The sequence below is a fragment of the Xenopus laevis genome, chromosome 9_10S (assembly GCF_017654675.1).
Source record: "Xenopus laevis strain J_2021 chromosome 9_10S, Xenopus_laevis_v10.1, whole genome shotgun sequence".
Taxonomy (NCBI): Eukaryota; Metazoa; Chordata; class Amphibia; order Anura; family Pipidae; genus Xenopus; species Xenopus laevis.
Window position 1 is genome coordinate 3,761,434 of NC_054388.1, and position 144,179 is coordinate 3,905,612.

At 40.3% G+C, this 144,179-nt stretch overlaps 3 protein-coding genes and 1 non-coding gene across 6 annotated transcripts; all 4 read left to right on the forward strand.

Annotated features, from left to right (window-relative positions):
• Nucleotides 1-25,649: 25,649 nt before the first annotated feature.
• uqcc1.S (ubiquinol-cytochrome c reductase complex assembly factor 1 S homeolog) lies at nucleotides 25,650-78,210 on the forward strand. Of its 2 annotated transcripts, none has more exon segments than NM_001088411.1 (10): nucleotides 25,650-25,729; nucleotides 31,322-31,417; nucleotides 36,126-36,233; nucleotides 37,228-37,335; nucleotides 40,306-40,378; nucleotides 41,688-41,745; nucleotides 49,193-49,301; nucleotides 65,588-65,665; nucleotides 66,369-66,482; nucleotides 76,529-77,377. In NM_001088411.1, coding segments are annotated over 10 exon segments (903 nt in total). In that variant the 5' UTR covers nucleotides 25,650-25,705; the 3' UTR covers nucleotides 76,664-77,377.
• Nucleotides 78,211-90,565: 12,355 nt separating this feature from the next.
• Nucleotides 90,566-101,916, forward strand: fam83c.S (family with sequence similarity 83 member C S homeolog). Its single transcript, XM_018238042.2, has 4 exons — nucleotides 90,566-91,284; nucleotides 95,767-95,934; nucleotides 99,479-99,603; nucleotides 100,558-101,916. Exons 1-4 carry the CDS (start codon nucleotides 90,775-90,777, stop codon nucleotides 101,339-101,341), a joined length of 1,587 nt encoding a protein of 528 aa, XP_018093531.1. The 5' UTR covers nucleotides 90,566-90,774; the 3' UTR covers nucleotides 101,342-101,916.
• Nucleotides 101,917-103,540: 1,624 nt separating this feature from the next.
• trnaq-cug lies at nucleotides 103,541-103,612 on the forward strand. Its single transcript has one exon. It is a non-coding gene; the product is annotated as a tRNA-Gln (tRNA).
• A 3,335-nt stretch (nucleotides 103,613-106,947) lies between these two features.
• Nucleotides 106,948-118,462, forward strand: eif6.S (eukaryotic translation initiation factor 6 S homeolog). 2 transcript variants are annotated; one of them, XM_041577711.1, is made up of 7 exons: nucleotides 106,948-107,104; nucleotides 109,153-109,283; nucleotides 109,369-109,454; nucleotides 111,895-112,070; nucleotides 113,575-113,751; nucleotides 115,356-115,537; nucleotides 118,186-118,462. In XM_041577711.1, exons 2-7 carry the CDS (start codon nucleotides 109,177-109,179, stop codon nucleotides 118,193-118,195), a joined length of 738 nt encoding a protein of 245 aa, XP_041433645.1. In that variant the 5' UTR covers nucleotides 106,948-107,104; nucleotides 109,153-109,176; the 3' UTR covers nucleotides 118,196-118,462.
• The last annotated feature ends 25,717 nt before the right edge of the window (nucleotides 118,463-144,179 follow it).

Here is a 144,179-nt window from a genome sequence, read left to right on the forward strand (position 1 = left end):
AAGTCTTTCTGCCTTTTCCTTCCAAGTGGCATTTGAAAAAAAAAAACGTTCAGTGATGGGTCCAACTCGGCTAATGCATCTGCTGTTTGCTTTGAGCAAAATTTATAGCTGCTGGGCTGTCATCATAAAGCTCAGTGCACTTAGTTAAATATTCAGTGGCGTTTCTGAAAGTGTTTAAAAAAAAAGAGACATTTCAATTTATTTGGGAGTCCATTTTATGGAGAAACACAGTAGCTGATGAGTTAATTTGCCCCATGTTTTGACATGTGCTGCCCACCTGAGAATAACTAAATATCTGCTATGCAGGGCAAGAAGTGATCATGATATCATTTAAATTATAAGGTGTAGCGAAAATAAAGAACTTTCTCAAAATGCGAGATTTATCCTACATTTGTCTTAAGGTGCCCATACATGGAGAGATCCGCTCGTTTGGCGATGTCGCCAAACGAGCGGGTCTCCCTCCGATATGCCCACCTTGAGGTGGGCAATATCGGGCTGATCCGATCGTGGGCCCTAGGGCCCAACGATCGGATCCTATCGAACAGAAATGGGCGGTCGGATCGCAGGACCACATCAACTAACAGATGCGGCCGCGATCCGACGGGATTTTTAATCCCATCCGATCGAGATCTGGCCGACTTTCGGACAGATCTCGATCGGGGAAGCCCGTCGGGGGCCCCCATACACGGGCCAATAAGCTGCCGACTCGGTCTGTCGGCAGCTTTTATCGGCCCGTGTATGGCCACCTTTACACCAAATTTACCCCTTCCCTTGGCTTGGGGGTCCTTGACTGAACTCCGATTAGGGTGATATTTGCGGAGAATACTTATTTGCCCTCATAGATAGTCCTGGAAACACTATTGATGAGATTTGGAGACTACATTTACTTGCTGACTCATATTCTTGGAACTATTGCTGAATGGCCATAGTTTCTATATATCTGTAATCTTGGTATGACCAAAGGTAGCGGCTTGGACCATTAAAAGCAAATGAACTATACAAGGACAACAACGACTACCCAAGACTGTTTGCATTTTATTTCTATAAAAAAACAGCAGTTTGGCTTTGCATAAAACATAGGGGCAAAATCACTAAAGGACGAAGTGGTTAACGCTAGGGACAATTGCCAGTGTTACCATCCGCAGGGACATCGCCTATTCAGCCGTCAATTCACTAGCGAAAGAGACTGCCGCTAGCGTTCGTTCGCACGAAACTCCGCATATTAGTGTAATTGGCGTAGTCGTAGCACATTTGCGCCTGGAGAACTGGTGCGAGCTGTGCGAAGCTGACACTGGCGAAAATTCGCCCGTTAGTGAATCTACAACATAGAGTCTAGCTATACATTGTAGAACATAGCACTTGTCTTGAAAGTCATAAAACTGTTAAACCAAAGGGCTTCAGTATAGTTACAAAAATCAACCGATCAATTGTTTGCTTTGAACAAATATAGTCACAAATAAGTAGATAAAATAAAAATGCCAACTGAGAAGGCACTTTATGGCCAAATGTATGTGGCCTCCTGCCTATCCAACATCTCACTCAACATCAAGTAGGTTCATATGAAGCTTCTCCTTACTTTGCTGCTATAACTGCCTCTGATTTTATTGGATGGTTTCAACTAGACACTAGAATATTGTTCGTGGGATTTGCATCCATTCATGTGTATGAGGTTGGGCACTGATTTCAGTGATCAGTCCTGACTCAAATTAAGCCCACAGAGGTTCACTTGGGTTGAGGTCAGGGCTTTGTGCAGTGAAGTTCTTCAATTCCCATCTCCGCAAACCCATTCTGTACTGAGCTTACTCTGCGTATGGTGTCACTTATTACCCTGCTGAAACCTCAAACTGTGGCCACAAAGTAAGAAGCATTGATCATTTGAGACAAAATTCAATCTGTACCGCGACTGTGAGCTTTTCCGTGGCGCTACTTTACATTACTGCGTTGAAACGTTAAAAAATTCTACTAGAGCAGCAATTCCATACTGTTGATCAATAAGGAAAGTCCAAAGTGCTCAAAATCTACTGAATGGATCTGCAAAGTAAATGTCTTATAACAAATCAACAATAATAAACTGCTAGCCTTTAGGACTAGAACAAGAAATTGGCCAGTCTACGTGAAATTCAAATAAAGATTTTGTATGCGTTTCCTTCACTAGAAGATGTTTGAGAAACTGTCAGATATGTAAAAAGAAATTAAAAAATTAGACATGATTACTTATCTTCCCATATCTGTTGTCAAATCCACATACTGGATTTCTTCGGGAATTGCGCATTTTCTCCATTGATCAAACCCAAAAAAAAAAAGTTTTTTTTTTCCAAACAAGAAACCATGTTTGTTATGACAGCTTGCCCTGTTCTGCTACAGGGGCTAAACCCACTGCTGGATACACAGGTAAAATAAATAGATTAACTGAGCACAAGAGGAAAGCACTGTCATTTAAGTTATATAAATAAATTCGGAGAGCTGAGCGGGTTGTTTAAAGGGAAATTCACTATGAGCTTAAAAAAACCAACTTCAAAAAATGCTTCCATTTGCGCCGTGGTGTTTCTCAAATCACCACATTAGGGGTTCACAATGTGACCCCTGCGGCTGTGCTTCCTCTCTATCCTGAAAGCACAATGCCAGACTGAGGCTTGGAACATGGGGACGTCGTTAGTAGGAACCGCTGGAGAACTTTCCAAGGGTCACAGCATTTGAAGAAAAGTAGGACTTTACCCTCACTCACTTTTAGCTTTATTATCAGTTCTATTTTAAGGTGGTGGCCTCCCAGTGTTCTACCTGAACTCCACAGGAGGCTTTAATGGATGCTTGTTAATGGATGCACTTAAAAATGAGTAATATTTCAGGTCGAAAAAAACCTTTTATCAGCTTGCGAAAAGATTTTAAGCTGAAATGTTGCTTGTTTTGGGCATTTAGGGTCTCTAGCACATTATATGAAGTCCCACTTAGATCCACCAGAGCATTCTGCTTCACTCTTGTCATTTTTGACTTGAATAATGAGCCCCATTGTCAATTACCATGTCAGTTCCAAGTGAAAAAGATGGGCGGTTTCACATTACGACCTGAGACCTTTTGTACACATTACACTTGGTATGATTTTTGTCTTTGGAATTAGTATATCAAGGAAAACATAAGCTTATTATCTATGTTTAGCCCTCCAACATATAAGGCCCCAATTGGCTGGTGAAGAAACAAACTACTTGATTGCACCACTCAAAGTGTGTGATGGAAGATAAAGAAGCATACGATGGCAAACCCAGAAGGAGAAGGGATTAAACTGAATGCATGAAGAGATTTGTGAAGGACAATAAAGAAGAGAAGATACATTCATTTTCGATGGACCAGACTAGCATAAGTAAACAAAACGGTCATTACATTGGAATATGAGGAAGAGAACCTATCTGTAAATGGAATAATAATGAGCAAAGAACAATGAGAAGATTGAACAGGTTGGGAAAGGAGGACCAAGTACAAGAGAAATAAGCTGCTCAATAAAGGTGGTCATAGACAGGGAGATCTGCTCATTTGGTGATGTCGCCAAATGAGCGGATCACTCCCCGATATGCCCACATTGAGGTGGGCGACAGGGCCGGAACTAGGGGTAGGCAGAAGAGGCACCTGCCTAGGGCGCAACGAAAGGGGGGCGCTGGGCAGGTACCTGACTTTTGCCTACCCCTAGTCCATGTTCGCTGCTCCTCCCACTCCTCCCCACCTCCCTCCCCTCAAGCGCTTTACCCCATCTCCCCAGTCAATTTCCCCGCCTCCCTCCCCTCCCCTCAGTCACTTTCCCCGCCTCTCACCACGCTTTGCTCTGCCTCCCTGCCTCCAGCGCTGTGACACTCTCCCCTCCAGCATTGTGCGCATGTGTGCGCACAATGGTTTCAGGAGCGCGCACGTCCGCACGAGCGATCGCCGAGGGGAGCACGAAGGAGATTGTGGAGGGGAGCATGTTGGGGAGCGCGGTGGCCACCCGGGTCGCCTAGGGCGCCCGGTTGGCTTGGCCCGCCACTGGTGGGTGATATTGTGCTGATCCGATCGTTGGGCCCTAAGGCCCAACGATCGGATCAGAATGGAAGCAATATGGGTGATCGGATCTCGGGACCGCAATGACGAACAGATGCAACGGGATTATTAACCCTGCCCAATCGACATCTGGCCGACTCTCGGCCAGATGTCGATCGGGGAAGCCAGTCAGGGCCCCACAAACTCGGTCTGTTGGCAGCTTTTATTGGCCTGTGTATAGGGGCCTTAAGAAAAGGAGAAAGTGAAGGGATGAGATACACAAAGAATACATTAAATATAAACCACTTGAAGAGATATTCTATAATAGCAAACACATTGTAGAATATGAAGGATATGTCAGTATGGGATGCCTTATCCAGAAAGTTCCAAATTACCAGAAGGTCATCTCCCATAGAGTCTATTTTAAGCAAAATAAATACAAAAAAAGTACCTTTATACTTAACAAAGTCACAGGAGTCCATATTGGTGGCAAAACTATCCATTTGGGTTTATTTAATGTTTTAATGATTTTTATTGTGAAAACCTTAGGTCCCAAGCATTCCAGATAACAGATCCTACCCCAAAGTCAAAGAAATCTGCGCAGCATAACTACGTATTACAATGTGATTCTTTACATTGTTACTCTGCTTACATTAAGGTATTGGTTTCAAAGCCCCGAATAAGCTGGGAACATAAAACTGATCATGTGTTGCATATGTAACTGCAATTAGTCTAGTGAATGCCAGGAAACATATGATTCTGGTCTACCCCTGCATTACCATATGTTAAAGAATACATTCCAAACGAGAGGTAAAAGAGCGAAATCTCAGTCAGCACAGGAATCCCTTAGAGATTCTACTATAAGGCCTTTATTGATGCTTAAAAGAAGTGTTTCTAAAGTCCAGCCTTGGTTAAAAAACATAGAACGCAGCCACCAAGAATACCAGGTGGAATTTGACCTGGTATCCTTCAGTCTCAAGGTAGTCTGCATGAGGTTAGAAGCAGGAGTCTTTGCCAAATAAAGCAAATGATGAATTGGAAAAAGCAAAGTGCAACAAAGAACAGGCTGGTAGGGTGATACATGGCCAAATATGACAATGCTTAAATCACACGTCACTCCAAATATAGACCCAAAGGAACATTTGTTTGGGTTCAATGTGCTGTGAACATATTCTAAATGGTAGCAAGCCAGTCATTTTGAAAGTGATATAATCAAAGGACAACAGAATTTAAATAATTTCAATACACTGAGAAAAATATTTGATAAAATGTTAAGAGATGTCGTGGATGGTCCAGTTAGTAATTCTTCCCAATTCCTACATAGTACAATACTCACTATTATGAACCCAAGAGGCCACTGGAAGTAAAACTGAGGTTTTGGGGGTGAAATGGGTGGTATATGACATTACAATACCTAAGATTTCCCTGCTATGAAGGTCAATATGGTATGGTCTATGGGACTTCCAACTAATCAGGCCATACATTTTTTACTTTACTTCTTCTGCTTCTATGAAATTGCTGGTGCATCAAGCAGAACATATGGGTTCATGGGACTATGTAACCCTAAGATTTTTTAGCAATAACTTGACTCTTTAAATATGTGAAGGCAACATGTTGAGTGCTTTGCAGTTACATGGGAAGCTGGCCGTTTAAGTAACTAAAAGGGGAGCAAACCAATTCTGGTTAAGTGAATGGAATCTATGTTCTAGTTCAGAAGATAAACTGCCACTGCCAATTGTGCGTGACATTCAGATGTATGTGCAATCAATTATCGTCAAGGAGAAGATGAGCGTGTGTAGGACTAGAAAATGTTCTTGGATGGTTCTAAGAATCAATCTAATTGTCTCAAATTTTGTAATACTTGATCATGATATTTTTTTATACTAATACCAGGAAACGTGTTTCTAAACTCTTCCAACTCTTCCAGCGCTATTGCCTTATGCTCTCAGGGGAAGCTGCTTTCATGATTACCCTATATTTATATAGCAACAACATATTCTACAAATCATTGAAGAGAATCTTTAATCATGTACATCCTTTTCACTCAAAGCAGAGCTGATAGACCAATGTTACAACTTCAAATACACAAATACACATTTTGGTCAGTTTAATCAGGAGCCTGTTGAACTACCGACGTATTTTTATGCTGCGGAAGGAAACCAGAACAAACACAAACCTAGGCAAACACAAGAGGAACATACAGACTTTAGGAAGACAGAATTGAGCCTGAGCCCGCAGAACTGTGAGACATCAGCTGTGGTTCCACTTGGCCATCTATAAGTCCCAAATAAATGTCTCAAACCAAAACATAACACTTTTTAAAGTTACTCAGCCAACAAACATGAATTTGCAGCAGGGATGCAACAAATGCAGGATTTGTTTTGAATAAAATATAAAATGGATTTTGTGTGTTTCAAGTTGTGTGGCTTGGATGGGCCATTCATCCAATAAACAGTTCCACATTAACCAGGTCACACAGTCTTGTAGAATTAAGGCACTCCTTGGAACCCAACCTGGCAAGCTACAGCTAATCTAACCATGGGGAATGCCAGAAAAGCAGAAAGCTGTGCTAACCGCTTCATGAATTCGTCATGTTGGCTGAATAATACATTTATTGGATCTCCAATTGTCTAAAGGCATCATTTGTAATTTTTAGAGGAATAGAGTTTAATTTCATATATAAATCTAGAGCAACTGGACTTGTTGATTAATTATCGAAGACCTTTCACTAAAAATTTGAGCAGCTTCTTCAGTTCAACTGACTGGTATGGGAAATTCTTGGCATATAAACTCCAATCCAATCACAATGGAGCAGTGTAACTATTCAAAGAGGTGACAAGTGAAGTGGTTCCCGTATCAAGAAGCTGCTTGGATGAGTAGTGAAATGTCTTCGATAATTCATCAACAAGTCCATTTGCTCTAGATTTACTTCTACTAGATATTCTATGACCTGGATGAATGAAAACCTTCATACGAGTTTAATCCGAGTTTCAAAAACCTTTAAAACCACTAAAAGTCGACCTTTAATAAATAGACCTCTAATTTACCCTGGAATTTATTGTTCTCACCCTAAAATTATAAAAATTTATTGTAAAAACAAAAATCCTTTATTTATAAGGAAGAAAGGCACAATGTGTGGAGATACCATCATCAGAGACCTTATTTGAGCATCAGTATTTATGGCCACAATGGTCAGGGGAATGATCATTGGTTGATAACCTTGATATTGACTTTTAATATGATGTAGAGAGTGATCATTTGAGACAATTTGCATTGGGTTTCCATTATTTATTTGTTTTTAGCATTTGTTATTAGATGAGATCAGTAACCCCCATTTGAAAGCTGGAAAGATTCAGAAGACAATAAAAAAAATGAAGGCTAATTGAGAAGTTGCTTAGAACTGGCTATTCTATAACATGCTAAAAGTTAACTTACGTGTGAACTACCCCTTTAAAATGTAATGTTCTATACACAGAGAGGATCGTAACACACATACATATATGAAAGTTTCCAGAACGTAACAAAACAATGGTATGGGTTTTCAGCTGGAGGAAATATCTTTTCTAACTTATGCTTGACTGCCCGGGATACAAACATCATAATTGTTCCAGCATGTTCTTAGAAATAAGTGTGAGTTGTGTCTTTCAACACGGAACCAACACATTTGTTTAAAAACTGAACAACCTACTTGTATTCCATGTAACAGGAAGCAACATTTGTAGCATTCCTTAAACATTACGGAAATATTGAGCTTGGTGCTAGAAAATCATGTTTTGTCTAGGTTGTTACAACATGTGCACCTGGTTCAAGTGCTATGCGGTCCCATCAGTTTCCAATACACATAAGGGCTTGTGTACCAACATACGTTGGAAGTGTTAAATTACAATCCCAGATTTTCCAGATAAGGAATCTTTCCATAATTTTGGAATCATTATGACTAAAGTCTGCTCAAAGTCATTTAAATATTAAATAAACCCAACAGGATTGTCTTGAAACCAATATGGAGTCGTACAGCTTAGTTGGGATAAAGTAATCAATTTAAAAGTTCAATTTGCATAAAATGGACTCTACAGGAGATGGCCCATTGTTCTGACCTTTCTGGATAAGGGATGAGATAGAGCTTGCTTTTTTTACCACCATACTTGAAACTAAAACATTTAAAATTATATTAATTGGAAATGGAAGTAGAATATCACATTTTGTACACCACCCAGTGGCAGAAAAAAAGCTTGCTGTTTACATAAAGTTTGTCAAGTACACGTCTTGTCTTCACAAAACATATCTGTTCAAGTTTTACAAGTTTAGGTAACATAACTGCCATAATAGCAACATAGCTGAAGGGTGCTGAATGTAAAGACTAAGAGGAATCGTCGAATACAAAAGTATGGCAAGTAAAGGCTGTTGAGGTCACGTAGAAGTTAATGGAAGGATCAGCCTTTCATTTGTGGTTTAAGAAGTTTTCGACCATCAAAATATTCATTGTCGTACAAATTTTTCATCTGTTCATGAAAATTTGTGAATTTTGAATTTTTCCGGCAGCTATTTTCATTCATACTTTTTGTATTCAGATATTTTAATTACTTTCAAGGCGTTCGTGATTTTAGAGGAATAGAGTTTAATTAGATTAGGTTCCTAGAGCAGAATCATAATCATAAACCTAATCTAAAATTCGACCTCCAATAAACAGGCCTCCAGATACTAGTATATTTCATAGATTCACTTAGCTCTACCACTAATGTTGTTATGTATGATGAATATTTGTTGCAGTTAAAAACATTACAAAAGGATATTATTCTTCACATAACTCGGGCAAGGTGTCCAAATGTCAGAGGAATTTTGGTGAGTCAGAAGGACCTGCCCATGTATGGTCACCTTAAGACAAACCGGCCAGGATGGGTCTCTGATTCTTTGGTGTGGATATCTAATCTAAGTTCTAAATGTCTGGGAGAGTCAAATAAGAGTCCAACTCTTGAAAGATGGCTAATTCTCTTCAAGAAGTTGTTTAACTCTCCAAAGTTATTCCATCTTTAGATCTCTTCTAAGATTAAAAGGAATATCAACATCTTCTATTCTGCAGCAGTTTTCAGGCCTTATATTTAAGACCCACCTTTGACATCTCAGATTTGGCTGGACCCTCATAATAATAAGGTCTGATAAAATAACAATATCACATCAGCTATATATATATATATCTACAATAGCAAAATGTTTAACCCAGTTCTGATCCTACTTGCTTAAAGTATTATCTGAAAGATCATATATAAACATTTACCATCAATACCACCCTTATTTGTCTTTAAGTTGTGTTCTCCCATCTACATCTTTGGTGACCTCCAAGAGGGTCAGCGGTAGAGTCGGGAAATCTCTTCTCTGTAAAATATTCACATTTATACATCATATTTTAGAAAACATTCTCTGCTGATATTTAAGCTAGCAGCATTCAATATTTATTTCTATCCTAACACATTTCAGTGCCCCAAAAGTACTAAGAGTGAAGTTGGCATGCAATATGCACGTTCCATGCCAAAACCCTTGAGCAGAACACAAATACCCTTTATTTGCACATTAGAATACTTGTGAGATGAATTGGCACACAAATTTACAATGGCTAAAAGTCATTGGGAGAACATATGTTTAAAATATGGGCTGGGAGGACATGGGTCGCTTTTTCTGTGTAGATGCCAGCTGTAACAATACTGGAAAATTAATTTTAAAATTCAAATAACATTTGAGAACATAGACTCATTTATGTACTTTTAAACCAATCAGCGATCAGTTTACCACCTTTGTATTAGCAGCCAAAAAGAGTTCAACAGGGCAGAAAATGTAAAAAAAACAAAATCAGGACACAGTTTCATTCCCGTCGATAGGCTGTATATATGGTGGGGGTTATAGCACTTTCACTATTCAACAGGAGGCTCAGACGGGACCTTATTTATATCGCTTATTGGGTTCAGATTCCAGGATCATTCCTAATTGTCATGTATCAACTCATTTGTGCCACAACCGTTCATGTTGCATCCTTACAGCACAAGCTAAGCATTAAATGAGTCAGGACACCCTCTGGTTTATTTTTAACCCAATCTCAATGCCCTTAATTAGGTGGGTTTGAGCTGACAATTTACCTTAGTGACATTTGTGCCTCCTCCTCAGTCTCCTCCGGTGCATCTCTAGCTTGACCTTCCATTGATGGGCAGAGATGGGCAGGTGAGGGTGCATGAGAGATGGAAGATGGCAAGGCCGGTCCAGGTTTAGAGACTTCCCAGATTTTAGGGCCAGAAGCGGAAAGGGAATTCTGTTGGGTGTTCTATGTTGATGTGCTCCCTTCTTCCATATTATGTCAGGTGAAAATCTACTGTAATTGGTTTGTTTAAGACAAATGAAGAGGTATCCATGGTCACTGGGTGAATGTTCCTTCTTCCTACATTAAATAAGAACATGATATGAACTGCTAATTGGGCATTTTATCATTTGAAGTAGACAAAGAAAACTGCAGGGCAGAATCTCTAGTGCTTATAATAATATTTCATATACTCTTCTTGCACCATGTCTGACAAGCCTTTAACATGATCATAAACATTTACTCAATATTGTAAAGGAATCCGAACAAATGTTGTTCTTCTTGGGCCATCAGAGAACTTGCTCAGCGTGCACCTGCCATTGATGCAGCAACCAAGCAGGGTTATCCCACCCTGTATGTCTATGTTTATACTGGTTTCATTACATCTGCTTCTCACGAGCCTGATGAAAAATGTGTTTGCAATTAACAACCCAGACGGGTATAAAAAAAAAACAAAATTGAAGGCAACGAATGACAAACGCTTAATGTGTTTATAGCCTAGCCTAAAAATGACATATCTTTCAAAAATGTAGCACCGATTAACCCCTGAAACCATCTATAATAAGCCCACCTCTGACCCACTTATAGAATTATTTTTCTGGTGTTTACATGACACAAGACATCGTTTGTATATTTTGGGAGGAAAGACAAGGAGGATAAAAGGAAAGGTCTGTGAATGTTGAGCAGAAATGGCAGCTAAAGGCTTAGTTGTGATGGTGCTACGGCAAAACAGACTTATGTGTTATTTGTACAAAGTACTGTACAAGGCTATGGCCAGCCCTTGGACAGCCCTCAGCTGTTGGGATATATGGGTAATTCAGGCACTGATATAAAGTTTTACCATAAACACATTGTCCACCCTATCTTTGGTATCTTGTCCTACTGTCGCCATCTTGCTCTACCTACTACCATAGCAAAGTGATGACTATATCGAGTTATAGTCTGGTGCAATAAGTCAAAGAACGATTAAAGAACAAGGGTGCATCAGTAGTGATCCTCACCCAAATATTTAGGGTCAGGGATGCCAGTCATGATGGGAGAATATATTTACATAGGAAGGGGCAGTAGTGCCCCGTTTTAACATAAAAATGGCTGTTGGCGATCTTTCTAGAGGTAAGCAATTTGGTCATTACCTATGTTCATATATTTAGCTTTTTTTATACATTTGTGTGCAGAAAAATGAATGGAGACAACACCAAGCTCATATACAAGCCTACTCCGAGAGTTCCAAGAGTTGCATCTACTTCTGCTCCCCAACTGTGTGTGTTAATGACTTGCAAGTCAGGGGCAGGCAGGGTGGAAGGGCAGTAGTGGATTATACAGTATGTAAATATTGATATGAAGACATATATACAGGAAACCATGAGATGAGTATATACAGGTTACTTTACTTAGCTTTTGTTCTATCAAGGTATACAACCTTTACGTATTCATCAGAGGATGCCATAGCATTGTATTGTGCTTTACCTTCAAGCATTGCATTCAAGAAAGGTCATATTTGCATGAAGCAAGCACACATTTAAGCACTTAGCTAAATATCGAAATTACACGAACTTCTCTGTGTCCAAGGAGCTAAAATTTGCAAGCTGAAATGAAAAGCATTCCTATGCTATAGCCAGTTATCTGTCACCACTGAAGAGTGCTTTTTTTCCATAAATAACTCAAAGGGGTACTATGGCCAGATTAGCATGTCTAATGGAATTGGGCTCAATGTATGAAGACCAATGTCAAGTTGCTGTTTTCTTTAAAGGGATCCTGTCATCAGAAAACATGTTTTTTTCATAACACATCAGTTAATAGTGCTACTCCAGCAGAATTCTGCACTGAAATCCATTTCTCAAAAGAACAAACAGATTTTTCTATATTCAATTTTGAAATCTGGCATGGGGCTAGACATATTGTCAATTTCCCAGCTGCCCCAAGTCATGTGACTTGTGCCTGCACTTTAGGAGTGAAATGCTTTCTGGCAGGCTGCTGTTTTTCCTTGTCAATGTAACTGAATGTGTCTCAGTGTGACATGGGTTTTTACTATTGAGTGATGTTCTTAGATCTACCAGGCAGCTGTTATCTTGTGTTAGGGAGCTGTTATCTGGTTACCTTCCCATTGTTCTTTTGTTTGGCTGCTGGGAGGAAAAAGGGAGGGGGTGATATCACTCCAACTTGCAGTACAGCAGTAAAGAGTGACTGAAGCACAAGTCACATGACCAGGGGCAGCTGGGAAATTGACAATATGTCTAGCCCCATGTCAGATTTCAAAATTGAATGCAAAACAATCTGTTTGCTCTTTTGAGAAATGTATTTCAGTGCAGAATTCTGCTGGAGCAGCACTATTAACAGAATTTGGGTATTTTTGTATATGTGTGTGTGTGCAGCAGTTACCATACCTGCCAACATTCTCTTTTTTAGAGGGACATATATAATTGGATTGAGAAGGCCTAGGCTACGTATATTTGCTAAGATAGGGGGTAAATTGCATGAACGGAACAACCAGACGTTTGCTTTCATTTTCTAACTACTGTAGTAGGCCAATCAAAAAATAATTAAGCATTGGTTGCAACAGTTGCATCAGGTGCAGCTCCCCGCATTGAGTACAATGACAGTGGAATTCTGGGGGGGGGAAACACTGCATTAAGAAAAGAAAATGGGCAATTGCACAAGAAACAGCACTTGACTAATGCACTTATTACAACGTCTATATTGTTGATCAAGTGCAGCAGAGATATTTCAGGACCTGTTTGTAGGGGCTTTGCTCTTCAGTGGTAGCTTTCTTGCCTGGTGATGATATGCATTTGCACAATCACTAACTTCACCTCTTAGTCCTTTCATAATTTTCTTTTACTATGTTGGTATCCTGTTACCGGAGAAGGCTTAGGACATCACATCATATGGGTAAGTAGCTCGTACTCTAGGTCATGACTACACCATCGGAGAACCAAGTAACCATCTTTATGACTCTGTCACACTATAGTTCCTCGAGGTCAAAACACCCCAATGAACCATCTCCACCTTTTTTTTTCCAAATTCGTTAGTTATGTTTTAACTGAAAATATTACAAATCAGCAAAAGCATTTCTTCTGGCTTGTCACAGCTTGAGCAGTCATGACCAGAGGAAGACCTAGAGAAGGAATGGCAGCGGCGTGAAAAGGGAAGCAATTGAGAGAGCGAAAGGGACTTCATACAGACACGAGTGCAATAATGCCTCGATTTTGTTTACATAATCCTCTAATTTTAATCTTCTGCCAAGATTTATGCCTCCTAAATGAGTTCGATATTTTTCTAACATCGCAAATGAGTGACTGACGTATAAACTTTTCACTTAACAAACGCCAGCAATAAAGAGCTGCCATTATTCCTTTGTGAATTGAAGTGTTGCCGTTTGCAGTTACTGAAACAGAATTCCTTTTATAGTACTTCAGTGGACCATAAATGACTACATCAGTTGAACTCAACTATTTCCTGCCTTCGGGGGGGAAAATAATTGCATGTGAAAAGATAATTATACCATTTAGGCATACTAAGTAACTGGAGAGCGAGGGCATGCATGGGGGGCCCGCAGGGTAAATTGATGCCAAGAGCCCAATTTCTCCCCGCAGCGTTTTTTCTTTCTTTCTTTACTCGGTGCAGTTTCAGTTGATAATCATCGTTTTATCTCTTTCTTTTGGTCAGTCAGACCTAACTACATATGTTCAATGTCGGCAACAACGGCTGGATGGCAGATTTTTGGCCACGGGCGGGAATTCATTTTATTGGCCAAATTTATCAGCACATTAGGAACTGTAATAAGTGCACTCATTATCACGAATACGTTTAGTGGTTCCAAGCTGGCGCGTAACGAATTATTGGGGGGATCCAAGCCCTTATGATAACTAGCGGTAGGAGACATGGCGAGATCTCTTTACAGATTCTGCATTACTAACACGGCTTGATGTGAGGCATAAAGTTCAATTCTCATTTACGACTTTTACCAAACGATTTTATAATTAAATAATACATTTTGGAGGTTATTTATTAAAGTTCGAATGCCAAAAACTCAACAATTTTTAGTTTTTTTTACTATAAAATACGGAAAAAAATAATTTTTCTAAATTTCTTTTCCTGTTTTAAAATACACCAAAAAAAAACACAACTTAAAGGGATACTGTCATCGGAAAACATGTTTTTTTTAAAACGCATCAGTTAATAGTGCTGCTCCAGCAGAATTCTGCACTGAAATCCATTTCTCAAAAGAGCAAACAGATTTTTTTATATTCAATTTTGAAATCTGACATGGGGCTAGACATTTTGTCAATTTCCCAGCTGCCCCATGTCATGTGAATTGTGCCTGCACTTTAGGAGAGAAATGCTTTCTGGCAGGCTGCTGTTTTTCCTTCTCAATGTAACTGAATGTGTCTCAGTGGGACATGGGTTTTTAATATTGGGTGTTGTTCTTAGATCTACCAGGCAGCTGTTATCTTGTGTTAGGGAGCTGTTATCTGGTTACCTTCCCATTGTTCATTTGTTTGGCTGCTGGGGGAAAAGGGAGGGGGTGATATCACTCCAACTTGCAGTACAGCAGTGATTGAAGTTTATCAGAGCACAAATTACATGACTGGGGGCAGTTGGGAAATTGACAATATGTCTAGCCCCATGTCAGATTTCAAAATTGAATATAAAAAAATCTGTTTGCTCTTTTGAGAAATGGATTTCAGTGCAGAATTCTGCTGGAGCAGCACTGATTCATTCATTCAATCAACTGATTCATTTTGAAAAAAAACAATTTTTTCCCATGACAGTATCCCTTTAAACTCTCCTTCAGCACAGCACACGCAAGAATATATATTTTAATCCTTAAAACATTTACATAAATATACTCTTTTATCTGGTCTCAGTTTGCATTTTACCACTTTTGCTCTTTTAAATGTCTTTCACGGTAGTCCACTCTGGTAAACAAGGAGCATAGGGGTTATCTGAATTATTTATAAAAACAAACCAGTGGCATGTGAAGCAATGTAAACTGATATAAAAAATCTAATGCAGAGTAGATATTCTTCCTAACAACTGCATTGATCAGAAATATATCTAACCCAGCTATCTAGGAGAAATAAGTCGATGTGAAGAGGTTTGAGGTACAGAAAGTTATAGACACAACGTCACGCCCCGAAACGTTGCATCGGCAAATAAACGAGCAAGGTCTAATCCTGCTAGAAGTATCCATGCTGTGCTGGTGTGTCTTGTGTCTATGCTGCTTTCGAGGTTGTCCAATTCCTCTACACATCTAGCACCTGGAACTCGTGTGATTTCGGACGGCCAGGGTGTGCGAGTGTAAGTTTTTCTTTTTGTCACAGAAAGTTATAGTCATACCAAAAAGCAAAATTTTTGACCGAATCCAAAAAACCTGAAAAATTCCAGTAAAATCAGAAAATTTTTCGAGATCTATTATACCCCCAGGATGGAAAAAGTTTGAATCTGAAAATACTCCACCGCAGACCTGCCGAGATTGTATATAAGTCAATGGGAGAGATCCCTATCCTATTTGGAAGTGTGGTCTGCACTGGAATTAGCCTGAAAATCCGACAATTTCAGGCAAAAATTCATAAGATTCATATTTTCGCTAGATTTTAACGAGTTTTTACCCAATCTGATTAAATCGTGCTTTTTTATAATAAATAAGGTCAAATCATGGATTCTAGTTGGCTCAAACTTTTTTTTAATAAAATAATCTGAAAATTTCGGATTTTGATATTGAAATTATATTGAAAAAAATAACCTTGAAATTATACTATGTTAGTAAATATGAACTATGTATCAGCTTTGTATACGGTGTAGGAATGATTTCTACCCCATTCTTTCAGGAAGATTTCATACAGAATGTTGGATGACACTTGTACAACTGAATTTTCAAATACTGCATTGATTGGCAGGACTTTTTTGTTCTTGAGCCACTACTGCTTTACTTTGGCCTGGTGTTTGGGATCACTTGAGTCTTCCTGCAAGACTTTTGTAGAAGGCTAAAACTGTTTTGATTTAGTTTTTTCCGAATAGTCTACTTCAACCTTCAACTACGACTCAAACTAAAAATCGTTCGACTATTCGATAGTCGAAGTACTGTCTCTTTAAAAAAAACTTTGACTACCTACTTCGCCAGTTTAAACCTACCGAGCATCAATGATAGTCTTCCCCATAAGCTTTCTAATCTTTTTTTGATCTAAGGAAAATCCTTCAAACGATGGATTAAAATTCTTCGAAACGTCATGGAATATTACCTATTTAGTTATAGGTGTAATATATCAAAATCTCCTTTTGGTTATTAACAGAAACAGTTGAAGCGCATTACACAAAACTGAACACTCTAAGCAATGTGATGAAATCTCCCTTTTCAAAATCAAAAAATCTTAAGTACCATAAATAGAAAACATTTTATGATTTTTTTTTATTTTAATAGGGGAGTACTCTCTTTCCAAAGGAGCTCAGGTCGCACTAGTCTGAAATTGCTTTCATAGCAAAATCTTCATCCAAACTGAACTAATATTTTCTGAACAAGTAATTACTACTAACCTGAGCTCCAAGGGGAAACCGGAAGACCACACCACATGTTTAATGGTGAAAGAGGATGAACTGGGATATTTTTACTGGGGTGGGCGTAGGGTTACACTTTATAAAATGGATTTTTTTTTTAAACTACACGCACGGGGGGCTTGTGAATTAAATTGGTGAATTTCCATAGGTAAATTTCCAATGAATAACTCGTCTGATCAGCCGCCACTGTTTTTTTTTTCTCTTTGACGTGAGAAATTTGGCTCAATTCATGAAACCTTACAGCCACATTACTAGTTGAACTTCTTGCAAGTGACTTTGAATTAATAGAATTTCATTTTTATTATATACACATATATATATAACATTATAATATTTTCGGAAATTATGTGCCATCTTTAGCAATTTATATAGATACATATTTATTTATTAAAAATGTAAGGAACGCCACTTGTATTAAAGATGAAATTCATATTTTGGTCTAAAGCATTATTACCATAAAGATCTTTTCATCTGTCCACTATAAAGTGGAAGGCTCTCCATATTTTGGATTTTAATCCACAAATTGCTTAATTTTTTACTAAGTCTACTCAAATGAAGAAAGGTTGAAATAAACAATCTATAGTAGAAAATGGCCCTCCGTTTATCCATATTTTTAGTGGTGATCTTGTTCCCTGGATGTCCAGCTAAGCATTACCATGTAACATTTTCTCAAATGTCTCACACGCATCACTTTTGTCAATACTCAAGAAAGGTTGACATAAAATAACATGTATTTGCCTGTACCTCTGCCATAATAAATGGTCTAAATCACCCCCTTTACTTCCGGAGCTTTCTTTCTATTGCTTGCTATGTCTGTACATGTCCCACGGAACACTGAATCCAACACTTGAGATGACCAATTCTATATAACCAAAATTGAATTTACAGAAACAGGATCACATACTTGGAAACTGAAGGCTTACTTGTTGCCAAACCCCATAACCAGAGAAGAAGACAAGAGTGTAATTTAAAATAATCTTAAATGTCTGTCAATAACCAGAAAATTACATTTGCGGGATAATATAACAACTGATAGCCAACTTTCTTTCAGCACTAACTGCTGCCAAAAAAGGATACGGTAATTTTAAATAGACCTAACAACGTTAGAAACATTGGGAACATTAATAGTATCGCACCTTCACAGCTGCTTAGCAGAATTCTGATCTATGAAAACCTCAAACAGCAAAACTGCACAATAATTGCATTATTGGTTAGATATACTATGCGCTAAAGACAAAGAAAAATGCTGGTGAATTGTATTAAAGCAATATATATACTGCATTCCTTAATATCCTAGGGAATATGCATTTATTGGGCTCATAGAAATATTCCCAGCAGAGTTTAATGGTGGATCCCTCCCTTTTAAAAATGGCTTTCATGAGATTCATAAAAATTCACATTTTACAATTTTCGAAATTCCAAAAACTGAACTCAAATGCTCTAAAAAGGAAAAAGTTTACCGCGGTAAATTATACCGGAATTGCTAATTTTTCAAAAACCCAATTTTTTTTATTTTCATTTTTAAATATATCTCCCATTGAATTCTAAAGGTATTTTTTTTTTATTTATTTTATAACTCTCAAAAATTTGAGTTTGTAAAACTTAGAAAATAATTGCGGTCGCAGAGAGTTTAAAGAATCAAAATTGGTGGCAGTTTGGGAAATGGCTTTTTTAAGAGGAATCTAAACGCAGTTTCTGTAAACGTATTCATTGTGAGCCTCTGATCACTTTTGCTATTTACATTCATTTTCCATTTTAAAGGGATGCTGTCATGTCATTTTACATGGTAGAGTGAATCATTTGCAGTGTAAACAGCGTAATTTAGAAATAAAAACTACACCATAAAAATCATGACGGAATTTCTTTAAGTAATTTCTGAGATCGTTTTCGACAGTGTTATGCAGATAGATAGGCTTGGTTCAGCAACTCTTTTTGAAGGCCCAGAGGGTCAGTGACCCTAACTGCCCTATGTACTGTTTAAGCACTTCCCCTCAGGTTGCTGACTCCCAGTTAAGCCAAAAACCTGGTATTAGCAATCAAAATATCCCAGAAACCGCTAAAAACAGAAAATTCATGTAAAGTTATCAGAGAAGCACTATGGGAAAGTTTACACCAATTAATTTTTTGGGTTTAGATCCCCTACAGAAGAAGTAGGAGTTTTGATTTAGATTTCCTTTAAAGAGGGCATTGTTAAATACTGAGAGTGGTTCATTGCAAAAAAAAAAAAGTGTTAGAATTCCAAATAGGCAAATTTTTACTAAATGCAAGTATGGTACTTACATTTCTGTGAAGTGGTAAATATTTATTGAATGGCATGTTACCGCACAGCGATACAAATTTCATCACAGAATTTCATAAAATTGAGACTTTATGAACTTCTTTAATTTCAGGAAACATGAATGATGCCTTCCAAGGAACTTATATTTTAGGCAGTGCGGTTTTCATGAATGGTTGTGTTATTCAAAGTGGTGGCATTTTAGAATTCCTTGTGAAATTTTAGAATACTGTAACATTCCTTAAACGTATTAAAGTTTAAAAATGATAGACTTAACTGTCACTATACACTTACTTGCTTACATTGAAGGCAATAAGGGCACCTTCATTTAATATACAGTATGAGTGGGTCTAAGAAGAATACTTTTTGGTGACACTGTTGCTAACATTGCCACCTTGGCTTGGGTGCTGGTGTCCCAGGTCCTAGAGCAATTTAGATTATAAGCTCTATTGGGTCAGGGTTGCTGTGAACAACTTTGTTAAAGTGTATAAAAATAACGTATTGTAATAAATTCACTGGTAGCTGTTCGAAGAGGAAACGAGGAACCTGTTGACTTTAGAAAGCAGCTTATCATGACACTCAGAAAGCTCTTTAACATTTAGAACTGAGAAGTTGAGCAGTTGATTCCCTTACAGAGCCATTTAGGGGTTATCAGGGCAAAGAAGGGTTTCACTTTTCCAAATCATGTTTTCAGTGGACCTGAATTATCTGAAGATCTTCACAAACACATGAAGGAACACGTTTCTTTCCAGCACATTTTGGTTTTAGGGGGTGCACTCTTTTCACTTGGTGAAAAGCTTTTTATTCCTTGTTCCTCTGAGAATAGAGCACACTTTTATCTCGCTTCAAACACCATCTTTACTTGCCGTTACCTAAGAAGAAGAAAAAAAACAAAAAATTTCATTGACAGATTTAAATCAAAAGTCCAAGAAGCAGGCAAGAAATCCAATGAAAATATTTAAAAAATACATTTTGTTGGAAGCCTTAAATGTTTGATTTTCTAAATCTATTCGTTAGTCCACCATAAAAGTCTGTAAAACTAATACAAGCCAAAAATGTAAATGCTACATCATTTGCATCATCTACATTTTTTTTTTTTGGACTGTAATTTTTATTAGTTTTTCAAAACAAGCATATTTTATGACCAAAAGTTAATTGACACAATAACTATGACATTGAGTTATTACATAACATAAAAAATATAACAACTTTCTAAGACACCATCTACATTCAATGGAAAACAGGCAACACCAGGAGCACAAGTAAACTGAGAAATGTTAGGTAGGTTTTGTTATCTAGGAACCTGTTATCTAGGAAGCTCGAATTACGGGAAGCTTACATTTTTAATTTTAGATAAGATACAATTAATCCTTATCAGAGGCAAAACAATTCTGTTCGGCTTAAAGGAGAACTAAGAACTAAGATCCCAGGCATCATCTTTTGCCCTTTCGTATTCTTTTATGTCTCTTCGCCGACATGAAGCCTGCAGGAGCATGCACAGTTGGGCCTGGTCAGGAATTGTCTTAAACTGTGCCAGGGAAATTTGCTGCACGGTTCTACATTTTAGGTTCAGGTTTTTTTTCAGGGGCTTCTTTTTGACTAATGCACAGGGAAAGGGAAAGTGGCAATGGCAGGCAGTTAAGGGGGGCTTTTGTTACTGGAGGTTATTTCTCCTTTAATTAATGTTTACATTAGCAGACTTAAGCTACGGAGATCCAAATTATGGAAAACTCCAAGTCCTGAGCATTCTGGTCCTACCGGAAATATCAGGATTTGACATTTTGATCCATTCAGTAAACATAATCTAACCAGTTTGCTTTATCTGTGGTCTTTAAGACAGTTATGGTCAATAAATCTAAGAATATCTCTCCTGTTGCATTGTAAGGCACCTTTATGTAACAATTATTTAATAGTAAATTACTCAAGGAATAGGAAAAAAAAAAAGAGAATGAAATCAACATAAAATGAATTGCAATTCTCTCTTATGCTTCCATCGCCATACTCCAACATTAGAAGACAGATGTAATCAAATTTGAGATCTCGTGATGTTGAAGGTTTCTGAAGCCGAGTTTTCTGAAGGCGAATTTCTAAAATTAATAAATTACAAAAATCTCAACATTCTGAATGTAAAGAAATTCAGCAACTAAAACCAGACGATCTTCTACAGAAGTTCATAAAGATGTAATCTAAGGGGTTTGATTCAAAATGATTCTGGGTTAAAGTCACCTGCCCCATTGCAGGTAACAAAGAAGAGAACATTCAGTGAGTCTTGTTAGTTGTCAACATCACTTGCTGTGTATAAGATACTTACAAAACAAAGAAAAGTTCATACCATTGGAAATCAATACATTTACCTTTACAGACCAACCTTTAGCAGGAACTGTGAGTTTGGCCTGGGACATTGCCAGTCTACGCATGTAGAATGGAAAAACCCACCGATTTTCACCCATTACCAAAGCTTCAAAAACATTTTTCTATTTAGAAATTCTCAATATCTGCTCCCGCAGCAAAAAAAGATAATTTGCAGCAATGTCAATAATATTCTGAAAGAAGGAATAATGGTTTCTTCTTCACCAGAAACATTATTTCACTAGGTTTGACCTCATCACTCATTTGCTCTGCTTTTACTCTTAAGTTTCATTGACCACATTATAAAGTTCTTTATCTTCTGGCAGACATTTCGGCAGCACATTTTAAATTTTGCTGTCTAGGAAGAAGAAAGTTAACAATGTACCTTTTTACAAAGTTCACATGTTTGAATGAGGCAGTTTGCCAATTTGTACACACGGTAGAACCACAGGCTGGAAAATGTTACATTCTGAATCAATTTTGTTTCTAAGTATATTTCATTTTCCCAACTTATTTCAACATTCTTGTTTATGTTAAATCTGCGCTTGTACGGTGGTGTTGTCAGTGATGACCTTTCGTTATTGTGTCTTAAATCTACATGACGGTTTCATTTCTTTTTAATGAATTTGTGCTTTTGGATACAGCAGATTTTAAACTGAATGATGTTCACTGAGGAATGAATAGGCTTTGTGCTGTTAGTCCTCCTAAGGTTTAAATTTTATGAACTTCTGGTGTTGCCCAAAATGTAAACATATATGTTAAACATATACATATATGGGTCTGCTTCTAGTCACTGTTGTCTGTGATGACACAGTCATTCATTTAAAACATATGTAACAGGTGAAAAATGTTCTTCGTGAGCAGTAGCCCATAGCAACCTATCAACAGTTACCATTAATTGGTGTTCTGTAGTTAGAACAACAAAAGCAAACATCTGATTTGTTGCTAGAGGTAACTAGGCTGTTACAACATTAGCGTGCATGTTTCAGTGGTTGGAAGTTTTTCAGCCCCCTTAGCATCAACCTTTATATAACGAACACGAGCACCTTTTTACTTTTAAAACTGCATAAAAAAGTTCTCACAGGGGCTTCTAAATGTAGAGGTATTAGACACAGCACCTAGGACCCAGTTAAAACATTTAAAAAATATAAAAAGCTGGTTTATTTTAACTTCAGTCCCACTCAGTAGGACCCCAAGCCAAAATGACTCCATCACCATCAAAAGTAGATTGGAAATATCTAAGAAAAAGGTGAATGCATGAGATATGGAGTTTTTAAAGCTCTTTTCTGCATTAGGGAGAGTAGCAGTGATAGAGCAGTGTGGCAATGATGTTCCTACAAGTCTTCTAACAGTATGTTTCCTCACAATGTAGAATATTTTGGCAAGCCCCAAATCATATTCCGACAGAGATGCAACCATGATTGGGTTTTCTTTGGGAAGATTTGTGACAGGTGATTCTTGTTGTGCTAGTATTAGTTCATTATTGTTGGATCTTGGATGAAATGGAATGCCCTGAAGTACACAAGAATGGCAAGGCTGCAACAATTTCTAATATTATGGGTAGGTTTGTGTATGGAGCATAAAGCAGAAAAGTTTGTAGATATAACCTGCAGGTCAACTACTACATGTATCACATGTTCAGAAGTTCTTTGGATTTACCACACTTTTAGGGGAACATACTGTAGAAGATGTAGATATTTTAACCATCACACCTAGGCAAAGAACAACCATTGACTAGAACAACCCTTGTCCTTAAAGGCTGTGCTAAGAGTAATGAATTGTGATTGCATTTAATTCTTGCTGTGTGAGGAGGTATCTGTCTTGCTCTTGGGAGTTTTGCTCTCATGTGTTTTACCCCCATCAATTCACACCAATACCAGAGTAAAAGGTATTTTCAAGAGATCCGTAGAGCAGATTTCCCTCAGGCGACAAATCTCCACTTGTGCCATTACCCTTACAAAGCTTTGTAAAGAAATGTGTTGAATGAGACATTTCATGGGAAGTGGTCTGTTTAAGAATATATGTATAGACACTAGAGGGCCATAAACTATATTTTAACCTTCAAACACTTTGGAACTGAAATAGCTATTGGAACATTATACTTCTGTTAGAAAGGGTATAGGGCATTCCACAGAGAAACACTATCCTAAATACTTCTAGTGGGGTCACTTGAGGGAGACACTTTCCAAGATGGTGACCCCCTGTGAAAAGTTTGAAGTCTTGGATCACTGCTGCTATTGAGAAGCTAAAACTTTAGGCTGGTGGAATAAGTTGAATAATTCGTACTTTGGTGTGGATCCAGGTCACTCAGAGCATTTTGTGTTTTCCTCGTTAACAGTTCTGATGAACTATGGCAGTGTTAGGGGTGGATTAAATACTGCATGGGCCCTGGACTGTGCCCCTCCACATCCCTGTCACACCCAACTCTAAAGTGTTGGGTCTGGGCAACCAACTAATGGTAAACCACCACTGGCAGTCTTGGCTGCTCCTGTCTTCTGTTTTGCTATTCATGGGCTTGTTCCATGCAAGGGTCTCTAATATGCATTACAAGCATAAAATACACCAGCCATCAGATACTGTTGTGTATCAGACACTAAGTAGATTTGTCATCTTTTTGAGAATAAAATTACTAGTCTCCCTACCTAAACTTTATTTCCTATTATTAATATTTGGATTTATTATTTGTGCTGGTTGGGCAAGGAAAATACTAACCAGGACTATGGCCACTGCAGTTCTGAATTCCAGTAATTTATAGAAACCAGTCACTATGTGGACTGACCCGAAACACACAGACGGGTTGAACTTTGGGCAAACACTGCAGGTTCGTGCTGGTGGTAGGAACAAAAGGGTGGGCTGTGACATAAAAGGGGCAAGCTGTGATGTAAATTTGGGTGGATCCACATCACACGATGGCCAGAAGGCTGAGAAAAGGTAAATTTTAAGCAGATTGGGGATGGGCCAAGGGCTTTTGTTAGTGGTATTACAAATTTACCGGCAGCTACATTGCTGGTAAATCTGTAATAACAGCCCTGGCAAGCGTTTTACCGGCTGGGTGGCAAACCTAACAGGTGTTGGGACCTGGTCAGATTTGGGGGCCCGGGGCTGACTCTGGCCTCCCTTGCTGAGCTGACACAATGGCACGCTGCGCAGCACAAAGTTATTTCTGGGTGCGGATCTGGGCTGGTGAGGCCCACTGGGTTTTTTCCCGGGGGCCCCTCGTGCCAGTCCGACCCTGGGTGGGAAAAAAGTCTGGGAGTGTGGTGGTCCCTGAGGTAATGGGCCTTGCAGCCTCAATATAAAAAGTATCATTCCCAAAAGTATGGGGACCCCAAATCAACAACACCCAGTCACTCTACTTGTCACAAAACCTGAAGAAAAAGACACAAGCGGCTTCGGGCAGGGGCGCTTTGTCAATGAGGCGAGTTGAGGCTGTCGTCTCAGGCCCCACTAGGTACCAGGGGCGGCAAATATGCTGCTCCAGGTACTTTAAGAGCCGAATTTCCGGTTTTCAAACAGGGAATTCGGCTCTTCTAGCATACAAACGCAGTTAGGCTCTCTGCTCTAGCGTACTGGCTCTCGCTACCGCCCTCGTGGACCCCCTCAGGCGCAAAAAAAATAAGTGCATGGGGGAGGCAGCAACTGCCTCAGGTGGCGGAGGGGCCGGGATCGCCCCTGGCTTCGGGGAGATGTCTTCTGGTAATAAATCTCCTCTTCTTTGGGGTGACTGATCTCCCCGAACTGCCTCCCCGCTGGCTACAATATAAATCGTAGGCGGGACGGCACTCTGAGAGCTTTGTTTTCCAAAGTCGCCCAAAGTTTCCTCGTCAAGGCAACCCGAGCCCCATGTCTGTCTCTGCCCTAATTCCCCTCAGTTGCCTCCACACCCCAAATATCCATTACACAGGCGACACCTGCCTAATATCCCCTTCAAAATACATATTACGTTTATAATGGTCTCTAAACCAATCCTATTAGCAGTGCTGCGCCAAGATTTCCTCTCAGCGCGCTCTTAAAACTCCAAACTACAAAACCCGTGCCAGTCACAAGATGGCGGACAATCGCCGGCCCTGATCTGAGAGAAAAGGGGCGGATGCGTGACGCTTTAACCCATCGGAAGTGTTTCAAGTTCAGTATGAGACGATGAGATAGGCTCCGCGTCTGCGAGTAAACTCTCCGGCGTCACTATGGCAGCGCTCGTCAGATTAGGAGTAAGTAAATTAACGATGTTTTTATCCGCGCCCCCCCCCAACGTGCGTGTCATAGTGGTACGGTCCATGGAGCTACGTATCCGCCTCACGTTGAAAGACGCTGGAGGGATGTGTGTGGGGAACTGGTGGTTACTTAACAAGGTGACCCTGTGTCCTCATTCTAATCAATGGGGAGTCACTGGGAGCTGCTCCTGGACTTGATTCACTGGGTTTAGAGATTAAATGAGTGGTTCACCTTTAAATTCATTTTTAGTTGGTTCATTCTGAGCAACTTTTCAATTGGCCTTTATTTTTCTTTTAATTATTGGCCTTCTGACTCTTTCCAGCTTTGACGTGGGCTTCACTGACCCCGTCTAAAAAACCAAACGCTCTATAGTAAATTGCAGCTCTCCCATGTAGTGATAAAACCGCCTTTATTACAGTATCAGATCTGGCACAGCCAAAGGCTCCAAATGTATTGTTACTGATTTTGTTTATTCCTCGTTTTTCTATTCAGTCCCTCTCCTATTCATATAATTTAAATCAGTGTGTGGTTGCTAGAGTTGTTCCTTCCCTAGCAACCATATGGCGGCGGCGGCAAACTGGAGAGCTGCTGAATTAAAAACAACTCAAAAGCCGCAAGTAATAAGAATTGAAAACCCATTGCTAATTGTCTCAGAATGTCGCTCTCCACACCGTTCTCAAAGTTGACTTTAAGGTGAACAGCCCTTTTAAAAGAGAACTCGACATAGTCCCCCCCACTAGAGTCCTGTAGCGGGTCGGGTACCCACGGGTTACCCGCAAAAAAGCGGGTACCTGGCACAATCAGTAGGATGTACAGCTGCAGGTATAGATGTGTTTTGCTGGTCTCATCTAAATTTCTTATGTTATATTGTCTAGATTTTAGTCCTTTTAAAATTTGACAAAACTTGTTTCTGTCCCCGACCCACTTTTGATGTCACTTCCAGTTTGCAACAACATTACTTCCTGTTTGAAGGTGGTCAGCAGGTTGCAGATAAGGCAGTTGCTGGTCTGGGTCGGGTTGCGGATCAAAGTGGGTAAATATGCGGTGTCTTAGAAATTGATTCTGCGCAGAACTCTACCCCCCGCATAGGTGATTACCCCTGCAAATGCCCCTAATCCATTATTCTCGTGGAGGTGCAGAGTAAGAGCAGCAGAGCTCATGTGCGCCATCTTCCGACCCTTTGGTATTCTTTGTTAAGTGAGCGCCATATTGGCGCATGCAAAGTTGGAGCAGTCTTCCGGTTCGTAGCAACTGCGCATGCGCCAAAAGTGCCGGAAATTGCCAAAGGGAAGGAAGATGAGCCGAAGAATACCAAAGAGCCGGAAGATGGCGGCTCTTTTCAGGGGTAAGCACGTATGCGAGGGGGAGACTATGTAGATTATTGGACAATGAATTCTCCTTTAATATTGCTTTATTGTAAGCAGAGGCAGGCCAAGCCAGCTGGGTGCCATAGGCAACCCAGCCGGCCAGCTCTCTGCCCCTGCCTCGCTTTCTTGTGCATGATTGGGCGCCCAGACGACCCGGCACACTGAAGATATCCGCTCAATGCTTGAAGTGTAAGGGCCAAAACAAGTGTAAACAGCAGAAGAGGAACAGACAGTCCGTTATGACATGTTAATAATCCTGTGTGGACCTCAATATGATTTAGATCCTCCAACTGTAAAGTAGTGGGGTTCAATACAGTTGTCATGTGGCCGGTAGAAATTATAATTTCATGCAAATAGGAAAAAATAAGATCAGAAATGGGATGGTTGTTTACAATTTCCAGAAAATGTGACGTCACAAGCTGGATCCCAAAAGCTTTACGGGAATCCATCGTTTTAAGCAGATCATTTTAAGCTTTTTAAATGATGCCCTATCTCCCTGTAATAATACGAGTGTGCTTTTTGGTTTATTTACAGGCGTTGTTCACCTTCCAAACACTTTTTTTTTTTTTTTTTTCAGTTCAGATGTTTTCAGGTAGTCCACTAATAAAATAAAGACTTTTTTTTGCAATTGCTTTCAATTTGTTATGGTTTTAAAACAGTCACAAATAGAAAATACCGTAGAAAGTGATTCATTTCTGGTGAACAATCTGAAACCAAATGAACTGGAAAAAACATCGGAAGGTGAACCACCCCTTTGATTTTAAATGTTTGTTTGTCAGTAGGTGCATCAAAGGCTGATTCGGAACAGGAATGCAGTGGGTGCAACGTATAATTATATGGAAGTACAAGGGGTGCGTTTTGATTATGATTTTAAGCACAACTGATTGAGGGGAGATTTCGCGGGAAAGCAACTGTGCTTGAGGTCGTAAATGAGACTTAGTGCATAATGATTGCTACCACATACCTCCACACACATGATCATGTATTATATAGCACCAGGAAGAGCATTACAGTAGTATTAACCATCGGAGGGGTCCCATCGACATCTGGGACTTTAATGATCTGACAGTCCCTTCTCCATTCATCTCAGGGAGCAAATAGGTTTATGGCCAACCATCAGATCCAGAGTCGCCTATGAGACTCCAACAGTTGTAAATCAGTTGGCGACAGGTGGAATGTGACCCTGCAAGACCCTGAGTATTTGGCTACAGGTCCTAAGAGATTTTGCCAAGTTTCAGTTGCACAGTCCCCAGTGACAGTGTATCTTCTGAGAGCCTCATGGAACACCAAGAGAATGTAGAATATCATTTATAAAATGTAAAATTTTTCGAATTTATTGTGATTGTTTATCAATCCCCTCATCTCTTGAGTCTATGCATGAATACACGTGTGTGCCCAGATGTCTTCTGCTGACTGAGAGGCAAATTAAGCCGTTGAGTAGATTTTCCAAGATACCGTATGGATGTGGCACTTTATAAACAGTCTATTCTTTGACTACACTGCCAGTGCGCCTGCATTGAAAATGAGAATGTTTCATGGTCTTCAGGAGAGCATTCTAGAAACAAACTGCATTTGCATGTATGCTTGAAAAGAATTGTGGTGTCACTGAATCGTGAATAATCCAAGGTGACATGTGGCATTGCACATACGTCAACAGCTTTCATATGATGAAAAGGGCGCGGAAGAATCCTGTGTTCAAAAGGCCGGATGTTGCTTCTGGCAAAGACTCTGTCAAAGCCGTTGTTCTGTACAAACTTGTTTCTCTAGCAGGGCATTAAGCAAATCAGATTCATGAATCCAGCTATATACGGTCAGGTGGCAAATCTAGATTAGCTTCTTTTTGTTTTAAAAATCCATTTCACTGAGCTTTTATTGAGGGTCGTTACAGAAGAGAATTCCTCCCAGCAGTCTTGAAATATATAGATGTTTGAACAAGTAACTCGGGTATGATAAAGCACAAACAGGTAATCAGTATGAATTCCAGTACATGGAATATTCCGCTATTTCTGAGAAGTTTTACTTTCATTTGTTGTGCTCCCACGACAAGAATCTAATTTCAACGTTTTCTATATGTATTTTTCAGAAAAGAATTAAAAATGGTAGCATTGCTTTAGATTGTAAGCCCCTCGAGCAGGGCCCTTCCTGCCTTCTCTTCTACAATGTCCAGTTGTAGCTGTGAATCGGTTCTAGTTCTAAAATGTTTGCTTATGTAAAATGGTAGCTCTTTAATTTGTATATCCTTACTCTCTAAAGCAGTGATCCCCAACCAGTAGCTTGTGAGTAACATGTTGCTCTCCAACCCCTTGGATGTTGCTCTCAATGTCCTCAAAGCAGGGGCTTATTTTTGAATTCCAGGCTTGAAGGCAAATTTTAATTGCATAAAAACTAAGTATACTGCCAAGTAGAGCCTCCTGTAGGCTGCCAGTCAACAAAGGGGCTACTAAATAGCCAATCAAAGCCCTTATTTCTCACCCCATAGGAATTTTCATGCCTGTGTTGCTCCCCAATTCTTTTTAAATTTGAATGGGGCTCACGGGTAAAAAAGGCTCGGGACGCCTGCTCTAAAGCAAGGTCCTTTTGGCCTCCCAAAAGACTTGTATGGCACCCAGACTGCTCAAGATCTCCGTTTACCTTTTTGGGCAACTTGTTAATTTTATTATAGGCTAATTATTATATAGTATTTAGAATCCCTTCTCTGGAAATTCAATATCCAGATAGCTCCGAATTATGGCAAGGCCATTTGCCACAGAATGCATTTTAAACAGATTATTCTTTCATTTTTTATTGTTACCATTTTCTCTGTATAAATAAGCCAGTATCTTGTAATTAATGGTATCTAAGTTGCACGAATCCCTACTGGAGGCCTAAAAATCCAATGTGGTTTATGTTTAAATTTAAATGTTTTTTTAGTAGATGAGTTACAGTGATGCAGAGTACAGGAAAAAAAAGCCCTTATCCGCAAAGTCCTAAGCATTCCAGATAACAGATCCCAAACCTGTATAGTGAATAAATAACCTATTATATAGAAGCACTTGGTCAGCAATTCAGTGAAATATTTCCTGTGTAAATAGGGTGAATTCAGACACACACAGCAGTTATAGTGGCTTACGTAACATTTTAACTTTGTGTAGCTCAGAATACACCATGATATGTTACGGTGAGCTTTTTCCTTAAAGGACAAGGATGCTGTGGAGGAGGAGCAGTATATTAGACTCCTGTTTCCTTCCTTGTTGACTTCGTGACATACCACTAGAAACTGCAAACCCAATGACTGCTGTAGGACCCTCAAGGATTTGGGTGTTTATGTACAATACCTACAAGATAGAATCGAACAGATTTCTGCCGGAGAGGCAGTTGGAAAGTGCCCTTACATGGGCAGATAAACTGCCAACTTAGTCTAAAGGGGTCAAAGTATTGGCTTATATTTGCCAATGTATGGCCAGCTTAAAGAAGGCCATAGATGTAAGAATTACGATCTTTCTCGGAAAAGATCTTTCCAAGAAAGATCGTTTGTTTCAATACACACGTGTAGAGCTGAATCATCATATATGTAGGTAGAAACAATAGAATTCTACCTGTATCTGAAGATACAGCACTAACAAAGGCCAATGTTTGGGTGCCTTCAAAGGCGCCTGATCAAAATTTTCTGTCCAGCCTGATTGACAAGCCAGCCGATATCCAAGTCTTATGCCGATATCAGTCAGCTCGTTTCCCACCATACATGCGCGGAATATTATACGAAAATTAGTTTTGTACGATATTATTTGTGCGTCTATGGTCACCTTAAGTATTGCTTATTTGAAGAGTAACCAGCTATTCCCAAAATTTGAAAATAAAACATAATACCTTATCTGTCCTTGGCACACCCAGGCACATTTTTTAGTAAGTCAGATTGAGGGGGCAATTGGTGGGGGGTATATGGAAAGGTATGAATTGTTTGCTTGGTAAGTGAAGACGGTGTTAGAAGATCTTTCAACTCTTTGATGCCTCCTCTTAAAGAGGTTGTTCACCTTTGACTTAACTTTGAGTATGATGCAGAACATGATATTGTGAGATCAGCATAGCCGATAATATGTACCCAATAAGAATGATAAATTACATATTTAGGGCATTTTTTTCTCTTTTACTGTAAGTATTTCCATTTAATGTGTTTGTTCTAGCCTTACCAAACAGAGATTGATTATTAATCTGTTTCTTGTCTTGTTTTCTTAAACCCTTTAGATGCGAATAAACACGCAGATAGCAGCTTGCAGTGCATTACCCCAGAGCACCTTTGTGCCCATCCATTGTGTGGCAGCACGGTACAGCACTGGCCAGGTAAGTCTAGGCACACCTGCTGTCTTTTTTGTCAGACTCCTGTATGGATAACAAATAAAGGCTCATTTAAAAAAAAACAGGCCAGGGTGCAAAAATCAGGCGCAAGCCAACATATACTGCACTTGTACTCCGAATAGCCGTAGGTCCAAACTGGAGAACAAAGACCTGTGTCTTCCCCATGAATACTTCGCTTTCTGCATTCGTCAGCACTGTATTCATGAGGGGCATGGCAGCACATAAGTCATTACCTGTCCCGTTGCCTACGCATCATTCAGACAAGCATGTTAAGGAGCAAAGGGAAATTTTGCACTTAGTAACCAATGAGATTTGTGCTTTCATTTTCTAACTTTCCTCTCCATTATGGAAGGATTAGGGTATGGGCCAAAGTAATGGGCACTTGGAATATTTGCACAGCAAAATCCTCCTAAGACCTCTACAATCTTGGACTTATCAGCAGCTTCTGATGTGACCATTGGTATCTGATACTTGTTTTATCCAAGTAATGAGTCTATGTTCAGATTCCTCACCAGGGATCAAGACTTCTTTTGGTGGTCACACAGGTCAACAACCAGATAGATGCAACACAATAGCGGAGTGCTCTACCTGATTAGTGATCACTTCAATGAAAGTGCTGGGTGCTCTACCGGAAGACCCCTCCCTTGCATGGGGTAATGGATACATGTAGAAAGAAATCCAAAATGCACACCAACATATTGCTTAGTGAAGTCTGTGTTTTATTAAGCCCATGTATATCCGCAAAAAGGGCAATGTTTCAAGCCTTGATAAAAGGCCCAGACGGGCCTGAAATGTCAGGCTTGAAGTACTACTGCGCCTAAAATTTTCTTTATATGCTCATATCATTTTGGGCAGCCTTCACAATATAGCATTGAACCAGCTAGGCTACATTAGGTGGCCAAGTGCTGATAAGTACTGTACAAGATCACTGTAAGTTCCATGGGGACCATCTCATCATTATCCACCTGACATAAACTATATCCAGACTTCTAGCACTATGCAAAGCTTTCTTTTTGCACTTAAGTTCCCCTTTACACCTAAAAGTGGGGGTCACCGGTGGCACCAGCTCCACATTTTGGCCATAAATACGAAAGCATGGCACCTGCTACGTCTCAAAAGATTTGTGCATGGATGATTATTGAAAATAACCTTGGTTACTTAGCAGCAGAAACTGTACAAAATATTTTGCTGTTTAAAGGTCAGTAATGTTTTCACTGTAATATTCCTCAAACATCATGGATACCAGAAAAAAATAAATCTTATTTTAGCTCCTTTTGATGATCCGTATGTGAGGTTTCTAAAAATGAAATGAAAATCAAACTGGGGGAAAAACATTCTTTCCATAACTGTGGGGAAAAAGAGATTGTGCTGATATGTCTATTATCCATATTATAGCTATTTAGGGGTATGTTGTTCTTTTTTACTACAGCAATTTATTATAATGATTTTCCTATATGTCATACCAAGTTGTGAACACGCGTCACCTGGACCCCCCTCCCCGCTGGCCCCCACAAGCGTAAGCGCAAAGAAGCACAGCGGACAGCTGTTTGGAACATTGTTTGCATCCTCCTAGAAATGGAGATGACTTTGTTCCTTTTGGCCGAGTGAGTTGAGGGGGCAGGTATTACAATTAGTTGTAGAGCTTTAATTTGATACAGTAATATGTTATTTGTAATATCATGAAAAGGTTTGCTACATTATGGGTCAGTTTTTCTCGAAAACCCTAGGGACCTTTGTTATGACCCTGGATGCAAGTTCCACAGCCCTAAGGAGTGCAAAAATATGCCCCTTAATGAGCATTCAAAAGTCAGTAGCTCCTGGGTCTCATTCCAGTGGTAGCAAGGCAGCCCTGTCCTTACTGTTTCACCGAGGCTTGAACTTATCGAACCATCGTAAAGGATCAGCATCTCTATAGAAGTAATGATCCAGGCCTTCAAATCTTGGATTTTGTTAGGAGTATCTGCTACATCTCGCCAGATATTGATCAGACAGGTTTGAAAATATCTCCGGAGCGAGGACCACGCGGCTTGTTGATACAGTCCTCACTCTGACCATCTTTTGTTGTAATCCAGTCATTGAGTACTAGGGTGAACAATCGGATCAGCCCAGTATTGCCCACCTCAATGTGGGCATATCAGGTAACCTTGACAAACAATCGGACCTTTCCCCAATATCTTCAACTGTTTGGCAAGCTTTAGATGGAGGCTTGAAATCGTTGATTGCTGAAAGTTACTAGAGCTTTATAGGTTTTTATTTCATTACCTATACCTAATGGTCTCCGTTTAGGTAGGACAATCCCAGAATTTATTGCAAAGTGAGCGGTGTGGGTGATATGGGTGTGGCTGGACATAGCTAGGACAGTTTGGGGGTGTGGGCCTGAACCGTCCTTGATTTTAATATTACAGTTTCTTGACCACTGTCATTTTAACCCTAAATTTGCACAAATACGCATATCATCTGGCCATTTCCATTATGTCTCCAATATCTTCATAAATCTGACATTCAAGCACTTTTCCTTACATATGTTCTGGTACAAATGAATGCATGGGGGAATGGCATTAAAGATCCACAGCTGTGTTTATTATCCAGCACTAACTAAGATCCTAGTGGAAGTCTGTTCGTGGCATAATACCTCAATGATCCCCAGATGTTTTCAAATGACACTTAATCAGGCAAAAGTACATAAATAGTAAGAAATATGTTTCATAAATCACTGCAAAGTCAGCTGCAAAATCTCAGCATTGAAATTATTTTAGAGGAAATTCCAATGCCGTTGTTTATAGAGTTATCCTATGTTAGTAATGTAAAATATCTCCAAAAGTGCAGGCGTGTAATGTAAAAAAAGCATATAACCGTGAAAAGCACACGGCATGGCGTGAAGCGTCGCTGCCAGCGCTATGACACGGGAAGGCCAGGCGCCAGCAGCCCCGAGAAGATGACCTATATATCATGGGTTGCTGTGTAGTGAGAGCGCTGGTACCCACAGAGATTGTTTTGATACTGAAAGTTTTACTGGCAAGTGCTCGAACACAGTACATGGCTGGGGAACAGTCTTCTATTGTGGGATCAGCTCCCTGCTATTCCTTTCAGAGACATTCTCTTCTATAGGCAAACCACAGACAGTAAAGAAATCTGGCTTCAGAGATGCAGAGCCGGATAGAGAAGCCTCAATGCACAAGGCCTTCAGTTCACAGGATACTACTGCTAGTTGATTGGAATTTGCAGTTCCCGTCTCCTCGGCAGTCATACAAAAAGTGATTATTTCGCAGTCAAGGTGGCATATCGGTCCCATACCAAAGTATGGATACCTAAGCATTTGCACCGAAATGCTTTATTCCATGTTTAAGCCATAGACGGCAATTTATGAGTGCAGTGTAATACTTGGACTTAAATCTGCACGGTTTTTGTTTTTTAAATTATGGCTATGGGGGGGTGGATGTCTTTTGGGCAAGAAGATAGGTATTGATTTAGGTGGAGAGGGTGGCTTCAGTAATTTTAGCATGTATGTACAAGCCGTCAACTACAGGACGACCGTGGCATAATTGCAACTTTTCATGTTCTTGGATTGGTACAAAGCTGTTTAAGTGGAATTCACTACACTGCCATACTAATAACTACTACGTAACGTATGAGTCACAATTTTTCTTCATCCACGTTGAGAAGAATCTTGATGTTATCCCTGTAGAACACCAAAAAGTCTTTCAGAGAGTAGAAATTGAAAAGAAAGTAGGAGAGGTATAAATAAAGAACCTCTGGTCCTTTTGAGGGGCTATATTGGCCAAGTTGGGAATTTAGTTGCGCATCCTGCACAATAAGAGTTGAATGTTCTTTATTCCTGCTAGAGTTTTTTTGGTTTCTATATAGCATGTCCATGAAAAGGATCAAGAAATTCTGGTTTGTGAGCCCCAGGAACTTTGTTAAAGAAATTGTGGTTTGTCTTGTTGTGTAGCCTGCTTTACAGTCTTTCCAGGACACCTGTAACCCACAACCAAACAACCCATTAACTATTGTTATTTATACATTTACTAGACCAGTAAACGGCTTACTACTAATTCTTTGCTGTGAATTATACTCAGTCTGGGTTATCTTCATAGCTTTATATACCGAGGGCGCTGTGGATATTGCGATTAACTTATTCCTGTTTTCTGCAAAACTCCTGGTGACTTGTTTTTTGTAACCTCCAATTGACCAGACCCCCCCACTGCATATCTTGTATACTCTTCCTACATATTGCAAAGACTTGCCTTAAAAAAAGTAAATGATGAAAACAGTAGATATTTCTGAACATACTCAGTGCTAACCATGTAATATAACCCTAACTTATATTGTGAGCTATTCCCTAGAATTTAGATAATTTTGAAGTGTGCACCAATTAGAAGGAGGTTGGTTATGGGCCAATGGACAGCAAATGGGGCAGAACAGAAAGGAAAAGAAGAGTGACCAGCTTGAGAGAGGTGTAGTATGGACTCACCAGGAACTTCTATAAGAACTTCTGGGTGAACCTATTCAGACCTTCATAGTGGGGGCAGACTGTAGTAACAGTGGGCAGGATGGGTCGTTTTCTGCATTGTTGCACAGTGTGGCCAGAGGTCTAAATAAATGTCCTCCCTCTGTAGACTTGTTCTTTCCCATTAATAAGGAAAACAAAATTAATTTTGTAAAATGTTTTTGTCTGTGTGTTGGTGTTTTTCAGCATCTGAGTCATGCTAAGGGTGAGCTGAGAGAAGTACTCCGTGGACCTGTACACAGAACCCCTGCCGTGACATCACAAATATGGAGACCTCTGCATGTTACTCACATGGTAAGAATGGTTATCGGATTCCACGCCTGGTTTGTCTATATTGGAGTTGGAATAACGTAAATGGTCAACTACAACATGAATTCATTGCATTGACCAGTCACAAGTCCAAAAGGCTTGCGAATAATTATAGGACATGTATGTTAGGGCTGTTGAAGGCAGGGGTATTGTATGGGTTGTTGTTGACAGCAGCAGTGGAACACACTTCTGGACCCTGCCTGAATGCAAATAGACCATAACATTTGAATGTTCACGGAATGAAGCAGACTGTTATTTTCCAACCAGTTGGGGCCCTCAACTTTATCTGCACTGATTTCTCTTTCTTTCCTGCTGTCACAGAACATTACAGTGTGAAAATGTTAAAAACAGACTCTTTGAAATCAGCCCTTAATATATTTGACAGTTTCAGAAGAAATGCAGGAAGAAAATTCCCCCCTACCTGCGAAATGGAAACTTTGACACGTGTAACATGAGCCTTCAAACAAAATCAGTTTCTTCATATGTACAAAATGGCTTCGCAGAGAGAACCCTGATAAAGCAGGACTTATGGATTCCACACACCTCTGCTGCCACTAGTTCCAGCCCTGATGCCTGGCATCCATAACTCTTGGATCTTCAGTCTCAGTAGGGTGCCTCTTGGCCAGAAATGTGCTTTCTTATTGTTGGAGCAATTTTTAAGAATGTGTTTCCAATACAATTTGTAGAAGAGATGCTCAAGATGTGGTTCTCAAGTTCTGAAACTCCCAATATACCAAGAGGTGTTAGTTTAGTGGTGGCTGGTTGATCACAGCTCTCTCTTTTGGGTTCCTGGCCAATACCATAAAGTGGTAACATTGAAGCAGTGTTCATGCCACTTGCAGAAGCAAATTATCCTTTGATAATGTGTCTTCATAACTGATATCCTGAATTGCCTAATTCATTGTATATTTTGTCAAAACTATGTTTATAGAAACTCCTCAGTGTTCTCATTATTCAGGCCTGTTTTTATTTCATGTAGAACCAGACAACAAAAGACAAGCTTCAGCCATCAGAGGAAGAGGTTTCAACTTTTACTAAAATAATTGAAGCAATGGGTTTCACCGGACCTCTGAAGTACAACAAATGGGTGAGATGCATTAAGTGGATCAGTAAACACTTTAGAGTGAGTGTATTAAGCTACACAACCAAATTATTTTTTTGCATAGCTCTAAGGCTGAGGGGCTATGTAGTAATAGAAGATGAGCCCCAGGGAAGGTTGAAGCAATGATCATCATCAATACAGAGGTGTAGTGTGTAGATACATATGCACTATATGGATAAAGTATATTGTATGCCTACCTGACCAACATCTCATTCCAAAACCAAGGGGATTAATATGAAGTTGAGCATCTCTTTACAGCTATAACTACCTCTACTCGTCTGGTAAGGCTTTTCACTAGATCAGTGATCCCCAACCAGTAGCTCGTGAGCAACATGTTGCTCTCCAACCCCTTGGATGTTGCTCCCAGTGGCCTCAAAGCAGGAGCTTGTTTTTGAAATCCAGGCTTGGAGGCAAGTTTTGGTTACATAAAAACTAGGTGTAATGCCAAACAGAGTCTCAATGTAGGTTGGGAATCTACATAGGGACTACTAAATGGCCAGCCCTTATTTGGCACCTCAAGAACATTCTTCATGATAGTCTTGCTCCCCAACTCATTTTACTTCTGAATGTTGCTCATGGGTTTGAAAGGTTGGGGATCCCTGCACTAGATGATGGAACATTTTCTGTAGGACTTGCTTCTATGAACACTTGAAAGGCTGGTTACAGATGTTTGGGAGATCTGACCCAGGTTGCATCTGGGGTTCAGTTGGGTTAAGGACAAGGCTTTGTGTAGGCCAGTCAAGTTTTCTTATTCTAAAAATGAATTCTTTATGGACCTTACTATATGTATGGGAGTTTATTATCCTTCTGAAACAGGAAAGGGCCTTCCCCAAACTGTTGCAGCAAAGTAGAAAGCACAGAATTGTCAAGAATTTTATTGTATGATACATTGGCACCTGTGTTAATGATGGTTCCGGTAATTAAAGGGGCACCCAGATACTTTTATAGTGTATATATTGACTTTAACTCAGTATGAAATAGTTTGTGAATGTCAGTTAATCATGTAATGCTGACACATTAAGACCTGTCTAAACTGGCAAATGTTTCCATGGATGGCCTGCTTTAGGTTTTACCTGTTTGACCTGACTTGGTGGTGTTATATATTCCTTTTCGAAATTCTGTACCTAAAATACTCTGACCAGATTGCTCTTTATTTGGATAGTGGTGTGCAAAGATGGATTAAACTCATCACTGATCTAAAAGTCACTAAGTTAGTCTAGAATGTAATGTGAATTTATGTTCAAGGGTTTTGCCAGTGGAACATTAAATATGGCCTTCATTTTCCATTTACGCTAATAGTTGCAACGTACTTAATTTTAGGGCAAAAAGAAAAAAAAGTCTTAATGTACATCAGTAAGTGGAAGCCAGAGCCATTTTTTTTCCAGAGAATTATTATTTGAACTGAAGAAGAAAATAACAGTGCTCTATGAAGTATGTAGTGTGCAAACTGTAGAACATCTGTTCCTTGTGGGTTTGTGGCATCTGGCATGTTCTAAATGCTGACATTTTAACTCCTTTTAAATAAAGGTTAAGTGATTTAATGAAAACGTTAGGCCCAGATTTTGCCATTTTGGGTGTGTTGAATCACACTTTTTCTGTATTTTGCTACCTTAAGATCCTTCGGAGGAACTTTCCTTTGACCGCTTTCAAATTTACATAAAGAGTCTAAATTTTGAAGGCTTCACTTGCTAAATGCAAGATATTTCATGGGATTGCAGTGCCTTGGCCAATGAGGCATTTTCAGTGTATCGGTTGGTTTCACGGTGAACCTGTGCCATCAGGCTCATATCTTAATTTTGAAATTAAGAGTATGCTCTAAAGCTTCATGTGCCAGATTTCTGTTGGCAGATTTATATAGAAATGTGAAACCAGTGATCCTCCAGCTGCTCATTACTTGGTTCCATAGACTCCTCAGCCAATTAGCCTGAGTTTCTAGGAGTACATCTTTATTCTAACATAAGTCAAATGTCCGACTGCATGTCAAGGAATGTGCCCAGATTATGATTAGTTGCGTTTATGCATTTAGGAGCATAGGCTGGTGGCAGAAACTGACTGGAGCATTGTGAAGTTCTGGCATTTCTCCTTCTAGCCTGCCACCGCCCCCACCTACAAAGCTCAATTGGAGCACCTGCTCTTCTTTCACCAGACTTCAGGTGGCCATAAAAGGGCCAATAAAAGATGACAATTTGGTCCTTTTTTGGTCTAAAAATCCAGTTGCATCAAAGACCGTATTATCTAGTTGATGTGGTTCTCATCTGGTGGCCTGTATTTACCATTGTTGTGATCCAATCATTTTCCCCTTTTTGTGATAAGATAATTTGGTCTGAGGGCCCGAGAGCAGATCTTTAAAATGTGTAGCCATCCTTAAAGGAGAAGGAAAGTCATTTGCCACTTGGGGGTGTCAAATGTTAGGCACACCAAGTGAATGTATTGACTTACCTGAAACCCTGGCTGTTGCTCCTATCAGCAGAAAACTGCCCCGGCCTGGGGTTATTCCAGCGAGCGCCACAGAACGCTTCTCTTCTGGCTTCTTCTTTCTTCAAATTTCCCGGGGCAAATTAGAATAGAGCGCAGTAGAATGAAAAAGCCGACTTTTTAGTTAAAGTTCAGCTTTTCACTCTAATGCAGCCACGAGAAGCCGGAAGAGGATCGCTCCGTGGTGCTTGCTGGAATAACCCCGGGCCGGTGCAGTTTTCTGCTGATAGGAGCACCGGCCCTGGGTTTCAGGTAAATAAATACATTCACTTTGGGGTGCCTAACATTTGGCACCCGCAAGTGGTAAACAACTTTACTTCTCCTTTAACTGATCTTGTGGCAAACTATAGTGACTAGTAATGACTTCACTTTCATGGTGATATTTGCCCACCATCTCCTACAGTCAGTCAGTTCTTTATATTCCTTGTATTTCACATGATTTCATATCTAATTATGATTCTGTTTCTGTCTCGATTGCAGAAAATCAAAATTGCTGCCCTGCGCATGTATACTTGCTGCGTGGAAAGAATAGATTATGATGAATTTTTTGAAAGTAAGTATGTTCTTAATATAACTGAATATGTTATTTTGAACTCTGTAGGGCTGTGGGAAAGGCATGATGGTTGTTTAAAGGGAATCTGTCCTTTGTGTTTGATTATGCGTGTTAGAAATGTAATTGTAATTATTCCTCCGCACACCTGCAATTCACTTTCACTGCACTGGTGGTGCTGGCCCTCCGTTGGCCCGGCCTTGTCCTTTAGCAACAGCAATCATTTAGAAACGGATCTGTACACACATAAGATTATGCAGTCAGGAAGCTGACCACTTTTATTATGCTACCAAAAGTATCAACATTTCGGGGAGTGGAATCGAGAAGATGAAGGGAGGGTTCTTCCCCCCCCCGAAACGTTGATACTTTTGGTAGCATAATAAAAGGGTCAGTTCTCTGACTGCAAAGTCTTGAAGAAAAACATTTGGGTTTGACATCATTTTCTGAAATGTTTTGGAAATGGGGACCTCAAAAACTTTTGTTGTGGGACCAACTGTATACAGGTCCGAAAGGCTTAGGGGGCTGAATAAAGAACCATGATTTGGATAGCCATACCATAAGCCTATAAAAAATGTAAACATTAAATGTCCCAATAGGATTGTTTTGACACAAATATGGATTTATGTAGCTTAGTTTCCATCAAGTGCAAGGTAATGTTTGTTATTACAGAGAAAAGATATCTTTTTTTTTTATTTTTTAATTGAATTATTTGCTCAATGCTATGGGAGATGGCCTTTCTGTCGGTTTGGATTTCCAGTTATTAGATCCCACAACTGTTCCACACAAAGAGTCTGTTTTATGTTCCTCTGATGTTGGAAGAATGTTTAGGTTCCAGTGTCAAACTTAAATATACACATTCACTGTGGAGCAACTATGTTGGAGATGACCTTTTGGTCAAAGTTGGCTCTGCTTCAGTAACCCATAGAAACCAGTCAGTAGTTCAATCATTGGAGATGAACCCCTAGAGGACACCAAAGAAATACCACATGTATAAATGCAAACTGGGGCTTTGCTTGGAAAATCTTCTTGGGGAGGCCAGTCTGAAGGCCAATACACACAGGAATATTCATCTCTATATACCTACAATTTAACCTTAGTTTTACATCCCCTGATTTTATGTTTTCCTTTGTTTTACGCTTTTTTTGTGGTCCCACCAACCAGAATTGCTGTACCAGTATTGTTTTTGAACATGGGACTAGTGGCGAATGTAGAAACTAAATGGATATATCTCCCAATTCTTTGTTTAATCTGTAAAGTATAGTTGCATAAAATTCTTTATTATAGACGTATGTTTGTGTCTTTTCAAATACAGAATGCAGTCTCCCTGATACATTAAACTCCTGGTTCCTTGTAACTCAACTTCATGTCTGGTAAGTAAAATATGAAGTATCTGTCAATATAAAATGGGCCCTTTTGTGTAGAGGCGGAAGCAGTTGTCTGATCCGACTGGTCTAGATTCCTATGAGTAAGTGCCCCAGTAGGCACGAAACGCAATAGGCGGTCATCTGTATTTCACAATAAATGATTTGAATTTTTTATCTTCATTTTGGTCTTTACTTTTGGAGAAAAACTTTTTTGCTGTTTTGGATTTTTGCACCCATGGACTGGGGTGAACTGTGAGTAATTTTTTCCCTTCATTAATTATTTTTTGATATTTTCTTTATGATTAATAAGGGTATAGTTATTGGCACTGCGCACCAATTTCTTTAATATTTTTATAGAGGTGGAAGCAACAGATCTGACTGTTTGGTCTAGATTCCACCTGCTTGTAACATATTATCGTAAATTAAATATTTCTACTTTCACCACTTACTTTCCCAAACGGATCCAACTAGACTTTATGAAAATCATTACGATCATAGGGCAATAACCAGATATTATATTCTGGCTGAGGGTCAGTACTCACAGGTCTCATGGTACTATCATCTTGATGTATTTTCTGCATCGTCTTATGTATTCCATACTTACCCGGGGGTTTAGGGTTGGGATTGTAAGAGGCAATGGGGCAAATTCACTAAGATTCGTAGTTGCGCCAGGCGTAGTTTCGCCAGCGCTTCGCAAATTCACTAAAATGCGAAGTTGCGCTCAGGGGTAGCGTAAGGTTCCGAAGTTGCGCTAGCGTTGCTTCGCTAAGTAAAGTGAAGTTACGCTAGCGAAGGCTAATTTGCATACGGCGCCAAATTCAAATTTCAATGGAGGAATACGTATCAGCACTACAAATGGCTAGAAAAGCTTCAAAACATCAAATAAAAATTTTATTTTGCCCTACACATGTGCCCACTGTCTAGGTAATTTGCCATGAGTCAGGAAATGTAGGGGGGAAGTTGGGGAGCCCCAAAAAATTTTTCGATCTTTTTCAGCCTATCACCCATAATGTAGAAAACACGCCAGCGTTTTTTGGGACTTAGAAAAAAATTTGACTTTTTTTGAAGCAATCCCTATCTACTCTATTGCGCTTCGCCTGGTCTGAGGTGGCGAAGGAAGTCTAGCGTAAAAGGTAGCGTTCAGTACACTGCGCGCGTTAGTGAATTTGTGTAGTTACGTCGCTAGCGAAACTTCACCAGGCATAAGGGTGCGAAGTAACACTAGCGAAACTACGCCAGCGTTCGTTAGTGAATTTGCGAAGTAACGAAAATGCCAAACGCTAGCGAAGTAACTGCTTTAAGTTCCTTAAAAAGTAGTTTAAATTACACGTCCCAGTTGAGATTTTCCTTGCATGTTCTCGGTGGATTTGAAGAGTTATTGCTCTGATATTTAAGTTACACCTTAAAAACCCACATGCAATTTTCCTAAATTGCAGATTTGTTGCTTGTGAAAATATTTAACGCCTCGGCAATATTTTTCCTTTTCATCTCCGAAGTAAATAGCCCCCCCCCCCCCGAAAAAAAATATTGTTTAATCTAGCATTATTGAAAAGGTCACAGTGTGTTGCAGGAGAAGGAAGGTATATTTCTTAATGTGTAACAGGAACCTTTGCTAAAGTACATTCAAACATTTGCTAACATGCCGGCAAGAGCTCGCACATCATAAATTGAACTGATTGCCGAGGCTGCCTTGAGAAGAAATGTATGGGGCCTTATTTAAACTCTAGAGTATTTTTAATGTCTTGGGCCATGAAACTGTTTCTTTAGGTCTGGAATCCCCCCTCTGTATAGCCGCAGATATGGAATGTTCGGGCAGACAGGTTTTGCAGGACTTTGTACTGCTTCTGGGGTTATGGTGGGTTGTCTGGAAATGTTACTTGACCTTGAAGACCGAGTGGACTTATGAGAGCGAGCACTCTTCCATCCATATAATCATTCACTTGAGCAGAGACCATGTGGCAGAAACCACAAATAGGCATGCTTGATGCATGTTCTTGTTGGTTGAAGTGCATTTAGAAACATATATTTCCTAAGGAACTATTTTTTGACATCCGTTCTATTTTTACCCACTATTAAGGACTTGGGCTATGTTGTATCTTGTTCTCTTTTGCCACTGATATCACACCGCGTCCTTTAGAAACCTCCTTTCTCATCAAAAATGTAGGTCAAAATTTTCATTTACAAAGGTCTTAGACAGCACAATAGTCTTTGGTGAATTTAGTTGGGGGCTACTCCTAGCAAAAGGGAATGTTGTGCTTATCATTAAACTATTACGAACCATTTGATGCTTCTGATTCATTACGATTTCCCCTATTTCATCATATATTTCTCACAGGGACTTGGTTTTACCTGCAAACTGCTTTCCAAGGTTAAAACTCAGATGTTGAATGTAGAACTTGCCAGACCAGAGATGACTATGATAGTGTTGACCAGCCTGAATATCCTATGTAATAAAGTCCAAGTGTCTCTGCGTCCAGTCCCTGTGTCCGTGGAAATGCGCTACTGCGCATGTGCCCCACGGGTCCGATAGCTCGCGAGAGCTTGCTGCAGCCCAGCCCAGCCGCCATCTTTATTTTACTGACGGGGGTCACGCTACTTGTGGCTCGAGGTGAGGCGAGATGTCGTCTTTGTGCTGGATGGAGGGGAGAAGATAGTAGGGAGTAGAAAGCAGGTTACAGGGGGATGTGAAGTGTTCAGGGCTATGCTGCTAACCCCCCTGGCCACCAATGTTAACACCCCCCTGGCCACCAATGTTAACCCCCCCTGGCCACCAATGTTAACCCCCCCCCATGGCCACCAATGTTAATCCCCCCCTGGCCACCAATGTTAACACCCCCCTGGCCACCAATGTTAACACCCCCCTGGCCACCAATGTTAACCCCCCCTGGCCACCAATGTTAACCCCCCCTGGCCACCAATGTTAACCCCCCCTGGCCACCAATGTTAACCCCCCCTGGCCACCAATGTTAACCCCCCCTGGCCACCAATGTTAACCCCCCCTGCCCACCAATGTTAACCCCCCCTGGCCACCAATGTTAACCCCCCTGGCCACCAATGTTAACACCCCCTGGGCACCAGCATTAACCCCCTGGCCACCAGTGCTACAAAGGGGGCCCTGCCTACTAATGTTACCCATTCTGAAATGTTGGGAGGTATGTGACGACATATGCTCTAGCGCCCGTTAATTTACGGGCTTAATGTCTAGTATTATATATATTATGTGGATAAAAAAAATCTGGTTTGCTTAGAGGAGAAGACATAAATTAGTAACTTTATGCACAAAATGTCTTAATCTTCTGATATTAATATGGGTATGTAACTATTATGTCTTGTATGCATATTGTCAAGCAACTATGATTGGAGTGCTTAATGAGGCCCATGGTAGAACAGCTCTAAATGTCCTTAATATATTCATACGGGTGAGTGCAGAGGATCTCTTGGCTTTTGCTGTATGTGTTTTGTCGTCACAGCCTCATTGCACCCCCACCTGATGCTTTGACATTGTTTGGTGTAGAGCACAACTTTAAAATTTTAAAAGTTTATAAAGTGCCAATTCCATAATGTAGCTCCCATCATCAGTCAGGTGATTCCTTTGGTTTCCAATAAAAAGGTTTGGGAGTTTAACCTTGGAAAACAAGTTGTAGATGAAAAATGTATAATGAAAGAGAAGAATTAGTCAGATGAAAGTCATACCAAGCCATTCCATAGTTGGCCAGCTTAAACATATTACAATATATGGACAAGGAAGGGGCATTGTTTAGTAGCTTTATCTACTATCTTGAAATGGGTAAGCTCAGAGGACTTCTTGTTTGCAAGACATGATATGGCTTAAGGAGTCACTCTATATAATTTCTTCTTCTATAATTCTTATAGTGTTCAACTAACTGTGCAAAGAGCGGCGTACTCAGTATTCAGGTTCCACAACGCCCCTTCCCCTGAGTTGCTCAAGTTCTTGAGCGAATTCAGTCTACCAGAGTTCAGGAGACAGGAACACTGGAGACATCTTCAGTAACTAAACTGAACTTCCACACATCAGTGATTTAATAATCATTGAGAAAGCTTTCTCATACCAGTATCTCACAGAGCTCATCCGTTGTAGATCATAGTGGGCCAAGACAGATGCTAAGGTTTACCCATGGTGTCAATAAAGTCACACATTGAATAGTCTTTATTGATGCATCTGGTGTGCACAATGTTCATGGCGCATCATTAATTATAGTGGAAGAAAGGGCGTAGCTGTGTATACCAGATGCATTAGTTAAGCCTGCTGTTTCTCCAAGTCAACATTTTTGGTGTGTGTCAGATGAGATGTTTACCTCGGTGACCTCAATGATCTCAACATTTTCCACCTGAAATCCAACAGGAATCCTCATATATTCCCTGTCGGTTCCATGTGATAAAACGCTGCATATTGGAAATGACATTGAAGGAGTCAGGTGAAAAAGAAAAGAAGAAAAAACATGATTTCGGTTATGGAAAATATTACTTAAGTGTTTAAGCTCTGAATTCTAGCAGGTTTATTAACATTTTGTAAACAGAAATCCAACGTTACCTTTGTGGTTTGACAATGATGAGTCCGACTCTACAGGACCGGCATAACGAATGGACCTGATTATAGCGGAGAGTTTTATTGACTGAGAAAACGTGTGTCTTTTAAACCCCAGATGGCCGTTGCATTTGAAAAAGAGAAGGAAACTGCAATACTTTCAAATAAAAATAAAAAATTCCATGGCCTCACTGTTTCTACTGATAAATTGGTCGGCAACACTACATCAAGCCTATACCTTCTCCTCGACGTTAAAAAACTCGAAGAGTGACATGAAGTCAACAGAGGGACATAACTTCGTTTGGAGAAACCACATGAAAACGCACAAGGCCTGATTCTTCTCAAACTGACGATATTGGAACCTGATAAAAATGGAACCTCGTGTCTGGCAGACGTTTACTCAAGGGTCTTGTTTGTTGTTTTAACAAAATAAAGAGAAGTCCATGATATCCCCTTTTATATAGGGCCAAGGTTTGTTTGTCAACTTGCAGGGACTCGTAACATACGGTTGACAAAATTGTATTACATTATCTTCTGTCTATACTCGTGTAGCTTAAATGGAAACTATTGTGAAAAATTAAAGGGATACTGTCATGGGAAAAAACATTTTTTTCAAAATGAATCAGTTAATAGTGCTACTCCAGCAGAATTCTGCACTGAAATCCATTTCTCAAAAGAGCAAACAGATTTTTTTATATTCAATTTTGAAATCTGACATGGGTCTAGACATTTTGTCAATTTCCCAGCTGCCCCAGGTCATGTGACTTGTGCTCTGATAAACTTCAATAACTCTTTACTGCTGTACTGCAAGTTGGAGTGATATCACCCCCCTCCCTTTCCCCCCCCCCCCCAGCTGCCAAACAAAAGAACAATGGGAAGGTAACCAGATAGCAGCTCCCTAACACAAGATAACAGCTGCCTGGTAGATCTAAGAACAGCACTCATAGTAAAATCCATGTCCCACTGAGACACATTCAGTTACATTGAGAAGGAAAAACAGCAGCCTGCCAAAAAGCATTTCTCTCCTGAAGTGCAGGCACAAGTCACATGACCAGGGGCAGCTGGGAAATTGACAAAATGTCTAGATTTCAAAATTGAATATAAAAAAATCTGTTTGCTCTTTTGAGAAACGGATTTCAGTGCAGAAGTCTGCTGGAGTAGCACTATTAACTGATGCGTTTTGAAAAAAACATGTTTTCTGATGACAGGATCCCTTTAAATAGTTTCATTCGTTTCTCACTCATCTCACTTTCTAGATATAATCAATTCAAAATTCTGTACTCTTTCTGAAATAATGAAATGACTCTTCACTCTCCCTCTCTCAGCATCTGTGTCTCTTCATTCTGTCTTCATGCAGGAGTTGGAGTTAGATTTTGATTGACAGGTCTACTATATCCTTTAGGGGGGGCTCTCTTTGCCTTGAAGATACTGTAAATTAGAGCTGACTCTTGCAAACCAACCAGAAATACAAGATACAGGAGAAATATAGGATTAATGTTTGTCTAAATCTTTTAATACTATAAACGTCTAACAATGTTGAGGCTCTCTTCTATATGGATAAATAAGCAGAAATAGTAGATTTTCTGCACGTACGCTATTGTCAAGGCCAAACGGCTCACGTGGTTAGGAGTCGGGACCAAGGATTGCTGTATGCAGCAAATTCCAATTTGCGGTATCCAAAGGGTTAAAAATGTTTGTGGTCAGTTCAGGCAAAAGATCAGGGCAGGCAACAATTAGCAAAGTCTAAGCAGGAGGTCAGGAACCGGAATAACAATAAGAAGAAGCACCCAAGAACTTTAGCAAGAAAGACCTATAATTGGGCATTGAACATGAGTCTCTGGCATCCTTTTATTTAGAATTTTGTGTTGAAATGCAGCATGCTGACGTCACATGTCACCACAACACATCGCAATCAGTGTACGGCCATGGGCACTGCCATCTTGAATGCGGAGCTCTCCGTAACCAAGCACTCCTGACAACTGTACTGTACATATTCCTCAAGGCCATTGGATTTTAAAAATTTAAAAAGTGCTATTCACAACCCTGACTGGCTGTCAGCATGTTAATAACGCCAGTCCACTTGGCTGCTAGGCCACATCCCTTAGCTTGTTGTAATGGGATTATAATACAGTAGGAGGCCTATGGCAAGGTATACTGACGCATATGGTCAGCCTAAAGGCTGAGCACTGTGTTGGCACCTTCTTGTTCTCCCTGCCAAAATTCTAGGTGGACATGTGTACAGTACAATGAATAATTAAAGGAGAAGGAAAGGCTTGGCACACTTGGGGGTGCAAAATGTTAGGCACCTCCAAGTGATTGTAGTTACTTACCTGAAACCTCGGGCTGGTGCTTCTATCAGCAGAAAACTGCACCGGCCTGGGAATATAACAGTGAGCACCACGGAGCGAGTCAAACTTTAAATAAAAAGTCGCTATTTCATTCTACTGCGCATGCATCTGGCCCTGGAAATTTTAAGAAAGAAGACACCGGAAGAGGATTGCTCCGTGGTACTCACTGGTGTAACCCTGACCCGGTGCAGTTTTCTGCTGATAGGAGCACCGGCCTGGGGTTTCAGGTAAGTCAATACAATCACTTGGGGGTGCCTAACATTTGCCACCCTCAAGTGCATCAAGCCTTTCCTTCTTCTTTAACCACATTTCTGTTTCTGCGAGCATTCAATGGCTTTTAAAAGCAAAATACACCATATTGTCCCCAGACATCGCTAAGGCGCCACCACAATTGTACAATTGCTGTTAATTCTGCTGTGGTTTTAGTCAAAGCCAACCTGAACAAAAAAAAAACCCTGTGTGTAGTCATAAAGCTGCCAGTTTTAGTCTTGTCAGGCTCTGAGCATTAACAATCCATTTAATTCAGAGCCATTTAAACCACCTTGATTTGTTTTGATAGGATGTGCTTGGTCCGGATGAAACAGGAAGGCCGTGCTGGAAAGTATATGTGTAGATACATAGTCCATTCCATGTGGGAAGATGTTGAACAGCGTGGGAAAGTCATGGGGGTAAGTCCCTTTTGCCTTGGTAATGGTTACTGCGTTAAATGTATTTTGCCCCTTTTCCGGATACATGGGCTCTTACAATGGGAACGTGATTTAAACTGGCGGAATTGAGCCTAGATTTTTATCAGTAGAGAAAGTGCCAGTGCCTGAGAAGTCAAGCATTAGCTATGTGTCGTTGAGACAATCACTCCATGTGCCAGTGCTCATAGAATACAACACAAGACTGCTGATTTTGGTCTGATCAATACACCACTGTCCACCTACCACTATTTCCCATGGAGACCAATATGCCTCTATCCACCTGTCACCATTTCCCATTGGATCAATACGTCTCTATCTACCTGCCACGACTTCCCATGGGATCCCAAAGCCTCTACCCACCATAACCTAAGATACATTCAGGTTGGGTTCAGATGGAGCTGGATATTGGCTTTTGCTCCTGTAAAAGGCTTTGATATAATAAGAGGGGGCAATGCTTTTGCATTTAAGGAAAATATAACCTTCTCCTCGAACCATAGGCCTTTTCCCTTTCTAAGGTGGGGAAATAGTTTCACTATCTCTTAAATACAGTATATGCTGCTTAGTATAAGCTACTAGACCTGTAGCCAGGACTGCCATCAGAAATCGCAGAGCCCCATGCGACAAAATTTTCTTGGCCCCCTGGGCTGCGCCCACCGCAAACCCCAACTACAGTGCTGCCCTCCCCAACCAACAAAAAAAATATTGGTGGCTAGGGTTCCCAAATGTTAATAAAAAGATATTGGTGGTCAGGGCCCCCCATAAAAAAACATTTGCGGCCAAGGCCCCCCATTAAAAAATATTGGTGGCTAGGACCCCACATGAGAAAAAAAATTTGTGGCCAGCCCCCCACACATTATAAGAAAATTGGTAGCCAGGGCCCCTTAAACATCCTTGCCTTCCCGAAGTCAGCTGCTCTCACAAAGATGGGGGCCCGGCTAATCAATTAAGTGTGGCGTGGCCGGGCCCCCCATTACCCTCGGGGCCCCCTACAACTCTACCCCCTTTCCCCCCCTTGATGGCTGCCCTGCCTGTAGCACCTATTATATAAAAAGCTTTTATAACCTTCCCATTACCAGATTACTTTTCTAACCCACTTGCACCATAAATGCACCATACTTTACTTTTCTACACTATGCTATTGAATCCAGCCAGCCAGAGAAGGGCTGCAGTTTAAGAACAGGACTGATATATTTCCCAGCATTTTCCATTTAAATATGTATGAAATTGTAGCTACACCCCCTGTCCGTAAGGACCATGCACGTTTTTATCAGCTCCGCCATCTCTTTCAAACAGTCTATACCCATTGGAGCCCCTAGGGAAAATGCATTGTTCTTCAGAATAAAGAGGACCTGTGGGAGGTACAAAGTATCTGGTAGGCTTCGAAGGTGGTTGGCAGCCATGTGGTTTTTCAGAACCCTAAAAAAGTGTGTTTCATGAAATAGGGAACAGAATTCAAACTGTGAAGGAATCTATGACCAGATATTACTAACCAACATCCCATAATTTTCTCTAAATGCAAATAAAAGCCATAGTTTTAATTTTAAAGTTAATTTTAAGGTGAGCAACCCTTTAAACCAACCTGGCTTGGAAGACCTTTCCTCCTAAGTTCATTCGTTCCCCCTCATTGCTTAATATTGTTGCCTTTGCACATTTTCCAGCATGAAAATATCCTCAGTATCCCTCATTCAAGAAAGGGTCCAAGTGAGGTTTTACAAAGACCGAAAATAACACTTCCCTTGCATCAATGCTTCTCTCTTAATGGTTGCCAATAATTTAGAAATGTATAAACACACACACAGTATAGGGAAAAATACACTTATTATTTTACTGTTAGTTGTTACTCGTTAAGTTAGCATTTTTCACAACTCTCTTAAAAATATATTGTATTTGAACCAAAGATTCAAGATTAGTACAGCTGTGAAAACAACGTCTGATCTCTTTGGCCTGAGCTGGTATTGGTACATTCCAAGTAAGAAGCACATTATTTTGCTGCCCCGGAGCAACCAAGTGTATAACCTCTGAAGATCTTGTACTAGATAACTATGTAGCCTGGCACTGACGTTTTATGTTATAATATAAATACATTAACCATGTTAGAATGATTAGAATTACTTTCGCTGTTTAGCCTCTCGGGTAAGAGTTTGTTTGTAAACTCAAATTCGTGTTCCCCAGGAGTAGTTGATGAACATAACACTTTTATGTTTCTATATATTTAGCTCTAAAAGGAGGCAGCTTTCTCCCTTTAAAGGGGATGTAAAGGTATAGAAATAACATCCCATTTTTACTTTAATGAAACCTATCTCCAATATACTTTAATTAAATAATTTGTACAGTTGTAATGAGAAAACTGACTGTATGCAGTAAAATTCGCCCTTTTACTTACTCTGACTGCTGTGGATAGGAAACTTCAAGCGGTCCCTGGCTGCTCAGCAGGGAAACTATCATACTGACAAACAGCAGGGGGCAACCCCCCTTCTTACTTCCCACGGTTTTATCTAATTCAGTGCTCATTTAGTAGAAAACACAGAATTTGAAACTCAAATGCTTAAAAATGTGAAAAAAAATTTAGGGACTCGATTCTGCCAGGCAATTTTTTTCTAAAATCTGCTGCAAAGAAAAAAAAACGATACTTGGATTTGGTATATCGCCAATACCAAGTGAGGAAGAGCATAGAGTTTTGGGCACAAAACACCAAGCAGAGTGCACTTGTATCCGTATTGCAACTTCAAATTGCAATTTGGGCTTACTATGCAGGCTTCTTAAAGGAACCCTGTATTTTAAACCTGCAATGGCTCTCTTTATTTGCACCACAAAAAAAAAAAAAATATATATATATATATATATATATATATATATACTTATCAGAATGAACAATGAAAAAATAAAGTTACAAAATAGAATTGGGGTTGATCTACACACTTTGTTTGACAGACAAATGTTCATAAGAGTACCTTATACAATGAAAATAAATAAATATTTTCCCCAAAGCCTCGTCCATCCCTTCCCATTGTTTTGTCTTGTATATTAAATGGATCCTGTCATCAGAAAACATGTTTTTTTCAAAACGCATCAGTTAATAGTGCTGCTCCAGCAGAATTCTGCACTGAAATCCATTTCTCCAAAGAGCAAACAGATTTTTTAATATTCAATTTTGAAATCTGACATGGGGCTAGGCATTTTGTCAATTTCCCAGCTGCCCCTGGTCATGTGACTTGTGCCTGCACTTTAGGAGAGAAATGCTTTCTGGCAGGCTGCTGTTTTTCCTTCTCAATGTAACTGAATGTGTCCCAGTGGGACCTGGATTTTTACTATTGAGTGTTGTTCTTAGATCTACCAGGCAGTTGTTATCTTGTGTTAGGGAGCTGCTATCTGGTTACCTTCCCATTGTTCTGTTGTTAGGCTGCTGGGGGGGAAAAGGGAGGGGGTGATATCACTCTAACTTGCAGTACAGCAGTAAAGAGTGATTGAAGTTTATCAGAGCACAAGTCACATGACTTGGGGCAGATGGGAAATTTACAATATGTCTAGCCCCATGTCAGATTTCAAAATTGAATTTAGAAAAATCTGTTTGCTCTTTTGAGAAATGGATTTCAGTGCAGAATTCTGCTGGAGCAGCACTGTTAACTAATTCATTTTGAAAAAAAATGTTTTTTCCCATGACAGTTTCCAGGATAGCGATCATTGGATTTATTTTCCACAGTCTCCTCCTTGGACACAGTGAATCTGAGAATACAGGACTTGTTCTTGTCTTATTAAGAAAGTACAGTAATTGGGCTTCACAACCTTCCTAGATTTTCCGATGCCCATGATCAAGGATGGTTCATCTCTCCAGAGTTGTCACCAAAACTCTATATCTTGATGAATTCTTTTCCACCTTGCTATAAACAAGAGTGTGCAACAACCATTGTCCTGTAGGTGCCTACAGAGCATGGGTAGAGCTTCTATCACAGAGGTTTGGCTAAGGTCAGAAATATATGGACAGGCTTGGTGGAATGGATCTTCAGTATCATGGGACTAATGTATATAATGTCTAGCCAAAGCCATTCTATAGCAGTAGGAACCTTTCAGGTTTATGTTCTGGAATGGAGTCCTCTTCAAAAACAAAGGATGGTAACTTACAGGAAGAAAGGCCTATTTAGTTATAAAGTAAACTGCATCCAGACAGCATTATTGAAGGCGCAACAAATTATTGCAAATTTATAGTCAACCTGAAGCAATCATTTTTTTGGCCAGTGGACACTAAGATCTTTACTTAAGGAAGAATTCATTGCATTGTAGATAAATAACCTGATCCCCCGTGCTAACTCTGGCACTGAGCAAGCAAAGACTAAGAACCATGTTTTCATTAAGGAAAGTTGGCAGGGCAAAGGGTAATCCTACACTATGCTGTCATTTTTGGCGAAACCAACTTTGCAAAAAGTAGAGTTAATTTGAATCTTGGACGGGTCGTTAGGTTTGTATTTTGGTTTTTTTCATATTTTTTTTCATAAATCCATCTTCGACAAATGATGAGGTTTTTATGCCCTGAAAGATGTAAGATGTCATTTTTAACGACGCTTTACACTGCTACCATTTTACTGCGGCGCTTATTTTCCTGCCGTCCTCCCTCCTTCCTAATGCTTGAGAGCAGAACCAGGGCAAAGCAATAATTTTTATTCACTTCTGAAAGGTTACAGTAATAAAGAGACCCTTGTTAAGATCAGAGAACATGGCAGCCCAAAGTTTTCACAGGCTTGTCATTGTTTATTTTATCTGTAATTTGGAACCTTCTGCACTCTTAAAACATTGGCAAGCGCATGTTTAACCATTGGTCTGCTTTAGGGGCACACAACCTGCCGAAAAACCAAGTGCTCTTTTCATCTGCTCTCAAATACACAGCACAATCTAACACTGATTTCTAGAGTGTCTACGTTGGCAATAAAGGAAGCGCGGTTTTGTGTTACCTTTAAAACACGATCACACAAGTTCTCTGAAAAACTGGACAAACTGTACTATTCACCAGCTGTGTAGTATGAAAAGCCTATTCTTCACAGCATGAAACTGTTTCATTACCCAATAGCTTATAATTTTGTATAGCCCCCTGACTCTGTCTGTGCATATCAATATCATTTTTATGATCGTCATTGATCGTATAAAGCAGGGATCCCCAACCTTTAGAACCCGTGAGCAACATTGAGAAGTAAAAGGAGTTGGGGAGCAACACAAGCATGAAAAATCTTCTTGGGGTGTCAAATAAGGGCTGTGATTGGGTATTTGGTAGCCCCTTTGTGGATTGTCAACCTACATTGAGACTCTGTTTGGCAGTACATCTGGTTTTATACAACCAAAACTTCCCTTCAAGCCTGGAATTCAAAAATAAGCTCCTGCTTTGAGGCCACTGGGAGTAACATCCAAGAGGCTGGAGAGCAACATGTTGCTCACAAGCTACTGGTTGGGGATCACTGGTATAAAGCAATACTAATTGTATGTGGTTCTGTGTACGACCCTGTTGCATAAAGTTTAATGCCTAAGGTGAAAGAAGATTGACACATAGGACATCATCGGGCATCAAGCCCTACCTAAGATTAGCGTCCAGTAAACTAAAGGGCCATTTTAGAGCGCAGCCGCAATTGACGTTGTGCTAAAATGGATGAAGAAGTTGCCGCTATTGATGCCATTCATTAAAGTAACTTGCACTTCTATACTGATTTGTTCAGCACCATCGTGTCAGTCTCTACTGCTGAATCACCCTACTGATATGGGGAACCCTGGAGCTACCCTGGAGCAATTGTTGATCAGTTCTTAAATATTGGAACTCTTTGAGCACTCTTAACTTTCAAGCGTTCCATTACATGAACATGTGACCTTCATGTCTATCCACAGTGTTTCACTTAAGTCCTGGAGAGCCATTTGACTTGGTCAGATGACCATACCAGTTTAGGATAAAGGATTACAGATTAAAATATAATACAGATATGGGATCTGTTATCCGGAAACCGTTATCAAGAAAGCTCTGAATTATGGGAAGGCTGTCTCCCATACACTCAATTTTATCCAAATAATCCAAATTTTTAAAACGAATTTCCTTTTACTTGTACTTGATTCCAACGAAGATATAATTTAATCCTTATTGGAAGCAAAATTAGCCTATTGGGTTTAATTCATGGTTAAATAATTTTTTAGTAGACTTGTACGGAGATCCAAATTATGGAAAACTGGTCCCAAACATTCTTGCTACAGGTCTCATACCTGTATCATTCAAAACAAACTTCCCAATAATCATTTATTTAAATGGTCTTTCTTTTCTGTCTCTCTTGATTGAGTACCTTAAAAGGCAATCTGGTTATTAGAATGAGTGACCTCCTGGAGCACGCAGATTATGTGCTTACCGTGATTTTTCTTGCTTATTGCCTAGTTACATAGTAATTGAAGACACGTGTCTACCAGGTTCGATCTTTTCCTTAAATAATTCCTACCTTCCTGTTCATCCATTGGAAGGTAAAAACCTTTCTTAGCAATGTGTGGCTATTGACTACTTAAATAAGCCACATGTTGGATTTCAGGTTGATTATAACGCATCACAAATCTGTTTTGGTACAAATACCAAAGTTTTCAACCTACTTCTAATGTTCCTTTGGCTTCTTCACCTAAAACCCAGCAGAAAAAAAAATTTCCTCTTAAATTCCTTGTCTACAGATCCCTGGTAAGGCCTCAACTTGAGTATGCAGTGCAGTATTGGGTCTCAGTCCTTAAAATGGATATTAATGAGCTGGAGAAGGTGCAGAGATGTGCAACCAAACTGGTAAAAAGAATGGAGCAATTACACTACGCAGAAAGACTACCAAGGTTGGGGTGGTTTAGTGAAGAAAATGCTATTGGAGTGGAGACATTATTATTCCTTACAAATACATAAAAGGACATTAGAGATGGATAGAGGATCTTATGTCACATCGCAAAGAACAAGAGATCCCCCATAGACTACAGATTTATTAAGGTTGAAATGGTAAATTAGAATTTTCTAATTTTTTTTTTTGGTCAAAACACACAAATTCGAATTTGAAATCAACAACTGAAATGTGAATTCAAGATGTATCACACCTCGACCCTGGAAACCGTTCTAATTTGAATATTCGCCACCTAAAACCTGCCGAGAACATGTACAAGTCAATGGCAGAGGTCCCTTGAACCATTTGAAGATGTTAATTGCCTTTCTGACATTCAATTGCCTTCCTGACATTCAAGTTTTTTTAAGAGATTTTGATTCGAATTTTTAGGTTGTTCGTATTCAATAGAATATTAGATGTTCAAGGTTTTTCATAAATAACCTCCCATTTGAGTTGTGAGTAAATTTATTAGAGTTAAAAAAAATCACAACTTCGAAATTCGACCTTAATGAATTGACTTTCACTTGAAGCAGCCCAAATGCTTCTTCATGATGAGGCTGTGGAACGTCTTGCTGGGTGATATTGTAATGGCCTTAAAGAAGACAGGCTTGGATGACCATGTTGTAAAATGGGTTCTTTGAGAAATGGCATTCCCATATTTTGGATTTTTCTGGATAATAGTGCATACCTGTATATATCTGTAGAACATATGAGAAAGGCAAGGCCCCCATACACGGGCCGATAAAAGCTGCCGACAGACCGAGTCGGCAGCTTATTGTGTGTGGGGCCATCCGATGGGCGGCCCAGATCGATATCTGTTCTGAAAGTCGGGCAGATGCCGATCGGCATTGTAAAAAATCCTGTCGGCTTGCAGTCGGTTCTTTTTGTTGAAGCGGTCCCATGATCCGACCGCCTGCATGGCCTCCACTCTGATCCGATCGTTGGGCCCCTAGGATCAGCCCGATATCGCCCACCTCAATGTGGGCATATCGGGGAGAGATCCGTTCGTTTGGCGACATCGCCGAACAAGCGGATCTCCCTGTGTATGACCACCTTAAAAGGTGCAAGGAGAATAACATCCCCAGTTGATGCGTTGAATGGAAATAAAATCTCAGCTTGTTCTAACATTCCACATTGCAGAAAAACAAAATACCCTTTAGATTTGGTGTTTCTTTAAATCGGGGAAAATACAATCCCCGATCACCAACAAAGCAGGGGGGGGAGAACCTAACCAAAAGCTCTGACAACTCTCCTGCGACTTGCAGAATTCGCGAAACTATTTGGCCATTATAATAAACTTGTAATAAAATTTTAAATATACAGCCATCAATTTTCCATCATATAAAAGCAATGAGTGGATCATTTACAATTTTTTTTTTCCCGACTATAAACACCTGCGCAAGGGATCACGGTCCCACTGACATCTGGTTATTACAATATTTTAATAAGCCCTTGATAAACTAACAAAAGACACATTGGAAGGTTTACATTACGATTGCAACTTATCTGTTGGCCCAATTATAATTTTTTATGGTGCTCACAAACAATGATGTCACGTCTGACCAATGAGCGCCGCGCTTTCTAAAACCAGTTACAAGACATGTTTTTTCTCAACGGAATACATTGTAAATTAGCATTACTTCGCTTTAATAAGGCAGGCCGGGTTACATGTCGCACACTCCATAAATTACCTCTCCGTTTTTAAATAAACAAATTCCGCGCCTCGCGATATATTTGCTGTGCTCTTTTTATGACACCGTAAAATTGTTACCTTGAGAATTGCTTAACACTTATTACAAAACTTGCATCAGGCAAATGTAAAGAATCGGGGGGAAAATAAACATTGACTGCTTTAATTGAGATACTTCGGGGGCCGTGTACCTGAAGTAAAAACCAACAGCTCGGAGAGAGAGAGAAGAAAATGAAGGCCTGTATCGTGTTACCTAAATTTGCTGAGCGTTTTAAAATGTGGCATTAACCCCTTCAAAATGTGCCGTTGTGCAGTCAATTGGTCCTTTTTTAACAGCTTGAGCAAATTGCTCTCAAAACATTATATATAAACAGTAGTCGGTCTTATGGGGGTTTAATATTTACTTTGTGCAAATGTAGAACATACATAACAAGGTGTAAGTTTGGTGTATTTGGCCACTGTTTAAAAGGAAGTTTCGCTAAATATTCCCATGACTCAATAAATGGGATGTTGGACGTCCCGTGCTACTGAAATATGCGAGGCCCAGAAGGTGTCGCAGGAGTCGTTTTGTGGGTGCAGAAATAAAATAATTTCAGATTGTGTGTTTTTGTATATAATTCAAAAAACGTAAGGGCAGGTTTATAGAGGTTCAAGACCATTTATCAAATTTTTGTTTGCTGGTGAGGACCATTTGGGAACACACCAACTTCCCATCTAAGATCATTTTAAAATTGGATCAATAGGATTCTTGGATTCAGCAAAATCTCCAATTTGGTGGCCCTTAAAAGTTTTTAATAGAATAAAAAAAAAGTTGATAAAAGATTAGGTGGTTAGAATGTGTATTTTTGAGTATTAAGGCCTAACGCTGAGCACTAACACCTACCTGAATATTTAATCCCGATGCAAATCACAAGCAGGGAGAATAATTTCAGATAATTGTTTTCCATGCTGGAATGTTTGTAAAGTAGGAACAGTTTTTCTGTTAACATCCGTCCAAAAAAAAAAAAAAAAACTATGAAGAGAAATTATTGGCTTATGGTTTTACAGCTTTTTTAACTTTCTAAGGATAGAGACTTGTACTGATGTGTGGGACAGGAAAAACTCAACGAGCACCCGACCCTGTACAGCAAAACCTTAAAGGGATACTGTCATGGGAAAAAAAAAATTTTCAAAATGAATCAGTTAATAGTGCTGCTCCAGTAGAATTCTGCACTGAAATCCGTTTCTCAAAAGAGCAAACAGATTTTTTTATATTCAATTTTGAAATCTAGACATTTTGTCAATTTCCCAGCTGCCCCTGGTCATGTGACTTGTGCCTGCACTTCAGGAGAGAAATGCTTTTTGGCAGGCTGCTGTTTTTCCTTCTCAATGTAACTGAATGTGTCTCAGTGGGACATGGATTTTACTATGAGTGCTGTTCTTAGATCTACCAGGCAGCTGTTATCTTGTGTTAGGGAGCTGCTATCTGGTTACCTTCCCATTGTTCTGTTGTTAGGCTGCTGGGGGTGAAAAGGGAGGGGGTGATATCACTCCAACTTGCAGTACAGCAGTAAAGAGTGATTGAAGTTTATCAGAGCACAAGTCACATGACTTGGGGCAGCTCGGAAATTGACAAAATGTCTAGCCCCATGTCAGATTTCAGAATTGAATATAAAAAAATCTGTTTGCTCTTTTGAGAAATGGATTTCAGTGCAGAATTCTGCTGGAGCAGCACTATTAACTGATTCATTTTGAAAAAAACGTTTTTTCCCATGACAGTATCCCTTTAACCCACAGCTGACCCTAACTAGTAAAATGTCGCCTTTGTTAAACCCGCACCCAACCCATAGCCACGTTTCGTCGCTCTCTACATTACTTCTGGGTGCGCCAAGAAAGGGAATCTTTGGGAGCAGTGGAGGAGTGTGCTTCCGCAGTCTTCCCCGCACCCAACCCTAACCCGCAAATGGTTGGCAAAATTTCAATCCAAACCCGCCCAGCCAGTGGTCAACGCATTGGTAACTGCAGGTTTTCGAACACACACTCAAGACTAAAATGTTTAAGTCATGTGGAGAGAATGATGATTCTGCCATTGTTTTAGTGGTATTCCAGGCTCGGAAACAAGTTTTGGTTGCATAAAAATCAGGTTTAGTGCTAAACAGACCCTCCTTTAGATTGCCAGCCAACATAGGGCTACCAATAGTCAATCACAACCCTTATTTGGCGCCCCAGAAACATTTTTCATGCCTGTGTTGCTCCTCAACTCTTTTTTTACTTTTGAATGTGGCTCATAGGTAAAAAAAAGGTTGGGGACCCCTGCCTTAAAAGCTCCTTAAATTTGAAATATGGATTAATGAAAATTTAATTTCAATTACTGCCACTTGTTCCTACTTCCTATTCTTGTCAGGATTTTGACTTTGTTGCTGTTACTTTGCTAGCAAACAGAACGCTTCACATTCTTACTAAACTTTTTAATAGGGATTAATTGGTTCGGTATTCGGCCTTTTTTAGCAGCATTCGGATTTGGCCAAATCCTTAAAATCATGTGACTTTTTGTCACAAACAAGGAAGTTAAAAAAAATTTCAGATTCGGTTCGGAATTCAGTCAAATCTTTCACGAAAGATTTGAGGGTTCAGCTGAATCCAAAATAGTGGATTCAGTGCATCCTTACTTTTTAATGTACAAGAGCTGGAACTCTAAAATAAATCAAGGTTAAAAACCATTATAATCATTCCGATACTGTAGCTTTTGCTTTCATTGAATATTGAAAAGCAATTTTGCTTCTATAGGAGAAGAGTATAGTGACAGGAACTACCTTGTACAGGTTCAAGGAGGTCCCATTAGCTGTTGCTTGTACAAGCTGATCAGTCAACATTTAGAACTCCTTTCTTCTTCTCATAAACTGTTGTTCTATTTGGAGAATACCTTCTCAACCCCCAGGCTCCCAATGGCAATTAGTCAATACTTGATCTAATATCTTCTGTGCGTTAAGGAAATAGACTAAACACTTGTCTAACCTGACCCATGTGCACTTTTGGTAAGAGTTGTCAGGCTCAGTTTCTCAGATCTGGTGAGGGCTACATAAAGTCTTCTACTGATAACCTAGCCATCTCTAGAGCTCATTGCTACTTTAGAAAGGGTTATTTAGGTGAAAATACACAAAAAACATTATTCAACCTCACTAAACCTTAAAAAAAAGTAATGGTATGGTCCACTGTTAGTCATCTGGATTTCCTATGGCACAGATATCGCTTATTTGGCTCTTTATCTCCTGCAGAACCCGTCTCAGTGCTTCAGCTGGAGTCCTGTGAGCCTGGAAACATATCACCATGTAATGAAATCTACACGTAGCTGCACTTAAAAGAGTTAATGGCCAACTGTCCTGTTTATGTGAAAGGATTTATGGTGCACTTAGGGTTTGAAAGCTCATAGATTTTGTCAAGTGGACTTAAAGGGAATTGTAAGCTCGCCAAAGCGTGTCTGCAACTACAAAGCAAAAGTGTGTCTTAAATTTCCCATATATCATGACGTGCAACAAATCTATACACTCCATATAAAGAGAGCTATAGAAAGTGCTTCTGTTTTCAGATCAGGGCCAGATATTATATATTACCGAAGGAAGGAAATTCATAAAGCTGCGTCACACTTCATTGCCCAGAGCAACAGGAGTATGATTAGAATTCACACAGCGCCAGCAGTTCCTATGTCATTGGAGGGTAAAATTGTATGTTTTCATCTTTCCATGTGAAGATCTTTTGTAAATGTTCTACGATACCACTGTACGCTTCCAGGTTTCTTACTGCTTGATCTACTACCTGCCGCTGTCACTCCATTAGAAAGCTCATATTTTACCCTGATCAAACAGGGGCTTTCTGAATAGATGAATTATAGAATTTGTAGCCAGAAGGATACATGAGCAGCACCTTGGGATTGAGGAGACCCTCCCCTCATTTTTATGCAAAACAGTAGGATTTCCTAGAAGGAATACAAATTTTACTTTTCTGTTTCCATAAGCCTTATAGACCCAGTTTGTTTTAAAGCCCACTGCTGATAACATTCCAATTGTAGACTGGGTTTTGCCCCTATTGGGCCATTCAGTGCAGTTAAGGGCTTTCAAATCAGCAGATGTAAACTTGGGAAGTGGTTCTAATTTTGTGTAGACCACCTTTTGATCCTATTCAACAGGACTCGTGGAAAGGAATGCAAAACTTCCTTCCAATCTTTCCATTTTCGTGAGAAGCTCATCCTTAAACCCATTGTAGCTGCAAATGCTACAGTCCAGTTAAGTCATTATTAGGACTCTCTGGTGTTGTGGTTTCAGCAGTGACTCATTAGGATTGAGGAAACCCAAACTCCTGTTCCACATTTGTATGTAAAACAGCAGGAATCCTTGGATGGAATGTTTGTCTTGCTTCTGATTCCATTCAATATCCAATAGGCTGACGGTGACCCCTTAAATCAAAACCGATGTAGCTACAAATTCAAACCAGCGGCCAAGTGTGGTCCTTTTTGGGACTCTGGTGTGTGTGGTTTCAGTAGTGATCCATTGGGACTTAGGACACCCAGACACCCATTCCACATTTGTATGTCAAACAGCAGGAATCCTTTGATGGAATGTATGGGGCCGATTCACAAAGGGTCCAATATCGAGGGTTAATTAACCCTCGATATTCGGCTGGGAATTAAAATCCTTCGACTTCGAATATTGAAGTTGAAGGATTTTAGCGCAAATAGTGCGATCGAAGGATTATTCCTTCGATTGAACGATAAGATCCTTCGAATCGAACGATTTGAAGGATTTTAATCCAACGATCGAAGGAATATCCTTCGATCAAAAAAACTTAGGAAAGCCTATGGGGACCTTCCCCATAGGTTAACATTGAGTTCGGTAGCTTTTAGATGGTAAACTAGGGGGTCGAAGTTTTTTCTTAAAGAGACAGTACTTCGACTATCGAATGGTCGAACGATTTTTAGTTCGAATAGTTCGAGTCGTAGCCTTTGTCGAAGGTCGTAGTAGCCCATTCGATGGTCGAAGTAGCCCAAAAAACACTAAAAAAATTCGAAGTTTTTTTACTTCGAATCCTTCACTCGAAGTTAGTGAATCGGCCCCTATGTCTTGCTTCTGATTCCATTTAATATCCTATAGACTGACGGTCACCCCTTAAATTAAAACCTGATTCCTTTGTTTATCCTATAGACTGAAGCTCATCTACTGGATTTTTAAACTCTGGTTGTTTTGTAGTTAAAAGTATACATTCTTGAAAAAAAGTCTCATTTCCTTGTTCGTTCAGCCTGCCCAATTGATTCCTGGGTATGGCTCAGCCAGTAAACCCCGCCATGACCATGGTGCTCTATAAAGGTAGACAGTTTAGACAAAAAGAGTTGGGTTTCAGTTGTCCCTGTAGCCAATAACCAAAAAGCTAAAAACACAACATATATCATAGCACACATAGCAATAGAAACGATGAGTACAGATGTCAAAAACACAGCCAAGAATGCTATTTCCAGACTAGTTGACTTGGGTTGTTAGTTTAATTTTTGATCGTTCTTTCTGTTCCAGTCGTGGAAGCATCTTCTATGTACATAACCAAGCCACAAGCTTTCTATAGAATATATTAAGGGTAGGCATTACTGGTTTCCTTAGACTGAATCTCTGTTATGTACTGAAATGTATATTTATCAAGGGTCCATTGGGAACATGAGTTAAAAAAGTGAGAAAAACATACCCCATTATTTCACATCTATATGTCCATGTATGCATATAAACATCCTGACTTACAGAAACGTTCTTGGCTTTAAAACATGTACAAGATGCCGTTACCAAATCGAAAGAAAAAAAAAGAATCTAAATTACACACCGTTCTAATATACTAACATTCATTGTGAAATATGTTATATTTATAAGGTGTGGAAGTGGGGTCTTTGTACAGACACATAATAGATTAAAGAACACAAGTATAGCAAAAGGTAATGTTGCGGCCTCCCTCTTTCCGAATTGGAGCCAGATGTATTGAAAGCCATCTAAAAAAATGACTTCATTATTTAGCTTTCCTTCCCAATACACCAATAATGTTTAAATTTTATGTAATTCTTTTTTGGGGGTGAGGGAGCAAAGATTACATTCTCACAGCAAGAGGGATAGACCAAGTCGTCTTTGCTTTGATTGACACAGCTAGTCATTGGGAGCTGAGAAGGCCCCCTGCTGTTTTGAGGGTCCTATTTGGATGACAGCCCAGTCGAGGTCTCCATCTCAGACCTCTGCTCTGCCGACCTGCTCTTAAGTGTCTCTAGACAGAAGGACTTCCAAGCTATGTCTGCCTTCTAAAACAAAGTTGGCTAGTAATTACCTAGTAAAGGCCTCCTGAGACCTGGCTAAGGCGCCGCTACAGCTGAGACCTGTGTTTTGAACTTTTGTTTTTCAGCCCATTACCACCTTTCAGGAATTAATTCTGCTTTATAATCTATATTTTCCAACTTTTGCACAGTGTTTCAAGTGTATATATAAATGACCTCTGTCCCAATCACAGACCTTGTCTTTGTATCCAAAAGAACTTTAATGCGCAGGCGAATCTCTTGCTTTGGGGTCATCTATATTCAAGCAGTTTGCATACAATTCATAGAATGGCATTTGGTGTCCCATTGATGATGAAAATTCTTGGTCTGTATGTGATCATAATCCTTGTTTTCTTGTAAATTAAGATTTTTTTGATGTTCTAAAAACCATTGCAGATGCCAAGTGAATAAGCCTTGGACCTCTTTTAGTATATTCTTTCCGATGGATAATTCTGGAGACTTCTCAGTTCAAGGGAAGCAGTTGATCTATTTGAAGATTGTGTCCTCTTTGCTTGCTCTTGGCCTTGTCATCTCAACTTGTAACCAGATGGTCTCAAATGATAAATAATGCCAAAATACAATAAATATCTTCAAAAGGTGTACATCTGCTTGAATGATCTACCACTTTACGCAACGGCAGCTCCTCCATAAATGGCACTTGTCAGATGGACTATTTCTCTTTTGGGCTTGGTCAAGGAAGGGTCTAGGACACCCATTTATGATGATATAATTAATACAGATGTTTTTTGTTGGTTTGAAAGCTGTAATCCCCTAAATCCCCCACCACTGCCACTATAAATGACCTGACAGAGTTTGCTCAAATGCTTGTTAAGCAATTTTTGCCTAATAAGGCTGCAGTCAACTTTTCTAGGCAACAGTAACCTCTCACCTCTAAAGGTGGCCATACACGGGCCGATAAAAGCTGCCGACAGACCGTGTCGGCAGCTTATTGGCCCGTGTATGGGGCCCCCTCAATCGGATGGGACAAAAAATCCCGTCGGATCGCGGCCGAATCTATTCGTTGATGCGGTCCCGTGATCCGACCGTCCGTTAGGCATCGTTAGGATCCGATCGTTGGGCCCTAGGGCCCACTATCGGATCAGCCGATATTGCCCACCTCAAGGTGGGAATATCGGAGGGAGATCCGCTCGTTTGACGACATCACAAAACGAGCGGATCTCTCCATGTATGGCCACCTTAAGACCATTCACATCATAGGCAATGGGTGGGGGACAATCTTAGGCAATTTGGTGCCCCTGTGCTAATCAACGCTACAGACAGAATAGCCATATGTACCAGAGCCCTTTACAAGGATAGGTAATCATATGCATTTATTTACAATGCTTTTTATATACGATTAGGTTTAGTTCACCAAAATGACCATGTTTGTCTTTTTGCATTTCAGATTGATTCCGTGACCCTGAAGAACAGTATGAGATCTATGACTGAGATTTTCTATGCTGCAATATTTGGCTATGATGAGGTATTCTATACTAATACTCTTAACAGAGCAATGTGATAAAGGGTGCAGCTCCGGGGTCTTGTAACCCATAACAACCAATTAGCAAGTAGCATTTACTGGTTAAGGTATGAAAGCAAACATTTCATATGTTATTAACACTAAGGAGTTTGCACTTTAAAGGGTTTTTAAAGGAGAAGGAAAGCTACGGAGGCATTTTATTGCCAATAGATTAGCTGCAATAGTGCAAACTAGAATGCTATATTTATTCTGTAGAATGTTTTACCATACCTGAGTAAAAAGCTCTAGAAACTCTCTGTTTGTTTAGATTAGGAGCTGCAGTATTAATGTGGTGTGACATCACTTCCTGCCTGAGTCTCTCCCTGCTCTGGGCTGAGATTACAGTAGAGAAGGGAGGGGTGGGGGAAGAGGAGCAAACGGAGCATGCTCAAGCCCAAGCCCTGGAGGTTTAAGCTGAAGGCAGGAAGTCTGATACAGAAGCCCATGTGTACACAATAGAAGGAAAGAAATGTGGTGTTTCTTTTGACAGGGGACTCAGAGCAACATTACTTTGGGGGTTTACTGGTATATTTAGATGGACCTTTCTGATAAGGCTTACTTAGTTTTAACCTTTCCTTCTCCTTTAAAGGGATTTTTATTCCTTATATATATATGGCCACAGCCTATTTACATTTTTTAAGGTGAGCACTGTGTGTTTTCTTTTTAGGGAATTATATCTGATGACCGAATTCTGGCTGCTGCCCTGTGGAGGAACCTTTTAAACAAACAATGTGATGACCCCCGAAAGCTGGAACTATTGGTGGAATATGTACGGAAACAGGTAAAGAAATTGCCAAATCTTAAGATTTCAATGACGCATGTTAATTCAACATTTTTTTATTTAGTTTTTTAATATTATGGCTCCTCTACAAATTCAGCCAGTGCTAAACTCTCCAGTGTCAATGCCAGACTCACACATTCTACAAACTAAATTGGGTGTGGTGACAAAGTTCAGGGTCCCACTGGTTGTAACATCGTTGTGTTGACTGTGCCCTCAAAACATTTGTTCCAACCGGACTCCCACCAGAGCAGAGGTTTAGAAATGATAAAGCTGGCCCAACTATGAGTGCCAAAACAGGAGCTGGGGGGGTCTATCTTAATGCCATTAACTCTTCAGGCCAAGTCGAAAGCTTAAATACATGCATAGGGACCCACCCTGACAGCCTACCAAATATATATATTGCCAATTTTGTGTATATATCTATCAGGAAGGTTTTAATACCCCATGGTGAGGACTGCATTGGAATGTTGATGAAGTCCTCTCCCAAAGTATCTTGAATGCCCTTCTCATTGGCGCTTGGCAGTTTTCTGTAACGGTTCCTGAACTTATCCAATGCCCAACAATCTATAGCACTGACTGCAGGCCAACTTTTCCACATATGTGTGCATGAGAAGCCACACTCTTTAAATGAGAGGAATGATGAATTAATTTTAATTAACAGGGAACTAATGCTCTTCGCAATGTTCTGGCCAAAAGCCCAGTGTAACTGGCACGGTTCCTGATGAATGGCTGGGGCTTGTTACTGCACTTTCCTCGTGTGGCTCCTCAAGCAGATAGAAAACACACTATTCTAATCCCTACTGACTGCTGTTGTGGGGGTGACCATCTGGTTTAGGGAAAACACTGATCTGCTTTCATGGATCTTTGCGTATTCATTGCTTTTTATTGAGCTATGAAGATGCGCATTTCGCTCGTAACAAGGGTTTTCCTTTGTCTCCATGAAATGAGTTATTTCCACCATGTCTGATATTTCAAAGAAAGGCACATAGATAAATGGGTGGGTAGGTGATTATTAGATAAGCTCTTGATGTTAGAAGCTTAGATGTTAGTAAAGGAGACCATGCCAGGTCCTTAATGAAAATCCACACTGTATATCAAAGGCAACCTCTGAATAAACTATAATCCAAGCTAGAGGGCCACCCAAAACCCACTGTGCTACCTAAAGACCACCCAAGCAATCCCATAAATCCCTTAACAATTAGGGGCACATTTACCTAGGGTCGAATATCGAGGGTTAATTAACCCTCGATATTCGACCGTCAAAATAAAATCTTTCGACTTCGAATATCGAAGTCGAAGGATTTACCGCTATTCCTACGATCGAACGATCAAAGGAATAATCGTTCGTTCGTATGATTAAATCCTTCGAATCGAACGATTCGAAGGATTTTAATCCATCGATTGAAGGATATTGTTAGGAAGCCTATAGGGACCTTCCCCATAGGCTAATATTGGCCTCGGTAGGTTTTAGGTGGATAACTAGGGGGTCGAAGAATTTTTTAAAGAGACAGTACTTCGACTATACAATAGTCGAATAGTCAAACGATTTTTAGTTCGAATCGTTCGATTCGAAGGTTGTGGTCGAAGGTCGAAGTAGCCCATTCGATGGTCGAAGTAGCCAAAAAAAACATTCGAAATTCGAACTATTTTTCCTCTATTCCTTCACTCGAGTAAAGTAAATGGCCCCTAAGAGTTTCTTGCCTTTTGAAGCCATCTCTAAGATTTAATCTAGTAGTAATATGAACTTGGTTCCTTTGATGGGGATTAATGATGGTCTTCTTTTTATTAAAGGTAAGTTCTATTATTTTAAACATTTAAAACAATACACAACAGCAAAACCCATATATATATGACAGGAAGTCAAGCATGAGATACAAGTCGACACACACACAGTAGTGTAGGAGTAAAGGCCATAGGGAGGGTTAGTTGGACACACCAAGGAATAGTCTATGTACTTTGGTGTTTAAGGCACAATTTGCTCCACACTGGCATGAGGAATGGCATGACTAACTTGTGTGTGGGTGTACTGAAACTAGATTGTCTTCTTTTAAAGCAACTTAACTTTGGTCCTCTCTTTACTGCTAAACCAGCATTTACCTTCTACTCATCTCGGAAGGCTTTACACTAGATCAGGGATCCCCAACCTTTAGAACCCATGTGCAACATTCAGAAGTAAAAGGAGTTGGGGAGCAACACAAGCATTAAAAATGTTCCTGGGTTGCCAAATAAGTGCTGTGATTGGCCATTTAGCAGCCCCTGTGTGGATTGTCAACCTACATTGAGACTCTGTTTGGCAGTACACCTGGTTTTTATACAACCAAAACTTGTCTCCAAGCCTGGAATTCAAAAATAAGCTCCTGCTTTGAGGCCACTGGGAGCAACATCCAAGGGGTTGGGGAGCAACATGTTACTCATGAGCTACTGGTTTGGGGACTAGATGGTAGAACATTGTTGATGGTGAAACAGGAAAGGGCATTTCCAAACTGGAGATAAGAATATAATTGTATGATGTATTAGAACCTATGTCAGTGGTGTGGTTTAAATAGCCAATTCCAATAATTAGAAGGGCTATCGACATATGTTTGGCCATATTGTGTTTTTGATGGGTACAGGAGAGGTCCACCAAGAAGGGAAATATCAGTAACAGCAGTTGCCCGGACATGTTGCTCTTTATGCAGGAGTCACGCACAGAGATGACTTCTGAAACCCATGCTAAGTGTGTGAATCTCAAAGGACTGGATATATCGCTGTCTCTTCTGAACTCTGTAGCAGAGACATTCAAACCTTATTTACTTCTTAAAGGGATCCTGTCATCGGAAAACATGTTTTTTTTCAAAACGCATCAGTTAATAGTGCTACTCCAGCAGAATTCTGCACTGAAATCCATTTCTCAAAAGGGCAAACAGATTTTTTTTATATTCAATTTTGAAATCTGACATGGGGCTAGACATATTGTCAATTTCCCAGCTGCCCCGAAGTCATGTGACTTGTGCCTGCACTTTAGGAGAGAACTGCTTTCTGGCAGGCTGCTGTTTTTCCTTCTCAATGTAACTGAATGTGTCTCAGTGGGACCTGGATTTTACTATTGAGTGCTGTTCTTAGATCTACCAGGCAGCTGTCATCTTGTGTTAGGGAGCTGCTATCTGGTTACCTTCCCATTGCTCTGTTGTTTGGCTGCTGGGGGGGAAAGAGGAGGGGGGTGATATCACTCCAACTTGCAGTACAGCAGTAAAGAGTGACTGAAGGTTATCAGAGCACAAGTCACATGACTTGGGGCAGCTGGGAAATTGACAATATGTCTAGCCCCATGTCAGATTTCAAAATTGAATATAAAAAAATCTGTTTGCTCTTTTGAGAAATGGATTTCAGTGCAGAATTCTGCTGGAGCAGCACTATTAACTGATTCATTTTGAAAAAAAAATTTTTCCCCATGACAGTATCCCTTTAACCAGATTCCCAAAGAGTAAAAAAAAAACCTTAAAGGAACAGATAAAACGTGCAAGAAATTCTGGTAGCAAATAATGAAATACATTATAAAGCCTTTCTTGTATCCACGTTTAATATGAAGCAGGTTGCTGAGCAAACCATTGTGCAGGGGAGTCTGGAGTTCTGTACTTCGGCTCAGACCCATTACACATAGACCTGGCATGTGCTATAATTACCCACTCGGGGCATTTCATATTATGGTTCTGTCCAAACCTGATTCTCTTTTATTACTTGTATATGGACACGCCAGGTATACAGGGACAAGGAAAATCATCGCATGCTACTTTCCATTACGGCTCGGAGAGCAAACATGAAGGTTTTCAGCGCGGTGTCCTCTCCGTTATCCGTCTTATGGCTGTACCGAAGCCCGTAAAGTGAAATAAACACCGTTGCGACATGCTTAATAATCTTTCAGTTTCTCAAGAATGTCTTAATGTTTAATCTCAAGTGATTTTTTTCTTTTCTTCTAAGTTCGTCTGTGGTTGGGTTTAGCTGTGCAAAACACCTGCGTGTTACGTAATCCCTTTCCCAAATGACTACATTCTCTTTAAAAGGATTCTGGTAGATATTTTGTGAAGATATAACCGGTTGAAAGGAGTTCTGGAGTAGACATTAACCCTCGTGTGCCACGGAAGCCACCGTTCCCATAACTGGAAGTGAATATGGTCGCCCCAGTGCCAAGCTCGTTGCTCTGATCGGTGGGGTTGGCTCCTTCAGGAACCAGATACCTACAGTTACCTACAATTCTATGTTTGGTATTTTTTTATCATAAAGGACAATGTTGCTGTTTAGTCTTTTCAGGAACTGAAATTTGAGAGCAGCAGGAAATAATTCCTTACCCACCGTTGTAAACCTCTCCTTGAAGGCACAATCATTCATTTCATCAGCCTGTTTGCTGCATTGGTTGTCCATTCCAATGTAACTGTTTGCTTGGTGGCTAAATTACACTTTTTTTGGACAAGCACTGATTGTCAGAACAAAAATAAGACCTTAGAACCAATGTCCTTTGAAGATCATAACCTATAGCTTTTCTTTGTTCTCTGCCCCATCATTACAAGGGCTGATGAATGATTTGCCATGAACTACATCATACCTCCAAAGATTCACAACTGGAGACATTAGACCACCCCTGAAGTTACTCTGTCTATATCCAGACATCAACTTCTGAAGTTACATCTCTCCCTACTATACCTGCTATCCCACAGTCACACTCCCTTCCCAGAGACTATTATCCACTGTTACTATAGACACCATCTCTCCCTACTATACCTGCTATTCCACAGTCACACTCCCTTCCCAGAGACTATTATCCACTGTTACAATAGACACCATCTCTCCCTACTATACCTGCTATCCCACAGTCACACTCCCTTCCCAGAGACTATTATCCACTGTTACTATAGGCACCATCTCTCCCTACTATACCTGCTATCCTACAGTCACACTCCCTTCCCAGAGACTATTATCCACTGTTACTATAGGCACCATCTCTCCCTACTATACCTGCTATCCCACAGTCACACTCCCTTCCCAGAGACTATTATCCACTGTTACTATAGACACCATCTCTCCCTACTATACCTGCTATACCACAGTCACACTCCCTTCCCAGAGACTATTATCCACTGTTACTATAGACACCATCTCTCCCTACTATACCTGCTATCCCACAGTCACACTCCCTTCCCAGAGACTATTATCCACTGTTACTATAGGCACCATCTCTCCCTACTATACCTGCTATCCCACAGTCACACTCCCTTCCCAGAGACTATTATCCACTGTTACTATAGACACCATCTCTCCCTACTATACCTGCTATCCCACAGTCACACTCCCTTCCCAGAGACTATTATCCACTGTTACTATAGGCACCATCTCTCCCTACTATACCTGCTATCCCACAGTCACACTCCCTTCCCAGAGACTATTATCCACTGTTACTATAGACACCATCTCTCCCTACTATACCTGCTATCCCACAGTCACACTCCCTTCCCAGAGACTATTATCCACTGTTACTATAGACACCATCTCTCCCTACTATACCTGCTATCCCACAGTCACACTCCCTTCCCAGAGACTATTATCCACTGTTACTATAGACACCATCTCTCCCTACTATACCTGCTATCCCACAGTCACACTCCCTTCCCAGAGACTATTATCCACTGTTACTATAGGCACCATCTCTCCCTACTATACCTGGTATCCCACAGTCACACTCCCTTCCCAGAGACTATTATCTCACTGTTACTCTAGACACCATCTCTCCCTACTATACCTGGTATCCCACAGTCACGCTCCCTTCCCAGAGACTATTATCCACTGTTACTATAGGCACCATCTCTCCCTACTACACCTTCTATCCAGCAGCCACAATCCCTTCCCAGAAACTATTCTCCACTGTTACTATAGGCACTATCTCTCCCTACTATACCTGCTATCCCACAGTCACACTCCCTTCCCAGAGACTATTATCCCACTGTTACTATAGACACCATCTCTCCCTACTATACCTGCTATCCCACAGTCACATTCCCTTCCCAGAGACTATTATCCACTGTTACTATAGACACATCTCTTCCTACTATACCTGCTATCCCACAGTCACACTCCCTTCCCAGAGACTATTATCCACTGTTACTATAGACACCATCTCTCCCTACTATACCTGCTATCCCACAGTCACACTCCCTTCCCAGAGACTATTATCCACTGTTACTATAGACACCATCTCTCCCTACTATACCTGTAGTGTGGCTGTTTGTATCCAAATTTTATGGGATACTTATAAAACACATTTGATAAAATGAAGATTTCATCAATTCTATCTATGTAAGACCAGCAACTGATGTCAATGTAGTCCGGCCAAACTGCCCTGAAGGCTGTGTATCATATGAAGTTATATATTAGTGGAACAGGGTCCCCGCTTTAACGTTTACAATTAACAAAATATCGCCATGTATTGAATGGCACATTAGTGTATGTTGTTATATGTACTCATCAACCATTGCTACACAGTTAAACAGACATTGGGATAGAGTGTCAAGATCCAGGAAACCGAATCCATGAAAGTGGAAAAAGCTGAACAATATTGGGCTATGTCAGTATAGTAGAAAGTGGTGACTTGACAGGAGAACTCTGTAGGCTCACTGTTTGAGGTCTGATGCTAATGATTGGTGAGGTTGACTACAAATTAGCAAAACCTACTAAAATTTTGATTTCATATGTCTTGATCTACACCCTGTTTTCCAAAGGAAAGCGCTCAGATCTCCTAAAAAATAAATATAACAGGGACAGGGTTTGTTGATATAAATCCTCACTAGTGTGATGTTTGGCAGGTAAAGCAAAGGTGAATGGAAAGCAGCAGAGCTTGTGATAGAGAATGGACCCAGCATAGCACCCCCCCCTCCATAAAGCAAAGCTTAGTAAATCATGGATGCCTACTCCACAGCCCTCTAAAAGAAACTCTTAACACCCCTGGAAAACTGAAGGTGCTAAAAGCGGTAACTCAAGAACAGAAAGTTGGACATCCCTCATAAACAACAAAAACCTATCGTGTAATTTAATAACATGCATTATATACTTTAAAAAATAATTTTAGAGCCCCCTTCTTCCTCCTGTAATTTCCAGGATTTTACAAAGGATACTCTGCACAAAAACACCTCATTGGGAAAGATCGCTTTAAGTCAACTTGTGGCTTGGTTCTTCAGCCAAATTATAGTGAAAATGGCCACAGCAGCAACATGGTTTGTTTCACGTAGAGCTGAGGGGTGTTGCTTTATCTCAGAAGAGTTGGGACATTCCAGACATGATGTCCAAGAGGTTTTGTGAGGGTTAGACATATCTGCAGCAGATGTTTTGAGGTTCCAGTAACTGATGTGCAGAAGTTTTTTATAGGGTTCAGGGATATGTTAGAAGCAATTGTTAAATTCCATCACATGGTAGGTACCATGTGATCCTGGTGATGACATTTTTTTTTTTGTAAATTATTTTTTATTAAATTTGTAAAATAAATCCAGGGGTACAGAAAAGAAAAAGGGGGGGGGGGTGCAGTAAAAGCAGTACATGCCATCAATACATTGTATTAGTCTTGAACCACGAACATCAGCATAAAAATCCACAGCAAATAGTTTGAAGTACTAATCTATGTAGGCACAGCAATTCAATACAAGAGATATAAGAATGGATAATCATGTCAAAAGGGAAGGGACTAGGAATGCCTAGTCTAGGAGAGGGGTCTCTTGTAAATGTATGTTGTTATTTCAGGAGTTAAATGAGTGTGTTATGGGCTTACTAATTGTTTGTATTCAGACGAATCTTTATACAGGAACCATCTGAGCCAAGTGTCCCTATACTTTGAGTAGTGATTGCCGAAGACTGTAGAAAGTTCCTCAAACTTGGCAATTTCGTTAACTTTATCTATCCAATTTTTAGTAGTTGGAGGAGTGGAGGATTTCCACATCCTAGGGATAAGAATTTTGGCCGCATTAAGTAAATGTCTTTCCAGTACGAAGTCCGGGACCCCTTCCTTGGATTCCTCATCCCAGAAAAGCAGCGTGCGTGCCGGAGAGGCTGGTACATCTCTGCCTAGGATCTGGGAGCAAGCATGTATGATTGTTGACCAAAAGCTTGAGAGGTCAGGGCAGCTCCAAAAAGTGTGCATTAGCGTTCCTACTTCCCTTTTGCATCTCCAGCATATATTGCTTGTAGCTGAATATATCTTGTGTAGTCGGGCTGGAGTGTAATACCATCTGCTCAAGATTTTATAATTAAGCTCCTGTACAGTATCTTGCAACATCGTGAGCTATATATCATGTTTCTAATCAGATCTTTGTATGAGTTTTCTGGTATTTCTATATCCAAGTCATGTTCCCAGGCTAGTAGAAAGGTTAATTGATCTTTCTTGTTATCACTGTCAAGCATATTGTATAGGGCAGATATAATATGTTTTGGTGGTTTTGCACTACTACAAATCCTTTCAAACGGGGTGAGAGGCCTACCCAACTTATTAGATCCGCCTAAATACCCGTAGAAGTGTCGTATCTGGCAATATTGGTAATCCTGTAAAACTGCCGTAGGTCTAGCCGTCCGGAGAAGTGGTAAATCAGCTAATCGCCCATTGTCGAGTAGATGGAAAAACTGTAGATGTCCATCCACAAGCCATTCCTTGAATTCAGTGGAGTGAATTGCAGCAGGGAATGCAGGGTTGTTTGTAATTGGGGTTAATGGTGAAGGCCAAGCTGTGATATTTGAACTTTTGTAGGCCCTATCCCATACTGTTAATGTGCTGTTAAGTAGAGGATGAGAGTTATGTATTATCCTACGATGTAATTTGTCTATCCATGGCAGGTGAAGCAGATGTGTGGCTGTAGATTGCTGTTCTATTTCGATCCAGGTGATGACATTTTGAGAGGCATTGGACATATATTAAAAGCATAAAAATAAAAGCTATATTATAGTAGGTCTGAACCTTTGAATTTAGTATTGGTGTCCAAGTGTTTAAAGTTTCACAGATAGACATTGACATATCTCGTATCCCCAAAGAAGACGACTTGTAGCCACACTGCAGAGAACTTGTCAGGTGTCCTTCAATTCAGGAGCTCAAGGAAATAGCTGAAACAGAGACATAGAGCACAACCAGTTGGATGATAACTCATACAGTGGGTTGGTGATGGTGCAAGCTCTCTATGCTGGTCCTTCTGGTATATCTGTACCAGCAACTACTGTCTTCAGTTAGATTTTTGTAGATATTCCACACCTCTTTGTAAGTGTCCTCACCCAACCTTCTTAACATCATTGAATTACATATTAAGCCCCATATTGTGGGAATTTACTCAAGAAGAACAGACCATGATATCCAGTGGAACTTCACACGGGTATTTGACTGTGTTTTACTCACAGCAAGGTTTTCCACAGCCAATTTTCCGTGTACTCAGTTTAGGAAAGTAAAGGTTGTTCTTTTTATGCCAGAATGGACTGGTCCACCGGACAGCTGAAAACCTCAGAAGCCGGTTGATGGTGCCACATCCATCATTTGGGAAAATTGCAAATATTGGTATTTGTGTTCCTTTTACCCTTTGTCTGCTAGGAATTGTAGACATTTGTAGTGCAACATGGTGCCTGGAAGGGTAAATCAAAGGAAAATGTAGAATCGAAAAGATGCTGGCAGTTCAGTACCTGACAGTTAGCACCATAAATGTTATGATCTATGGTAGGCAAGTGGTTAAATGTCTCATGTGGATTTCATTATTTTGCTTGTTGTTATAATGAGGCTTATGCTTGTCTCCACAACTTTTACCTGCATAGAAGTACTTGCTTTAATTCCTGTTATACAGCCTCTATTCACGGTGCATTAACCTGCCGTGCAACTTCCCCTCGATAATCGGTTCCGCTATTCCTGGAAACTCTGTATTGCTCTATTTGACTCCGCACCGGCCAGAACTGGGTCTGATTATTTGTTTGATGAATAACTGATTATTTGAACTGGCTGACTTATTAAACATAAACCCCGGGCCAATAATCCAGCCATTGCAATAATCTGCTTTGTATTTCAGGTGCAGTTCCTGGATACTCTCGATGGAGAAGACCTTCTGTTGACTGGTGAAGTGGTCTGGCGCCCTCTGGTGGAAAAAGATGCTCAGAGCATTCTGAAACCGTCAACACCGACGTATAACGATGAAGGACTTTAAATCGCCCCAGGGGACTTCATAACGTTGGATGCCACGAGAGAAGATAAGCGAGTGGGTCATCCACCCTGGTTTATGTCAGATGATACAGAATGTGAAAAGAGTTTTCGGAGTGAATTAGTTTACATAGATATATTCAGGGAATTACTGTACATGCAAATGGCGCTGACGCAATCATTATTACGCCATTAGTTGAATTATACTGTGCAATACAACCATTCTTTGCCCTTCTTGGATTGAACAAGTTGACCGATACCAAACTCACAGCTACATCTCTGTTTCTGTCTTTTTAGTCGGAATATAACAAAATGTCATAGAATCCTTTGGTGTCTATTTTTATTTTCCTGTTCTAGTTCTTCCACACAGGTAGGAAGGTACAGCAGTCGGTAATTTGCTTTGATCTGCTGAGTGCAGTTAGAATAACGAAAACAGGTGTCTGATTGGTCGGTACCAGTTGCACCAGTTCTACAAATATGGGGGTCAGCTTGTGTGTAGGTTAACCTTTTTTTTGTATGTTTCTACTTTTTCTGAACTTGATTAATCAAGGATTGGAGATATACATGTGTTTTTAAGAACTGAAGAGACGGTTCATCACAGTTCGTCTTGTGTATTGCATTCATTCTTTGATAGATAGGACCCCATTTCGTACATACAATAGAACGTTTTATTTCTGTATCTCCCACGTGCCAAAAGTCATTAAACATGCAATATTTTGAAGCCTTAATCTCATTTTATGGATATTTCACCCTCTTTTATGTATAATTTTTTAGAATCTTGGAAAAAAAATACTAGTATTCAGTTTGCTGCTGAGGAAGATGAAGGCTGGTTTTGGGAGGGCCTTTCCCCCGGTCCCCAGGCTTAGAGGTATCTTGCTGGCCACCAAATGTCCATGACAGAAGTATGACATTGCAGTTGGGGTTGTTTTTTTAGTCAAACTCTAATCTGCAGCCTTATATATGTTGTTGATGTAGAACAGCATCCACTGGAGACCGAAGGCCATCCAACAGTCTTGGCATTTGTAGGTCAGTGACATCTCAATGGCTGCACATTGAATGGCTTTGATTTACATTGGGGTTATCACTTCTCAAACCAGTTCTGAAGAATGCTGAGGATCAAAAATTCCTTGATAAAAGTGTCAGGGGGCATCTTGCTGTTGAGCAACGTTTAGCTATGGGAACTGTGAACAGACTTTAAGATGTTCTTCTGTAGACCGCACCTTGGAGAGAGGCAGTTCCTCTCTTTTTAAAGAACTATTTGCCGCATATATATTCCAGCACTTTCTTTAGGGCATTGATTCTCCTAAACTAACTTGCAGCATCTCCATCATGTTCTACCTGTATATTATCTACTCTAACACTGTGGCCCTTAGCCTTTTCTTAAAACTTTTACTTTTTGAGCACAAAGTGGTTGAGGAAACTTAAGTTTTATCATGGGTCATAATGATAATTACAAACATTAAAGGCATTCTCTTCCCTGTTAATGCTAACTAGTGTTTTACTTTCATTGCATTATTGTTTGTAATGCTGAAATAAATATATATTCATGTTAAACAGTCCATGTGTCCATGCAGATCTGCCCTTTTGGCTTGAACCCAGTTTGCCTGTCCCAGTTTGTATTATTTGGCCCAATGCATGGCCTAGTCGTGAAGAAAAGTTCTCTCTAACCTAGTCTGGTTATGCAATGTTGATGGGTAAAAGTAAATCTACATTGTAATTGTATAATAGCAGTGTTTCCCAACCAGTGGCTCACGAGCAACATGTTGCTCACCAGCCTCTTAGATGTTGCTCCCAGTGGCCTCAAAGCAGGTGCTTATTTTTGAATTCTTGGCTTGGAGACAAGTCTTTGTTGCATAAAACCATGTTTACTGCCAAAACGAGCCTCCTGTAGGCTGTCAATCCACATAGATGCTTCTAAACAGCCAACCACCGCCCTAATTTGGCATGCCCTGGAACTGTTTTCATGCTTGTGTTGCTCCCCAACGTTTTTTACATTTGAATGTGGCTCACGGGTTGGGGACCCCAGGTATAATAGAATAGACAATGCAGAAGAAAGTGGTTGGGACTCTTCAAACAAACATCACCTGGACCTTTACTTGAACTGCTTATTTGTTCTCCTACGTTCAAACATTTATTATATCAGAATTTAGTAATTACATGAAAATGAACCTGCACATCTTGTCCATGCCTCTGCAAATTGATGCACAGAATTCCACGTGCCATTTCACCAAAGTTACCAAGATTGCTGTGGGAATCCTGAAGCCACCGCTGCCTTTAAGGGTTCCTGTACGTCAGTACACATTTTACAAGAGAAAGTGGAACAGAAGTAGTGGCACAAAAAAAATAAACTCCAATTGAAAAATTCGGCATCTAAAAGCTGCCAAGTTCTTGTAGTCAAGTCATTGGTTTGTTTTTTAATTCAAGCTTTTTGAATTTGCAAACTACAAAATCTAGGTATTCTGTTATTTTTCCACAATGTTACTCAATTAAGGTTTTTATATTCAGATTTTTTAATTAATAGGCAAATATTCAAGTTTTTTTTTATGTGAGATTATTCCAAATAGATAAAAAAACCTTTAAAATTGCACAAATCTAAACAAACTCCTAGAAGAAAAATATTTAAAAGAAGCAAATTCATTTTGTTCAAGGTATAAATGCAGTTGTGCACCAAAAACCAGTCAGCACTTTTTTTAACTGATCTTGGAGACCTTCCAATCTCGGCAACAATAAACATGTTCATCCGTACTCAGCATACCAGTATTACTATTGCATGAAACAGCTTGCGTAATAATGGTAATTACTGTGGCAACGCGCAATTTAAATTAAACACAATCACTGAAGAAGCTAACATCCTGAAGTCAAAAGTTGCCTGTAAAATGTTTTCTTGGGCAGATTTCGGAGTCCCAGCGTTATCTTTCATTGGTCAGTGCACTCGTTGCTTTTATTCGGTAATTCCACGCCATCGTATCACTTTCTTCATTTGGAAATTTTCTGACTCGAACTTAAAATGTTGCTTAATAATAAGACTGAACTGAAACGCTGAAGGAAGGGTGGAAAAAAAGCTGCAACTTTTTAGATGTTAGGTCAATATATTGATAAATAATCTTTGGTGCAAGAACATTTTCTATCCTTCTGTATTCTACTTTCTTAGGTTAACGATCTGCAAAATAGGCAAAATATTGTTGGAAAATCTGCAAATTTTTAGATATTCGATGACATAGATGTTTTTCTTTCCGAAGCCTACAGCTTAACATTTACTCTCTAATATTGTGAAGGTTGGCAATAAAGAAACACAAATTGTTGAATAATCTTTTAAGTCTGTTCTTCTGTCTTCTACTCTTGAAGGTAGAAGAAATGCAAATCAAAAGGCAAAATATTGTTAAAAAATCTGCAATTTTTTTTAGATCTTAGATCGATGTTATTCTTTCTGCAATACACTTCTTATTCAACTGCTGCAATCTATATGGGCCTGTCAAAAAAAGGGCCAGAAATGCTGGGATATAGCCCCCAACTCCAAAGGGCACCCAAATCAAAAAGACCAAAAATATATTCCCAGTCAATACTCTCAAAGTTAAAAAATCACTCTTTATTTAGCATAAATATTAAAAAGTAGGCATACAGACCAATTGATGCTCCACCTTACGCGTTTCGCACCCACAGGCACTTATTCATAGGCATTAATTCTAATTCTTTCCGCAGCCTACAACTCAACATCTTCCCATTTATTTACTCTCCAAGATTGTGAAGGTTGGCAATAAAGAAACACTAATTATTGTTGAAAAAAAATCTGAACATTTTCAAGCTTCTACCTTACTGTCTTCTACTCTCCAAGGTGGAAGGTCTGCAAAATCAAAAGGCAAAATATTGTTAAAAAAAATCTGAAAATGTTTAGATCTTAGATCGATGTTAGTCTTTCCACCGCCTACGACTCAACATCTTCCCATTTGTTTACTCTCCAAAATTGCGAAGGTTAGCAATAAAGAAACACAAATTATTGTTGAAAAAAAATCTGAAAATGTTTAAGCTTCTACCCTACTGTCTTCTGTTCTCCAAGGTGGAAGGTCTGCAAAATAGGAAGGCAAATTATTGTTGAAAAATCAGCAACTTTTTAGATCTTAGATGTTGTTCTTTCTGCAACCTATTGTTAACACTTTACACCATTTATTTATTCTTCGCTGTAAATAATTTCCTACCAGGCCTCTTAGTTCTTGCTATGCCACAGTGCCTTAAGCTGGCCATAGACGCAACGATCTGATCGTACGAATCGTGGATACGTACGATTTTCGGACCGTGTGTGGAGAGTCCCGTCATTTTTCGTCCGGCTGAGATCAGTCGTTTGGTCGATCGGAGAGGTTAGAAAATTTCTGTCGGCTGCCGATAATATCTCTGCGTGTATTGCCGATCGTACGATTTTCAGTGGGAGACTGTCACTAGCTTTGGTTGGACATAACTATCGTACGATTGCTGTCAGGGGCAGAACATCGGCTCATCTGTTCTTTTACTACTTTATTTGATCAGAATGGTAAGACTTTGATCTGAATGGTTAGTGGTGTGGAGGGTCGGGAGATGGGAAAGTCCGATCGTACGTTGATTCGTACGATCGGATCTTTGCGTCTATGGCCAGCTTTAGAGGCTGGTACAGAAATCCAAAACATTTAGCTTTGCCCCGGGTTGACGAGCAACAGCACAAAAGTTGAGCACTCTATTGAGCCCGTTCCTGGGGCAATGTTCTGTGCAGTGTTGTTGGATGACGTGAACAATTGTACTGACAGTTGAGGACTTTTGAAGGCCTTGGTGTCCCAAAGACAAAGATCTTTGTGCTCCATTCTAACATTCTACAAAAAAACAGGCTGCTTTGTGCATGTCGTCCCATAAATGAGGTTTAAAGTTGTAGCTTTCCTTTCTTAATACTTTTTTGGCCTTTAGTCCTCTATTAAATAATAACGTCATAGTTTCCTACACACCTCTAGACTTTCCAACCAGTAAATTATTGAATATATCCCATACGTTTTGTCAAATTTCAAGCTCCGCGGCCTAACCTTATCAAAGCCGACAAAACTCTCCTCTCCGTCTCCCGTGTTATTCTAAAGAACCTCATTCTTGAGAACGTTTCTCAGCTGCCAACTTTTCTCGCCGGAGACGGGGTCCGTTTCCCGGCGAAGTAAAAAAAAAAAGCCATTTAGTTCCTTCTGTTTTTTAAGGCCAACTTCCTCACTTTAACTTGGTATAAAATGAGTCCTATAAAGGAACTTTATAAGTGTGAGGTATATTCCACTTCTATAACAACATTACAAAGCAAACAGAGCTTTCTCGGTTGACTTTAGATGCTTTTGTTGCAAAGTGAGGGCCACAGAAACCACTTACGTGAGACAATATCACCTTGTAATGAATTACAGCTGGATTCTATTTACATAAAGGGGGCTTAGCTGTGGAGGAATTTGCTGATTAATTTCTTTTTAATGGGAGAGAAGTATACCGGTACCAAAATAAACTTTGAGATGTGGATCTTGCCATTCCTATAATATATGGAAAAATGAATGTGCAAGGGCCTTGGCTTCGTTAAAATTCATATAAAAATGTGTAATTTATTTTCTCCCAGTGTCGCTTTAAGGAATACAACAATAAATTTACAGGGCTTAAACAAGTGGTTGCTGTATTTTGTATTCCAAATCTTTCCTTTTAGATGTTTCCTGCGTTGTGTTTGTCTCCAAGGTGACAACGTCAAGGAAAAATATGGAAGAATTCAAACTGGCAAAACCACATCACGGTTGCAAAACTGCTAAACCTTGTAAAAACAGGATCTATATTTAAGGTTGGAACGGGGGGCAAATTGCTCTTTGCGGTCGGCACAGGGGAAAATAACAGCTCTCAAGCTGGCGCAAAGGGAAGTTTTTCGATTTTTTTCAAGGAATATTAATGGGAAGTGACAAGGAGCTCTTTGACGGAGGATGATACAAAGATATGACTTGTTATCAGTTTTGGACGCTCCATCTTCTGGAGGTCACTTAAGGTAAAATAATATTAAAAGGTTACTTGAATATAAGACCCCCATCCCAGCTCAGTATCCATCCCAATTTTAAAGTGCCAGCGTTTTCTTTAATACAGAAGATTATCCCTACTGGCATCGTTTTTTTTATATCTCTTTATATTAAAAGTATAATTTAAGTCCCAGTTTAGGGTTTCATTCTGACATCTTGTAAGGGGATTATAATGCAACAGGAGAGCTGTGGGGGGATGATAAGAAAACGTGGAGTTAGGGTCAGGGCTCATGAGAGATTAGTCGTCTGATAACAAATCTCCTCTTCTTCGGGGTGACTAATCTCCCAGAACTGCCTCGTGAGTCAACTTCGGGGCGACTTCGGAAAACAAAGCGATCTGAGTGCTATCCTGCCGGAGATTTACATTCTAGCCGGTGGGAGGCAGTTAGAGGAGATTAGTCACCCCGAAGAAGAGATTTGTCTCAGGGCAACTAATCTCCCCGAATCTGAGCGTGTGCCCTGACCCTTATAGTGGTCCTTTGCTTGTCATACACATTATGACCACTTGTCTTAAAGCTTTAAAGGAGAACTTAACCCCTCTCCTAAAGAGAGTCCCCATCTAATAGCCCCCATTCACCCTGCATTCTCCTCTGCATAGTCCACTATTAAGAAAAGTATCAGAGAAAGTCACACAGACCTCTCCATGCAGAGTAGTGCAGCAGAGCTCATCGGTGCCTTCTTCAGTATTTCCGTATCCTGGGCAACGAACGCTGGCGACTTTTCGATACCGTTACTTCGGCAGTGCGAACATTTCATAGCGAAGATGCGCTAGCGTTCGTTTGTGCCTAGTGAAGATTCGCTAGTGATCTTAGGTCAATTTGCATACGGCGGGTAATTTAAAGTCGTATGGACGTCTTCATTATAAATGTTACCACTTTTAATTACAAAAGTCCAGGAAACCTTAATAAAGACAAGAGAATTTATATAATGCCCTACACATGAGCCCACTGTAAAATGAATGTTCCAAATGTTATGAAATGATACCGGTTACCCAAAAAAAATTTGTTAGGACTTTTGCAGGCAATCCCGCTTAAAAAAGGAAAAGTCGCCAGCGTTTTTCTAAACTTTAATGTATTTCCGGCAGACAGGATATGATGTAAGTGACAGAAGATTGAGGAAGATCTAGCTGCTTTTTAGCAATTCGACTTGTCTGAGGTGGCGAAGTCGAATCTGGCGTAAAATCCGCACTTTACTGAATTTCCGGAGTAACGACCTTCGCCAGAGTGAAGTTGGATGGCGATAGAGTGCAAACGAACTATATATATGGTCTCTTTCACTAGCGGATTGACGCCTGCACCTGTTAGTGAATTGTCGATGTCCCTGCGGATGGGATTTCTGGCGAAAAGTGGATAGCGTAAATTTAGTAAATCTGCCCCTACGTTGGGCCTCTTTGATCTCACCTGGATGTAAGGATTAGATTAGTTCGGAGTTAAGTTTGTGTCAGATATATGATATAAATAGATGTACAGTATATGGTCCTCTCCCGTGTGTTTCATGCCACTGCAGAAAACCCCATAATGTACTTCAACTAAAGAGCATTTCTTTGGCAAATTTTAAAAACAATTTTTCAATACAAATCATAAAAAGCATAAAAAAAAATGACAAATGCAGGTCTGAAAAATACTAAAGAACTGGGGGGCATTGGGAATTAGCTAAATCATCCGACAATGGGGCAAATTCACTAAACGCCGAAGCGCCTAACGCTAGCGTAAATTCGCCAGTGTTACTTCGCACCCTTACGCCTGGCGAATTTGCGCAAAGGACGTACAGTAACTACGCAAATTCACTAACGCGCGAATGATTCTGAACACTACCTTTTACGTCAGACTTCCTTCGCCACCTCAGACCACGCGAAGTGCAATAGAGTAGATAGGGATTACTTCAAAAAAAGTTAAAAAATTTTCTAAGTCCTAAAAAACCCTGGCGTTTTTTCCTTTTTTATGGGTGATAGGCTGAAAAAGATCGAAATTGTCTTTTGGGGCTACCCTCCTTCCCCCCTGAATTTGAGTGAATTTGCGTAGCCCTGGCGAAAATACGCCTGGCGAAGCGCGGCGAAGTGGACGCTGGCGCAATAAAGAATCTTAGTGAATGTCCCACATTGGGTCAAGATTTGGTTATTGAAGAGAGGGTTCCCTCTTGTGCCTGAAATCTACCACTACAACAAATAAAGCAGAAGGGAGTTTTCTACAATCTCACGTGGTCTCTGGGTTCTGCTGCTGATTCCATCATTGCTTTGGCTTTTCTGGAATATCTACATAAATATACACTGGCAACAGAGTCATATGATAATGATTTCTTTCTTTTATATCTGAAAGTGAATGTGTGTAATCCAGGCCTGATCCACACTCAGGTCAGGAGGCCCATGTCGGGCACTTGAGACATTTCTATGTAGACAAGTCCGGCATCTCGTGTTGTAATAGGAGGAAATATTTCAAGCAATTTGTTCTATTGTGCAATAAGACTTGTTGTAACCTTCTGGCTATTTTTGTTATGAATTCTGCCCCGTCTGTGCAAATGGCAGGCCTAACAGGTTTTTCCTAGTTTTAAGCAGGTCAACCCCCAATAAGTACATGCACTTTCACAGAGTGAGAAATATATCTGGTTGGTGGAGGAACCATTCAAATGCAACAAAGAGAAGATGAATCTCATTGTGTTCATCTATGCTCAGCTTGGATACAATGGAGAGCAATATTGTAGGTCAGGATGGAGCCATATCTTAGATCTCCTTTGACATCTCTAAACCTCCTTCCCAAACGCCATGGGATCCATTGTCCAGAAACCCATGCTCCCAAATGATTGATTTTTGCTCATTAATAGTAGGACAGAACGTTGTAGCTTATAATAACTAAGCTGCATGAATCAATGTTGATGGCAAAAACAATTCTATTTGTCGTGTTTTTAGTAGACAAGTGCATGGTGCTTATCCAGAAAACTCCACTCTGGAAAATAGATGCCATACCTATAAATGTGAAAGACTTCTTTGGATCACAGGTGGTTGGAGAGCCCAACTCTAGCCGAGGACTACCCCACCTTCCCATGCCACAATCTACCCCTGCCAGCTACCTTCTGTTGGCTTATTTATATACTCACGTCTTACATGCCCCACCCCCTCAAGTGACATCAAAGATGGGCGGGCCATGCACAGGTATATTAATGAAGAAGGCTCATTGAGTCATCATTTATATACCCATGACCATCCTGCCCATCTCTGTTTTTTCAAGAGGTGTAGGGTTCCCCCTACTGGAATCCCCCTCGGTTAACCTGAATTATGGTTGGTTTAGGGAACTGCAGCATTCTGGAATGCTCAACATAACCATTCCCCCCAAGGTATATCTCTTTGAAAATGATCAAATATCCCATCCTTATATCTTCTGTGACCCAAATTTCCTTGGGCACTTTCACACGTTTGTTAAAAAAAATATACAGTATGTGTTGCTTTAAGACAACGTTGCAAAGTGGCTTACTTATTTGCTGATCATTCATCCAGTGTGAACCTGTCTCACAACATTGCTGGAAAAACAAAGTTATATAAGGCACCAAAAAAAAAATGGAAACAGAACCAACAATCAAGTCAGTAAAAATATCCCGCCATTCTCACACGCCATAACCAGAACTTGGTCTTTGTTCTCTGTCAATGAAGAGTAACGGCTTTGTTAGGCAGGTGTGTTTTGTGGAAGTGCCTTCACTTGGGTGAGATTAGCAGAGCACATGAATATCCGACAAGGCAGCACAGTTATGTCAGGGTGTAGGGCGCACCCCAATGCTAAAGCTGGTCATAGACGCAAAGATCCGATCGTATGAATCATCAAACCAAACGACCAATCTCTGCCGGACAAAAATGGCGGTCCACACATGATCCGAAACTGCGTGGGAGTGGAGAGTTATGTTCATCGTTCAATTACTGTTGCCACTTGAGTTGAGTTTCTCTCCATATTTTAATGTAACACAAATGAAGATAAGGAGTGAGAGTTGGAAGAAATTCTAGTTGAGCGAGCATTAGCTGAGCTTTTATCCCTCCAAGACAAAAGACAATGAGCAGTTGATTTAGAAAATGCGCTGGAAGAAAGGCAGACTGCTGAGTTTGTTCGGCAACTGGTTGCACTTGTCCTGTTGTCATGGCAGTATGCAAGAAGGCCGTACAAGCTTGGAACAATTTGGCAGGGTGGTCCATTTAGAGAGTGGGTCGTTGCAAGGGCTATAGGCCTTTACAATTTAGACCCATTGCAGTTCCTAGTTCCTGCATCTACCTCATTCAGAATCATTGATTACGGTGGAATGTTGACCTAACTGAGTGCACTCAAAACATCAGAATTGTGGCAAACTGTGACAAAATACATAGGATCCGTTATCCGGAAACCCGTTATCCCGAATTATGGAAAGGTCGTCTCCCATTGGCTCTATTTTATCCAAAAAATCCACATTTTTAAAAATGATCTTCTTTTTCTGTGTAATAATAAAACAGTCACTTGTACTTGATCCCAACTAAGATATAATGAATCCTTATAGGAAGCAAAACCAGACTATTGGCTTTATTTAATGTTTAATGATTTTCTAATAGATTTAAGGCAATCCAAATTATGGAAAGATCTGTGATCCGGGAAGCCCCAGGTCCTAAGCATTCTTGATAACAGGTCCCATACCTGTACCATGAAACAAGTACGAGAGTTCAAAGCTTTGATATGTTTATGCAAAACAAAATATATTGTTTCCTCTATTGTGTAAGATAATGACAAACTCACGTGCACATACTCATAGATCTCAGGGCATGATACTGTAAGAGATTAGATGGGTGGTGGGGCCTTAAGGCATGGACTAGTGATTGTTACCCGTCAGGATCAGAATGGGTTGGCACAACATGGAAAAGCAGGATGGAATTGGCAAAGGGACAAGACTGGGCAGTATAGGAGCAAGGGACAAGACTAGGTGGCATAGGAGCAAGAGCAGGAACTAGGGACAAGCTACAGTGTTCAAGCTTATAGGACAATTCTCAGGCAAGGGATTGAGGTCAAGGAAGGGTTTGAATAGGGCTCGGGCAACTCTAATTGGGATTAATCACATTGCCCTTGATCTCTAAGTCCTGTAGCTATTTCACAACATATGGAGACTTGAGATTTCCTGTCCCAATGATGGGGATTTCCCCCAGTGCTTGAAAGAGTCTCATTTTGTGATTCTATAAACTATTTCTACACACACGTGTGGAAATGTGCAACTGAGGCAGGTGAATTAGTTTCAGTTTGAGCATTGGAAGCAATAAAAGTGCTAACAACAAAAGGCACACCATGGGAAAAGGCATCTGTTCATGATGAGCAAGGCCTCTCATTTTATGGTCTTCAAGAATGAATGTGCTCGGGTAAATGTTGTTTCCTGATAAAACTCTGTATAGGGGAGTTCCAGAAAAGACTTTCACAAACTGAACTGAAACTGAATTAGATCATGGCTGAAAGTGATGTGCGGGCCTGCCCGATGCCCACAGGTCGGGTAGGCTCTGGCCAACCTCTGCGCACCTTTTGTGGGTTGCGGGTGGGTCCAGGTTGAGCTCTTCTGCCTGAGACCTTACACTGCCAGCTTCAGGCTTTATAGGACGGTGCCTGTCATGCCCCTTTTGTGACGCCATCGGTTGGTCTATAACAAGAGGGGGAAAGCCGGGTGCTGGGTTGGGTCAAGGTTTTCTCAACCTGCACATCACTAATGGTTGGGTTTATCCGGCTCTTTCTCATGATGTGGGTCTTCTTGACTCTTATCACAGATATAACTTAAATGGAAAGCTTTCAGTGGAAGCCAAGTGACCATGTCTCAAAAACTCATATAGAAAAGATCAAACTATAATTTGAAGCAGCAAAGGTGGTTCTTCATGTGGTGGGCATGATGCTTTAATGGAAGATTCTATTGGTACCTTTACGAAAGGCTTGGGTGACTTGGAGAAGAATAATATCCAAAGCTATATAGTCATTTCAAGAGCCACAGTTAGTTAAGTATAGGTATGGTCACATATATTTTTATACTGGATACGTGAGTGTATCAATGTGTATATACTGTATGTGCACTGGGTGTCATTTGTTGGGGATGGAATTTATTCAACTCAAATTAACTAGATAACAGAACAGCACTAGAAGCTTGATGACATATGAGACTGATTAACCTGAAAATAAAGCATCAGACACCCTTTTTTTAATTAGCTCTATTCATGACAAGGCCTAAAACCTCTTAAACTACAATGTAGATGCTGAAAAATGAGTTAGTTAATCTCATATATTTGACATGCTGTGGCTAGAACAATTCTTTTCCAGTCGATCATTAGGCCGTAATGGTGAGGAGATGACATGTATCTAACAAGTACTGAAATACTTTCAGCAAACTCAGCTTGACCTAAATCCTCAGCTAATGTATGTTGCTGGCCCATATCAACTAAATAGGTTGCGTGTCTGCCGAGAACAGGAGATATGAGTTTATAATTGGAACATTCAGCAAATGTAAGGTCCTTACTGCACAATTGAGGGCACAAGGGAAAAGAAGCTTGATAATCATGCTCTATTTTATCACCGTACTGGAATTTGTAAAAATATGTTACAGTTTAGACTGGAGATCCTTGGACGACAGGAGCTACACTCAAATAAAAATTACAAACTAGTGCCAGTATGAAGCCATGTCGCCAATGTATTCCAAACATGGCAGCAACTTCTCTACTTGAAGTCAAGACTTGTACGACTTGAAGTCAAGGCACTTTTAAACTTACACACCGTACACAGTCAGTTACTGGTCAAGGCTGGAGATCAGTTGTTTTAAAACATAGTTAATCATGGATATTTAATGGCTCAACAAGCTAAAGAAGGTTTTTTTAGGCTTTTCGTATTTAATCCCTCCTTTCTGGAGAAACTTTTTGAAAGACTCATAATAAGGTCAAATGCTAAAGATAATTGTTGTACAAAAAATTTCATACAATATTCAGTGCGTGTATTGTGGGAAAAGGGCCGACCGATATTGGCAGAAGACTTGGATATTGGTTGACTCGTCGATCGGGCTGGACGGAAAATTTTGATCAGGGGCCTATGAAGGAACCCAAACATCGGCCATTGTTAGTGCTGAATCGTCAGATACAGGTTATTGTTTCTATATGTATATCTGACCATTAAGCTCTACAGGTGTGTGTTGAAACAAAGATTTCTTGGAAAGATCTTTTCCAAGAAGATCGTAATTGTTACGTCTATGGCCACCTTTACACAGAAGAGCAAACAAGCATTCACTTGGATGTTGCTCAAACTGCCATTAATGTTACCCCCCCCCCATCTACTACTTTGAGTCCTAAAGTGCCAGACCCTATACTTTCATTTGAAACTATAGTTATGAACAGGTGCAAAAGTGATCCAGCATTTCCTGAAATGTAAATAATAAATGTAATTACAATAAATCAGCAGTCATTATTACCATGATATGTCCCATTTGGAATGTCTAATCAAGCCATTGTCTTGGTCTCGGGGTTTCTAGAACATTTATATTTTCTGTCACTAGGATGAACACAAAGATATCCATAGCATCACAGCCTGCACAAAACTCATGGCAAATGTTCCCATTATGGGTGCCCCATACCTGACACCTGCCAGATGGTAAGTTCTTTGGTGGTGACGCAATTGTGGTTACTGATAAGAATGTCCTTCTAGTAAACCTATTGCATCAAGAATATAACTGTAAGCAGGATACTAAGCAAGTGTTTCTCAATGCAAACCCTTGCACGTTGTGTTGTCTGGAGAGAAAAAAACACCTTTCCAGTCTGCTAAGACAGGTTGCCTTTACAACTCCTCCCCCGATACAGGTTGAGAAAACCTACCCAACAGGTTGCTGTGGGGGGCAGGGCTTGACTCTTCTGCTTTATCACAGATCTAATAGAATCGCTAAAGCATTAGGAAGTTCAACAGAAACTGACTGAGATCATGTGCATGTATTCGCTTACGTAGCTTTCAGTGAGGAATTCTGATCTGTGCGGGAAGATATTTAAATTGCCGGTTCTTAACTGACAGTGGAAACTCCAAGAAGAACACCTGATAAGAATAGTCTCTCACTAGGTTTGTGGATATATTTTGCAATTATGTTAAATCCAGAGGCAAGAAGAGGGGTACGAATGGCTGGGCAGCTGAAGAACAGAGTGGAAGAGCTTAAAAATCCCTGGAGACAAAGCTCCCCCCTTGTCTTTAATTACAATGAAACAGCTCGTCTTGCCACTGATGCCTTGGTGGAACGTGGGGAGAAAGCCTATCTGCATGTCCTTCAGGAAGAAAAAGAACTGCCTTTCCTGTCCAGCTTGGACATTGACTTCATCTGCAACAATGTCGCTGCCAACGAAAAATCCAATCACTCTATCATTTCTGATAAGGACCTTGATGGGACCATATCAGAAGACCACTGTCCATCTGAGCTGACATCTGGTACCTATTTTCCTTTCATGTCAGACTTTGATGCACCTGACTTGGAACTGGGCTGGCCCGAAATTCCGTTGACCACTAAAGCCAAGAAAACAGAAGTTCAAGTTTTCTTCCAGAAGCATAGGTCCAACGAGATCAAGGAACTGATAAGGTCGCACATAAATATGGCAAAAAGAGTAAGTCATTGGGGTTATTATCAAACTACTCTTGACAATAATTCTACCTTCTATAGCTATAAAATATGTGTACTGTATATTTACGCTATATATAGATTTGTGTTGTTCTGTTGTACTGGTTCCACACACACATATAATATATATAGTAAATTTAAAGTTGTCCTAGAATTTTAGGTTCAAATATCTCTGTTTAGGGGTTCATGTACTCTCTGTGACTTGACTTGACATATCACATGGTTTAAGCCATGGATATTTTTACAGTGTCTTCTAGAATCATATCTGCTAAGTCATATGGAAAACAGATGAACGAGGAGCCAACTGTCCAATCAGTATGACAGTTGAAGAATGCCATGACTCCTCCTTACAGTCTATTCAGGTGCAGACATGGTGGAATTCCCTTGTGGAAGTTCTGCACTTGGCCTTGGCTTGACCAAAGCAGATCAAGAAACGATGGTCAGTTCTCAAGTTCTATGACTCTGGTGCATAAACTGGCACTCAACTATGATCGTTTTATTGTTGTATAGTCACTGCTTAATCAATAAACTAATAGTTATTCTGGGAGGAGAGTGAAATATTAGGGGCAGGAATGGAAAGAAAACATTTAGGCAAACTGAACTGCATTTTTTAAAATTCCATGTGTCATAGAACTGACACACAAACATGGGTGTGGAATAGCAAGTCCCAGCATGCTTAGCCAAACAGCAAGCTTGGAGATGACATTTCTATAGGATGTCTTGTTACAGTTGCACTTTTCTAAATGTAATAGTAAGTTTAAATCTTAGATTAGATATCCAACCGTTTTGTTTATGGCTCACATACTGGGATTTTTCCAACAATGGGCTTTGATTGTCACATGGTTTGAACCATGAACAAGTCATAGTTGATTTTGCAAGGAAATAAATTCATATGAAAATACTTTTATGGTGTTTTTGAGAATTGGATTCACAGAGTCATGTGGAACATCCGATGAAAACACATGAATGAGGAACCAGCTGTCCCAACCTTATGACAGTTGCAGCTTTGTCATGGCTGCTCCTTAGTCTGTTGAGTTGCAGAAAAAGGGGAAATCATCCTATGGAAATTCTTCACTTAGTCTTGGCCAAGGGCAGAACAAACTCATGCTTAGACCACAAAAGGCCCCTAATGAACTGGCTTATAGGTTTATGTTTAAAACTGTTGACGTACAAAGACAGCAGCCAATGAACTAAGAAACAAGAAAGGTAGCAAAGGGATAGGTGTCTTTATCTGGAAACTTGTTATCCAGAAAGTTCCAAATTACAGACAGGTCATCTCCCATACGTGATGGTAACTAAGCTGCATAAATCCATATTGGCGATCCAAATTACAGAAAGATTTCGGATGTTAGATCCTATACCTGTAATGCTTACTTGGAATAGCCCATTTAGGCAAACTGAGCTGCATTTTTTAAAATCTATCAGGACAGGGCGTGGAACATCAAGTCCCAGCATGCTCAGCCAAACAATATGCGCGGAGTTCAATGTTTAGCAAAAGCTGGAAAAGAGAGGTACAAGCTTGCTAAAGCTGGTGATATGAGGCCTATCAAACTTATATATAATCAGGACCTGTCTTAGGGTAAATGGACCTGTCCAAAATTCCACCCCCCTCCAACACAATGGTGATTCCATGACGTTCTGCTTTTGAAACCCATTTATTTGTAACTACAACTACGTGTATGATATTGAGGCTTCTTTTCCATATTGAACAGTACTACATGTGGTCATCACGAAGCTCCAATAATGCAGGCGTCTGTACCACCTACAGCTCCATCCCAGCTGCCCTGTTGCCAAAAAGTGCCAAAGTTTTTCCGATATTCATGCCGGATACTATATTAACTTACAGGTTTTCCATCAGGACCCAAACTTTACCAACATACAAGACCTCAATGGCTCTTTAAACATCAGTTCCTTCTGAATTCCTTTGACCACGTGGCAGAGATATTTCTCTTTGCTCGGCTGTTTGTTTTGATACAGGAGACCGACCTCCTTTCTTCTCCTTCCTGTAGTTAAGGACATGGTGCTAAAACTTGCAAAGAATACAGAGCTTGCCTGTGTAAACGAGCCCTCTTGATACTATTTCTTGGCTGGAACCTTTGTTAGTTGGTCATTAAATGGGGAAATTGGGCTGTTAATGCAGAAAACATACCCGAGCAAATAATGCAATTAGGCAAGGTGGGTGTAGCCCAATGCATTTATATTTGAAATTAGGCTGCAATCCAATATGTTTCCCTCTCCTCACGTGTATCCTTAAATGAACAACTAGGGCTTGGTCTGACTTGCTCAATGCAATTAGTTGGGGTCCTCTAACACTAGGGGAAATGAATGGGGTGAGTCAATAAGAAGATCAGAGTACCACCATGTCTTCTATTCTTCTGGGCTTTCTTGGTTGTTCTGAATGATGTTCTACTCCAGGGGTCTGCAACCTCTTTTAAAGGTGAAGGAAAGTAATTTCTATTAGCAGAAATTGCACCGGCACATGGGTTCTTCCGGTCACCACCACGGAGCCATCCTCTTCCTGCTTCTTCTTTCAGCTCGCGGCTGTGCATGTGCAGTACAGCGAAAAGCTACATTTTAACGAAAAAGCTGCTATTTTGTTCTACTGCACATGTGCTGCCCCAGGAAAGAGCGAAGCAGAAAGAGGATGGATCTGTGGTGCTCGCTGTTAGAACCCAGGGCCAGTGCTGTTTTCTGCTGAGAGGAGCACCAACCCGAGTGTCAGGTAAGTAAATACAATCACTTAGGGATGCCTGACCTTTGGCACCCCCAAATATAAAATGATTTTCTTTCTCCTTTAACCGTGAGCCATATTTAGATGTAAACAATGGTTTCTGGGTGGTGCCAAGTAAGTGCTGTGGTTGGCCATCCTACAGGAGGCTCTGACATCTGGTTTTTATGCAACCAAAACTTGCCTCCAAGCCTGGAATTAAAAAATAATCACCTGGTTTGAGGCCACTGGGAGCAACATCCAAATGGTTAGTGAGCAACATGTTACTCCCCCACTGGTTGGGGATCACTGCTCTACTCTATGGTCACTGTGCATTTGGCGACCCTCTTAAGATGCCACTTGGCAAATATGATATGTTACAAATTCCAGCCACCGTTTCCTCATATAAGTCATTTGATAACTTCTCGGAAACAGCCTGACACAAATAACATGATGAAATTGTAGCCTGATCTATTTGCAGTGTGATTCCAACACTCATTGTTTATGGTAAAAACACTGGCACTTCCCATAGCGTGAGTGAATCAGAGTGAAATCACTGATGCGCTACCTGATTTAATCCGGTTTCTTTGCCCACGGATACATTTCACTTCACCAGAACCAGAAGGTGTCTCCTGTAATGCCCGGGGCACAAGAAACAGCGTTTCGGTTCCATGGAATATATTTTTAGCTTTTCGCACAAAAGACTTTGCTGGAGGTCTAAAGGTGCGGTTAGAATGACAGAGGGGAAAGGTGCTCTATAAAACACCCCCACGCAAATATTGTATATGAGGGATATGGAAACTGCATTTCTGAAATAAAATGTCTGGTTCAACCCACAACAATGAATCACCATCAAGGAAAAGGAATGGGCTGAACCACAAACGCAGCACGTGTTTATAAACATTGACTGGCGCATTCGTTACTTTCAGCATCCAGTTATTATATGTACTATAAATACCGCCATGCACATCATATTATTATCATTATTATTATGCAGCAGCAGCACAGATAATATACTATATACACCCAAACAAAGCAACACAGATCAACCTTCCCCTTGTGCAGTCATCCTGCATCCAGAACAGTTTTAAGAAGGCATTTTGGTGCCCCATTCAGTTTGCTCACAGGTAGGGAGGGACTGACAATGGGGGCAGCAGACCATTTGGCTCCCTATGTGCCACCATATCACTACATTGAAATTGATCATTATCAACTTTTTCCTGCTGCAACAAGTCAAGCCATGGTGTGTGTCAAAACAAAGTTTGATCCATCCCGAGTTAAAGTGTGCCAGTGTTTGGGGACCTTAGAAACATCCTGGAGGGCTTGAGACGTCTGCTCTAGGATGATGGCACATGGACCACTTTCTTGCTCCCCCCTTGGACAAAAACATGCTTAAAATGCCTTCTCTGAATCGGAATCAATTGAGCGATTGTGCGTTCCAAATGTTTTTCCCATTCCCATTCAGTTCCAAAGAAGGGCATTTGGTGCAGCAAAGCACCCTATGTGCCATCACCCTTAAGAGTATTTACTCTACATAGATATAGACTAGAGCAGGGATCCCCAACAATTAGAACCCATGAGCAACATTCAGAAGTAAAAGGAGTTGGGGAGCAACACTAACATGAAAAAATGTTTGGGGATCACTGGACTAGAGCATCCACCATGTCCCAACTGGGCAAAGGTATTAAGACATCTTAGTCCAAGCTATGCTGAAAACCCAAACTTAGATACTGTCCCTCTTTCTTTCCCTCTCTGTTGCAGGTCATTGCTGCAGTCATGGATCTATTCACCGACGTGGATATTTTATGTGACCTCATCGAAGCGGCGAGCAAACGGCGAGTGCCAGTGTACCTCCTGCTCGATGAAAAGAACCTGGAGCATTTTATCGACATGTATGAAAAGCTGGGATTCAACAAAACTTCCTTTGAAGTAAGGAGTCCTGTATGGCTGTGGCATTACTTATCTTTAATTGTACATCCCTGTGCCTTTATATGGTCACAGAACCCCCCAGTGACTTCTAATATCCTTATCATTTACAGTAGGGGGTACATTATCCCTTATAATACATGAGTGATACTCAGAGTTCCCTGTATAACTCAGCCTGCAGCCTTGTGCCTTTATATGGTCACAGAACCCCTCAGTGACTTCTAATATCCTTATCATTTACAGTAGGGGGTACATTATCCCTTATAATACATGAGTGATACTCAGAGTTCCCTGTATAACTCAGCCTGCAGCCTTGTGCCTTTATATGGTCACAGAACCCCCCAGTGACTTCTAATAATCTTATCATTTACAGTAGGGGGTACATTATCCCTTATAATACATGAGTGATACTCAGTGTTCCCTGTATAACTCAGCCTGCAGCCCTGTGCCTTTATATGGTCACAGAACCCCCCAGTGACTTCTAATAATCTTATCATTTACAGTAGGGGGTACATTATCCCTTATAATACATGATTGATACTCAGAGTGATACTCAGATGGTGGTGGATGGTTCAAGTGATCTTAGACATTACAGCCATAAGTTGTTTCTTAGCTGTAGGTAGTAGAGAAAATATCTATTTTAATATCTAATTTAAAAAGGAGCAACCAGAAGCAAGCTCACATGGAAGCCTTGGTATTGAAGCTCACTTGGAAGTATGGTTAGATATGGTGGCCACCATCCCTGCTGTACTTCTCTGTATTTCTTGAAGAGCTACAGAGGAAGGTGGCAGGTCTAAACTGAGGTGGCCAGGTGATACCATGTGGGAGGGGCAGACAGGCCTGTGCAGGGAGTGGACTGGGTGTAAATGGGTGGTGGGTGGTTTTGTTCTCCTTTGATAGGTGGGAACAAAATGTTTCTTTCTTTAGGGACCTATAAACCAGTGCTGAAATAATGTGTGTGAATACACAGACTGAATGTGACCATAGCTTTTCAGTCACACGTTGACACAAATAGAGGATGGACATTGTCCATACAATTCCAGAGGTTTGCTCAAATAGTCGCCATATGCTGGGAAAACAATCCAAGGAGGCATATTAGCACTTCAAAGGATTTCTACAGAAGCTTTAGACGTGTGTCCACCAAGGGCTTTTGTTATTTATAGTTATCAGTTAAGGTCAGATGAGTCACATACTTAGGGGTTTTTTTCTGATTGTAAGGGGAAAAACACAATTTTCTCTTGTATAAAAAAACCTCAACCTATCCAGATGGTGTTAAAAGTCTGAATAAAAAATTATTTAACTCAGACCGGTGTGTTCATGTAGAAGTCAATAGCAGATGCCCCAAAGATATCCTGATTTGCAATTAGGTTCTGAAAAAGTCGTCTTATTTAGGCGTCAAGCCCAAAAATGTCACAGTATTCAGATTTTTTTCACGATTTTACAGAATTTTCTCCCACGCAAGAAATTTTCGGGAAAATGTCTTGATAAATAGGCAGAAAAAATCAGTGCATATTTGGTTGGAGTAGTTTTCACAAAAAAAAGGAAAATGTTTAGTTTTTTTGATAAATAACCCCCTTATTGTCTCACTATTGGCACTTTTCTACCAGAAATGTTGGACGTACATCTTGCAGGAAACCACCTAAAACATAGAGCAATGTCCCTCAGCTTCACCTGAAAATAGGTCCACTCCACGAATAGAAAAGGGCTCTAGGCGTATCATTGTTTAGTATACACATACCAAGTCTCTCTACCAAAACTTTTCTTTTTTTTTTTATCCCAGTCTTAAGCAATTCTATAGAAACTATAAAGACGTCAACCAACTGTTGGGGAACAGAACGTCACTAATCCAGTCCTTGCAGCTTTTCAGTTAGAGATGCACGGGGTGTCATATGTTGCAGGGTGTGACTCTACAGCATCTGTAACTCTCATTAACGGGTGATTAATTGGCTTCGTTGAGGTCATAAAGCATGGTTATATGCCTGACAGTGTTGCTTCATTTATTATGTTTGTCTTATGGAAATATACTGAAGGGATTTTGTGCTATTTCTCTGTGGTTTTCCATGTGTTGGTTCTGCTCTGTATAATACCCTATCATTGTCAGCACCTCTATCCTTTGCCCACCCATAACCTTCTAAAGTTTCAGAACCCCCTTACCAGGATAGCCAACTGGACATTCCTTAAGGACAAGGAGTGTGATCTAACATTAATGAGGCTATAATTAGACAAAAACATTTTGTAATAGACCTTACAAGAGTAGAAAGCAGGGGAACCTTCAAACGTCTGCTCAGAATGATGCCATAAACCAGGGGTCCCCAACCTTTATTAATCGTGAGCCAAATTCAAGTGCAAAAGTTGGAGAGCAACATAAGCATGCCAAATATGGGCTGTAATTGGCTATTGGTAGGCCCTGTGTAGACTGACAGCCTACAGTTTTTATGCAAATAAAGCTTGCCTTCAAACCAAGAATTGAAAAATAAGCACCTGCTTTGAGACCACTGGGAGCAACATCCAAGGAGATGAGAGCAACATGTTCAACAACTCACGAGCCACTGGTTGGGGATCACTGCCATAAACCTATTCTATGCCCAGGAGCCAATGACTGGATCATACAACATCACAAGCAAGCACCACATCAACACACCAATATGGTGGGATTTTTAAACCTGACAGTTATTGATTAGGCAGGCAGTCCTGAACCAATAAGTCGCCAACTCTAGAGTGGTTGAGTCGTCAGCTTTTTGTAGGCCCTTGCATGGCCAGCTTTACTGCATTATTATGATAGCATCAGTAGTACTGCCAATGTTGAGAACCACATGCAACTGCCATCTCGCTCCTCTTCTGTATACAGCATAGCAGAACTATCCATTCTAGGCAGGGCAACTGCTGGCCATAATCTACCAGTCCTTGGGTAGTCAACCTTTTTTGGACCCCCCCTAAACAAAGCAGACAGTTCTAACTCCCCTCCAATTGAAAGAGGCTGAGCATTAGGTCCAGTGTGTTTTCATAGTACTGTGCCACTTGGGATGGGTGGGAAAATGTTCTCTGGCAATTACTAAATAAGCGGCATATTTTTTTTTTACATAATATTTACACAATATAAAAACATCTTATAGCTGTGTGTAATAAGGAGATGCTGGTGATGGTATTTCAGTGCTTTATGTACGGGGCTGAAAAGAGCAACCTGCTCTGCGGAGTAAAAGGGCCGCACCTATTCTGTGAATAATTTAGCTACAGGCACAAAGGCCTTTTTGTCTCACGGCGCCCCTGTTCCAACTGTCAGGCAGATAATTCCCCCTCATGTCTTTGGATTAAGGTGTCAGCCTATCAACACATTAGAATCAGACAAAACAGTGCTTTGCAGTCACACTCACTAGAGTATGTGGGAAGAGTTCCCCTTCTTTATGTGTTAAAACGTATTTAGCTCCTGTCGTTGCCAGCCTGTGTCATGTGATCCCTGCAGCGCCCAATCAAAAGTGCCCGAATTTAAATCATTAATGCATATTGTACCTTGCCAACCAGTATTTAACGAATAGGTTATCGATTTCAGAATATGAAGATCCGCACGATCACCGGGGACACGTATTGTACTAAATCAGGAAAGAAGTTTAGTGGGCAGTGCATGGAGAAGTTTCTAATGACGGACTGTGAACATGTGTTTGCTGGATCTTACAGGTAAGCAGTGGGTCAGATAAGGGATATTATCATCTGTCATTTCTAGTAGGGATGCACTGAATCCAGGATTCGGTTCGGGATTCGGTCAGGATTCTGCCTTTTTTTTTCTGTGACTGGCGCAACCATATACAGGGTTGGACTGAACAAAAAACCTAGTGGGTCCCGGCCCTCATGGGCTCCTGCCGGCCGAGAGCTGCTGTGCCATTGGCCGAATATAGAAGTCACCTTAGCGTTCTATATCCAGGGCACATTGATAGCAGCTGCACATACATGCGGCAACACAAATGCAAATTTTGATATTTGACAAAGAACACACTAGACTACCAACTGAATATGAGTAAAATGCAATAAATGATTGGTATAGACAAGGTCAGAAATATTGCAAAGGTAAAACAAAAGGCTGAAAAAAAAAAGATAAAAATCTTTCACGTGTAACCTTTCTTTTTTTGTGATGAGTGATCAATGAGGAATTTTAAAAAGCTTTTTAAAATACCTTAACTTTTGTCTTCTTAGCCTCTTAATCCCATCTTATTTTAATATTTAAAGAGATAAAAAAAAAATCATTGGGTAAAAGCACATTTGAAGAATTTAAACGCAACCATGAAGCGTCTCCTTTGGTCCAAACCTGAGTGTTATAAAGTCTGTAATATGTAAAAAAAAAAAAAAATATGTAAAAGTCTATGGGGTATATTTATCAAAGAGTGAAGTTAATAGTGAAGTTCCGCCACTCTCCATTCATTTCTATGGGATTTTTATAGGCGTATTTATCAAAGGGTGAACTTTCACTTTCACCCATTGATAAATACTCCTTTCAAAATCCCATAGAAATGAATGGAGAGCTGCGGAATTTCACTCTGGTGGCGGAACTTCACTCTTTGATAAATTTACCCCTATATCTAATGTGGTGAGGGATAACATATAGTTTATGCGTAATTATTTCTTTCTCTTTTGCAGTTTCTGTTGGCTTTCGAGTCACGTGCACAGCAACATGTTGACTTACTTCAAAGGAAATATAGTTGAAGAGTTTGACAGGGAATTTAGATGTCTCTATGCAGAATCGCTGGAAGTTGATTATTTTAATAACGCTGAAAATGAGAACAGGTCTTTCATGCAAGGAGTGACGCGGAACCGATGGACCCCTTTAAAAACCCCACCCGCGCCTCTACCCATTTTTGGGCACTCGACTCCTTCCAACAGCGACTCTAGCTCTGACAGCCAATCAAGCGTCAAGACTCCTCCCTTTTCAAAGAACCAGGCCAACACCATCATTCACGAAGAGAGGGTAATCGGTTCCAATCACATCAGTAAAAAGGAAAACGATCAAAGTAAGCCGATGGTGGAAAACCTAGTAGAACGTAGACAATCAGATCCTGAACCAGACATGAAAAACCTTCAGATTATGCAGAAGTCTCCACTCTCAAGGTCTTCTCCTGTTCTCACCGACAAAAACCAACTACCGCCCACTCCTCAATATATAGGTAGGTTTGGCGGCTTGCAGAGCAAGGCTTTGCAATCTGAAAACAAGATGACCCCCCGAATGAAAAGTGATATAGCTCTAAATAAGCTTCCCAATGGTGCCGGCATGGATGGTAGAAAGGATGGTGAAGTCCTAACAAATGGGAAACACGATATGCCGGCCATTAATTCCAAACGAATGACACTTGGACACAGTAAACTGGAACTCATCACACAATACAATAACATGACAAAAAAAGTCTTCAGTCGATTTGAAAAATAAACGAGTTTCACCTCGTCTGATTCTGCTTGGAGTACGGGTGCAAGTCTACGCCAAATTAAGACTTCTAACCACACATCCATCCGACTGCAGAAATGCATGTACATAATGATATTGCGTTGCGTTATAACAAACCATTCCGAAGAGAGATCAACAATCCCAAGAATGTATGTGATCACCTGTTTCCATAATCATTTTTAGTTTTTGCCTGAAAAGTTTTAAATGGAGGCAGGACCAACACATGCTCGGGTGGTTACCCTCCAGCTGCTACTGAACTGAAAGACTTCTTTTTCTCCCAAAAAACCAAAGGCAATGGAGTATGATGGAACTTGAACCCTGAAAATCATGTGCTGGATATCATGGAGGTGTGGAAAGCTTGCTTTGTTGAGACGTTTTTTAAACTCTGAATTTTTCTGTAATATTTTTGGGGTTCACACAAGGTGACTGAGATACAATGGTGTGTGTGTGAAAACGTATATAAGCTTGATAACAGAAGTCATTAAATAAAGCTGTACATAGATTCTGAAAATAAAAAATTTGAGGAAACAAATGATTGAATAAAAGGTAAAGCCACCAAACACTGCTAGGTTCTACTATTGTTACATTATACACAGTACCAAGGTTTCCAGCTAGTATTGAGTTGAGTTTGTACTGGGCGTTTTCAAGAAATATCCCTTGATATATATTAATTCACCAGCCTCCTGAGTTGTGTTCCAGCCAAACCAAGCCAACCTTCCACCATAAACTACAGCCAACAGCTTATCGAAAGCCATCAGCCTTTCTTAAAGGAGAACTAAACCCCCCTACCATAAGCTCCCCTCCCCTCTTCCTCCCCTTTAAAAAATTCTCACCCTTAAATGCAGAGAAGTGCAGCGGAGCTCCTGATCACCATCTTGTGGATCTTTGTGTAGATTGCGGGGAATCCTTGGGGGGGCTTATGGTGGGGGGGGGGGGTTAGTTCTCCTTTAAAGGGCACCTGTTGGCAAAATATATTATCCCCAACCAAAGGTGCACTCCAGTTGCCCTTTAAGATCTATCACCTTCCATAATGGAAATCTTTTCATAAATTGGATCTCCATACCTTAAAGTCTACAAAAAACATTTCAACCATAAATAAACCCAATAGGATGGTTTTGCCTCAAATAAAGATTCAATTAAGATCCCTTATCCAGACAACTCCAGGTCTGAGCATTCTGGATAACAGGTGCCATATCTGTACATCAAAGGTTCATCTCATCACAGTATTAAGTGTGAGTGACTTAGAGGTATATCCAGAAGCACTTGTTGCTTATATACTGTAGCTTCAGGAACTGCAGATTCTATGTTTTGCAAAGCAGAACTGGCCTGACTGGTTTTGGGTCGGTTTAACTCATTTCATTAAACAAATGAAATAAAAACATGTTTGTATCTGGTAATGCAATGTCAGAGCGAGACAAATCACAAGGGCTTGTAACGAAGTTTACAACAATTTTATCTGATGCTGCGTCGCAATAATCACCTTTGTTTTTTGGGTTACACAGGCCTATATGTTCTGTAAAGTTAAGGCAATTTTTATTGCAAATGTATGAAGTTTTCTAAAGGGTAAAATATGGGGAAATCGTTCTCTACTCACTGCATCTGTCTTGTGTAGTGGCCCCTAGGGAGCAGGGGTAGAATTCAGTTGTCTCCATGACTGGTTGCTTCCCTGGGGTAAGATTAGCAGCAAATCCTCTATAAGCTCCACCTTGTATGCAATATAAGTGCATGCGATATAAGTGCATGCGATATAAGTGCAACGGTCCTGCATGCAGCGATCAAATGCGCCAGGAAGGAGACAAAATAAAATATATTCCCTTATGCAACAAGAAAATGCATTAGGCCCTGATTTAAAAAATATGGATAAATCATATGGGAGCACACGAGTCTGGGCAGATGAGGAAATTAAGTTAAAGCATTTGTGTGTATGAGCTTTTTGGAAACTCCTAATTACCTTGCACGTGCTTTATGGCCTCAGTATATACTATATATGCCTTGCACGACCTCTAGTGGTGTATTTGAGTATGGCTGTTTAGGAAACAACATAGGCACAAATTTGCCTTTTTTTGGAAATTATTTTGTAGTTGTAGATATATTTGTACAGTGCTGTTACATCTATAAATAACTGTCCTGGATGATAAAACCAGATAGACAGTGGAAGTGTGATCCTCTTAAAGGGCAAGCACAGGTTCCATGGTGTAATGGTTAGCACTCTGGACTCTGAATCCAGCGATCCGAGTTCAAATCTCGGTGGAACCTTACATTTTTAAAAATTAAAAAAGATGCAGAAACACTATATACCGTAAATATATACATACAACATATAGACAAATACAAGAGGTCCTCTGCACTCAACCCATTATCAATATATTTAAGACAGAGACATTTTGTGCATACTGCTACTGAAAAATGCCTTACCCTTTAAACAAAACAGGGATTGTTTGTCCATATATTGCAATATATTTTACATACAATATATACATACAATTTGGCAGTGCTGAACAATAGAAAGCTACACACATCAAACATACATACTAACATTGCCTACAAATATAGGAGATTAAGAGGACCCTTCTCATTATGTACTAAAATCCAAATCTAAAACCCAATCCATGTTCTAGTTTTCATTATAAAATAAGATGAAGGTAAATAATTTAACAACTGGCCTCTGTTGTCTTCTGGTGCCTAGGCCTCAAATTATTTCATCCCCTATTGATAGAACTTTAGGTTTGTTCAGATGAAAAGAAAATGTCATCACCAGAGGACCTCATTGGGCCTGGAGATAGTCTAGGGCTGATGGGTTTGTGGCATTAAAAAGAAACAAGCAGGACTCCTGTCTGGGGCCCAGGTAAAAGGGCTGCAGCGAGGAGGCCTGGGATTCCAGTAAAGGGATCAGGTTTGGGTTGATCAAAATATATCATGATACATACCTCCCAACATACATTTTGGAAAAAGAAAGAGGGACAAAAAGATTTGCCGCACTCCATGCAGTGAAAATGTATTGGCCACACCACCTAATTACCATGTCCATTTTACAAGATTTGGCAGGTTATAAAAGTCTGAACACATTTCTGTGGTTTTTGTGTTATTACAATTTTGCTAATGAAGGTGAATTGCGAGTTTAGCAATTATGAAAAGAGCCTCAACCCGTCACAGAACTTGCACCCTTGCAACCATAATTACACCAAGCTCAGTTGCTGCCACCCAGTCTGTTTGGATAAACCATGTGAGAGTGTGCCTACTGACCTGGAGCACACTGTGGTGTGTGTGGATGTGATAGTGAATTGTGAGGAATATGTTAGCATGTTGGAAAACAACATTTTTGGGAGGTTCAGTTAACCTTTTCCAATTCAGGAGGTGTGAAGACAAATGTTGGCCATGTCATAGGGAACTTTGTCATAGCTGGCAGTTGTTTGTTGGGTTGTCTCCTGGTCAGTAAAGATGTTGTTGATACTAAAATTCTGTGAATGTGTATTCTCCCGGGAGTAGGGCTGCCACCTCACCCCTTTAAAACGGAACACATGTGGAATCCACAGCCTGCATGGCTAAGTAGCAATTCATTTAGATTCATGATGCATGGCTGCATATTAGAGTTGCCACCTGTCTGGTTTTGACCCGGACACCTCGGTAATTTGATGTGCTGCCCGGGTCAAAAATGCCTGCCCGGTTTCCAAATTTGGAAAACTAGGCAGGAATCCCTATGATTGACATGGCGATCGGCTGCCCACCCCTCTGCATCGCGGCTCCGCCCTCTGCCTGGTCTCCACCGGCAACCCTACTGCACATAAATAAGTTCAGTCTGCAGCATGCATCTAAATAAATTGCTAATTAGTAGGGATGCACTGAATCCAGGATTGGGATTCGGCTGAATCCTTCTGCCCATCTGAACCTAATCCTAATTTGCATGTGCAAATTAGAGGCAGGGGAAAATTGCGTGATTTTTTGTCACTGAACAAGGAAGTAAAAACAGTTTTCCCCTTCCCACCCCTAATTTGCATATGCAAATTCGGATTCGGATGGGTGTTTGGCTGAATCTTTCGCAAAGGATTCGGGGGTTCGTCCAAATCCAAAATAGTGGATTCGGTGCATCTCTACTAATTAGCCATACAGGCTGTGTACTCCTTATGTGTTCCGTTATAAAGGGCTGAGGTGGCAACCCTACCCAGGAGCCCTCTAGGGTTGCCACCTGGCTGGTAAAAATGCTGGTTGACCCCAATGTTATTGGAAAACTGATAAATATATATATATAAATATATATTTTTTTCCAGAAAAGGTGGCAACCCTAGAGCCCCCCTAACTTGGATTCTGTTCTGAAGCTAGGCTTGGTCACTAGTACCCTGGCCTTAAGGTGGGAGCACCTGTTTGGCTGTAAGAGCAGTTATTTGTTTTTCTGTGCTTTGCGGGCAATATCTCAATACTCTCCCACCACTAACTCCCTATCTTCAAGTTTATAAAAACTCGAAGATCCTGACCAGTGTCAGACTGGGATGCTAGAGGCCCACCAGAAAAACCTTAGACTGTTGGTCCACTTTCCAAACTATTATTCCTCCTCTACTCACTCAACTTCTTTATTCTCCTAGTCTTTTACATCTAATTATCTTCTTCTTATATCTACAATACTATATTCTTTCATTTTTCCATTGTTTCCCCATTAAGAAATAGGGAATGACCACGAAATAGGCCAAATGGTTAGAAGCACAAAGTCCCACTGACACCTGGGCCCAGCGGGAGTTTTCCTGGTATCCCTGTGGGCCAGTCCGACACTGGTCCTGACCGTTTTGTGAGCTCGGAATCCTCAGAGCCCGTGTCAAATAAAATAATTTACCTCAAGTGATCTTCAGTTTCTGAATTTCCACAACGGATACCAACGTTATTAATGGGAATGAAAGCATTTGTGTCTCTGTTGGCAGTAGTCCCAGTAAAGGGATTATAGGGGTACAGCAGTTAGGCAGTAGGTTGCCACTAAGATTAAGAGGACGAAGACTCTGACGAAGTGCCGAGTGCGGCAAGAAACGCGTAAGTTCTAGACACTCACCGCTTTTCACATTGTTACATTGAAATGCACATATTAAAGCTGAAATTTTGAAGAGAAGTATGTAGTCCGTGTTCCGAGTGGATTTGCAGTTCAGCGCCGAGAGAGCGGGATTACTTATTCTGGAGTAGGTTGCCACTAGGCCAGTAACAATGTTGCTTGTTGTTGCCAATGTTATTAATAGGGAAAGACCAGAGAAATATAGGAAGGCCGGTATTGTTTTGGAGAAAAGGTGGCAGAGGCCTGTACTGGAGACATAAACGAAGTGGGATTTGTGGGAGACAAAGCAGTGGAGCTGGTTTTGGTTTTCCCATGTGAGGAATGACTGGGGTCTGGGGGGGGGAGAGGCCAAAATGGTTTAATATTTATGTTCCTAGTTTGTGGGGAGTGGGGGAGGGAGCTGGTTACTTATATATAAGGACCCTGGGCTCAAACTGTGTATAAACTGAACATTATCACTGGTCAGCAGGTTTGTATTGAAGGCAGAGGCTCAAAGCAGCCTCCAAACATTCTGAACACCAATCTGCCCTCTTTGCAAATGGCGAACGCGCTCTTGTATTCCCCCACCTCTCGCTCACCGTCGTTTCCCGTCATCCTTTTCGCAACCCGGAAGCAGGGGCCCAGGCGGCTGCTACTGCTGAGAAGCGCGTTGGTGCAGTTGGCAGTCAGACCACGTGTGTCGCTTGAGTGAGGAGCCGGGGAGACATCGGAGAGGGAAGGTAAAGGGGACAGAGCAGCGCGTTGGGGGAAACGAAGGATTTACACTCGGCTGGGCCACAAGTGCCTTCAATTCTCCGGGGACTTATTGGAATTAGACTGAGTTAATGGGGAGCAGGAATGAGGGAAGGACTGAGCCCCTGCTCTTCCCAAGCGCCTTATCTGTGGCTCTGGCTCTGCAGTCAGACCTGGACTTAGTCACATCAGCCCTGGGGTTCCAAGTAGTCACAGGCCCATAGTAATAGTCAGTGGCAATTTATAGAAGCCCCTCCCCCCGTGGGGCCACAAACTGTCAGTCTGGGGGTGTCTGTCTGATCAGGGGCAGTAGAACAAGTAACAGACTGGGGGGCCCACTGGGGCTGCTGTTTTGGGGTCCCCAAAGATACCTCAGTCCCCTCCCCCGCACTGAATCCCACCCTCCGGCCCCTGGGCCTTCCTTGTTATCCTGCTCCCGGTGGCAACTGGTAGTCGGGAAGGGAGTTGAGGGAGCCGCACTAATAGTAGGTCCAGGTTTTTCCCAGTGTCCCACTGGCCCAGTCCGACTCCGGTAACAGATACAGGTATGGGATCCCTTCTCCGAAAACCCGTTATCCAGAACGCTCCCATAGGAACAGGTATGCATTGAGTCCAGGATTCGGTTCGCAATTCTGCCTTTTTTCGCAGGATTCAGCCCAATCCTTCTGCCCGGCCGAACTCAATCCAAATCCTAATTTGCATATGCAAATTAGTAACGGGGAGGGAAATCGTGTGACTCTTTGTCACAACACAAGGAAGTAAAAAAAAATGTTGTGCATATTTGGCATGCACCGAATCCACTATTTTGAATTCGGCCGAATCCTAATTTGCATATGCAAATTAGGGGCGGGAAAGGAAAAAGTGGGGAAAAAATTGGTTTGCTTCCTTGTTTTGTAACAAAAAGTTGCATGAAATCCCGCCCTTCCCACAATTTGCATATGCAAATTGGGATTCGGTTCGGCCAGGCATAAGGATTCGCCCGAATCCTGCTGAAAAAGGCCGAATCACGAACTGAATACTGGATTCGGTGCATCCCTAGTGCATATGCAAATTAGGATTCAGATTCGGTTTGTTTTTCGTCCAAATCTTTGGGGATTCAGCCGAATCCAAAATAGTGTATTTGGTGCATCCCTACATAGGACCCATACCTGTATCTGTCATCTTTCTATTGTTTCACCGCAAAATGAGCCTTAAAGGGATGGGGAAAAAATGTTTTTTGGTTTTTTTTCAAAACCCATCAGTTAATAGTGCTGCTCCAGCAGAATTCTGCACTGAAATCCATTTCTCAAAAGAGCAAACTGATTTTTTTTTATATTTAATTTTGAAATCTGACACGGGGCTAGGCATATTGTAAGTTTCCCAGCTGCCCCCAGTCATGTGACTTGTGCTCTGATAAACTTCAGTCACTCTTTACTGCTGTACTTCATTTTGGACTGATATCACCCCCTCCCTTTTCCCCCCAGCAGCCTAACAACAGAACAATGGGAAGGTAACCAGATAGCAGCTCCCTAACACAAGATAACAGCTGCCTGGTAGATCTAAGAACAGCACTTAATATTAAAAGCCACGTCCCACCGAGACTGATCCAGTTACATTAAGTAGGAGAAATAACAGCCTGCCAGAAAGTAATTCCATCCTAAAGTGCTGGCACAAGTCACACGACTGGGGGCAGCTGGGAAACTGACAATATGTCTAGCCCCAATATGTCTAGAACAACACTCAATAGTAAAATCCAAGTCGCACTGAGACACATTCAGTTACATTGAGTAGGAGAAACAACAGCCTGTCAGCAGTTCCATAGTGCAGTGCTTCCATAAAGGGGTGCATACATTAAACAAACAGATGAGCATACAAAAACAACCAGTAACTGATACAATAGGTAAAACTGTCCCTTCCCAAATCTAACAATCGACATGCCATATCCCTAAAGTGACAGTTTACAGCATAATAATCAAAGGTCGTTTCTGTTCATGGGAAAGGGGGGCTGTCGTGTTAGAAAAGCTAATTTCTTCTCTTTCGTTTCCCTCTCCTGCAGTGCAGGGACCTCTAAGAAGCCAACATGGCCGTCCGCGCGTCTTTTGAAAACAACAACGAGATCGGCTGCTTCGCCAAACTGACCAACACCTACTGCCTTGTGGCCATTGGGGGGTCGGAGAACTTCTACAGGTCGGGATCCTGCTGACAATGCGTTTCCTCTTTATACGTCTGTACACTGAGATACAATGTGGATTTATTTCTTTTTTTTTTGCAGTGTGTTTGAAGGAGAACTCTCCGAGACCATTCCGGTGGTACATGCCTCTATCGCCGGCTGCAGAATAATTGGGAGGATGTGCGTTGGTGAGTATTTTTTTTTTTTTCTGGATTTTGGGTGTTTGAAGAAGTGTCCCAGACCTGTAGCTGCTTATATTTGTCTTGTATATTTATAGTTTCATATCGGCCTCATTCTTCCGGCTTTGGGATTTTAGCCCATTCCATTTAAAGGAGTTGTTCACCTTTAAATTAACTGTTGGTATGATATAGCAGAGCAATGGGATTAACTCCGAGTCCTCCACTGCTGACATGGCTGACTATCATTCCAGATGCAAGTAGGGATGCACCAAATCCAGGATTCAGTTCGGTATTCGGCCATTTTCAGCAGGATTCTGATGCCTGGCCTGAACCAAATCCTTAAAATCGTGTGACTTTTCGTCACAAAACAAGGAAGTAAAACCTTTTTTTTGGCCAGATTCGGTTCGGTATTCGGCCGAATCTTTCACAAAGGATTTGGGGGTTTTCGGCCGAATCCAAAAAAGTGGATTTGGTGCATAGATGCAAGATTAAGCCTCAAGTTAATATCCCAACACATTACCTGTTAAAATAGCAGCTCCCAGCATGCTTTATCCCTTCATATTACTTTGGAGTATGCTGGGAGTTGTAGTCCAGCAACATCTAGATAGAATACATTCTATACATAAGCTTCTTATCTTCACCTTGCTGGCTTCTGATCTTGCCCATCCCCGCACCTAGGGGCAAAGTTACTTATGGTCAAATATCGAGGGTTAATTAACCCTTGATATTCGACTGCCGAATGGAAATCCTTCGACTTCGAATATCGAAGTCGAATGATTTAACGCAATTCATTTGATCGATTTTAATCCATTGATCTAACAATTTTTCTTCGACCTAAAAATTGTTCCAAAGCCTATGGGGACCTTCCCCATAGGCTAACATTGACTTCGGTAGGTTTTAGGTGGCGAACTAGGGGGTCAATTTTTTTTTTTAAAGAGACAGTACTTCGACTATCGAATAGTCGAACGATTTTTAGTTCGAATCGTTCGATTCTAAGTCGTAGTCGATGGTCGAAGTAGCCAAAAAAACATTAGAAATTCGAAGTTTTTTTTTATTCTATTCCTTCACTCGAACTAAGTAAATGGGCCCCCTTACACCCTTTCTCATATTAGATTGTAAGCTCTTCACTCATATTAAATTGTAAACTCTTCAGTTTAGGGCCTGTTTTACCTCTTGAATTGGTTTTTGATCTAAGGGATTGCTTTTATGCCCCTTACAGAAGACATGAAGCCTCCCCCCCCCCCAGTCTTCCATAATAACAAGTCCTGCTGTCACTAAATTGCATCAGAAACTTAAAGGAGTTGTTCACCCTTAAATTAACTTTTATTATGACATAGAGAGGGATATTCCAAGACAATTTCCAATTGGTTTTCATGTTTTATTATTTGTGTTTTACTTTTACTTATTTAGCTTTTTATTCAGCAGCTCTCCAGTTTGCAATTTCAGCCATCTGGTTGCTATGGTCCCAATTTCCCTAGCAACCATGCACTGATACGAATAAGAGACTGGAATATGAATAGGAGAGGCCTGAAAAGAAAGACGAGTAATAAATAGTAACACACTATAACTTTGTAGCCTTACAGAACATTTGTTTTTTAGATGGGGTCAATCAATGACTCCCATGTCAGAGTTGAAAAGAGTCAGAAGAAGAAGGCAAATAATTAAAAAAAACTATATATAAAAAAATAAGGAATCAACTATTCTATAATATACTAAAATTTAACTTAAAGGGATACTGTCATGGAAAGTTAATAGTGCTGCTCCAGCAGAATTCTGCACTGAAATCCATTTCTCAAAAGAGCAAACAGATTTTTTTATATTTCATTTTGAAATCTGACATGGGGCTAGACATATTGTCAATTTCCCAGCTGCCCCCAGTCATGTGACTTGTGCCAGCACTTTAGGATGGAATTACTTTCTGGCAGGCTGTTATTTCTCCTACTTAATGTAACTGGATCAGTCTCGGTGGGACATGGCTTTTAATATTAAGTGCTGTTCTTAGATCTTCCAGGCAGCTGTTATCTTGTGTTAGGGAGCTGCTATCTGGTTACCTTCCCATTGTTCTGTTGTTAGGCTGCTGGGGGAAGGGAAAGGGAGGGGGGTGATATCACTCCAACTTGCAGTAAAGAGTGATTGAAGTTTATCAGAGCACAAGTCACATGACTGGAGGCAGCTGGGGAATTGACAATATGTCTTAGCCCCGTGTCAGATTTCAAAATGAAATATAACAAAATCTGTTTGCTCTTTTGAGAAACGGATTTCAGTGCAGAATTCTGCTGGAGCAGCACTATTAACTGATGCGTTTTGAAAAAAACATGTTTTCCCATGACAGTATCCCCTTAATAAAGGCAAACAACCCCTTTTAAAATGAGTCTGTGATGTAAAATACATTTGTGCGTATAAAAAGTCCGTATTCCTTTATCTTGACAAACGTACGTTATGATTTCAGGCAACCGACATGGCCTCATGGTTCCCAACAACACAACAGATCAAGAGCTTCAGCACATGAGAAACAGCTTGCCCGACTCCGTGCGAATTCAGAGAGTAGAGGAGCGTCTCTCCGCCCTGGGCAACGTTATCGCATGTAATGACTACGTGGCTCTTGTGCATCCAGATCTTGACAGGGTACAGTCACCTCCTTATTCCTCTTATACATTATTGGCAACGCTTGTGGTGGCCCAACGAGCCACTAGATACGGTTTTTGAGTAGTCGGGGCAAACCCTGGATCATTCAGTCGGCGACCCAGCAGCCAAAGTGGAATTCGTTTTTTTTTGTTTCTTTTAATGTGTTATTTACTAGGCTCAAGGTGGATTCTTTTATGATCAATGAACTGGGCATGAACATTAAAATCTACAGTAGTGTTTTAGCAGAGGATACGTTTTTTTAGGGATGCGCCAAATCCACTATTTAGGATTCAGCCGAATCCTTTGTGAAAGATTCGGCCGAATACCGAATCCTAATTTGCATATACGAGCGGAAAAAGTGTTAATGTCACTTGATTTCCCTTCCCACCCCTAATTTTATGTTCAAATTAGTACAGGCCTGTTATCCAGTATGCTTGGGACCTGGAACTATCCGGAGAACGGATCTTTCTGTAATTTGGATCTTCATACGTCTACTAGAAAATCATGAATGCATTAAATAAGCCCAATGGGCTGGTTCTGTTCTTAATAAGGATTAATTATATCTTAGTTTGTATCAAGTACAAGGTATTGTTTTATAATGCACAAAAGCCATGAATATCCTGTAAATTATATCCTTATAAACGGCAAGTTCTGATGTCATCAGTTATAAACGGTGAGTTCTGATGTCATTTCTGTCACACGACTCATTGAAACGTGTATTATATAGTGAATAAAGTAGCCCCTCTTGTAAAATATAAGGATATTATAAGTTACCGAGGAGTTTCATGACCATATAAAAGTACGAGGCCGAAGGTCGAGTGTTTTTATACAGGTCATGGAACTCCGAGGTAACTTCTAATATCCTCATATTTTGCAACTGGGGTACTTTATTTATTATAATACACAAATTTCAATTAGTCATGTGACTGAAATGACATCAGAACTCACCGTTTATAACTGATGACATCAGAACTCACCGTTTATAAGGATATAATTTACAAGATATTCATGGCTTTTGTGTATTATAATAAATAAAGTACCCCCTGTTGTAAAATATAAGGATATTAGACGTTACCTCAGAGTTTCATGACCTGTATAAAAACACTCGACCTTCGGCCTCGTGTTTTTATATGGTCATGAAACTCCTCGGTAACTTAGAATATCCTTATATTTTACAAGAGGGGGTACTTTATTCACTATATTATTCCACAGAGAAAGGAAATCAGTTTTAAAAATTTGGATTGTTTGGATAAAATGGAGTCTATGGGAGATGGACTTTCTGTAATTCAGAACGAATCCCATACCTGGATTTGGTTCAGCCAGGCACAAGGATTCGGCCGAATCCTGCTGAAAAAGGCCGAATCTCATATCCGGTCCATCCCTAACGTTTTTGGATTTACAATTGAATGTTTATTCTTTGATTGGTGTTTAGCCTCATGGTTGAAATTGTATAGTTTTTTTTTTAGTGATCTAGAAATGATAATTTAACTATATTCTTTTACAGGAGACTGAGGAGATCTTGGCAGACGTCCTTAAAGTTGAGGTATTTAGACAGACCATAGCCGAACAAGTGCTCGTAGGCAGTTATTGTGCCTTTAGTAACCAAGGAGGCCTGCTACATCCCAAAACATCTATTGAGGATCAAGATGAACTGTCTTCTCTGCTTCAGGTCCCTCTTGTGGTAAGCCATGGTTTTGGTGTGTCTACATTTTACAGATATTTTTGTTTGTACAGGTATGGGACCTGTTATCCAGAATGCTCGGAAGCTGGGGTTTTCCGGATAATGGATCTTTCCCTAATTTGGATCTTCATCCCTTAAGTCTACTAGAAAATCATATAAACATGAAATAAAGCCAATAGGCTGGTTTTGCTTCCAATAAGGATTAATTATATTTTAGTTGGGATTAAGTACAAGGTACAAGCATATGACCTTTTAACCAGAATGCTCGGGCCCTGGTGTTTTCTGGATAACAGATCTTTTCGTAATTTGGATCTTCATCCCTTAAGTCTACTAGAAAATCATATAAACATGAAATAAAGCCAATAGGCTGGTTTTGCTTCCAATAAGGATTAATTATATTTTAGTTGGGATTAAGTACAAGGTACAAGCATATGACCTTTTAACCAGAATGCTCGGGACCTGGGGTTTTCTGGATAATGGATCCTTCTGTAATATGGATCTTCATACCTTAAGTCTACTAGAAAATGATGTAAACATGAAATAAACCCAATAGGCTGGTTTTGCTTCCAATAAGGATTAATTATATCGTAGTTGGGATCAAGTACAAGGTACAAGCATAGGACCTGTTATCCAGAATGCTCGGAACCTGGGGTTTTCCGGATAATGGATCTTTCCCTAATTTGGATCTTCATACCTTAAATCTACTAGAAAATCATATAAACATGAAATAAAGCCAATAGGCTGGTTTTGCTTCCAATAAGGATTAATTATATTTTAGTTGGGATTAAGTACAAGGTACAAGCATATGACCTTTTAACCAGAATGCTCGGGACCTGGGGTTTTCTGGATAATGGATCCTTCTGTAATATGGATCTTCATACCTTAAGTCTACTAGAAAATGATGTAAACATTAAATAAAGCCAATAGGCTGGTTTTGCTTCCAATAGGGATTAATTATATCTTAGTTGGGATCAAGTACAAGGTACAAGCATAGGACCTGTTATCCAGAATGCTCAGAACCTGGGGTTTTCTGGATAATGGATCCTTCCATAATATGGATCTTCATACCGTAAGTCTACTAGAAAATCATTAAATAAACCCAATGGGCTGGTTCTGCTTCCAATAAGGATTAATTATATCTTAGTTGGGATCAAGTACAAGCGACACTTTTATATTATTACACAGAAAAAGGAAATAATTTTCTAAAATTTGGATAAAATGGAGTCTATGCGAGACAGCTATTCCCTAATTCGGAGCTGGATAATGGATCCCATTCCTGTAGGTCTATGAAATGTTCATACATTAGGCTCATCATTAAAATTAAAAGTGGAAAGACAAGTCTATAGGAAATAAAATAATTTAGTCTCACAGTCTATTCTTCTATTCAAAACTCGTACTTATTTTCTGTGCCCGAGAGCACAGGCAGCACAAGTGGGGAAGGTGAGACCCCGCACAAATTTTTCAGTAAATGAATCAACCGTTTCTTCTTTTATCCATGAGTTCTTACCCATGCGGCTCTCTGCATAACTATTTTTGCAAGTATGAGACTGACTAGATAATAGTGCATTAAATAAGATGCATGACACGGCTGTATGGCTTTGCAGACGGGAACAGTAAACCGCGGCAGCGAAGTGATCGCAGCAGGAATGGTCGTGAACGACTGGTGCGCTTTCTGCGGCTTGGATACCACCAGTACAGAACTGTCCGTTATAGAAAGTGTATTTAAACTGAGCGACGCACATCCTAGTACTATTGCCACCAGCATGAGGGACTCCCTCATTGACAGGTAAGGGATTTTAATTTCGTATAAAAGGGATACTGTCATGTTTTTTTTCAGTTAATAGTGCTGCTCCAGCAGAATTCTGCAAACTGAGCAAATTGATTTTTTTTATGTCTTAATTTTAAAATCTGGCATGGGGCTAGACTTTCCCAGGTGCCCCCAGTCATGTGACTTGTGCTCTGATAAACTTCAGTCACTCTTTACTGCTGTCCTGCACGTTGGAGTGATATCACTTTCCCCCCCAGCAGCCAAACAACAGAACAATGGGAAGGTAACCAGATAGCAGCTCCCTAACACAAGATAACAGCTGCCTGGTAGATCTAAGAACAACACTCAATAGTAAAATCCAGGTCCCACTGAGACACATTCAGTTACGTTGATTAGGAGAAACAACAGCCTGTATATGGGCTCAGTGTTCCAACGGATCTGTAGAATCCAATACATCTGCCTATTATTGACCAATATTAGTTATTTCCTACAATGACCCTGTATCTGATAAATAGCCCTTTTTATCAGCGAGTTAAAGACCTCATTTGCCCTTCATGCCTTTAGAAATTGTAGCAAATTAAGTTTAAATTACATTTAAGAACCTGCATATTTTATTGTTTTCCCAGTAACACAAAGATGTTACCGCACTGTAGTTTGTCATTTGACTTAAACTTATGGGTAGAGGGAGCATCCCTTTATTTCTAGAACTGCCAAAGATTAGGAGAGAGCGTCAGTTTAAAGGGGTTGTTCACCTTTAAATTAACTGTCAGTATGATGTAGAGAGGGATATTCTGAGACAATTTGCAATTGGTTTTCATTTTCTATTATTTGTGGTTTTTGAGTTATTTAGCTTTTTATTCAGCAGCTCACGGTTTTGGCAGTCTGGTTTCTAGTGTCTAAATTCCCCTAGCAACCATGGATTAATTTGAATAAGAGACTGGGATATGAATAGGAGAGGCCCGAATAAAAAGTAATAGCGATGCACCGAATCCACGATTCGGCCGGATTCAGATTTGACCGAATCCTGCTGCCCGGCCCAAATCCTAATTTGAATGTGCCAATTAGGGGTGAGGAGGGAAATCGTGTAACTTTTTGTCACACAACAAGGAAGTCATTTTTTCCCCATCCCTAATTTGCATATGCAAATTAGGATTCGGTTCGGTATTCCAAAAGATTCAGGACTTCGGGCGAATCCAAAATCGAGGATTTTTGGGTGCATCCCTAAAAAGTAGCAATAACAATAAATTTGCAGCCTTGCAGAGCATTTCTTTTTCGATGGGGTCAGTGACCCCCATTTGAAAACTGCAAAGAGTTAGAAGAATATGGCAAATAATTGAAAAACTATAAAAAAAATAAATAATGAAGACCAATTGAAGTATATGCTTAGAATTGGCCATTCTATAACATACTAAAAGTTAACTTAAAGGAGAACTAAACCCACTTTCTAATAAAAACCCTCCTTAATCCCTGCTCCCGCCCACACAGGAGTTAAATACCCCATAGCCCCTTGTTGCAGAGTCAGCGCAGCGGAGCTCACGGGAGCCATCTTTAGCCGCTTCGGTAATCTCAGGAAGGAAGCTCCATATTGGCGCATGCGCAGTTGAAGCATTTTCCCGGTTTGCAACAACTGCGCATGCACAGAAATTTACGAAAATTATCGAAGATTCCTGAAGTGGCTGAAGATGGCCCCTGTGAGCTCCGCTGCGCTGACTCTGCAACACGGGGTAATTACCGGCTTAGGGGTATTTACTTGTGTTAACTCCTGTGTGGGGGGAGGGGGGACTATGGAGGGTAGGGGTTTTTATTAGAAAGGGGGTTTAGTTCTTCTTTAAAGGTGAACCACCCCTTTAAGTTTAAGTGTGATTGATCTAAAGAGCCAGCCAGAGTTACCTGCAAAAACCTGCGGTACCCTGTTTGTTGTGGATAGAAGTTCTGGGTGCGGGTATAGACGCGGGTTGGGCCGCGGGTCTTCTCAATAGCGATATTTACTCCTTTTTTCGGGTCACTTCTGATGACGTCACTTCGGGTTTACAAAGACAGCACTTGATTCTTGATGGTCAGTGGGTCCGGGTTGCAGATAAGGTCCAAGCGGGTAAGAATGCGGGTCCGGGTTGCAGGTTGCCAGTACGGGCCCCAAAAAAATGGACCCACGCAGGACTCTACCATGTGGTGCCTCAACGAGATTTTGATTTTCTGCAGGATTACTCACTGTCGAGTGTGTGTCTTGGGCAGGATTAGAGCCATATATCAGGGATGTGTTCAGTGGAAATGTATATCCTCCAGTTCACAATAACTTTCAATATATAAATAGACTATTTGCAATGGATATATATATATAGTGAATAAAGTACCCCCTCCTGTAAATTATAAGGCTATTAGAAGTTACCTTGGAGTTTCATGACCATATAAAAGTACGAGGCTGAAGGCCGAGTTATACAGGTCATGGAACTCCGAGGTGACTTCTAATATCCTCATATTTTATAACTGGGGGTACTTTATTTATTATAATATACAAGTTTCATTGAGTCATGTGACAGAAATGACATCACTACTCACTGTTTATAAGGATATAATTTACAAGATATTTATAGCTTTTGAGTATTGTATATATAATGTTATACTGTATGTAGCAAAAAATGTTTACTAATGAAATAATTTCATTCCAGTTTAACATAAGCAAATTTGAAGCTTCAGAAAATGGGATGGTTTCGTGCAGAAACGAGCGACTCTGTAGTTCACCGATCTTTTCACCAAAACTGGACTTTCACGAGCAACTGTCGCCCCAACGACGTCTTTGTTAATGTTAATGCGTTTAAACGGTGTCTGAAATAAAAAAGAACTTTTGCTAAGGGAAGAAGTGTTGTTTTTAGCATCTCTTTGCTATATTGCACTTATAGACTGTATACGTTAATATGAATAATAAACATTTTTATCACTCGAAAACATCTTGTTCCTCAATCATTGTTCACATGACGATGTCCGACCCGGGCTGCAAATGAGAAACAAAGAACATAAACCAATGGATGGCCGTTATTACTGAGGGGCTCATTATTGAGAATGTCTATTGTACAAGCAGTAACGATCACTTGCAACTTTCACATACAAAAATGTTAAAAAATAAATTACTTAAGAATATTTATCTTCCGACGATGGAACGATGCTATAATAATACCTACGCCGCCTCCTCTCTTGCGTTCCGCTTCCTTTTATATTCAGCGAGCTGCGTCTGATGTCATCTTTGGCGCAAAATTCAAATATTTAAAGGGGCTGTGACCAATTATTGATCACCCAAGGTCTATTGTACATAGTTCCTGGGTGCCCTATAGTCCCCTTTTACGATATCTGGCAGTTCAACCCGCAGTCTCAATGGTCAGATACTGGGGCAAATTCACTTAAGCGCGAAGTGGCTAACGCTAGCGCAAATTCGCCAGCGTGATGTCATTTCGTTACTTCGTCGATTTACTAACGGGCGCTGGCGTAAATTCGCTAGTGAAGTGGACCTACTCTAGCGCTACTTCGCACCCTTACGCCAGGCGAAGTTGCGCTATGGCGAAGACGTAACTACGCTAATTCACTAACTTGCGGATTTTCATGAACGTTAACTCTTGCGCCAGACTTGCCTTCGCCAACAGAGACCAGGCGAAGTGCAATAGAGTAGATAGGGATTGCTTCAAAAAAAAGTTGAAATTTTTTCTAAGTCCCAAAAAACGCTGGCGTCTTTTCCTTTTTTAAGGGTGATAGGCTGAAAAAGATCGTACCTTTTTTTGGGGTTACCCTCTTCCCCCCTACATTTCCTAACATGTGGCACCTTAACTATACAGTGGGCACATGTATAGGGCAATATAACACCTCTATTTTATTTTATGAAGCTTTCCCAGGCTTGTGTAGTGTATTTGCTGCTACATATACGTCCATTGTACTTTAACTTGGCGCCGTATGCAAATTAGGCATCGCTAGTGTAACTTCACTTTGCTTGACGAATTAACGATAGCGCAACTTCGCTACCGTTCGCCTCCCTGAGCGCAACTTCGCATTTTAATGAATTTGCCTAGCGCTGGCGAAACTACGCCTGGCGAAGTGTGGCGAAGGTATCGCTAGCGCATTTTCGCTTCTTAATGAATTTGCCCCACTGTATCCAATTGGCCAGTGGATGGCTGCCTTAAATCAATGCATGGTTGGGCAAATGAGAGAGGTCCCACGTCAAAGCTACTAAACCCACTAAAAGTAGAAACTGTTTTTATGCTAAAAAAAACCTCAACCTCCAACCCCAGATGCAATATTATTATATAATATATGACCAATAGTAAATCAGCACGAGCTTTGTACCCCTCAGCCAGGTTTCAAAAAAGTAAAGCCCAGTTTTCTGTATTTTTTTTTCTGCAAAAACTTGGTCATGTGAGCAAAGTCGAGAGTAGCTTCTTCATTATTTTATTTTTTTCATTATTAAATCTCGGCTATGCAAGGTTTCTGAGAATACTTGCCCAAATGTTCACTTTTTTCCACTTAATTTTTCATCTCAAATTGGGAAAAAATCCAACTCAATTTTTTTTTATCAATCTATCCCATTCAGTCTAGCTCATTGCAGATTCTCTCCAGAGTTCACGGCAGCCATCTTGCGGTTCTTCGGAATGAGGGCGGTGCTTCGACAATTTTCGTAACTTTCGCCGCATGCGACGTTTCATGCGACGCATGAAGATTACAGAAGAGGAGAAGATGGTGCCCTAGAATCTTCAGGAGTGTGTTACAGCCTCAGTATAATTTAATCCCATGAGATTTTATAAATTACCAGCCTGAGAATTATATAATAGTGTTGTCTTGCTCTTATGAAATTTGCTTTGGATCATTATCTTATTTACCTTATTTAACTAACCCATTAGGGATCTTTTACTAACTGATCTAATTCTTTAAACTCTTGCCCCAGCAGGAACAGCAGAATCTGCAATAATTGTTTCTCTTGGTGATATCTCAGTAACCGCAATTAAGTCTTTATTATTTATATTATATGATGCAAACACCGGAAATAAAAATTTTACCTAAATATAAACTAGATATAAGTTTAACTACATCCATGAAAGTTTAATTCTTAATTATCTTTGACGTTTGTTTCCTCGCGTAAAAATGTTTATCATTTCCAGTCTTTTATTTGATCTATTTTATTCAATTTCCTTAAATTTTTATATAATACTTTTATTAATGAAATGTTGAAAATTGTTAATGTTTTCAGTGCCTTGTGGGGCAGATGTAGCAACTTACCCTGGTGGTCTAGTGGGAGGAGGTCTGCAGGGATGCCTGCAGCCTCCTCGGTGGGGACACCTGCCATGCTGGAGCTTCTCTGGGCTGCAAAGTAATGTTTGTTAAGGCGCGCACGGCTCCCTACTTCCTTGTTTATTGGCGCATGCGCGCTGCGTGATGACTTCAGCGCACAGTGGCGCGAGATTTTCTGTTACTTGACTACCTGTTGTGACCCCTGCCTGCTTCTGACGATCCTGACTTCCGAAATCCTGACCCTGCCTGGTAACGGACTCCTCTATTCCGTATCCCGTCTGGTTGATCTCCTGGTTTGACCCCTGCCTGTTTGACTCTGCCTGCCCTGACCCAGCCTGTTCTAACTTCGCTTTTGGTCTACACTTTGTACTGCGACCTTCTGCCCAAAAGATTTCTGCTTTACCGTTGTGCCCCTAAGCTTGTTCAGAACCCTTCGCTTTGCACCTCTCTTATTAAGACCTGCGGCATCCGATTAGCCGAGGGCTCCTCCTGAGGTGAAAGGTGGCTGTTAAAGGCGGAAGCAAGAGCCGAGAACAGGGTGCTTAGCATCGGTTTTGAATTTAGGGTGCCAACCGTGACAGCAGATTTGTCAAAAGCTGTAAGAGCATTTCATAAAATGCGATAAGGGCAAAAGTTTGAGTAGTTAAAATATTTTGATTATTCTGTATATAACATTCATTTTTCATGGCTATTCAATGACCCAAAAAAACCCTAAAAAGAGATTATCTATTGTGTCTAGTTATCAAGAAATGCAGCCATACTATGATTTTTGTGCCTCTATTGAAAGATGGTTGACCGTTTTAACAGAAGTCGTTTGATGTTATCTCTATTTCACAAAGTTTTTCTGACAGTCAGGAAAAAATTTAAAGAACATGATATCATCAGGATATCCAAAAAGGAACATCATGAACAATATATATATATATATATATATATATATATATACATACATACATACATACATACATACATACATACATACATACATACATACATACATACATACATACATACATACATACATACATACATACACATTAAAATATGTATTTCCCCACGCATGTCTCCAGATGCCACTGTTGCAATTCTGGATGAAAGCTTTCACAACTACATTTACACATTTTTCGATTTATCATTTTAAGTTATTAAAAAAAATCATTTTCCTCTTTTTATTTATTTATTTTTCTTTGTGTGATGGAAATAATCCAAGAAAAACATTACCAGGTTTAATTAGGTTTACTGAGCACCTTTGAAAGAATAACAGAAAAACATAGAGAGATACAACTAAGCAAATACTCAAGGTCAAAATCTGTTCTGCATTTTATAATATTGTTGACCTACTTTCAACATGTTGCCAAAAACGAATTGACATACTGATCATCAATCTGTCGAGCATTGGACACTTTCCAACTGGTCATGTTTATCTGTTTCTTGATTCACATCAGTCTATGTTGTCACCAAACATCTTGTAGGGTGGGGAAATGTAATCTGCTCCCATCTAGAGATGGTTCAACAGATACATCTAGAAATAATACAAAACAGAAATTCCAGTATTTCTTCCCTCTACAATATTTGTCGTTTTATGAAAATAGAACCCCAAGCTCTGTGGAACATTGACGAGTATAGGCCACCATTTCCATACTTCACCACCAGTATGGCACCTTTTCTCATTCTACATTTCTCACTGTCTTCTACGTAACTTCATCATCTTGACATTTTTTGATTATCAAATATCGAGCCATCAGATTCAAGGTTCTGCTTTTCAAAACCGATGTCCATGAGGTTATCAATTACCACAACAACAATTTCTTTTAATTTTTTTTTACTTAACTGCCACATTAACATTGGCCAATGGCTAAAATTATTGTTTCCTAAGTATCCAATTGTCTTCTTGGCCAAGTCGTGTAGAATTAATACAAAACAGGAATTTTAAGACTTCTTCCTTCTGTAATATTTGCCATTTTATGAAAATAGAACCCCATGCTCTGTGGAACATTGACCAGTATAGACCACCATTTCCATACTTTAACACAAGTATGGCACCTTTTCTTATTCTACAGTTCTCACTGTCTTCTATGTGACTTCATCATCTTGACATTTTTTGATTATCAAATATCAAGCCTTTAAATTCTTTATTCTTTTTTTTTTTACTTAACTGCCACATTAACATTGCCCAATGGTTAAAATGATTGTTTTCAAAGTATCCAATTGTCTTCTTGGCCAATCTCCTAATAGTGGGCCAGTTCATCAATCACCATATTGACATTGTATCCTTGATTTTTTTCCAGTTTCTAACTTAAATTGATCTTTGTCTAATAATTTGAAATATAGTTTGATACCTGTCAGCCCTTATAGGGACATTTGGAGGATGTTTTAAATCTCAGGGGCGGACTTGTCAAGAGGTGAAAAGATGGTTAATTGGAAAATTCACCTAAAAAAAAAACTCTTGAATTGATGGGGTTTAATATATTTTATAGAACATTTTTAAAGAACTTATCTTTATGGTCTTATCTTTCATTTCTTTGCACTACAGTTGTGATTTTTTTTTTGGTGGTCAAGTTAAAAGCTCATTATTTCCACCCCTACAGGATTTTATTTGGTGGTCAAGTTAAGAGCTAATTATTTCCACTCCTGCAGGATTATTTTTTGATGGTCTAGTTAAGAATTTAATATTTTATCTGCTCCTATAGACTAGTTTTCTGTATGAGCAGATAAAATATTCAATGTTCCGGCCAATTGTAGATTTCTTTAAATATATATTTATAAAGAAGAAATAATTTGCTTTATATAATGTTGGCAATACCCAAAATGTTGCTACACAACTTGCTATCAATTTATTTATTGGCAGTTCATGCAAATCATAAAGCTTGAGCATTGTCTACAATAAAAACACCCAACTCCCAGGTTTATTGCAATGCTCACACATTCATAAATCCGATAGTTCAACGATTGCATTGATTTTAGCATGACCATAACTGCAGCTGAATTGTAAACGAATGCTCTGGTCAAGACATACGGGCAGATTCAATAACGGGCGAATTTTCGTCGGCAGTCGCACCACTTTGCCAGGAACAAATGCACTACGAATACGCTAATTCACTGAAATGCAAAGTGTCGAACGCTGGCGACTTTTTTCTAGCGTTACTTAGGCTCTGTGAGCATTTTATAACAAAGATGCACTAGCATTCATTTGTCCCTAGCGAAACTTCGCTGGTGATCAAGCACTTAGATCAATTTGCATAGGGTGGGAAATTTTAAGTTGTATGGACGTCTTTATTATAAATGTTGCTGCAAATGATTTAAATTACCAGTTTTTACTACACATGTCCAGGGAACCTTAATAAAGACAAGAGAGTTAATATAATTGCCCTACATACGAGCCCACTGTAAAATGAATGTTCCAAATATTCGAAATGTCTGGAGAAAAACGGTTACCCAAAACCGCTTAAAAAAAGGAAAAGTCGCCAGCGTTTTTGTAACTTTAATGCTTTTTTGGCCCACAGGATATGAGGTAAGTGACATAAGATTGAGGAAGATCGAGCTGCTTTATAGCACTCCGCCTGGTCTGAGATGGCGAAGTCAACTCTGGCGAAAGAGGCAACGTTCAGTAAAATCTGCATTTTGGTGAATTTGCGGTGTAACGATCGTACGCCGGAGCAAAAAGTTGCATGGCGATAGAGTGCTGTGGGACGGTTCCGTTCGCTAGCAAATTGGCAATGTCCTTGCGGGTGGCAAGAATAGCGACAAGTTGCTAGTGTTAGCCACTTCACCCTTTAGTGAATCTGCCCCTGAGAGTTCTGCCCATGATACTCAAGAATGGAGTATTTGGATCAGTACATATTACTTGTGTGCTCAGTTGGTGGCCTGGTCATACAATGTATGAATAGTCTTAGATCCTCCATCAGATTTTCATGCCCTTTCCTGGCATTAGTTTGACTATTTTATTTCAGTCTTCTGTGTGTCTTCTGATGTACACTAAGCAATGAATCATCTTTATTCAATATAGTCAGAATGTGAAAAAATTATAATAATAAACCGTTATCAAAAGACAAACATATTGGATTAATGCCGTCAAAGCCAGTCTATATGCACATTACTACTACTACTACTACTACTACTCCTCCCAAACATGCATATTCACAAAATGCTCAAGGGATGTAATAAAAGCAGTTGGAACATGCAGTATATGTAGATAATAAGCAATAAGAACATGCTCCAAGTCATTTCTGTGATATGCACATTAGGAACCAGTAGAATACACATTAGGAAATAGGTGATAATAGATAGTGCTTAGTAGCATGGCATTGCTTAAATGACAAGATGCATTAAACACAGCTCACAAGACTTACATTTGAATAATGTCCCTGGGGTCAAAGAGAACATATAGCATCTACCCTGTGGAAGGGATAATGTAGGGGGCTCTGTGGAGGCAGCAGAAGGAAAGCGAGTCTTTCAGGCAAGAGCTGGTTGAACCCATGGGACACAGACTGGAAAAGTACAGGAACTGGGTGAGGAAGGGGATGAGTCAAACTGGACCAGGTACAAGGTGAAGATCAGGACTGGACTAGACAGGATGAAGAGGGCAAAGAACAGGGCAGGAACAGACTGGATGGGACAGGACGGTGCGGGCGTAGATTGGATGAAACTGGGGATAGAGAGCAGAAGGGGAGGACAGTGAGAGGACTGGATAGTGAGACAACTGAATAGCAGAAGGAGGAAAGGACAGGATAGCCAGAGAGGGAGAAAAAAGGCAGAGCGAGACGAGGGAAGATATAGACAGGGTACAAGTCAAAGCAGAACAGGAAGCAGGAACCAGAAATGTAAGGTCAAGGCAGAATAAGGTTAAGGCAAGATCAGGCTTGGAGTGAGGAGCAGGGCAAGATTCAAAATAGCAAGGAAAGCTGGGCAGGGCAAGGTTAAAGCAAGAAAAGATCAAGGTTTAAAGCAGGACCAGAGCAGAACTGGAAGGTGAAGGTAAGGCAGATCAAACCAAGGTTCAGAGATAGGCAGGACAAGACAGGGAAGAGTTGAGGCAAGGCAAGGAAAGGAGGCTAGAACAGGAACCCTTAGCTAGGGACAATGCCACACTGCTAGTTTGGGAAACCAATGCTCAGGCAAGGAGTGTGTTGAGGGCTGGCCTTAAATAGGTTCCTGGCTTGAATCCCCGCAGAGCCCAACACCCTGATCACTACAGTGGCACTTAGCTCAACATAAGTCTTGAAAATTTCTATGTAGTATTTTCTATGTAGTATTTTGCTGAGAGACCAAAGAAAGACAAATAACATGGCAATGAAGAAGCAAGGAGCCTGGTGGGGGTTTTGTGCCTATTTAATGTGACATCAAGCAGCTCATGCCTTAGTGGTCCCATTCCAGGTCTGACTGTTCAGAATTCAGTCATTTCAGGTAACAATATCCTGATTACGATGATGAATTTCGAGCAGCTACAACCTCCTCACGCCATTTATTGGATCATTTCTATTTCTTCTCCATAATTACTGCTAATGACTAAGAAATGTGTGAGATAAAAGTGGTGTTAAGTCGACGGTTGAACTTTTGTACTTTTAAAACAATGAATAGGGTGCACTGCACGGCTCATTGGAAATCTTTAATAAAGCATCGCTAAAAATGTCCTTCATGGGCTTTTAGACATGCTAAATGGTTTTAAATAGACGTTTTAAGAAGAAGAAAAAACTACGCAATCCGATTAATACACTAATATTTCAAATCAGAGAAATAGGTTTCAGTTGAACACTCTTGATTTAAGTCGATGCGTAATGGAATTACATGGGTGGCTTTGTTGGCTGAAAGATGAAACTGGGTATTTTAGAGAATGTGAACCCAAATCCAGGTATTTAATGATGTTTCAACTGCTTCATCGTTGTCAATGGCAGCCAGTAATGTCCACCTAGTAATCAATGGCAGCCAGTAATGTCCACCCAACCAGTGTCTCGTGAGCATCATGTTGCTCACCAACCTTCTTGGATGGACTCAAAGCAGGTGCTTATTTTTGAATTCCTGGTTTGGAGGCAAGTTTTAATGCATAAAAACCAGTGGTACTGCCAAACAGAGTCTCCTGTATTCTGCCAGTCCACATAGGGGCTACCAAATAGGCAACAGCACTTGTTTTGCAGAACATTTTCCATAATTGCGTTGCTCTTCAACTCTTTTTACATTTAAAATGTTGCTCACTGGTGAAAAAAAATGGTTGGCGGACCCTTCCCTGGTGTATTGGAGCATGATGCCTCGGATAATCTTCAACAGAAACTTCAATGTAGGGATGGCACAGAAGAACCTTTGCTAAAGTACCAGCTATACAAAATCCCATTACCAGTTTGCTTTTATTGGACAACACTAAATTAACTTCAGCAGTCACTTACTCAATCCGTTATCCACCATAATCCTTAAATATTTGCGAAAAATGGTAAAAACCAACCTTCTAGAAGCCAGAGACTCCCGCTGTAGTTCAGACTGTATAATTCCTACTTAACCCACCATCAGGTCAAGCTCACTAGATCAGAATTGTATTCAGCGATCCCGGTCACCTGTATTTGTGTAAAAATGTCAATTTAAGATGAGTTGAAAGAGACAATCGCTTTGCACTGGAAAATAAGACGTCTTTATATTCACTGCGTTAATATTGTTTTAATCCTTCAATAAAGGTCAGATACTTGGGGAAAGGAAAAAAGAAGCCACTCCACTTATAACTAATTAGAAAGTCGGACCCCGTTAACATTATATTATTGCAAGATAAGCTTAGCAACTCCATATACTGTTCTCATATTTGAATAAATCAAAGGGAAATCTGCTGATCTGGAAAAGGTTCTCGCCGAAGGCTTAGCGAGAACAGGTGTGATTTTTCTCCGACACCGCAATTATGGAAACAATTATGTATAACGTTTGGATTGTTTCCCTGGTTGTGGGAAGTTTTATATGAAGTAGACATTAGTACATGGAAATGTATTTCGGTAGGAGAAAAAAGACTAATCCACTATAATAGATATTTGTACAGTCAGCCCTTTACTGAGAGGTCGGTATAGTGAATTCTATTGGGCAGATTTACTAAAGGGCGAAGGTGAGGATTTACTAACTGGCGCAGGCGAAACTTCGCTAGCGAAAGAGACACTAGAAAGAGATGCTAGTGGTCATTCGCACTCTATCGACATTCGAATTTTCGCTCTGGCGAATGGATGTTACTCTGCAAATTCACTAAGTCATGTCACTTCCACCTAAGGAACATATCCAAAATACGATCATTTATCACCCAAGATGCTGCCAAAATTCTTATTCACTCTCTCGTCATATCACGTATAGACTACTGTAACACTCTTTTAATTGGCCTTCCCCTCCAGAGACTGTCACCTCTCCAGTCCATAATGAACACTGCTGCGAGGCTCATACACCTCAGCAACTGCTCTTCCTCTGCCTCGCCATTCTGTCAATCCCTGCACTGGCTTCCACTACTCTTTAGAATTAAATTCAAATTAATGACCCTGACATTCAAAGCACTTCATAACTCTGCCCCACCCTACATCTCTGAACTCATCTCTATATACTCCCCAAACTGCTTACTACGCTCCTCTACTGACCTGCTACTCAACTCTTCTCTCATTACCTCCTCACATGCTCACATTCAAGACTTTGCAAGGGCTGCACATTAACATATTTACTTTACAGTGCTACGAAATATGTTGGCGCTATATAAATACATGTTAATAATAATCAAATGTCCTATATTACAAGAATGGATGGTATTGGCAGCATCATGGCATTCGTTTATGAACTTATGCATTCTAGCCCATGCCTGAAAAGTGCACTTTCCCTGGAGAAAGTAGGCATTTGAAACGAAATATTCTCCCATAACATCAGTGACGGAAACACTTGAATCCATTGCATTCGAGTTTAAAAATAGACTATTGATAATAAAAATCAGACGGCGTACAATGCTGTCCATTATGTGATGACTCTTGGATCATTTGGATCAAGTCAAGATATATATACATAATTGCACCCATACATTACCCCCCCCCACACACTTATATCCTTCTGCTGTCGTATTTGGAAATCTAATACTATCTCAGTCCCCAAACACAATAAAATATATATGACGCATGTATAAAAACCTTATTGAAAGAATCAAGTAATTGTTCAATCTCAGTAAAGCCTTAAAGAAAATATCTTGCTCAGTTGAAGTGCATCATTCTTATTGAACCTGCTCCCTCTCTCTCTCCCTCTCTCTCTCTCTTTCTCTCTCTGTCTCTCTCTCTGTCTCTCTCTCTCTCCCTCTCTCTCCCTTTAGATTTTCTTTATATTTAAAGTGCCTCTGTTTAAAGTGCCTAAAATCTTCACCGAAATGCAAAACTTTGGCGTAAATGTGGGCAATTTCTCATTCCTAAGTGGCGGTGCGAAAGTTCATTGAAAAGATTGCTTCTTTAAGCCATTAGAACCTTTGTAAGTCAACACTTTCACAAAGCCCACTTTATATTCTATAAACATGTGTAGCTTGTTTCATCCCTAGGGGATCGACAACATTAAAAATGATTGATGAAGCCCCTGGCAAACATTTAAGTCAATAAACGTGGCTAATGTAGTAGCTCCTGGAGCAGGGCATGGGTGAAAATGTGTGTGTGTGTTAATGAATTGGCATTAAATATAATTAATGTTATAATAAATATTAATGTATGATATATTCATATTTATACTTCAAATTATATATACATCTTTCATACAAATCATAGCTTATCACCTTGCATCCAGCCACCCTCAATACAGCCACTGTGTATCCAGACACTTTGTATCCAGCCACCGTATATCTAACCACCTTGCATCTAACAACCTTGCATCCAGCTACCTTGCATTCAGTCACCTCCAGGCCTGGATTTGCTTTGAGGCCTGGGCCTAGGACGGCATCAATTAACGGGTGGCATGTCGACCAGCCACACAGGTAGTTTGCTTGATTGGGCAGCACTAAACGCTAGGCGCTTATTGCTCCAGTGCAGAGGATGCGTATGCATGAAATCCTGTTGAAGGGAGGGGGATGCTGGAGGAAGCTGGCCTCCAGGCACCCTCAGGGGGAAACCCGACACATTGCATCCAACCACCTTGAATCCAACAACCTTGCATCCAGCCACCTTGTATCCAGCCACTTTGCATCCAACCACCTTGCATTCAACCACCTTGCATCCAACAACCTTGCATCCAACCACCTTGCGACAAGCCACCTTGCATCCAGCCAACCTGCATCCAACCACCTTGCATCCAACCACCTTGCATCCATCCACCTTGCATCCAACAACCTTGCATCCAGCCACCTTGTATCCAGCCACTTTGCATCCAACCACCTTGCATTCAACCACCTTGCGAAAAGCCACCTTGCATCCAGCCAACCTGCATCCAGCCAACCTGCATCCAACCACCTTGCATCCAGCCACCTTGTGTCCAACCACCTTGCATCCAGCCACCTTGCATCCAGCCACCTTGCGTCCAACCACCTTGCGTCCAACAACCTTGTATCCAACCACCTTGTATCCAGCCACTTTGCATCCAACCACCTTGCATTCAACCACCTTGCGAAAAGCCACCTTGCATCCAGCCAACCTGCATCCAGCCAACCTGCATCCAACCACCATGCATCCAGCCACCTTGCGTCCAACCACCTTGCATCCAGCCACCTTGCGTCCAACCACCTTGCGTCCAACAACCTTGTATCCAACCACCTTGTATCCAGCCACTTTGCATCCAACCACCTTGCGTCCAACCACCTTGCGTCCAACAACCTTGTATCCAACCACCTTGTATCCAGCCACTTTGCATCCAACCACCTTGCATTCAACCACCTTGCGAAAAGCCACCTTGCATCCAGCCAACCTGCATCCAGCCAACCTGCATCCAGCCACCTTGCATCCAGCCACCTTGCGTCCAACCACCTTGCATCCAGCCACCTTGCGTCCAACCACCTTGCGTCCAACAACCTTGTATCCAACCACCTTGTATCCAGCCACTTTGCATCCAACCACCTTGCATCCAGCCACCTTGCATCCAGCCACCTTGCGTCCAACCACTTTGCAATTAGTCACTTTACATACGGCCAATTTGCATCCAGGCATCTTGTATCCCCATCCAACCTTATAGATTCCTTAATGCTATCTCTATACAGGTATGGAATTCCATTATCCAGAAAGCTTCATATTATAGACTGACCATTTCCCATAGCATCTATTATAACAAAACAACTCTGTAATAATAAAAAAATACCGTGTACACGATGGTAACTAATCTGCATGAATTTATATTGGTACAAAACAATCCTATTGGGGTTATTTAATGTTTAAATGATTTTAGCAGAATTAAGACATGGAGATCCAAATCATGGAAATAACCATTGTCCAGTAAACCCCAGGTCCCGAGCATTCTGGATGATAGATCCTATGTCTGTATTTATATACAGAAAAAAGAGGCATCAAAAGTCTACACTAAAAACCATAGAAAGCTGGATCACACATGTGTAACACAATTCATAGACTGGTTAATTGTAATACATGGTTTTAAAATGAACATCTAACTGGGGAGAAGATCCCAAAGCAGACGCAGTATTCCTACTTCTGTTTATAGCTGGTCTTCTGCAGAGCTCACGAATCTGAACTGATATTAAAAAATCTGATTACATTTAAATGTATTCAAGTCTCTCAGGCTCCTCAGTCCCGAGGATATTTAAGATGATAATGACATATTTAACTTCTTTTCATCCCTTTAGTCTACTTAGGTAGAAATCTGACTTGACTGTTATAAGGGAATTGTGTTTCCATTGATTGATGTCGCACGCAGGCCGCCATCTTGTATAATTGCCTTTGGTTATTGGCGGGGGACAGTCACCTTCTATGAAATATCTTCCTAGCAACTTCATTTTGTACAAACGTTGAATAAATATTGGTAGATATAGAAAACGAATGAAATACAAGGGTCAGCTTGAGCTCCAGGTGAGCAGGTAGGGGCCCGGGTCCTGTATAAGACGGGGAAAGTGGGTGTTTGAGGTGTTGATAAGCTGGAAACGTATTATGGAGACGGATGATTTATTGACTTCAAAATTAGAGATGGAAGTGTTTATTTGTTAAGCAAATAATGTTATGATTTGCCTCTACAATCTGCTTTTCTGTTTTCTGAAATCTAATAAGCCGGGGTCAGCAATGCCGGAACCCAGTGAATGAATTCTTTCTGTGATTATATATTAGTTTATTATGTATCTTTCCATCCGCACCATCTCTCATTCATCTTCCAGTCTGTCCTTCAATCCGCTGTCTGTAGCTCTCCATGGCCAATTATATACTGGCAATCTCTAGAACAAGAACTACGATCATTGAAAAACTAAAAATAACAGCAAAGACTATTATACAACATATTTATGTTAAAGTTTAAAGTCAACATCCTCCTTAAAGGGATACTGACATCTTTTTTTCAAAACACATCAGTTAATAGTGCTGCTCCAGCAGAATTCTGCACTGAAATCCGTTTTTCAAAAGAGAAAACAGATTTCTTTATATTCAATTTTGAAATCTGACATGGGGCTAGACATATTGTCAGTTTCCCAGCTGCCCCCAGTCATGTGACTTGTGCTTTGATAAACTTCAATCACTCTTTACTGCTGTACTGCAAGTTGGAGTGATAGCACCCCCTCCCCCCCCCTGCAGCCTAACAACAGAACAATGGGAAGGTAACCAGATAGCAGCTCCCTAACACAAGATAACAGCTGCCTGGTAGATCTAAGAACAAACAGCACTCAATAGTAAAATCCAGGTCCCACTGAGACACATTCAGTTACATTACTATATAATAGGCTTAAAAAAAATCTCAAATTTCTCCGAATTTATTAAACCCCGAGGGCTAAACAGCCCGAATATAAAAACCTGTCGAGGTTGCATAAAAGTCAATGGGAACAGTCCCATTGATCGTTGGTTGTGTCGGGGGTTTCGGGCAATTTCACAATGTTTTCGGAGCTTTCGGGTGAAAATTCACGAAATAATTGTAAAAATCTGAGCTTTTCACGCAAAGGTAATTTTCGGGAAAATGTAATAATAAATAAGCGTTAAAACCACCAGCGGGTTAGATTGGAGTTTGTAGCAGTGATATTGAGATAAATTCGGACCTTGATAAATAACGATAATAAAGTCCGAATTTTTCTAAGTATTTCTAACATAAAAATCCGATCAACTCCGACTGCCCGAATGGACCTCATTAATCATTTAAAAAGTCTGAACAAATTGGGTCGGCCAAAAATCCGATAACTTCGGAGCTTTGCCCGAAAAGTATGAATTTTTCTTACTTTTCCGAAAATACTACAAATTTTTCGTACTTATCTGAAAATACTACGAATTTTTCTGACTTTTTGGTCCAAAATCCAGGAAATTATTGGATATCGGTACGGACAGCAGCGCAGACACTGGGACCTTCACCGTTTTTTTTTAGTCTGAAAACTTCGAATTATTCAAATTTATAATAAATAATCCCCTAATTGCAATAAACTCTGGTCAGGCTTTTTAGGGCAAAACTCACATTTTTTCATTTTTTTTTTTTTTTTTTTAAAACTTGAATTTTTCGAGATTTATTAAAGTTTGATGCAGCAAAAAGCTGAATCTGAAAATCCGCCATCTCAGACCTGCCGAGGTTGTGTATAAATCAATGGCAGAGGTCCCTGTCCAATTTGGAAGTTTCTGTGGTCTGCGCTGGAATCCTTTTTGGGAAAATATCTGAAAATGTTGGGCTTTTTGGGGAAAAAGCCAGAAAAAAATCAAGTGATTCTGGAAAAAAACTCGTACGATTCTGGTTTTCACTTGATTTTATCATGTCATACTGTGCCGTGTATTAGAGGAAAGATATTAAATTGCGTTTTCTTGTTTTCCTAAGAAGTCGGATGAAACCAGACTAATATAAAAAGCACATGCAGGCGGCGGCACACATGGGATTTTTTTTCTGCTTATCAAATGACTTGATCCTCGGAAATGCCAATTAACATACACGTCTACGATTCAAACGATTCCTTCGAATCCAACTTAGGCAAGGGGGGACCTTCCCCATAGGCTAACATTGGGTTCGGTATGTTTTAGATGGCGAACTAGGGGGTCGAAGTTTTTTCTTAAAGAGACAGTACTTCGACTATCGAATAGTCGAACGATTTTTAGTTCGAATCCTTCGATTCGAAGTTGTAGTCGAAGGTCGAAGTAGCCCATTCGATGGTCGAAGTAGCCCAAAAAACACTTCGAAATTCGAAGTTTTTTTACTTCGAATCCTTCACTCGAAGTTAGTGAATCGGCCCCTAAATAAACCCAATAGGCTGATTTTGCTTCCAATAAGGATTAATTATATCTTAGTTGGGATCAAGTACAGGTGACTGTTTTATTATTACAGAGAAAAAGGAAATATTTTGTAAAAATTTGGATTATTTGGATAAAATGGAGTCTATGGGAGACGGCCTTTCGGGATAACAGATCCCACTGTACAAACAAATAAGACACAATCGTTTTTCCAGACCTGTTGGAACGTAACCTGAAATCTTAAAAAAATGTAAAATACACACAAGAATTAATTTCAGAATTAATTTAAGAATTTAACACCTCTAATTCACTCAAGGGCAGCTTTCCCATTCTGGTAGGGTTGTTTTTTCTTTTTTTTTTTCCTTTTAACGTGTCTCTGATTACAGTTAATTAAGGAACACTTGAAATAATTAATAAGTTAAATTGACGAAACGAGTCACCAAAGCGAGAGCAGCAATTAGAGCTGAGCAAATAAGCCGTGTCTAGAATCATGAATCCGCTTAAGTGAATAGAATCGAATGGATTGCACATCACTGTTCGAAATTGCCATTCCAGTTATTTTAAATTTATTTGCAAATTGATTAGAATTCCAAGAATTGTCGTTATTTTTTACGAAAACAATACCAGCTGGTAAAAGGTATGGAAAATCTCAAGAAGCCTATGGCTGCTTATAACTAAGTGCCCCTAAGGCATGAAACGCGTTAGGCTTTGCTGTGATGTTTTTGCTTAAATAAATACTTTTTTACTACATCAATCTAATTCAATTCTAATTCACTAAAATTCGAAGTTTCTTCCCGGGCGTCGAACGCTGGCGACTTTTCGATAGCATTACTTCGACTGTGCGAGTATTTCATAGCGAAGACGCACTAGCGTTCATTTGTGCCTAGCGAAACTTCACTTGTAATCTTGCGCTTAGGTCAATTTGCATAGGGCAGAAAATTTAAAGTCATATGGACGTCTTTATTATAAATGTTGCTGCAAATGGTTTAAGTTACCGGTTTATATTACACATGTCCAGGGAACCTTAAAGGGATACTGTCATATGAATCAGTTAATAGTGCTGCTCCAGCAGAATTCTGCACTGAAATCCATTTCTCAAAAGAGCAAACAGATTTTTTTATATTCAATTTTGAAATCTGACATCGGGCTAGACATATTGTCAATTTCCCAGCTGCCCCTGGTCATGTGACTTGTGCCTGCACTTTAGGAGAGAAATGCTTTCTAGCAGGCTGCTGTTTTTCCTTCTCAATGTAACTGAATGTGTCTCAGTGGGATCTGGATTTTACTATTGAGTGCTGTTCTTAGATCTACCAGGCAGCTGTTATCTTGTGTTAGGGAGCTGCTATCTGGTTACCTTCCCATTGTTCTGTTGTTTGGCTGCTGGGGGGGAAAAGGGAGGGGGTGATATGACTCCAACTTGCAGTACAGCAGTAAAGAGTGACTGAAGTTTATCAGAGCACAAGTCCCATGACTTGGGGCAGCTGGGAAATTGACAATATGTCTAGCCCCATGTCAGATTTCAAAATTGAATATAAAAAAATCTGTTTGCTCTTTTGAGAAACGGATTTCAGTGCAGAATTCTGCTGGAGCAGCACTATTAACTGATTCATTTTGAATTTTTTGTTTCCCCCATGACAGTATCCCTTTAATAAAGACAAGAGAGTTAATATTATGACCTACACATGAGCCCACTGTAAAATGAAAGTTCCATGTGTTATAAAATGACTGGAGAAAAGTCCCAGAAAAGTAAGTTAGGACTTTTGCAGCCAATCCCGCTTAAAAAAAGGAAAAGTCGTCAGTGTTTTTTTGAACTTTAACGCCTTTTTGGCAGACAGGATATGATGTAAGTGACAGAAGATTGAGGAAGATCGAGCTGCTTTATTGCACTTCGCCGAAAGACGTAAAAATCCCCAGTAAAATCCACATTTTAGTGAATTTGTAGAGTAACGTCCGTTCGGCAGAGTGAAAAGTCGCCTGATGATAGAGTGCGAATGACCAATAGGGATGGTCTGTTTCGCTAGCGAATTGGCGCCTGCGCCTGTTAGTAAATTGGCGATGTCCCGGCGGGTGCTCACGCCAACGAATTGTCGCTAGCGTTAGCCACTTCGCTCCTTAGTAAATCTGCCCCTTGGAGTCAGGAAGGAATTTTTTCCCCTATGAGGAAAATTGGAGAGGCTTCAAATGAGGTTTTTCGCCTTCTTCTGGATCAACTGACAGTTAGGCAGGTTATATATAGACTTAAAGGGATACTGTCATGGGAAAAAACATTTTTTTCAAAATGAATCAGTTAATAGAGCTGCTCCAGTAGAATGCTGCACTGAAATCCATTTCTCAAAAGAGCAAACAGATTTTTTTATACTCAATTTTGAAATCTGACATGGGGCTAGACATATTGTCAATTTCCCAGCTACCCCAAGTCATGTGACTTGTGCTCTGATAAACTTCAATCACTCTTTACTGCTGTACTGCAAGTTGGAGTGATATCACCCCCCTCCCTTTTCCCCCCCAGTAGCCAAACAAAAGAACAATGGGAAGGTAACCAGATAGCAGCTCCCTAACACAAGATAACAGCTGCCTGGTAGATCTAAGAACAACACTCAATAGTAAAAACCCAGGTCCCACTGAGACACATTCAGTTACATTGAGAATGAAAAACAGCAGCCTGCCAGAAAGCATTTTCTCTCCTGCAGGCACAAGTCACATGACTGGGGGCAGCTGGGAAATTGACAAAATGTCTAGCCCCATGTCAGATTTCAAAATTGAATATAAAAAAATCTGTTTGTTCTTTTGAGAAATGGATTTCAGTGCAGAATTCTGCTGGAGCAGCACTATTAACTGATGTGTTTTGAAAAAAAATTTTTTTCCCATGACAATATGCCTTTAAGCTTGAACCTGATGGGCGTGTGTCTTTTTCAACCGAACTTCCTAGGTTACTGTGTTATATTATGAAACAGAAAAGCAATATAGACTCAAAAGCCTCACACCGTTCATGCGATGCGGCTTCTTCCTCAATAAACATGAAGAGACAAAGCTCAGAAGCAAAAGCCTTTGAAGACACATATCCAATCTCCTCTCTAAGATAATAAAGCAAAGCCTTTGTAAAATTGATTTTATGTATTTGGTCTCCCATTGGTGTAACAACACGGCATCGACAAACCAACATCAGAAGAAGTGACATTTCAAGCGATTACCAGAATTATTCCATCAGTCATTACAGTAGAAGTATTTCCAAGCACCTTCCATTCCAATTCCTACATGAACTGATACAGTCTGTGCCTTTCTAGTTGACCCGCTCTTCAGCCATCCCAGAATGTAATCTTTTTTTTTTTGTGATAAACTCAATTGCAAATGAAATCATAGGATAATAAAAAAATCTGATTAGTTGTCTCCTCTTCAAAAACATCCGAGTGTTGCAGAACTCCATAGTCACTGGGTAGGGGACCTAAAACCGTGCATAGGGGCCCATCATCATTCTTTTCTAGTGAAAAATATCCCACATAAAAATGGAGAAGAAGTTCTCTTTAAAGGGGACGTCCACCCAAAAAAGTTTTTTGCATAATAAAAGAAAATGTAATTGTAAGCAACTTTCCAATATGGCTTCCTTTTAAAGGGGTTTTTAGAATGATTCATAAATGCAACTTCAATTCTTTCTATTGTTCGGAAGACCGCCCTTATACTCTGTGACTGCATGGCCCTGGCAGGTCAGACACAGTTAAAGGAGAAGCAAACCCAAAAGTTAAAAACCCCTACCCTCCTACCCTACATAGAACCCCTCCAGGCAAATGCCGCTAACTCTTGATGCACCCCCCTTGATGCATATTCAGGCATCAGATTTCACGGGCACCATCTTCAGCCGATTTGGTAATCTTCAGAATGAGACCGGCGCTTCGGCAATTTTCGTGAGTTTCGGCCCATGGGCAGTTGTTGTGTAACAGAAAATTGCTCCAACCGCGCATGCGCCCCTCCGCCGGTAGCATTCCGAATAATACCAAAGAGAAGAATATGGTGCCGGTGAACTTCGTTGGACAGAATCTGCACGGAGGGGTAAGTAAAGACTTAGGGGCATTTGCCCTGGGTAAATATTTACTAAATTCAAAGACAAAAATCACAAGAAATTGGTGATTTTTTTTATAAAATCGGACTTTTAAAAAATCATGAATTTTTTCGGAATTTATTAAATCCGAATTAGAATTAGAAAATCTGGCATCTCAGACCTGTCCAGGTTGCATATAAGTCAATGGGAGAGTCCCATTGATTTTTTAAAGTGCGCTGGGTTTCGTGCACACCCCGGAGTTTTCGGGCAAAAAGCTTTAGAAATCCAGAAAAAATCATGAAAATCGGATGAAAAAATCATGAAAATCAGTTTTTTTTCCTGCAAAGCAAATTTTCGGGAAAATGTAATAATAAATAGGCGGAAAAAAACCCATGCGGATTTGATCGGTGTTTGTAGTAGAAAATATTGAGATAAATTCAGACTTTGATAAATAACCTCTAAGGCTGGGGGAAGTCAGGAGCGGGGTCTGTGTAGGGTAGGTTTTTTTTTAACTTTTGGGTTTGCTTCTCCTTTAATAAACTTGTTAACAGTCATTACATTTCTGCCTGATTTGGCAACCGGGCTCAAGGAACTCCTAGTGATCATCAGACTTTGGGGTTTTCCACCTGATATATTGATGGTTAAATAAAGTAATTGTCGTGCTAAGTCCATACCCAATGAGCTGCAGATGGAGATCTCTGAGTGTGACCAAGGAGTGCTGGTTCTGTATCCAATGCATAAAAGCTGAAGAAGAATTAAATATATACAGGCAGTGTACACAGAAGTACATCAGCACAATTGGCTCCCTCTATAGCTCCGTCTATGTCATAAGTGGTCAATGTTCTTTAGCTCCAACTGGAATTGGATTGTCAGCGCAGTCCGTGCAGCGAGGACCAATCAATACCAAATTAGTGGCACAGTAATGATGGCCAAAACGCTCCAGTGGAATGACAAACCTCTATTATTAAACCGCATTAAAATGTATGAGCTCGTGGCACTGAGTTTGATTTCAGGGTTCAGAACCGCTTCCGCAGGAGATCAATTACCCCCAACTAACAAAAAACATTACACATATAAAAATTACTGACATAGTTCCTTATAAACCTATACCAAGTCACAAATCTACGTGGATCCAATGTCGTTACATTTACATCTAGCAAACGGACGCATTTCTAACCATTGTTCTTTGTACAAATAGCTCTATGTTTATACAGATATATATCCATAAATAAGACCATCAAGCTTTTCATTGATCCAGGACATGGTGGATCTAGTCTAGGTAAATCTAAAAACAACTGGACTTGCTGAGTAATCAATGAAGACCTTTTACTACTCATCCGAGAAGCTTCTTCAGTTCAACTGACTGGTGTGCCGTTGTGATTGGATTAGTGGAAGAGTTTAAATGCCGAGAACTTCCCACAGTGAGTAGTGAAACGTCTTCAAGGATTACTCAGCAAGACCAGTTGTTTTTAGATTTACCAATACTAGATACTCCATACATAAGGTAAATGGGAAACCTGAGAGTTTCATTGTTCCACATGTGAGTTTGGTACTCATTGGTACCTGTCCTCATTGCATATACGAAATCATATTTATATATGGATGCAATTATTTGAGGGTTCATATATGACCCAATGGGTAGACAAGATAATATGTATTTAATGATATGGAAAATCAATTCTGCAAATTATATATATATAAATTACGCAAGCCTACAGATATATATATATATATATACAGATATGCATAATATGAATGTGATTGTAGGATGTTCCCAGGAGGGTTGGAATGGGAACGTTGAGCAAAGCAATAAGGCTCAGCGTCTAACACTTGACTGTAGGGATATGCCTTTTCATAGAAGCCTCAAAACGCGTGTACTTAATAAACATAACCCAAAATTCTAACCTTGTCAAATAGAAACCAGCAGCGAGGCGACAGCTCGCTCAAGGGACACAAGACGGAGCGTTTGTTGTTTTTCTTTCTTTCTCTCCACATTTCACTTAATTGAAAGTGGCAAGACTGTCTGAATAACAATAAGGCACCTGCAGGAGGTAAAATGAAGAAATGGCAACTAATTGATTCTTGAACGACCCAAAGATGCTCCTCTACCTTTTGAACCAATTTGATTTTTATTCACGAAAATTTTCTCGATCTGAATCTTCAAGTTTGTGCAAGAAAAAACACGAGTTTGGCACCAGAAAGTTCCACCAAGTCAAGAATGTCTTTCTATGGACTCTTGTGTGATTCTGTACCAAGGTGGCAGCTTGGGACTAAAAACTCAAAATTCAAAAGTTTTATTACTATAAAATCTAAATTTGTAGTGAAAATAAACTCAACTTATTCAAGATTTATTATACCCTGAGGCTGCAAAAAGTCAAAATCAAAAATACTACATCGTCAAACTGTTGAGGTCCTGTAGAAGTCAATGGCACAGGTCCTATTTGCAATTTGAAGATATTATTGTCTGCACTGGGTTTCGTATGATAACCCGAACATTTTCGGAAACAATTTAGGGGTATATTTATCAAGGTAAATCAAAAATCAACAATTTAGCCACTCTCCATTCATTTCTATGGGATTTTTATAGGCGTATTTATCAAAGGGTGAACTTTCACTTCACCCATTGATAAATACACCTTTCAAAATCCCATAGAAATGAATTGAGAGCTGCGGAATTTCACTCTAGTGGAGGAACTTCACTCTTTCATAAATTTACCCCATAGACTTTTCGGGCATCAAATCTGAAAAAATTCAGATTTTTCATGCGAAAATTCAAACAAATTGTGGGTTTTCGTTAGGGATTCGTTATTTTGGAATCTGCCGAAACCCCCGAATCCTTCATGAAAGATTCAACCAAATACCGGATCCTAATTTGCATATGCAAATAAGGGATGTGAAGGGGCAAACATTTTTTTGTACTTCCTTGTTTTGTGACAAAAAGTCATGTGATTTCCCTCCCCGCCCCTAATTTGCATAGGCAAATTAGGATGCGGATTTGGTTCGGCCGGGCAGAAGGATTCGTCCGAATCCTGCTGAAAAAGGCTGAATCCTGGCTGAATCTCGAACCGAATCCTAGATTCTGTGCATCCCTAGTTTTTGTGCAACAATCCAAAAAAGTCATGGTTTTAGTCGATCCAATTTTTTCATGTTTTTTTATTGATAAATAAGGGTAAATCGTGGATTCTATTTTGGTTGTACTTTTTGTTATTTAAGAAATCAGAAAAATTCGGAATTTTGATAAATAACCCCCTTCGTGTAACATACCTCCACGTTTTCCAGCCTAAAATGTTAGTCATTAGCAAAAAAAAACCCAATTCTAAAATTACTATAATAAAGGTGGAACTCTTAAAAGTTTTATTCCACCAGCAAAGCCCTGAATATGCTCTTGGATCTTCAGCTCATCCTGGGTTCTTGTACTCACAGAAGGGAAAAGATTCTGCGGTGCACTTGTGTCCTTCTGGAGTCTATTTATGCATTTATAATGCAGTCATGTAACAGCAACCACGCAAGGCATCCATAATTCATGAAACAACAGAGTTTACTATTTTAAAATGACATACTTACAAACACATGGGGCATTGTCGCAGCCTGAAATATTATTTACAAAATGAGCAGCCGTTCCCAGTGGTACACTGAATGCTTATTATTTTTAACAGGCTTCCCTAGAGCAGATGTTAAGGTCTCTAAGTTCACTAGAAGTTCTCACAGGCATCTTTAATTATTCAAAGACCTAATTAGGAAATCGTATTAGTGCTCCAAAAACCAAGTGGACCTGAGCTTTAATAATCCAACGGCAGGTCACAGGTTGTAGTCGGCGCTCTTAGTAGGTCTCCATTTGGGTAAGATTTCCTATCGCAGACTCATCGCAGCCAAGAATAAATAATAGCAAGCCGGGTCAGTAATCAGAGGTACTTTAGAAACATTGCTAAATCAAATCCAAACCGTGTAATTCAAAATCAAGATGAATTATTGAAAATTGCAAGGTCTGAATAGAAAACAGTGAGTCTGTATTCTGGAAACATTTTGACTGTAATGAAACCTCACGAAACAAATGTTCATGGTCTGAGAAAGAGAAAACGAATATTTAGAAACAGGTTTGAATAATGTACGGTCGATTTTCAAAGGAGTTTCAGTTCCACTCAAGGAACTTTTATACATCACCTCACTGGGGCACGAATGTTGCATGAGTGACTATAAATTTATTGTAAAGTCAACTGCTTTTGTGCTCAACAGGACCTTCTACAAGAAAACAAAATAGAACATACTAACCAAACCACCATATGCCTATATGTCCAAAGAACATCTAAATCTTGCCCTACACAGATCCCTTTGGAAAAATGACTGCTCCAACCAAAGCAAAGGAACTGAGCAGCATGCGTCTTTGACGCACTGAATCCAGGATTTGGTTTGGGAAGCAGACACATCCCAGTAGACATTGATCTTTGATTTGGTCAACTGAGCTGAACCAAATCCAAACATATAAACATATTAGTTTGTATTTGATTTGGTATGTCCATCTACAACCAGCCTAAAACACTAGCTTCAACTTTAGATTCATCTAAAAGGATTCTATCTTCTACTTCTCCTGGTCCAGCTTCCTCCCAAGCTTTTTCGCCTCTGTACTGGCTCTCAGTATTGAATGTACAACCTGTAATGTTTTTTTGCATCTCTTAATGCAAATTCTAAATATTTTCTAGTGAACTTGCTGATCTGTTGGCACAATATTCATTGTTTATCTCCTTTAAATGTCCCGGCCTTGTTGGAGCTAGTACGACCAACCCTAACGGAAGTGTCCATAGTAATCATGATTGTACTCATATCCTTTTTTACATGTTATCTTCTTTTATGAAGTTTAAGAGGTTGTTTACATTAACATTTAAGGGAGGATACAAAGGGCAAAAATGGATACAATCTGCTATGTTCTTTCACTTTGCACCATGCCTTCCAGCCTAAGGTTCCTGCTCTGTTTCAGAGCACAGAGACCTGCATCTGCCCCATGAATGGTCTTCTGCATGAGGTTGACAGTGCTGATTTCATGAGGGTTGGGTGGAGGTCAGCGACGTAACTAGAGGGGGCGGGCCCTGGCGCGGGATGTGCAGCCGGGCCCCGCCCCCCTCCGTACGGCCAGAAACGGCCGCATTAGAACAGTGGCGCGAGCTGCCGGGGGGGCCCTGAGGGGGTGCGGGCCCTGGCCCAATTGCTCCCCTGCTCCCCCAGTAGTTACGCCACTGGTGGAGGTATTTTCCCCACTTGTCCCCTAACTTGCACATCATTCAGATAAAGAAATCCCAAGGGGAACTCTTGCTCCCCCTTAGTGCTCTTGCATTTCTGTCCCTGGTCTTTGAAAACAACCCTTTAGAAACCCACCCATATTCCTGACTATACCTATTTTATAAGTAATTTATATATTTAGCTATAACTGTTGAAAATAAAGTAGTCTGATACAGTGTCCAACTGTGGGGCCCCCCACACTGTCCCCCAGGCCCCCAGCCACAAACTACTCTATGCCACCGATGCCCCCTCCGCGTTCATGCACACGTGTGCTGGTTAGTAGAGGGGTCCGGGGCCCCCAGCTGATACCTCCTATACCCCCTTTGTATGTGCAAGCTGGTGAGTTTTTTCTGCAGAAGAGGGAGTGCAGGAGCGGGTCCGGGGCCCCCTGCTGCAAACTTTCATGTGCCACCAATACCTTGTGTACCGCCACCGCATGCACACGCACATTCGTGCATGCACGCTTGGATTTTTTTTCATGCAGGAGCAGGACTGGGCTGGCGGGTCCAAAAGAGCCTTGGCCCACCGGGTTTTTTCTCGATATCCCGCCGGCCCAGTCCGACCCTGGTCTGATAAATCATGATGGACGTTTTCTGTCCGAATAAGTCCCATTTAGAAACAGCAGAAGAAGACTTTATTGAGCTCTTCTGAAAAATTATGTATATCTTAAAGTGTCACCATGAAACTGTACTAGAATTAATTATTTTTCTTTTTTAAAACACCATTGCAATTTATTTTCTCCAGATTTAATACAATTCATTGCACGCCATTCATCTGGATATTGTTACCA

Coding starts and splice junctions, on each gene's coding strand:
- uqcc1.S (XM_018237329.2), top strand. CDS start 25,745: ATGTTTTTATCCGCGCCCCCCCCCAACGTGCGTGTCATAGTGGTACGG. Junction 36,234..37,227: donor CTCTGCATGTTACTCACATG/GTAAGAATGGTT, acceptor TATTTCATGTAG/AACCAGACAACAAAAGACAA. Junction 41,746..49,192: donor GTAACTCAACTTCATGTCTG/GTAAGTAAAATA, acceptor TTGTTTTGATAG/GATGTGCTTGGTCCGGATGA.
- fam83c.S (XM_018238042.2), top strand. CDS start 90,775: ATGTTAAATCCAGAGGCAAGAAGAGGGGTACGAATGGCTGGGCAGCTG. Junction 91,285..95,766: donor ACATAAATATGGCAAAAAGA/GTAAGTCATTGG, acceptor TCTCTGTTGCAG/GTCATTGCTGCAGTCATGGA. Junction 99,604..100,557: donor GTGTTTGCTGGATCTTACAG/GTAAGCAGTGGG, acceptor TCTCTTTTGCAG/TTTCTGTTGGCTTTCGAGTC.
- eif6.S (XM_041577711.1), top strand. CDS start 109,177: ATGGCCGTCCGCGCGTCTTTTGAAAACAACAACGAGATCGGCTGCTTC. Junction 109,455..111,894: donor AATTGGGAGGATGTGCGTTG/GTGAGTATTTTT, acceptor TTATGATTTCAG/GCAACCGACATGGCCTCATG. Junction 113,752..115,355: donor TGCTTCAGGTCCCTCTTGTG/GTAAGCCATGGT, acceptor ATGGCTTTGCAG/ACGGGAACAGTAAACCGCGG.